At 44.2% G+C, this 119,941-nt stretch overlaps 15 protein-coding genes and 2 pseudogenes across 17 annotated transcripts; 3 read left to right on the top strand and 14 right to left on the bottom strand.

Moving 5' to 3' along the window:
* The first annotated feature begins 625 nt into the window (after positions 1–625).
* Positions 626–4,150, top strand: LOC127762744 (probable glycosyltransferase At5g03795). Its single transcript, XM_052287225.1, has 5 exons — positions 626–1,121; positions 1,882–2,168; positions 2,618–2,850; positions 2,985–3,142; positions 3,435–4,150. The coding sequence occupies exons 1-5, from the start codon at positions 693–695 to the stop codon at positions 3,534–3,536; spliced, it is 1,209 nt and encodes a 402-aa protein (XP_052143185.1). The 5' UTR covers positions 626–692; the 3' UTR covers positions 3,537–4,150.
* Positions 4,151–7,274: 3,124 nt separating this feature from the next.
* LOC127762745 (cyclase-like protein 1) lies at positions 7,275–22,003 on the bottom strand. Of its 3 annotated transcripts, none has more exons than XM_052287228.1 (6): positions 11,842–12,329; positions 9,095–9,139; positions 8,811–8,883; positions 8,521–8,618; positions 8,266–8,336; positions 7,275–7,661 (listed from the first exon to the last, which is right to left on the bottom strand). In XM_052287228.1, exons 1-6 carry the CDS (start codon positions 12,251–12,253, stop codon positions 7,536–7,538), a joined length of 825 nt encoding a protein of 274 aa, XP_052143188.1. In that variant the 5' UTR covers positions 12,254–12,329; the 3' UTR covers positions 7,275–7,535. The 3 variants fall into 3 exon arrangements, with proteins under 3 accessions (XP_052143188.1, XP_052143187.1, XP_052143186.1); XM_052287227.1 differs by lacking the exons at positions 8,266–8,336; positions 8,521–8,618; positions 8,811–8,883; positions 9,095–9,139; positions 11,842–12,329 and adding exons at positions 18,974–19,044; positions 19,233–19,330; positions 19,514–19,586; positions 19,790–19,834; positions 21,515–22,003 and having other exon boundaries at positions 7,329–7,661; XM_052287226.1 differs by lacking the exons at positions 7,275–7,661; positions 8,266–8,336; positions 8,521–8,618; ... (1 more) ...; positions 9,095–9,139; positions 11,842–12,329 and adding exons at positions 18,080–18,582; positions 18,974–19,044; positions 19,233–19,330; ... (1 more) ...; positions 19,790–19,834; positions 21,515–22,003.
* Positions 22,004–22,597: 594 nt separating this feature from the next.
* LOC127763480 (zealexin A1 synthase-like) lies at positions 22,598–24,826 on the bottom strand. Its single transcript, XM_052288194.1, has 2 exons — positions 23,556–24,826; positions 22,598–23,464 (listed from the first exon to the last, which is right to left on the bottom strand). The coding sequence occupies exons 1-2, from the start codon at positions 24,447–24,449 to the stop codon at positions 22,811–22,813; spliced, it is 1,548 nt and encodes a 515-aa protein (XP_052144154.1). The 5' UTR covers positions 24,450–24,826; the 3' UTR covers positions 22,598–22,810.
* Positions 24,827–24,905: 79 nt separating this feature from the next.
* LOC127763479 (desmethyl-deoxy-podophyllotoxin synthase-like) lies at positions 24,906–26,780 on the bottom strand. Its single transcript, XM_052288193.1, has 2 exons — positions 25,773–26,780; positions 24,906–25,679 (listed from the first exon to the last, which is right to left on the bottom strand). Exons 1-2 carry the CDS (start codon positions 26,718–26,720, stop codon positions 25,056–25,058), a joined length of 1,572 nt encoding a protein of 523 aa, XP_052144153.1. The 5' UTR covers positions 26,721–26,780; the 3' UTR covers positions 24,906–25,055.
* A 271-nt stretch (positions 26,781–27,051) lies between these two features.
* LOC127763482 (desmethyl-deoxy-podophyllotoxin synthase-like) lies at positions 27,052–29,300 on the bottom strand. Its single transcript, XM_052288195.1, has 2 exons — positions 28,369–29,300; positions 27,052–28,288 (listed from the first exon to the last, which is right to left on the bottom strand). The coding sequence occupies exons 1-2, from the start codon at positions 29,263–29,265 to the stop codon at positions 27,656–27,658; spliced, it is 1,530 nt and encodes a 509-aa protein (XP_052144155.1). The 5' UTR covers positions 29,266–29,300; the 3' UTR covers positions 27,052–27,655.
* Positions 29,301–30,958: 1,658 nt separating this feature from the next.
* Positions 30,959–33,046, bottom strand: LOC127761729 (uncharacterized). Its single transcript, XM_052286060.1, has 5 exons — positions 32,758–33,046; positions 32,407–32,459; positions 31,617–31,823; positions 31,450–31,530; positions 30,959–31,368 (listed from the first exon to the last, which is right to left on the bottom strand). Exons 1-5 carry the CDS (start codon positions 33,040–33,042, stop codon positions 31,203–31,205), a joined length of 792 nt encoding a protein of 263 aa, XP_052142020.1. The 5' UTR covers positions 33,043–33,046; the 3' UTR covers positions 30,959–31,202.
* A 3,351-nt stretch (positions 33,047–36,397) lies between these two features.
* On the top strand, positions 36,398–45,287 carry LOC127763026 (PTI1-like tyrosine-protein kinase At3g15890). The gene is made up of 4 exons (XM_052287597.1): positions 36,398–36,662; positions 37,343–37,502; positions 43,978–44,240; positions 44,353–45,287. Exons 1-4 carry the CDS (start codon positions 36,628–36,630, stop codon positions 45,026–45,028), a joined length of 1,134 nt encoding a protein of 377 aa, XP_052143557.1. The 5' UTR covers positions 36,398–36,627; the 3' UTR covers positions 45,029–45,287.
* A 1,811-nt stretch (positions 45,288–47,098) lies between these two features.
* LOC127764524 (uncharacterized) lies at positions 47,099–50,790 on the top strand. Its single transcript, XM_052289412.1, has 2 exons — positions 47,099–47,315; positions 47,911–50,790. Exons 1-2 carry the CDS (start codon positions 47,226–47,228, stop codon positions 50,110–50,112), a joined length of 2,292 nt encoding a protein of 763 aa, XP_052145372.1. The 5' UTR covers positions 47,099–47,225; the 3' UTR covers positions 50,113–50,790.
* Positions 50,791–51,199: 409 nt separating this feature from the next.
* Positions 51,200–53,678, bottom strand: LOC127761640 (desmethyl-deoxy-podophyllotoxin synthase-like; annotated as a pseudogene).
* A 2,346-nt stretch (positions 53,679–56,024) lies between these two features.
* LOC127763741 (desmethyl-deoxy-podophyllotoxin synthase-like) lies at positions 56,025–57,977 on the bottom strand. The gene is made up of 2 exons (XM_052288535.1): positions 57,021–57,977; positions 56,025–56,784 (listed from the first exon to the last, which is right to left on the bottom strand). The coding sequence occupies exons 1-2, from the start codon at positions 57,975–57,977 to the stop codon at positions 56,107–56,109; spliced, it is 1,635 nt and encodes a 544-aa protein (XP_052144495.1). The 3' UTR covers positions 56,025–56,106.
* Positions 57,978–60,627: 2,650 nt separating this feature from the next.
* Positions 60,628–62,616, bottom strand: LOC127763948 (desmethyl-deoxy-podophyllotoxin synthase-like). The gene is made up of 2 exons (XM_052288755.1): positions 61,657–62,616; positions 60,628–61,408 (listed from the first exon to the last, which is right to left on the bottom strand). Exons 1-2 carry the CDS (start codon positions 62,578–62,580, stop codon positions 60,788–60,790), a joined length of 1,545 nt encoding a protein of 514 aa, XP_052144715.1. The 5' UTR covers positions 62,581–62,616; the 3' UTR covers positions 60,628–60,787.
* Positions 62,617–66,894: 4,278 nt separating this feature from the next.
* LOC127764097 (desmethyl-deoxy-podophyllotoxin synthase-like) lies at positions 66,895–68,900 on the bottom strand. Its single transcript, XM_052288927.1, has 2 exons — positions 67,968–68,900; positions 66,895–67,625 (listed from the first exon to the last, which is right to left on the bottom strand). Exons 1-2 carry the CDS (start codon positions 68,898–68,900, stop codon positions 67,005–67,007), a joined length of 1,554 nt encoding a protein of 517 aa, XP_052144887.1. The 3' UTR covers positions 66,895–67,004.
* Positions 68,901–71,392: 2,492 nt separating this feature from the next.
* Positions 71,393–73,359, bottom strand: LOC127763878 (desmethyl-deoxy-podophyllotoxin synthase-like). Its single transcript, XM_052288679.1, has 3 exons — positions 72,430–73,359; positions 71,799–72,055; positions 71,393–71,744 (listed from the first exon to the last, which is right to left on the bottom strand). Exons 1-3 carry the CDS (start codon positions 73,357–73,359, stop codon positions 71,441–71,443), a joined length of 1,491 nt encoding a protein of 496 aa, XP_052144639.1. The 3' UTR covers positions 71,393–71,440.
* A 3,272-nt stretch (positions 73,360–76,631) lies between these two features.
* Positions 76,632–78,758, bottom strand: LOC127763955 (zealexin A1 synthase-like; annotated as a pseudogene).
* A 1,634-nt stretch (positions 78,759–80,392) lies between these two features.
* On the bottom strand, positions 80,393–82,549 carry LOC127761584 (desmethyl-deoxy-podophyllotoxin synthase-like). The gene is made up of 2 exons (XM_052285895.1): positions 81,461–82,549; positions 80,393–81,212 (listed from the first exon to the last, which is right to left on the bottom strand). The coding sequence occupies exons 1-2, from the start codon at positions 82,409–82,411 to the stop codon at positions 80,598–80,600; spliced, it is 1,566 nt and encodes a 521-aa protein (XP_052141855.1). The 5' UTR covers positions 82,412–82,549; the 3' UTR covers positions 80,393–80,597.
* An 8,873-nt stretch (positions 82,550–91,422) lies between these two features.
* On the bottom strand, positions 91,423–93,556 carry LOC127761009 (desmethyl-deoxy-podophyllotoxin synthase-like). Its single transcript, XM_052285214.1, has 2 exons — positions 92,584–93,556; positions 91,423–92,129 (listed from the first exon to the last, which is right to left on the bottom strand). Exons 1-2 carry the CDS (start codon positions 93,523–93,525, stop codon positions 91,503–91,505), a joined length of 1,569 nt encoding a protein of 522 aa, XP_052141174.1. The 5' UTR covers positions 93,526–93,556; the 3' UTR covers positions 91,423–91,502.
* A 6,623-nt stretch (positions 93,557–100,179) lies between these two features.
* On the bottom strand, positions 100,180–103,192 carry LOC127761010 (desmethyl-deoxy-podophyllotoxin synthase-like). Its single transcript, XM_052285215.1, has 2 exons — positions 102,200–103,192; positions 100,180–100,931 (listed from the first exon to the last, which is right to left on the bottom strand). Exons 1-2 carry the CDS (start codon positions 103,115–103,117, stop codon positions 100,305–100,307), a joined length of 1,545 nt encoding a protein of 514 aa, XP_052141175.1. The 5' UTR covers positions 103,118–103,192; the 3' UTR covers positions 100,180–100,304.
* Positions 103,193–119,941: the final 16,749 nt, after the last annotated feature.

Below are 119,941 nucleotides of genomic sequence, written 5' to 3'. Positions count from 1 at the left end.
TACGATTTATATATTATAAGTCGGTGGATTTAATGTCTTAAGTTTAATGGTGGAGTCATGCATCTACCTCACGTAAGCCAAAAAAGCTTCTCCAACCTAACTTTTGCTTAATAGTGTTAGAGTGGCTTATGGCTTCAAAAAAGACAAACGAAAACTGTTTGTTTGTTCAGGCTTAGGCCCTGTTTCTTTCAACTTGAGATTATTATAATCCAGATTATTGGGAGTAAGCTGAAAGAAACATACAACTTATTGAAACAACTTATTATAATCTGGAGTCCAGCTTATTATAATCTGATAAGCTCATTTAGGTGAGCTTTTTCCAGATTATTGGGTGAAAAATTACCCACCATGCCACTCCACTCCCTCTTTAGACTTGCAAACCCAATAATCTAGGCTCTAATAATCTAGAAAAGAAATAGCTAACCGCTTATTCTACTACAGATTATAACAATCTAGCTTATAGTAATCTGACTCAATAATCTAGATTATAATAATCTTAAGCTGAAAGAAAATGGGCCTTAGACTTTTCGGCTTATAAGTTGGCTTATAAGCCTAAACAAAGAGGGCCTAATGTCCCTTCAATCTCATGTCATTCTTAACGCTGATTTTACACTTAACACCCTCAACTTCCCACACCCTTCCGATCCACCCTCGCATCACTCTTCCAGCCTCCCCTCCCCCCAACTCCGGCGATGGCCGGCCGCCTCCCCGGCGCCGCCTCCGCCGCCGCGGCGCCCCTCCCCCGAGCGCTCCTGCTACTCGCCGCCCTCGCCCTATTCTCCCTCACCTTCCTCTCCCTCCGCTCGCTCCGCCCCGCCGCGGCCCCACCCTCCCTCGCCATCGGCGGCTCCCGCCCTTCCTCCTTCGCGCGGCCGTCGGTGTACCACTCCGCCGAGGCCTTCGCGGCGGGGTACGCGGAGATGGAGCGGAGCTTCAAGGTGTACATCTACCCGGACGGCGACCCCAAGACGTTCTACCAGACGCCGCGGAAGCTCACGGGGAAGTACGCCAGCGAGGGCTACTTCTTCCAGAACATCCGCGAGAGCCGCTTCCGCACCGGCGACCCCGACAAGGCGCACCTCTTCTTCGTCCCCATCTCCCCCCACAAGATGCGCGGCAAGGTCCATTCTCCGCTCTACTTCTATTTACACTTCCATAGCATTGTAAGGCCATGTTCTTTTCAGCTCGTTCATCGGATTATTGAAACAGATTGTTTGCTCCATGCTTCGAGAAATACGTTTTCTCAAAAAAAAAAAAATCGTCTACTGTATTGTATGGTTTAGAACTTTAGATCACTTGTTTCAAGCTATTTTTTTAAGTTTATTTCTTAATATAATATTCGATTTACTCCTATAATCAAGTAGATAATCCGCGACAACATTCCACTCAATAATCTAAATCAAACAGGGCCTAATTGTCGTGTTAGGATGGCATCACCGTTTTGGTGCATTGAGTATTGCTCGGTTGCTGTGTGGTTGGGGCAATCGGCAAATGAATTTATTAATAGTAGAATGCGCTTTATGATGTAAAATTCCTTTCTTCAGCCTATAGCTGGAACATTGCACTGTGAATTTGGGATAGTAACGGTTCTCAAAGTCGTATTAGTTAATGTGTTGTTTATACCTGCATGTCATTATTGAAGCGAAAGTAGAACTATATTGTAGATGTGCCGATAGGTTTCTAGTCAGCAGTATAGTCTGGTGCAAGATCTTTGGTTTCGGAAATTTGTCGGCTTACAAACATTGAAATGCATTTTTCTTTTCATCTGATACAGGAATGAATTTCCTGTTATTAGATGTGACTGAAATTGTATGTTGGTTGTCCATATCTTTTGTAATTGATCTTTTATAATTGTTGACGTGCATATGTCTGTCTTTGCAGGGTACTTCATATGAGAACATGACAATAATAGTTAAGGATTATGTGGAAGGCTTGATAAACAAGTATCCTTACTGGAACAGGACACTTGGAGCGGACCATTTCTTTGTCACCTGCCATGATGTAGGTGTTAGGGCTTTTGAAGGACTTCCATTCATGGTGAAGAATTCTATTAGAGTTGTCTGTTCTCCAAGCTATAATGTTGACTTTATACCGCATAAGGATATCGCTCTTCCTCAAGTATTGCAGCCATTTGCTCTGCCTGAAGGAGGAAATGATGTTGAGAACAGGTTGGAATGACACTTACTGCTTCTTATGCTATATATGTGATCTTATATTCTTCTATGGTTGTCTTCATAAAAAAATTGTTCATTTGGGACTTCTGAATGATTCTTTTTCCTAGACTGACTATATATGTGTGCCTCCATGTATGATTCTAGACTTTTCTAGTAATAGTGCCTTCAAGTGAAAAATATCTGTTTACTTGAGAAATTCTGTAAAACACTCACACTTACTCACGTGGTTATCTTGTTGATCATGCCTTGAATCTTACAACCTATGATTAATTCAGAAGACTACATGGTTTTACATTTAGTTCAGCACTTTGTTCATGTGCAACGAATCACCTTGTAGCAAAATGAAAGTTGTCATGACCATAAATTTGTGACAATGCTATGGTTTGAACATCTATTTGCACTCCTACAAAATTTGTCTTTTGTTGCTTTTGCCATGGCAACAGGACAATCCTTGGATTTTGGGCTGGCCATCGCAATTCTAAAATAAGAGTCATTTTGGCACGAGTCTGGGAGAATGATACAGAGCTTGCTATCAGTAACAATCGGATCAGTAGAGCTATTGGAGAGCTGGTTTACCAGAAGCAGTTCTACCGCACAAAGTTCTGTATTTGTCCTGGTGGCTCTCAAGTTAATAGTGCCCGTATATCTGATTCAATACACTACGGTTGTGTTCCTGGTTAGTATTTCTACCCAGTGACATTCATAATACATGCCACTCTACTTATGCTGTTTTTCCTATTTCACGGGAACTGATATTTTCAGTACCCTTCTGATTATTGAGTTCTAATCCATTTTGTTTCATCCTTTTAGTTATTTTGTCAGACTACTACGATTTGCCTTTCAATGATATCCTAGACTGGAGAAAATTTGCTGTTGTACTTAAGGAGCGTGATGTATATCAACTAAAAAGTATACTTAAATCTATATCACAGGAAGAGTTTGTTGAATTGCACAAATCTCTTGTTCAGGTTTGCAACTCTTGACCCTCCTTTTTTTCTATGAAGCCGCCGAATTATTTACAAAAGTAAGCATGTAATTCAGCGTTGTACTTAACTGTAATTGAAAATAAATATAGTAGATCACATTCATAGTACAAATAAGCTACTTGGTCAAGATTGTAATGTGTCACTTGTCTTGTTCAGAACATTAGCTGCCCTCAGGTCTGTTTGCGTGTAAATAATTTGATTCAGCCATTGTTTAGAGGCACTGAAGTTTCAGCAGTGCGGTACTATACTGTAACATGTTTAATTGGGATTGCAGGTACAGAAACACTTTGTGTGGCATTCACCTCCTCTTCCTTACGATGCGTTCCACATGGTTATGTATGAACTATGGTTGCGACATCATGTGATCAAGTACTAAATCCAACCATCCAAGTCTGGGCAGATACAAACATGAATGCCTTATCCGTATGAATATGATGCGGAGTCTGACAACTATCCGGTGCTCTACTGAACATGCATTCATTCTTATGCTCATATATCAGCAACTGGATGGATCATTGTGCGTAGGTGTCATCTTGAGCATCTGCATCAGAGAAGTTGGCGACCATCGATCATAAATCATCAAAATGGAGTTGCTAGGTAATAGACTGATTAGTTCATTCTTTCAAGAATAGTTTTGTTTTTCCGCCATATTGCACTCTTTGTAAGCTGCGTTTTCTAGTTTGCCTGTGGTACGGTATCCTTTACGGATCTGCCCATTTCTTACTCATGTAAAGTAATGTACGATGTTACTAACAAGACAGAGAACTGAACCAAGTAGGAGTAGAATATTTTTGTGATCAGCAAACTTTCAGGGGGTTAATTTCACCATGCACCATGCGATCTATGGACTTCTATTTTCCCCGGCACTTCATTTCTTTATATCTGTGGCTGACCCTTGCTAGTACTCCGTAGAACTTGATGAAACAAGGATGAAACATTTATTACTACATCTTTGATCCCTTGGATCAGATCTTGAGAGTGGCAACCTCGAAACTTAATTTATCAGCTGAAACTTAAGTTTAGAGTTGATTTTGTTTTTTTTTTTTTCATCGTGCTCTATTTCCAGCATTTGGCTTTTAAACTGCTAATAACATATAAAAGTTTTATCCACATTTTTTTTTTCATTCATACGATTAAAGAAGCAACTACATCGATCAATTGATCTTTTTATTCCTATACTAATTGGGAGCCCTCTAAGAAAGCTCTCATATTTAGAAATGTCTAGTCGTGAATTAAGGCTATGTTCTGTTTAGCTACTTCGCTAGATTATTGTTGCAGATTATTTGCTTTATGTCTCTAAAAATTAATTTCCTTAAAAAACTTTCTTCTACAGTATTTCTTGGATCTCTCAAATGTATTTATCAAAACAAGAAAGTTTGGGTGGTTAAAGTAAAATAAAAAACCAAAAATATCTAGCGAAAAGTGAAAAAAAAAAGATGGTCTAGAATGAAACTTTGGTAATAAAAGATAGTTCATAGTGTAATTTATTCTTCATTTTATTTTATTTTTTAGCAGAAACACTGTACGGTTCAATATATTAAAAATTAAAAGAACAATTTACAGCATGTCTATCCAATCACATAAAGCTGATCTCTCGTAATGATTTACACGATGTAGTAAGAGAGGAGTATTCACTTTTAAGAGGACTTCCAAGAAAACAAAGAGGGTATTCTATTCCAAAATAGGAATAATATGGCCATTCCTTTGCTTCCATTCCATATGTTCCATGTTGCATATAGGACCTTTTCAACAGAGTGAGAAGAAGCATGTGACATCTTGGCTGCCTTGATGTAGAATTTCTTCAAAGCTTAGAGACAAATCCCAATTTATTACAGGTTTCAACCAACAATCATTGACTGAAGGGGCACTGAATTCCTATAGATGCAAGTAATTCAGAACATTTGGATATATTCCTGATAAGCATGTTCTTATAAAGTGGAGAATGAAGGTTTGAGATATGTCTTTTAAACTTGCGATGCAAACTGAATCATTTTCGTTGGAAACAAAAGAATATGCTCTTGGGAAAGAGATTGATCTGACTATGCTATTCCATACATCACCCCCAAAAGGAGGTTTCTTCATCCTTTACCTCACATTTTGCTATGACTGTGAAGATATCCATAAATTGTATAACATCTCTCCACACAAAGAAACCTTTTGCTATGACTCTGAAGAAGGCCGCTAAGGATTGTAAGTGTCTAACCTGCGAAACCTACTTATATGCTAAAATAAGCGTCGTGAGTCCACTTATTTTGATCTATAAATGGGTTACACCCTGAGCCGCCAACTCACTCTGCAGGAGCTACTACTAGAGTGTTATTACTAGTTCTTTTACCACTCCTCGTATCTGCTGCATTTTTCATTGTAGATGAAAAATTGAAAAGACTTTTGCTTTATTGGAATTTTGCTGACCGACAACATATATACGTTTACATTTACTCCATCCGTCCCACAATATAAGCATTTTGGACTGTGACACGGTTTTTGTGATACTACTTTGACCAACAATATCTATAAAAGTAAGATGTTTTAAATAAAAAGAGTTACATATAATGATAAATCTAATAATATCAATTTTACGTGATTAATATTTTTTTCTATTAATAGCTAAAGTTAAAAACGTTTGACTCATCACTATAGTAAAAATGCTTATATTTTAGGATGGAGGGAGTATATTATTATGACCAAATTTCACTCTGGGTCATGTTTTATTATCTAAGTAGCATATTAGACTAGTTTTTAGAAAACCATTTGCGTTGAATCATGGTTTGTTACCAAACTTGACACTTTGAACCTGTGGCTCCAGATGATCGTTGTTGGCCGGCCTATCCGTCAGCCCTATACCTTATGCCCATGCTCCTAAGGTGAATGTGGTGTTACGCAAAGTCCTCTAGGATGCCACCAAGAGACTCGATTGCATATGGTCATGGTCAAGCTTCGAGTTGTGGATGGACAGCATCGATGAGAAAAAAAGATCCAAGTCTAAACTAGTCCAATGAGAATAAAGTGTGAGAAAACCTAGTCCTAAGTGAAAACATGAAGTAAATATATGGCCCATTATTCAACTGTGGTAAAGAAAAAAAAAAGCCTAGTCCATTGTGCAATTCCTCTTATTAATATTAATCTGTATGTTCCACTCTCGTCAGTAATAATGTGTGTGTATATGTAGAGTTGAAGAGGATTTTTACACTGAAAATGCATGTGCGCTTACATCCTGAGTCATTGTATGTTTTTATTAAGGGACTGCCTATACATCATGTGACTATTCCTTAGTAATAATGTGTGTACATATGTAGAGTTGAGGATTTTTACACTGCAAATGCATGTGCGCTTACATCCTGAGTCATTGTATGTTTTTATTAAGATTCGAGCTGTATTAAAAAGAGAAGTACAGTATTAAAGTTCGATGTATCAAGCAGTTTTCATTACTAGACCTCGACAATAAGTCCAGTACCATGCTGTAACCAATGATATTTTAACCTTTGACTCTTATCTCAATAGGTACTAAACCAGCTCAATAACTGTTACACCATCAGTTCTAAAATAGATTTTTTTTGGAAAGTTAACATTTAAACTTTTTTTACTAATAATTAAACTAGTAATATGGGTTTGATGTCATACATGTAGCGTTATTATATCCGTATTTAAAAAGTATTTTTATATGATGTTAATTCCGCGGTAGTTGACATTATGATATAAATAAACGGTCAAATCGTAGAACATGTAAAAAGCTAATACGCCTCGTATTTGAGAACTAAGGGATTAGGGTAGTCCCGACCCTCCACTTAGGATGGTGTCTATAACATTAACTACATTGTCATGTAGGACTTTTAACTTATGTGGCACTATATTAATTAAGAGAGAGAGAGTGAAGAGATAAAGAAACTGGGTCTCATGCAAGACACAGCTTCAACACGAGAACCTATGCACTAGACACTATCAAGTTTTGCATTGGGAGAGAATACTGTCTTCATAATAGATGAAGAATAAATATGATCGGTAGAGAAGAGAGATGATGTATTTATTAATGGCCTATTTTAAGAAACCATAGGTTGTAGAGTGTAGTTTCTATTGTGATGTCTTATTGACATGACACCATAGACACTGCTTATGCACACTATGGGTTGGGACTGCCCTTACTAGTCTGTTAGTTTTTTTCACCACATTCCTAATATCTGCTGCATTCTTACATGAAAAATTACTTTAAGTGCTTTATTGAATTATTACTGATCAGACAACAATATATATACGCTTACACTTATTATTATTTTTCTACTGAGCTGGCCTTGGCACTCTCAAGGCCTCAGCCAGGATGTAGCAGCATCAGATGGCATGATCTGCAGTGTCGCCATTATCAGGAGCAGTGATGAAGCAATCACTTGATCAGGATGCACCTGATTGGTGAGCCCTCGGATCCAACCAGCCTCAGAGGTAAGCAATGCAGCATGTAGATTCCAGCCTTGACATCGTCTAGCTTCAGGCCTTCGACTAGGATGATATTCTGAAAGAACAAATTCAGCAAATCAACCAATGGTTACAGCGAGCCAGTAATATAATCTTGCATGCTAGATTCATCGTGCTCTAAATCACCCGGCCATTCAAGGTGTAAACACTCTTTGCAGCAACATTAAAACAGAGTAAAGCAAGTACTGTCCCAAAACTTGTCAGTAAGTAATGCAGCAATGGCATGCTTTCAAAGTTACTCTCTCCGTTTTATAATGTACTTTCTCCGTTTCACGATGTAAGTCATTCTAGCATTTCTCATATTCATATTGATATTAATGAATCTAGACATATACATCAATATGAATGTGAGAAATGCTAGAATGACTTACATTGTGAAACAGAGGGAGTAAAACTTTCTAGTATTACCTACATTCATGTCTATGCTAATGAATTTAGGCATATATGTGTGTCTAGATTCATTAGTATTTATATGAATGTAGATAATGCTAGAAAGTCTTACATTATGAAACGGAGGAAGTAACTATTTAGTCAGTACTCAGCTCTGTAATGTTTGTCAAGGATTTGTTTTGAAGTAGATTAAAGAAGTGAGAATGACCAATTTACAGATGTACTGAAATAGAACAAGGATAGCGTCGTACCGGGAATTTGAAAAAGACCACATGGGCAGTGATCAAGTGATCATATGCTGCAACTGATAGATAGTCAATACCTGCAGAGTAGCCAATCGGCCAATAGCATAGCATTAAATTCTCATCAAACAAAAAAAATGATAAATGCATACATATCTTTATCACCGACAAAAAGGCCATAAATGTAACTTAATACTAGCTTGATCAAGGAAAAAGAAGTTATCAATACCACTGTTAAGTGTAAGATATCTCAGAATTACATACCAACTAGGTTGATGTCAGTGTTGTCAACTAACCACTGTGCGCCATCTTCTGTGAATCCGACATAACTCAGATCACCTCCCTTCTTCCACATGAGCTTCCTGCAAATCATTTGCTTACAGTTTAATTGGTTATATAGATGAACTAATGATATCTGTATTGTAAAGATGCAAAAGAGAAATGCTGAAAATGAGAATATGGACAACGGACCACTTGTTCTAAAAACTGAGCCTGCACTATGGGAAAAGGTGTGAATATTATGCATGAATATACGTCCAGAAAAGAGTACATACCTATCTGTGTTCAATGTCCTGAAAAGAACTCGACGAACACCTTTTGGTATATTTAACGACTCCATTGCTTTAGCTGTATAAAGAAAGTGCATGCAAACAGTGATGCATTTTATATACAAGACATAGAAGTGATATTCATGTTTTTGTCATATCTGTGGGACCATGGGGGCATGGGCAGCACTGCTGAATGTGGTAAATTCCTCAGATATATCATATAATTATTAATTATATTCGTGATAGAGCAGGTAGCTTCTTGGAAAAAAGAAAAGTATACATAATAGTACCTGTTATATTTGTGTTTCTTGGAGTATCAACCAATAATGTAGGACCTGTCCAGCAAAGAGGAAATCGATCAACTTCAAATATCTGTAACTACCTGACAAATTTTCACTCAAGTTTCATTTGCAATTTCCTTTGGAATGTATTACATTACAGACAGCACACTTCTAAAGAATTGTTGAATAGGCATTTCACAACTATTAAGTATTCCCTCCATTTCTGGTTATAAGATGTTTTGACTTGAGTAAAATACATGGCCGGTTCTTAAAGTTGGAGCAATGTGTCACTTAGGTCCATGATTTTGAAAAGTCAACATTAGGATCCCCAATCTTGTTTAAGTGACTCATTGAGGTCCAAAGGACCTCTGACCGGGTTGACTGGCTTACGTGACGGTCCAGCAGGGAAATATATTTGCATTTTGCCTCCCTTTTGCTTCCCCGTGTTTGATCCAACCCCTTCATCGCGTGGCGCACGCAGGAACACGCTGACAGCGGCGTGCACCAGCACGCGCACCTGCGGTACCCCTCCAGTACCCCGCCGACGGTTACCGTGCTTGCTTGCTGCCAGCCTCCTAGGTCCGCCTGCGCTCCCGTGCCATCGATGCCGCGCCACCGCCGTAGTCATGCCGCATCGTGGCGGTGAACGCCAGCGTGCCGCCGTAGTCATGCCACGCCGCTGCAGCTACCAACGGCGCCGCGAGCGCCAGTAGCAAGCAGCACACTAGCACGACACACACACGCGAGTGGCAACAGCGGTGGTGCACGGGAGACGACAAGGCCAAGCAAAACGCCATGCCGCCGACCTCTCCGCCTCCTCCCTCTCCACGTGCGGCGCGCGTTTGCCACCGGCCATGTTCGAGCCGCCGTGCTCCCCTGTCCTCTTCGCTCTCCCCTGTGCTACCGCCATCGCCACCCTCCCCTTCTCCTGCGTTGCCACCGCCGCCGCGTCGCCGGACCTCCTCTCCCGCCTCGCCCTGCGCCCCTACTGGTCTTCTCCCCACCCTTCTGTAGCCTCCTTGGGCCCATCTTTGGCTGCCGCCGTGCTTCCCCACTACAGCCGCCGACCGCGACGACGGCGTCGCCCTCCTCCTCTCTCCCGATTCGCCTGCGGCCTCTACACTCGCTGCTTTGCCCACTGCCACTCCGCCCACAGCCCGCTACCACACTTGCCCACCGCCGCTGCGCCCGCCGCCCACCGACGGCAACCGTGCTCCCTACCACCGGCCTTCCAGGCCCGCCGGTGCTCCCGTTGGATCGAACACGGGGAAGCAAAGGGGGGGGGGGGCAAAATGTAAATATGTTGCCACGCTGGACCGCCACGTAAGCCAATCAACCCGGTCAAAGGTCCTTTGGATCTCAATGAGTCACTTAAACAAGATTGGAAACCCTAATGTCGATTTTTCAAGATCATGGACCTAAGTGACACCTCGCTCCAACTTTAAAGACCGGCCGTGTATTTTACTCTTTTGACTTTGGTTAAAATCAAACTGCTTTAAGTTTGACTAAATTTATACATAAATATAGTAGTATTTATGGGCCTATTCGGTAGGTCTGGCTGTAGCAGCGCTGCCTCTGCACTGCAGCAGCCAGCCAACAGCCGCTCTAGTCGCTGTAGGGGCCAACAGTCGCTACAGGAGATGGAAACGATAAGGAGCGATGCAGCTGCTGCAGCCGAACGGCTGAGCTGTGCAGCGCAGCTAGACAGCTGCGAAAACGAGCTGCCAAACAGGCCCTATATTACCAAATTAGTTTTATTAAATTAATAATTAAATATATTTCTTTAATAAATTTATCTTGGATCGAAAATATTATTATTTTTTTATAAACTTGGTCAAATTTAAAGCGGAGAGAGTATCTCACAACATTTCTTCAGCTAAACTGTTAATTTGTTGATCGAATCATATCAGGTGAATCTTTGCAAGCAGCAGAACAATAAGCTGTGCTCTGCAACTCTGCATGAGAGAAGCAACTGGAACAATGACAGACTAATACTGGCACCTACTACAAAACGGAGAAATCTTCCACGTTTTCACCATCGTTGAACCTTGCATCGGCGAACTCCCAGCGCAACAGCTGCTCGTTCGCCTCCCGCACGCGTCGTGTGCCGATGCGCACCGTCTTGATTGCCTCCCATGCCGACTGCGCCGTGAGCGCGTAAAATCGCGGCCAACGCCAGCCTATCGTCACGGTACTCGATCTCCTCGTCGTCGAAGGGCTACACGGCATGCCAAAGACCCTATGCCTACGGGTTGACGGCCATGAGGAGCACCCATTCCTTTTTTTCGCGAACGCGTAAAAGGATTGTACGTTAATATATTAGAAGAATAGAGTTTTGATACACAACGCACTTAACCAGACCGTGCCAAGGAAGAAAGAAAAACAAAGATAAAAGACAACTAAAGGAAAGTAACTCTACTCCAAAGGAGGACCCATTCCTCATAGTTGGTTCTCGTTAGAACAGGGTAGTGGACGGAGGCTCTCGACTCCCTGACTACAGGTCGGCGGCGTGCGTGACGGACGAGGTGGTGGTGAACGCGACTGTCGTGGCAGCGTGCGCGACGGCCGGTGCGGTGGTGTGCGTGACAGCCGCCGCGGTGGCGAGCGCTATACATGCGCATGATCTCCAACACAACACACGCGCGTGGAAGTAGTGGAGCAGAAATAGGAGATGGCGCTGGATTATCTTCAGCACATGTCGCCGGCGAGCAGTAGGTAGGGGAACAAGCAAAGTGGCGGCGGCGGCGAGGGCGTACCGTTGAGGAGGTCGAGGTCGAGCTTGTCGACGTCGAGGCCGGCGGCGAAGTGGCCCTGGTTTATGTGGCCCGGCGCGTCGACGTGGGTGCCCGTGTGGCAGTGCATCTTGAGCTCCGACAGATTGCAGATCGACCCGTTCGCCATGGAGTCCTTGAGCCGCACCACGGGGCCCGTCACCGCCCCCGGCGCGAACTCCGGCAGGTCGGCCCGGTACGCGTGGGTGATGTCCAGAATCCGCCCGCCGCCGTACTCCTCCATCCTCCCCGCCGCCGCCGCCGCCGCCGGGACCCCGCAGGTGTCCTCCGCGCCGTCGTCGTACCCCGGGTGCGCGTCGCTCCCCGCCGCCGGGAGCGCATGGCGCCCCGCGGCGACGGCGAGGAGGAGGAGGAGCGGAAGCCGAGATGCCGCCATGGCGCGCCGCCGAGCTCTCTCACCTCTCACTCTGAACTTGAGCTGAGCTGAGCTGCTTCTGCTGCTACGTACTATTTGGTCTCAACTTGGGCTACCACTCTATTTATAAGTGAATTTTAATAAAATGTAACAACTCACTCGATCAAACCTGGCATTTTCTATTTGTAAGTGTATTTTTCAGCTTGGAAATTTCCAAGCAAGAAAAGTTAAAACTATCCATGTGACAGCAACTGTGACGTATTGTCAAGCAGTAGATAAGCTATTAAGGTTTGACGGAGTATAGGAAACCCCCGAGAAAATTAATCCAGATGGAGACCCAATACAAAGACGACAAGCCAAGCTAAGCTAAGCTAGTGAGACAGTGAGTACCTGCTTCCTCCGTTTTATAATATAAAACTTTCTAGCATTGTCCACATATATATAGATGTTAATGAATCTAAACATATACATGGCACCCCACATACATATATCTAGATTCATTAACATCTAAATAAAATAAATATGAACGATGCTAGAAAGTTTTACATTGTGAAACGGGGGAAGTACCTTCGTTATAAAATACATGTGTTTTTGTTTATAACTTTTGGCCATTCTTCCATGAAATCTGAAGATACTGCTCGTTACTGATTTTTATCCTGTATCTGGATTGTGAACGTTAAATCATGATCATGTTTTTTTTGGCTTAAACAAATTTTTTTAAGAAAAGTTCTCTATCAATATTTACTCACTTTGTTATAAAATATAAGAAAATTAAGTTGGATGGACCATATTTATTACGAATATAGATAAGCTCGATGATAATACCAAGATGTATCACATTTAATCAAAATCTTTATATTTTATATTTTAGGACAAATGAAATATTTAGAAAGAATGATCGACCTATTGACTCACTAGCACTTACTTCATTAAGGGGAGTCGTGGAGTGGGGCAACCGGGCAAGGAACCCCAGGGTTAATTTTGGCGTCAAGTGCAGGCGGCGTCACGGCTGGGGTCACACACGTACAGTACTCACACGCGCCGTGAAGACTGGTAAAATCCAACCGCAAGATGGATGGATGGACGTGTCTTATATACTACTTTCGTTTTTTAATATAGCGATAATTACTCTATTTTGATGTCTAATATTGATTTTGCCCATACTTTTTAGGGTTTTCGTTTTTGCCCCTACTTTTTTTTATCAAAAGAGGCGTTTGCCCTTGGTTTAGACGGAAGTAAGTGAGATCAGGCTTATAGCATTAAATAAATAAAGGAAAAAAGGAAATAAACATTATTCGAATTGTTGATTGACTCTTTTACCCCTGGGAAATATCTATTAGGGGAAACTATTCCAGCCTCTCATGAAAACCCTATCTGGCGACATCCGGTAGCGCGGCAGGCGGCGTCGAGCGAGCGTCGGCTAGCGGCGGTGAGCGGGCGGCGACGAGCGGGCCTCGACGGGCGGTGCCTCAGCGTGGTCCCCTCCCGCCAATGAGTAGGAGGTGCCCTGCACAGGGAGAGGGTGCGGCGGCAGGGGTGAGGAGGCTTGGAGGCGGCGAGGGTGAGGGGATTAGGTGGAGGCTGAGAGGGGGCTTTAAGGCGGTGGTGGGCAGGGAGCTTGGAGGCGGCAGCGATGGCTCGGCGCGAGCGAGGAGGCGATGACGACATCCCAATCAGGCGGCAGCAGCTCAGTCAGGGGACGACAGCGGCTGTGGCCCAGTCAGGGGGGCGACGGCGGTGGCAACAACGGCTCGATGTTAGGAGGAGGCGGTGGTGGCAACTCGGCATGGGGAGGAGGTGACGGTGGCGGCCCGGCCAGGAGGTGACGGTGATGGCTCAACGCGGGGAGGAGGCGGCGGTGGCGCCTCAGCTTGGACAGGAGGCGACGGCAACGGCGGCCCACCGGCCCAGCCAGGAGGCGGTGGCGACTTGTAGCTTGCTATATGACCTTTTTTTTTTTTCCAAATTTTGTCATTTTTTGTTCAACATTTGTCCAGATTTATCACATTTGTATGTCAAATTTTGAAACAATATTTCTTTTTTATATTATGTCAAAATTGTTATATTTGTAAAAGTTTTTGATTTACGAAAATTACAAGATGCAACTATAGGGTAAATACAAAACTAATGAACAAAATAGGGGAAAATATGCAACAACGCAGTGAGGGTATGGATGTCTTTTCGTCAAAGATTTAACGCTCATAACATGTCCATCCAAAGTAGGGGCAAAACTTAGTTTCGTTTAAAAAAACAGAGGTAAAAACGAAAATCCTAAAAAGTAGGGGCAAAACTAATATTGAATGAAGTAGGGGTAAGAATGAAATTGCCCCTTTAATATATGATGGTGTTGACCTTCTATATTATGCTTGATTATTCGTTTTATTCAAATAAGTAAATATTAATATTTGGTTCTGGCTTGATTTATCACTAAATAAACTTGAAGTATATTTTTGAGATTTGCTTAAAATTTTAAATAAGACTTATGATCTGTAATAAAAGTTAACCGTGTCCTATATTAAAAATCGACACGGTTACGGTGGCCATGGCCCATGGCCGGATTGGACGTGTGTTAGTCGGAGACGATTAGGTATCGTCCGATGAAACTAAAAAAAATCGGATGACCTGTACTCCCGACCGGTCCGAATTGACCATTCTATATACTAGTACTGAGTATAATTGGGTTTAATTTTGAGTTCATCGTCTCGCAGAAACCACGTGACTTTTTAAACGCACGATCAAATGTTGTACCAAAAGTTGACGGTGCTATATATATTAGAAATCTAAGGTGTATTAAAAAAAGGAAAGAATATAATCTTGTGTGACTGATCACGAAAAGAGATCCCCTGACTTAACTGGATTGGGATCCTCTGACTTCAACGTGGTGACTAACATGTGGGCCCAACCACTCGCGGGCCCACCTGTCAGTGACCACGTCCGAAGATCCTCTTCCGACTTAACTGCCACTGACATGCGGACCATAGTAAAATAGAACACATATGTTAGTGACTCAATTTCATTTACAGTTAAGTTAGACGATCGGCTTACCCATGACCCATGGCCGGATTGGGTTATGATTAAGTTTGAGAGACTAAGGGCCATTTTGGATTAATGCCAAAATGTGCCATACCAATTTTTTTGGGTAGTTTGCATAGTGAATGTAATTATTTGGTTTGGAGCTAATTGAATAGTAATACCTATGGTTAATTTGGCATAACTCTATAACTTTCTTAACCTTAACATAAAATTTGGCTTCCAACTGGTATAAGTCCAAACCCGCTCACTTAAAATGCTACCCTATAAAAATGTTAGTAGTGCCAAAATATATCTAAGTTTTGGCACTATCAATACTTTGATAGGCCACTAAAAAAAAAGCTGTTTGACTTAGTTGCACATCAACTATCCTGAAATAAAATAAGCTCACCCCGAGAACCTGTTGGTAAATCATGAAATTAATTGAGTGTATACACTCTTAATTAACCTACTCCCCGAAAAGATTATTCAGAAGTCTAGGCCATTGTTAAAGTGTTGGACTCAACGTGCCATTGTTGCGTAGACGAGTAAAGATACAGATGTACTCCCTCCGTTCTAAAATATAAGGGATTTTGAACGGATTGAACACTTTCTATTACTACGAATCTGGACATGAAGGAAATGTTCCATCTATTTAAAATCTCTTATATTTAGAGACAAAGGGAGTAGTACTCTCTTCGACTCAAAAGAAGTTAACCTAGTACATGCTATATTGGGATGGGGGAGTACTACATAACCGTACCACGCTCGCTGTGCAGTAACCGACTAATACGCAAAACTACGATCCCAACACAGGAGCTACCACTAGACTGTTGGTTCTTTTATCACTCCTCATATCTGTTGCATTGTTCATTATAGAAGAAAAATAGAAAAGACTTTAAGTGTTTTATTAAATTTTTGTTGGTCATACCAACAACATATATACGTTACATTTATATTATTACGAGCAAATTTCACTCTGGGTCATGTGTTATTATCTAAGTAGCATATTAGACTAGTTCTTAGCAAACCTTTTCACGTTGGATTAGGGTTTTATTACCAAACTTGACACTTTCAACCTTGGCTCGAGATGACCGTCGTCAGCCGGTCTATCCGTTAGCTCTATCCCTTATGCCTGTTGGATCAAGGTCTAGTACTAAACTTGACACTTTGAACCGTGTGACTCGAGATGACCATCTTGCCAGCCTATCCATCAGCCCTATCCCTTATGCCCATTGGATCAGGGTTTGTTACCAAACTTGACACTTTGAACTCGTGGCTCGAGATGACCGTTGTCGGCCGCGGCCTGTCCGTTAGCCCTATCCCTTATGCCTATGCTCCTAAGGTGAATATGGTGTTACACTAAGTCCTGTAGGCTGCCACCAAGATACTCTCGATTGCATATGGTCATGGTCAAGCTTTGAGTTGTGGATGGACAGCATCGGTGAGAAAAAAAAAAGACCCAAGTCTAAACTAGGCTGTGTTTAATTCGTGTGCTAAAAATTTTTTAAGTATACGGACACACATTTGAAGTATTAAACGTAGACTAATAACAAAACAAATTACAGATTCCGTCTATAAACTGCGAGACGAATTTATTAAGCCTAATTAATCCATCATTAGCAAATATTTACTGTAGCATCACATTGTCAAATCATGGCGTAATTAGGCTCAAAAGATTCGTCTCGCAATTTATAGTCGGACTGTGCAATTGGTTTTTTTTTCGACCACATTTGATGCTCCATACATGTGTCCAAACAGTTGGTGTGACGAAAAAGTTGAAAGTTTGAAAAAAAAAAGTTAGAATCTAGACATGGCCCTAATCCAATGTGAATAAAGTGTAAGAAAACCTAGTCCGAAGTGAAAACATGAAGTACATAACTACATATATGGCCCATTATTCAACTGTGGTAAAAAAAAAAAGCCTAGTCCATTGTGCAATTCCTCTTATTAATATTAATCTGTATGTTCCACACTCCCATCAGTAATAATGTGTGTGTATATGTAGAGTTGAAGAGGATTTTTACACTGCAAATGCATGTGCGCTTACATCCTGAGTCATTGTATGTTTTTATTAAGGAACTGCCTATACATCATGTGACTATTCCTCAGTAATAATGTGTGTGCATATGTAGAGTTGAGGATTTTTACACTGCAAATGCATGTGCAATTACATCCTGAGTCATTGTATGTTTTTATTAAGATTCGAGCTGTATTAAAAAGAGAAGTACAGTATTAAAGTTCGATGTATCAAGCAGTTTTCATTACTAGACCTCGACAATAAGTCCAGTACCATGCTGTAACCAATGATATTTTAACCTTTGACTCTTATCTCAATAGGTACTAAACCAGCTCAATAACTGTTACACCATCGGTTCTAAAATAGATTTTTTTTTGGAAAGTTAACATTTAAACTTTTTTTACTAATAATTAAACTAGTAATATGGGTTTGATGTCATACATGTAGCGTTATTATATCCGTATTTAAAAAGTATTTTTATATGATGTTAATTCCGCGGTAGTTGATATTATGATATAAATAAACGGTCAAATCGTAGAACATGTAAAAAGCTAATACGCCTCGTATTTGAGAACTAAGGGATTAGGGCAGTCCCAACCCTCCACTTAGGATCGTGTCTATAACATTAACTACATTGTCATGTAGGACTTTTAGCTTATGTGGCACTATATTAATTAAGAGAGAGAGTGAAGAGATGAAGAAACTGGGTCTCATGCAAGACACAGCTTCAACACGAGAACCTATGCACTAGACACTATCAAGTTTTGCATTGGGAGAGAATAGTGTCTTCATAATAGATGAAGAATAAATATGATCGGTAGAGAAAAGAGATGATGTATTTATTAATGGCCTATTTTAAGAAACCATGGGTTGTGGAGTGTAGTTTCTATTGTGATGTCTTATTGATATGACACCATAGACACTGCTTATGCACACTATGGGTTGGGACTGCCCTTACTAGTCTGTTAGTTTTTTTTCACCACATTCCTAATATCTGCTGCATTCTTACATGAAAAATTACTTTAAGTGCTTTATTGAATTATTACTGATCAGACAAACAATATATACACGCTTACACTTATTATTATTTTTCTACTGAGCTGGCCTTGGCACTCTCAAGGCCTCAGCCAGGATGTAGCAGCATCAGATGGCATGATCTGCAGTGTCGCCATTATCAGGAGCAGTGATGAAGCAATCACTTGATCAGGATGCACCTGATTGGTGAGCCCTCGGATCCAACCAGCCTCAGAGGTAAGCAATGCAGCATGTAGATTCCAGCCTTGACATCGTCTAGCTTCAGGCCTTCGACTAGGATGATATTCTGAAAGAACAAATTCAGCAAATCAACCAATGGTTACAGCGAGCCAGTAACCATGCTAGATTCATGCTAGATTCAGCAAATCAACCAATGGTTACAGCGAGCCAGCAAATCAACAAATTCAGCAAATCTTGCATGCTAGATTCATCGTGCTCTAAATCACCCGGCCATTCAAGGTGTAAACACTCTTTGCAGCAACATTAAAACAGAGTAAAGCAAGTACTGTCCCAAAACTTGTCAGTAAGTAATGCAGCAATGGCATGCTTTCAAAGTTAACTATTTAGTCAGTACTCAGCTCTGCAATGCTTGGCAAGGATTTGTTCTGAAGTAGATTAAAGAAGTGAGAATAATAAATTTACAGATGTACTGAAATGGAACAAGGGTAGCGCCGTACCGGGATTTTGAAAAAGACCACATGGGCAGTGATCAAGTGATCATATGCTGCAACTGATAGATAGTCAATACCTGCAGAGTAGACAATCGGCCAATAGCAAAACATTAAATTCTCATCAAACAAAAAAAAAATGCATACATATCTTTATTACCGACAAAAAGGCCATAAATGTAACTTAATACTCCACTCGCTTGATCAAGGAAAAAGGAAGTTATCAATACCACTGTGAAGTGTAGTAAGATAAATCAGAATTACTTACCAACTAGCTTGATGTCAGTGTTATCGACTAACCACTGTGCACCATCTTCTGTGAATCCGACATAACTCAGATCACCTCCCTTCTTCCACATGAGCTTCCTGCAAATCATTTGCTTACAGTTTAATTGGTTATATAGATGAACTAATGACATCTGTATTGTAAAAATGTAAAAGAGAAATGCTGAAAATGAGCATACGGACAAGTTCTAAAAAGTGAGCCTGCACTATGGAAAAAGGTGTGAATATAATCTGCATGTATATATGTCCATAAAGAGTTCATACCTATCTGTGTTCAATGTCCTGAAAAGAACTCGACGAACACCTTTTGGTATATTTAACGACTCCATTGCTTTAGCTGTATAAAGAAAGTGCAGGCAAACAATGATACATTTTATATACAAGACATAGAAGTGATATTCATGTTTTTGTCATATCTGTGACCATGGGACATGGCAGCACTGCTGAATGTGGTAAATTCATCAAATATATCATATAATCATTAATTATATTCGTGATAGAGCAGGTAGCTCCTTGGAAAACGAAAAGTATGCATGATACCTGTTATATTTGTGTTTCTTGGAGTATCAACCAATAATGTAGGACCTGTCCAGCAAAGAGGAAATCGGTCAACTTCAAATATCTATAACTACCTGACAAATTTTCACTCAAGTTTCATTTGCAATTTCCTTAGGAATGCATTACATTACAGAGAGTGCACTTCGAAAGAATTGTTGAATAGGCATTTCACAGCTACTATTAAGTATTTCACAACATTTCTTCAGCTAAACTGTTAATTTTGTTGATCAAATCATATCAGGTGAATCTTCAATGCTGGAACAAAGCCAACGAAAAATTGATCTTTGCAAGCAGCAGGACAAGAAGCTGTGCTCTGCAACTCTGCATGAGAGAAGCAACTGGAACAATGGCAGACTAATACTAGCACCTAACACTGAAATGGAGCTGTCTAATTCACTTGATCCTGTCAGCTGTCAGTATGCAAAGGGAGATCGTGCAAAATCAGAAAGACAGGTTTGGCTTCTATGCTCATCTTAATGATTGGTAGGAGAAAGGACAGACACAGAGCACCAACTAGGTTTCAAATTATTTTAAAAAATTGTAGGCATGTAGCACACACCCGATTTGGTTGCAATAACAAAATGACTAAATGAGATGGGTGTGATGAGAACTTTTGATGTAGTTAGGTGGGGTCCAATTCCAAACAAATGTCTAGACGCCAAACCAAACAGAATTGGTTTTCCACTCAGGCAAAACTGTAATCAGAGAGCGATAGACGTATACAGGAGAAGCACAGGAGACAATTAACTTAGATTCATATCGATGTAAAGAACTGCTCCCAAACTGGACGGTTCACTATTGTAAGTTTGTAACTAAAAACATCTTACATAACTCTTATAAACAAAGCTCTCAACTGTTTGATTTTACTATATGGGAGTTACAAGAAATCTTGGTTTACTCGTGGCATGCCACATCAGCATCTGTATGAGTTCTGTACCCATAGCCTTTTTCTTTCTGGATCTAGGAATAGCTACACCCATTTAAAAGTTTTATAATGTGTGAACTTTACAAAATTCTGAGAAAAATGTACACGTAGATACGTAAAACATGTTAATGTATTAGCACATACTAAAGTTGAGAAGTACTCCCTCTGTTTTACAATGTAAGTCATTCTAGCATTTCCCACATTTATATTGATGTTAATGAATCTAGACAGGGAAATGCTAGAATGACTTAGATTGTGAAACGGAGGAAGTATTTGATATTTTGAGCGATATATGTACTATAAGTACCATTTATCCTATTTGTGAACTATACAAATCGTAGTATTTCTCCACACCTTTTGTGGAAACATATTTTAGCAAGTTTGCCTCTCTTTTTTTAAAAAAAACATATATATGTAAGTGCAAATTACGTATTGGGTACGGACTGAGATCATCTACCTTTAAAGTCGTCACCGTGCCTTTGTCACTAACAATTACCTATTGGACACACATGTCACTATGTTAGTAATAAATTCACGTGACTTAAGGTAGAGGATCTGATCTAGCGCTGCAGGTAGCAGAACAAAATAGTTATCTATAGTTCCCCATCTCGTCTTCGAGTTCATCTCCAAATTTATCCCAAATTCCCCCTGTACTAATCTCCTTTACGGATACCGCAGCCGGCATCGGTGGCATCACGCGCACCACACAAAACCTCGACCATGTCGCCGCGCGAGCAGGAAGGGGAACAAGTAAAGTGGCGGCGGCGGCGGCGAGGGCGTACCGTTGAGGAGGTCGAGGTCGAGCTTGTCGACGTCGAGGCCGGCGGCGAAGTGGCCCTGGTTCATGTGGCCCGGCGCGTCGACGTGGGTGCCCATGTGGCACTCCATCTTGAGCTCCGACAGGTTGTAGAGCGTCCCGTTCGCCATGGAGTCCCTGAGCCGCACCACCGGCCCCGTCACCGCCCCCGGCGCGAACGCCGGCAGGTCCGCCCGGTACGCGTGGGTGATGTCCAGGATCCGCCCGCTGCCGTACTCCTCCATCCTCCCCGCCGCCGCCGCCGCCGCCGCCGGGACCCCGCAGGTGTCCTCCGCGCCGTCGTACCCCGGGTGCGCGTCGCTCCCCGCCGCCGGGAGCGCGTGGCGCGCCGCGGCGACGGCGAGGACGAGGAGGAGGAGCGCAAGCCGAGATGCCGCCATGGCGCGCCGCCGAGCTCTCACCTCTCACTTTAAACTTGAGCTGAGCTGCCTTTGCTAGTTGCTACTACTGTTTGGTCTTAACTTGGCTACCAATCTATTTATAAGTGAATTTTTTTAAATAAAAAAATGTAAGAACTCACTTGAGCAATCTGTTTTTTAAAAAAAAAAAACACTAGGGTTTCTATTTGTAAGAGTTTCTTTCAGCTTGGAAATTTCAAGCAAGAAAAGTTAAAAGTATTCATGTGACAGCAACTGTGACGTACTCCATGGTCAAGCAGTAGATAAGCTATTAAGAACAAGTTTAATAATATAGCTCAATACCAGCTCCAAATCATTTATAGCTAATGTAATAACCAATTCATATAATAGTTATTTACTATACTATTAATACCTAATCTTACCTGTCATACACACATTACGTCTTGGAGTCCGTGCTGCAGCTGGCTATAGATCTGTAGCCCGCTACTTTTCTCTATTTTCTTTTATCTTTTTAAAATATGTTTATAGCTGGTTTATAGCCTTATATTGTACCTGCTCTACCATTGTTGAGATAAGGGATTAGTATTCGCCGTCCAGTGCAGCTTACTGTAAAGCATCAGGTTTAGTCATCTTCAGATAGAAAATATCGATGCCATCCATGAACAACAAGTCAAAAGTGTAGTTATTTCAACAGCAAAAAATGTCTACAAAAAGATTCAGAATCTCATCCAAGTAGTCAACAAAAGGAAATATGTATCAAATATGAACCATTTATCAACTTACAGTTACTGATGCCAATGTTCATGGGCATGATGATAAATTAATCTTTTGGTTAAGGTTTGCTTTCATCTTAACTCTAAGATATTTTGGTTTAGATTCTGATGATTTGATGGTGGTGATAATTAATTACAGTACTTAGTGGGGAGAGCGGCATGAGGCCGTGCAACCACGAGGAGGGGAAGCCGGCGTCGCGTGGTGAGCCCGGAGCTCTCCGCCATGTCGAGCTCGTCGGCGGCCATGCCGCCGGGGAGGCTCCAGTCGAAGTGGAACAGCAGCGCGGCGAGCGCGAGCTCAACGTGCACCAGCCCGAACGCCGTGCCGGGGCACATCCGCCGGCCGGCGCCGAACGGGATGAGCTCGAAGTCCGCCCCCCTGAAGTCCCTCTCGCACCGCTCGAACCTCTCCGGCGAGAACTCCTCCGCCGAGCTGCCCCACGCCGCCGTGTCCCGGCCGATCGCCCACGCGTTCACGAGCACCGTGGCGCCCGCCGGCACGTCGTGGCCGAGCACCAGCACCTCGCGCGGGCTGTCGCACCGGCGCGGCGCCAGCAGCGGCGCCGGCGGGTGCAGCCGGAGCGTCTCCTTGACGACGAGCTTGAGGTAGCTGAGGTTGGGTAGGATGTCCTCGGTCACCGTGTCGTGGCCGGCGGCGCCGGCGGCGAGGGCTCGCCGGACCTCGTCCTGCGCCTTACGCATGGCGCTCGGGCTCCGCATCAGCTCCGCCATCACCCACTCCAGCGTAGTCGACGACGTCTCGCTGGCGGCGCCAAATATGTCCTGTGAAAGAAGCGAGGGAGAAAAATGGTGGAGACATCTTTGGCGCGCGCGTCGAGCTTTCGGGGTTCGGGCATGGCGGCGTCGAGCTTACCATCATGACGGTTTTGATGTTCTCGGTGGTGAGAGGATACTGCGCGCCCACTTCCTTCTGCAGCCTGAGGAGGACGTCGACCAAGTCCTCGTCGTCGTCACCGGCGGCTCTCCTCTCCTGGTGCTCGTGGATGATGCTGTCCATGATCCGGCGCATGCGGCGGCGGTAGCGCATGATCCGGCCGGGAGCGCGGCTGACGAGCATGGCGAGGCGCGACGACGGGAAGAGGTCCGGGAGGCTCATCCCGGGCATGACGGTGAACAGCTCGTCGAGCATCCGGAGGAACGCGTCGCGGTCCTTGAGCCGGCGGCTGCCGATGATGGCGCGCACCGTGGAGTCGGCGACGTAGGTGGACATCATCGCCGTGAGGTTCACCGCCGTCCCGGCCGCCGCCGCCTCGTCGACGGCGCGGAGGAGGCGGCCGAGCTCGTCCTCGCGGACGGGGCGGAACGACTGGACGCGACGGTGGCTGAGGAGCTCCTGGGTGCAGACGCGCCGCAGCCGGCGCCACGCCTCGCCGTAGGGCGCGAACACGAGGCCGTCGGCGCCCTGGAACCAGAGCCGCGACATGGGCCCGACCGGCCGCGACGCGAACGCGACGTCGTGCGTCCTCATGATCTCCCGCGCTGCGTCCGGCGACGACGCCACGACGGCCTCCACCTCGCCGAGCCGGAGCAGCATGAGCGGGCCGTGCCGCCGCGCCAGGTCGCGCATGGCGCGGTGCGGCGGGAGCCCGCCGGCGAGGTGGTGCAGGTGGCCGACCACCGGCAGCGCCCACGGCCCCGGCGGCAGCCGCGTCCTCGCCGCCGTGCGCCGCTCGGAGCCGAGCAAGATGAGCAATGGCACGGCAACGAGACCTACGAGGAGCAGATAGAACGCGAGTTCGCCGGCCATGGCAGCTCACGCGATCGACACGGCTCGGATGTCTGGGAGAACGCGACATGGACGAACAGGTTTGCGTTCTACAAGTACGAAGCCCTGCACGGATGTGCACATGTTCTGCGTGCGCTGTGTCCGTGCATCTCACGTCAAAACCACACTGGACACAACTTATTCATGCCTCTTTCAAAATGCGGAAACCGAACTGATTATACTTGATTACTGATTAGTGCAAAACGTTTTATAGGTTTCAGAGAGAACATTAACATTGGAGAATATACCGATGCACCACCCAAGAGGAAAATTAGAGGATAATGAGCCCAAATGAACCAAGTTATCTGCCCCCTAGTTATAGAAGATTGAACAAGTAATGACATACATAGAAATTGTATATCTGGAGAGAGATTTTCATCACTTGAGGAGATACCTTCTTATATCTTTTTTCATGTCACCTAAATAATTATAAAAAAATAAAAATAAATTAATATGATATATGTATCACTCCACAAACATATAATGTCAAACTCGACTTTTACCAATTATAAAAAAACAAAATTAAACTGAAACTAATATACGTACATTGGCAATTACATTTATTATAAATATATCTTACAAGTATGTTTACTCTACTAGAACCGATACACGATGGATTGGACGCACCAAGAGGTTAGACCGCCGTTGTGTTGTGACTCCAAAATCCTCTGTCATGTCCAGATCCTTTGCCGCCATCCCTTGTGGAAGCTCCCAGTCAAAGTGGTACAGAAGTGCAGAGAGAACAAGCTCAACATGCGCCATCCCGAATGTGATGCCAGGGCATATCCTTCGTCCAGCTCCAAACGGTATGAACTCGAAGTCCATTCCCTTGAAATTCCTCCCGTTGTGTTCAAACCTCTCAGGCACGAACTCCTCAGGCTTATCCCAATACGTCGGGTCCCTACCAATCGCCCACGCGTTCACGATCACCATGACCCCCTCAGGTACGTCGAATCCAAGTATCTTGCACGTGCTTCCGCATTTGCGTGGCAGTAGCAATGGCGCGGGTGGGTGTAGCCGGAGTGTCTCCTTGATGACTAGTCGTAGGTAGGGTAGGTTGGTCAAGTTGGGCTCTGTCACCTTGTCATGCCCGGCGAGTGCTCGCCGGACCTCATCTTGTGCCTTCTGCATGACCCTTGGGTTTCGCATCAGCTCCGCCATCGTCCACTGAAGCACCGTCGCCGACGACTCGCTGCCGGCGCCGAACATGTCCTAGGATCATGAAACATGGGAGGTGATCCATGATCAGGGACTCTGCAAGTAACACGAAGGTTTTTGAGATAGAGAGAGGGAGAGCTTGATTACCAGCATGACGGTTTTGATGTTAGCCGTGGTGAGCGGGTGGTGGGAGCCCATCTCCTTTTGGAGCTTCAAGAGCACGTCGAGTAAGTCTTCATCTTCGTCGTCGTCGTCGTTGGCGGCGGCGGCGGCGCGCTTCTCCTGGTGCTCGACGATGATGGCGTCGATGAACCGTTGCATCCCTTGGCGGTGGTGCTCGATCCGGCCGGGAACGCGGCTGAGGAACAGCGCGAGGCGGGAGGACGGGAAGAGGTCCGGTAGCGTCATCCCGGGGACGATCTTGAGCCCGTCCTGGAGCATCCGCAGGTATGCGTCGCGGTGCTCGAACCGGCTGCCGATGATGGCGCGCACCGTCGAGTCGGCGACGAAGGCGGAGATCAGCTCGGTGAGGTTGACCAGCGAGGCGGAGGAGGAAGACGAGGTGGCTTCGGCCACGGAGCGGAGGAGGCGGCCGAGCTCGGCCTCGCGGACGGGGCGGAAGGACTGGACGCGGCGGGCGCTGAGGAGCTCGGCGGTGCAGATCTTGCGGAGGTGGCGCCACCCGTCGCCGTAGGGCGCGAAGATGACGCCCTCGGCGTCCCGGCCGTACGCGAGCTGCTGCATCGGGCTCAGCGGCCGCGACGCGAACGCGGCGTCGTGGGTCCTCATGATCTCGCGGGCGGCGTCCGGGGAGGAGGCGACCACGGCCTGGACCTCGCCGAGGCGGAGCAGCATGAGCGCGCCGTGGCGCCGCGCCAGGGCGCTCAGGGCGCGGTGCGGGAGGTCGCCGGCGAGGTGGTGCAGGTGGCCGATGACAGGCAGCGCCCACGGCCCCGGCGGGAGCCTCCCCTCGCCGCCGCCGCCGCCGCCACGACGCTGCGCCGAGCGCTTGATGGTGAAGAACAGGAGCGGGATGGTGGCAAGGAGCAGCACGACCAGCGGCATGGCGCCGCCGGCCATGGCTGCCTCAATCATTGTTTGGCTTTGAGGGGGGAAAGTGTTTGGGGGTTTGGTAATTGGTAGCGTGTCGTAATCTTTCGCGCCATGTGAATATGTGATGATGTGAACTGCGATTTTGACTAATGACGGTAATCAAGGAGACCATTTGACTACTGCTCACATGAAATTGGCTGTGTTTAGCTGCTTGGCCAAATCTTTTTAAGTATTCGTACACATATTTAAAATATTAAATATAGTTTAATAACAAAACAAAATACAGATTTCACTTGTAAACTGCAGGACGAATTTATTAATCTCAATTAATTTGTTATTAGTAAATGTTTATTGCATCATCACATTGTCAAATCATGGTATAATTAGGCTCAAAAGATTCGTCTTACAATTTATATGCAAACTATGCAATTGATTTTTTTCTTCTACATTTAATGCTCCATACATGTGTCTAACATTCGATGTGACTTTTTTAGAAAAAAAATTAATCTAAAGACGGCCATTATCGGTAAATTCTGCCATTAATTGCGATTACTCATATGGCAACATATCCTATGCACACGGGCCCTCACGTGTACACACGTGCACACCAACTAAAAAATGTCACCAAAAAATCTAGAAAAAATCATACACATACTTTCAATTGTATTACACCTAGGGTTAAAATCTTAACGTCAAATTCATTATATTTTAGCCGTAACAAAAAAAACAAAAAATCTGACAGTTTTAAGGTTGCAATTTTGTCAGAATTTTATCTTTTTTGTTATTCTCTATGTAGAATGAATTTGAAGATGCGACTTTGCACGTAGATGTAATACTATTGAAAGTATATGTATGAATTTTCCTAGAATTTTTTGTGATAATTTTTAGTTGGTGTACACGGTGTGTACATGTGAGGGCATGTGTGCATAGGATACGCTCCCTACTCATATTGGCTTAGATAAGATAACACCAGCTGTCTACTGCGCTGGCACGGGGACACGGGGCACGGCGAACACCAGTAGGTCCGAACGGCGGCGCACCGTGATCCCGGCCGCCTCCGTCATGTCCATCTCGCCGGCGGCCATCCCTCCCGGCAGCCTCCAGTCGAAGTGGAACAGCAGCGCGGCGAGCGCGAGCTCGACGTGCGCCAGCCCGAACGCCATGCCGGGGCAGATCCTCCTCCCGGCGCCGAACGGGATGAGCTCGAAGTCCGCCCCCCTGAAGTCCCTCTCGCACCGCTCGAACCTCTCCGGCGAGAACTCCTCCGCCGCGGCGCCCCACGCCGCCGCGTCCCGGCCGATCGCCCACGCGTTCACGAGCACCATCGTGCCGGCCGGCACGTCGTAGCCGAACACCTTGCACGCGCCGCCGCACTCCCGCGGCAGGAGCAGCGGCGCCGGCGGGTGGAGCCGGAGCGTCTCCTTGATGACCAGCCGGAGGTAGTGGAGGCTCGGGAGGGTGTCCTCGGTTACCCTGTCGTTGCCGGCGCCGGCGAGCTCTCGCCGCACCTCGTCCTGCGCCCGGCGCATCACCGCCGGGTTACGCATCAGCTCCGCCATCGCCCACTGCAGCGTCGTCGCTGACGTCTCGCTGCCCGCGCCGAACATGTCCTGGATTCGAGCGAATTACATGAAGAGGATTTCGTTTTTGACGAGGGGGAAGTAGCCGGAGTTCGGGGAGGAGAGCTTACGATCAAGATGGATTTGATGTTCATGGTGGTGAGGGGATACTGGGAGTCCATGTCTTTCTGGAGCCTCAAGAGCACGTCGAGAAGGTCCTCGTCTTCGGCGGCGGCTCTGCTCTCCTGGTGTTCCTGGATGATGGTGTCGATGAAGCCCATCATGCCGCGGCGGCGGCGCTCGATCTTGGCGGGCACGCGGCTGAGGAGCATGGCGAGGCGCGACGAGGGGAACAGGTCCGGCAAGCTCATCCCCGGCATGATCTTGAGCCCGTCCTCCACCAGCCGCAGGAACGTGTCGCGGTGCCTGCTCCGGCTGCCGATGATGGCGCGCACCGTGGAGTCCGCGACGAAGGCGGAGATCATCCCGGTGAGGTTCACCGGCGAGGACGACGACGACGCGGCCTGATCCGCCACGGCGCGGAGGAGGCGGCCGAGCTCGTTCGCGCGGACGGGGCGGAAGGAGTGGACGCGGCGGTGGCTGAGGAGCTCGACGGTGCAGATCTTGCGGAGCTGCCTCCAACCGTCGCCGTAGGGCGCGAAGATGACGCCCTCGGCGCCCTGGAACACGAGCCGCAGCATCGGCCCGATGGGCCGCGACGCGAACGCGACGTCGTGCGTCCTCATGATCTCGCGGGCGGCGTCCGGCGAGGAGGCCACCACCACGGGGAGCTCGCAGAAGCGGAGCAGCATGAGCGGGCCGTGGCGCCGCGCCATGTCGCGCATGGCGCGGTGCGTGGGCGCGCCGGCGAGGGCGAGGTGGTGCAGGTGGCCGATCACCGGCAGCGCCCACGGCCCCGGCGGCAGCCGCAGCCTCCCCGACCTCCGCGACGACGACGCCGCGAGGTAGAGGAGCGGTACGACGAGAAGCGGCAGGAGCAGCAAGTACTCAGTGAGCTCGGTGGCCATGGCCGAATCGAACAGCTAGTCAACTGTTGACTGACTCCTCGTCATCTTCCTCGGGAGATTTTATAGTGGCAGAGCCGGGTGGTGGCTCACCAAACGGCTAACCCACAAATTCACTTATATATCGGATTATCAATTTATTCGATGTATAAAAAGATTATTTACTGATGAACATAAGTGGCTAATCCGCAAATTCACTTATGTATGGGGTTATCAATTTATACGACCTATAAAAAGATTATTCGCTGGTGCAGTAAAACCTTAATGTTTAAAAAAAACTGAAAATGGATAATAAACATTCAAACTTGTTAGGCTGCCTTCGGCAGCCGGAGAGAGAGTTTGTTTCGTTTCCGCACACACGTTTCCTGAACTACTAAACGGTGTGTTTTTTCTAAAAAAATAAATTTTGCTTTAAAAAATCTTATTAATCTATTTTTAAAGTTTAAAATAATTAATACTCAATTAATCATGTGCTAATGGCTCACCTTATTTTGCGTATTTTCTCAATCTTCTCTTTTCCCCTCCTGTGGTTTTAAAAATACTCCCTTCATTTCAGGTTATAAGACGTTTTAACTTTCATCAAAGTCAAACTGTTTTAAGTTTGGTTAAGTTTATAGATAAATATAGTAATATTTATAATACTAAATTAGTTTCATCAAATCAATAATTGAATATATTTTTATAATAAATTTATCTTGGGTTTAAAATATTACTACCTTTTGCTATAAATTTAGTTAAACTTAAAGTAGTTTGATTTTGAGCCAAGTCAAAAACCTCTTTTAAACTGAAATGGAGCGAGTACATAGCTATGCTACTGTTGGAGGATAGCATATGTCTCTGTCGCTCGGCCCGCGCTTGTTGGTGAACACACAGCATAACTAAATATCCAATCTAGTTAAATTTGTGGGGGCTTTGCTCTAGTATCTGTTTGCTGTTGTCGCTGTTCGTGTGTTTCGGTCGGTGCAATGGCGCCTGCCTCACACTGACCTTCACCGCATCAGATAAAACCTGTGGGTGGTTGCGGCCGGCACATGCAACCCTACGGTGTAGACATCATCTAGCCGCCGCCGGCATAATATATCCTGATGCTGTATAATACAAATGGAAATTGAGCTGAAGATTTTGGTAGCTAATTATTGGGTTTTTCAGATATGATTTTCATCTAAGCAAATTTTGCTCAACGGCAAACAAGGTAAGTGACACACTGATGCTGGTTTGCAACTCCTGCGCCCACATACCAGGCGAACACCGCTCAACAATAATATTACTCCATCTGTCCCTAAATATTTGATGCCGTTGACTTTTTTAAACATGTTTGACTATTCGTCTTATTCAAAAACTTTTGTAAAATATGTAAAACTATATGTATATATAAAAGTATATTTAACAATAAATCAAATGATAGGAAAAGAATTAATAATTACCTAAATTTTTTAATAAAACTAACGGTTAAACATCTTTAAAAAAGTCAACGGCATCAAATATTTAGGGACAGATGAAGTACAAATTAATATTACACGAGTTGAAAAATAATTGAAGTCAGAAGTAAAATTAACATCATGTGGATGCAAACCTCCGGATGTCCATGCCATCCTCATTTGATTGGTTATTAAGTTTCCAAATAATTCATGTCAACGGGTTTAACTGAACAATTCCCATTTTCTTTAGCAAAGAAGTAATGAACAATAATATTCCATATAAGAAATTACTCATGCCCAAAGAATTGTCAAATACTGACGCACCATACATATTACATTTGCAAACATTCGTATTGTACAGTTTCATGCTCATCGATATGCTCGTTGTGCGCCTGGGATGTGAAAGCCAATTCATCTCAAATAAAAGCACAAAAAAGACCATCCCTCTGAAACATAAATGTCTTCCGAAGCACATACCTAACAGCAAATTGAGAAAATCCTTTGCTCTCGCAATTACCATATTCAACTCAAAAAATTGCCCTTCGATGAAAGGAGGCGCAAAGCTTTGTTCGCGTTCTTTAAAACTGCATTGGATCTTGGCACCTGGTTTTTCCTTTGCTCCAGGAAAGCAAGGGCATTCTTCACATGCTGTGTCGAGCGAACGTCTTTCAACAGAATTGTTTCAGGCCTGACAAACATTGGCAAAAGAACTAGCATAAGTAACATTTCCACATAATTCATATGAGACTGCAAGACATGAAAAAAGTACCCGGAAGATTTCAACCGCTTCTTCCTTTTCTGAACCTTCTGATTTGTTATCTCTTCCTCGGAGTCAGATGAGAAGGTTTGCCTGAAGGAGAAAAGGACGACAGTAACCAATTAAGTCCGCAAAATTGAAAAAAAAAACTGAATACGGTGCAAGGGAAGTACACATACTTCTCACGTGCTGCAAGCATTTCGATAACATTGGTAGGGAGCATGCCAGGCATAGTATGGGTCTCCTCGCTCTCCTCATCTTCTTCATTCTCTGCCTTCTGTTTGATGTCTTTATCTTCTACCTCCAGAGGCTCCTTTTTATCTGGTTTTGAGGATGTTCTTCGTTGGGCCCACCTTCTCCTCCGCTCTTTCTCCTGCTGCGATACTCTGAGATTACATGACTATGTTAGGTCAGAGAAGCTACAGCTTACAATTAGCAGAAACAGTGACACCACCGTGATGCTCACAAAATCATTTGGGATCCAGATAGGCAGTTCCCATGGATCATGGATGTTACAACGGGAAAGCAAAACATCAATTATAATGCTCATATTTTCAGGTTGCTGCAGAGAACAGTATGTGCTATGTACATGTGGAACCACAAACATTGAAAGACCACCTAGAAGCACTTATGGACAGTTTACATCTAGGCATAAGTGGTGTATAATCATCGAGAATAACATACTTTTAGTTTTAGTTCTAAAACAAAAAAAAACCTCAGTTGTAGTACCATCTTCTGAGACTGACAAGCAAACAAGCAGAAATTAAGACAAGATACAAATTGATATATATCACAAACACAAACACAGATCATCTCCATAGAATAGAAGTATCAATCACCTAAATAATCATGTAGCTAACTAAAACAACACAAATCAAAATAAGGGAAGCACAATCAGCAGAGTGCTTATCCATCCAATCATCAAGCCTAGCATACACGCAAGGAACAAAGGGATAAAGGGGCACACACCTGATGGCACTGTCCTTCTCAACTTTACTGATCTCGTCGTGCTTCTCAACCCCCTACGAAGCATCAACAGCGAGCAACGGTCAGCACGAACTCCAAGATCTCCAAGACGAGGCATCGCGAAGGTGAGATCGAAGTAAACATCCAACAACCCTAGCTCTAGCTCACTACTAAACTAGTACATGTGCTTCTCAGCTCTCGCGGGCGCAGCAAAACGAGGTGCTATCCATGATCCATCCAGCGCATGGCAGCACGACGCACACGAAGCCTCGCTCGGATACAGGGGTTAGCTGAGCTCTAGCTCGCGCGACGGCCGTCGTCCTCGGCTTCCTCTCGTAGGCAGGAGGGGCGTACCTGGACGGCGGTGAGCTCCTCGGGGGCGCTGTCAGAGTCGCTCCCGCTGTCCATGTTCGACGGCGTGGTGCCACTCGCCGCAGGGGAGCTCCTCCTTGTGCGGTGGTGTCCGCCGCCGCCGTGGAGGAGAGGGGATGCAGGTGGGGAGAGGGTTTGAGGCGGCGAGGCGGGGTGAGGACGAGACGAGGCAGATGAAGTTGGGCTTTGCTGCTTCTCTCCTCCTCCTTGGACACGCAGGTTTGGGCCTCGTGGGCCTCGTGATGGGCCAGTATTTGCGTGGGCCATTTCCTTCTAAACAAGCCCAAGAGTCCTATCTGGAGAGTGAAACCAAATTTGAAAAATAAATATGGACAAATAGGAGTGCACATATACTATGTATACGTCTAAGAAAAATATGTTACTCCGAGAAGTGAGAGTAGCTTCCTAGACTTGTACGTTGACAGCGAAACACCCGTGATGACTTCGTCAATCTCAATATATACCGACCTAGTTTTTCATATGTGTAGGGACGTAAGGTGTGTTGTAAGCGCTTGCATTTTAATTGTGTTTTGAAAAAAAAAGTTAGTCCATAAGGTATGACATTTATATGTTTTTTTTTCAACCATGAACTTGCGCCATTTTAAGTGATTTAGGTTTAAAATTGTGGTGTTCTGGTCGTTGGGCTTTTCTTTGGTTCATTCATATACGTGGAGCCCAACTCTTTTCCATGCCAACCGGTCCAAAATCTCTACTTTAATTCATGATTCACAATGAAGTTGCCCAACTCAAATAGTTTAGAGCGGTTCGAATGTTCGATTACATAAACAGTGTTTGAATTGGACCAGATCGAGCGAAGCACCGGTTCAGTTTTCTTTTTCGGGTTAAAGCAATGGTCCAATTTTGCTTTCTTTTTCAACTATAATTGATGGTAGTGGATTAAATTAGTTTGATGATCATCTTTAAAAAAAATTAGTGTGATGAGGGCAGGCAGAGGTGAGAACAGGTCAATTGGGGCCAAAGCCATGGCCATTGGATGATGACATTACAAAATTCCTGCAGAACATCTTACCATCTGCTTTGCTTTGGGATTGCTTGAGACTTTTGCAAGCACAAAGATACAAAGCCATGATTGAAGCGTGCCAATCACCGGTGCTTATTAAAGTGATGGGTCACTATGCTCCATAATACACTACTCCACTCCATAGTGGCTGGCTAGCTAACCTCAATGAGACCAACAGGAGTCCTGTTCTGGCCTTCTGGGCTACCAGCTGTGATGGCATTCACTTGTGGATTTTGTGAGGGGCATTTGTCTCTTTCCATTCTTATCTTATTGTTTGGTATTGCATCTTTGTCTTCCCTTCTCTGGGTATGTATATATGGGCAAATCCCATAATAAAATAGTAGGCAATAATTAGTCCCTTGGTACGTTGAAATTTTCATAATTTGACCCTTTGCAAAAACTTTTTTTTACATATGAACTGCTGTCAAAACTTATTTCAAAAATGACTCTTTTGGTCAGCGCCAAATCACCTGGCGCTGAACTTAGACACCTCAGCACCATGTCAACTGGCGTTGAATACCGTGCCACCGCGGATGGGTGACTAAGTCAGCTTGTCAACGCATATTCAGCGCCACGCTATTTAGCACTGAGGTGTCTTAGTTCAGCGCCAAGGGTTATTTTTTAAATAAGTTTTGGTGACGGTTCATTTGTAAAAATAGTTTTTGCAAAAGGTCAAATTGTGAAAATTTTTGCTTGGTACGCATGGATGGTTTTTATACAGTATGATAACACAAAGTAAAATGCCTTCATTGAGGAGTCTCTCTAACTTTTGCGCCCTTGTTTGAGATCAAATTATAAATGCTCCTTCGAAACGTATGAATTTTACAGCAAACAGTTCAATTCTTCTAAAATTTTGGCCCACAAAATTCCTCAAATCTGAATAGGTCCTAAATATCAACGCACATTCTGCATACGCCATAGCTGGATATGCCACTGTCCTTTTACTAGCATTGGCTTGTTTGACTTGTTGAAAACAACACGTCGGTCTAAATTTGCAAAGCCAAAGTGACCTATATATTTTACCCCGCCGGCCTCCATCCCCTCAAAATAAGTTTATTTTTCACCCATATCCCACGCTTAGCAATACAAAAGCAAAAAGAATAAATTATACCAACTTTATCAAATTTCATTGTAATTGTCTCCTACTTTATTTAGTTCGAATGCAATTATTCTCTATTTTTATAAACTTCGATACCATGATTGTTAAAAGTTAATTTTTTTAAGGAAAAAAGAGGACAAAATGTTCTTATTTTAAAACGGAGCAAGTAATACCAAATCGGTCGTGGTATAAACACCAACATATAATCATCGAGTGTGTGATAGTGATACCAAATCGGTCGTGGTCATCAAGTTGTGGCGCACTAAAAATTCACGTACTAAATGAGACAAACCAAGACAACAGGAGTACTAACAGTAGAACGCCTGAAATATTCAAAATACTCAAATGAATTGGTCAAAAACTACGGCCCTGTTTAGATCCCACCCTAAAATTTTTCACCCCGTCACATCGAACGTTTGAATACCTATATAAAGTATTAAATATAAGCTAAAAATTTAACTAATTGCACATATTGTGACTAATTTGCAAGACGAATCTTTTGAGTCTAATTGCTCTATGATTTGACAATGCGGTGCTACAGTAAACATTTAGTAATGACGGATTAATTAGGCTTAATAAATTATGTACTGACGGATTCTATAATTAGTTTTTTTATTAGTACCAAACACCCTATGAAACAACCTATATAATACCCGATGTGACACGTCAAATAAATCTTTACACCCTGATATAAACACCCCTATAGCTCTTTAATAGTCTCATTAGTGCATTAGTTTAGTAATTTAGTAAAATCTATTCCCTGTACTACAAAACGCATTAAAAAACCACAAGAAAAACCACATTAACTTGCACACTAATACTTCGTACTCCCTCCGTCCAAAAAAAAAAAAAGACAAACCCTGGTTTCCGTGTCCAACGTTTGACCGTCCGTCTGATTTGAAAAAATTAGAAAAAAATTAAAAAGACAAGTCACGTATAAAATATTAATCATATTTTATTATTTAACAACAATGAAAATATGAATTATAAAAAAATTTTATATAAGATAGACAGTTAAAGTTGGACACGGAAATTTAAAGTTTGCTTTTTTTTTTAAGACGAAGAGAGTAATGCAAAAGCAGCAGAACGACATGTTCACTGGGACATGGATAAATCGACAGAACTACGCGTTTCCTGGGACGGAGGAAGTACTACAAACCTCAGCAAAAGTCTCACCCACAGGCCACAGGAATCTTCCTTTGGTCAAACGTAGCCATCCCACCAACAGCCGAGGGCCCCACCCCTTCAAGCTGCCAGGTCATCATCGCCCCCGGTGGTGGCCCCCGCACGTCAGCCACTCCAGTACCCCACCCCGACCCCGACCCCTCACCCGCCGCGTGACGTTACCGCCCACACCCCAAACCCGACCGTTACCTCACCGGGTTCAAAACGGCCCACTCGCCGCCCGCCACGTGTCCGACCCGCACCCCGCCCGGTCGGTCCCCACGTGGGTGAGCTGACCGCGCCCCCGAGCTTGCCTTTGCGTGCGCCGCGCGGTGACGAGACGACGCGAGTAGTGCGAGGTGGAGAAGACGAGCCGACACCACCACCACCACGAGAGGAGGAAGCCGCGGGTCTCCTCGTCTTCTCCTCTCTCTCTCTCCTCAACCAGCTGTCTCGCGGTCGCCGGCGGCGGTGAGGGGAGGAAGCGGGGCTGCCTCGCGCGGCGGGAGGTCTCCGGAGAGGGAGGGGTATCGTGCTGATTTGGGGGGCTGCGGCGGTGTCGGCGGCCATGGGGTGGGCTTCCTGCTGCAAGGGGGTGGACGGGTGAGTGCATATCTGGCGATTTGAGGATTGATTTGTGTGTGCTGTTTGCCTGTTTGGTGTTTTTTTTTTTTTGGGGGGGGGGGGGGGGGGGGGTGAGAGGGGAGATTTGCTCATTTGGGTGGGTTATGACTTACGAGGGTGGGGGTGGTTTTGACTTGTTGGGTGGAATCGTCGGTAAACATTTGCAATTTTTTTTGTGATTAGTTCTGTTGGTGGATTCGATGGGTTTGCTCAAAACAGATTACTCGATTGATTAGCTAAGAAGAACTTTTTTTTTCTGGGGAGAATTTTTTCTGCTGGGAACTGAGAAGTGTCTTGAAGCAGAAAATGGTTTTTGTTTGGGGAAATGGTGAGTTGCTGATCAAGTTTTGTGGTTTTGTGTGTGATTTGCTGATTAATCATGCGAGCATACAACACCGCAACATTCACCTGTTTTCATTGGATGGATGAACCAAATGATGCGTGGAATTTTCTCTGCTTGTATTGGGGAATTTTTCTGTTCGCTCTCGGATTGCAGTTGTTGGTCAGCAAGCTGAAATAGAATGACATAGTGGAAACTTATATCTAATTAATCCGTTAAAAATGTGCCAATTCTTTTTTTTGGGAAGAAGAGTCCGTACTTGAGAGTTTGAAGAGAAATGAAGCTCGTTTGTTGATCTGTTTGCTTGTTCTATACTCAGGGTTCTACCTGGCCGGAGGAAGAAGAAGAAGGAGACGACATGGCGGATCTTCTCGCTGAAGGAGCTACAGTCAGCGACGAACAATTTCAACTATGACAACAAGCTTGGTGAGGGTGGGTTTGGCAGCGTCTACTGGGGCCAGCTCTGGGATGGATCACAGGTGAGGTGTTCCTCTTTCAATCTTGAAAAAGAAAAAAAGAACAGGAAGAAATCTGAGAATCATGCAGTCCACACTGCACAAACTTTACTTTGTTGTCTTCTTTTTTTTTTCCTAATTGATTAGAAAAATGGCAAAGCATTGGAGGGACCCAGTGATGTTGATGATTGTTGTTTAACTGACTTCCACTTCTAGCGTTGTTCATGGTCTAGTGGTAACCTTGTAATTTTTTCCTGCTGTATCAATAGAAACTTTTTTGTCTTGTGCAGGTCGTCTCAAAAAAAAAAAAAGTCTAGTGGTATTAATTAGCAGTATAAAATGGTTGCCGTTTTTTTAAAAGCTACCTTCAGATATTCTTTGAACATGATGGCCACCCAAACTGGACCTGCGTGCGGTTTAAGGCCGTGTCTAATGGGGATTTGGTCTGAGTAGACAACTGACTTATTCTTAGCTTCAGTTATCAATTTTTTTCGCTTATACCAATAGTCTTGTCAAGGATTGCATGATTACAAGCTAGAAAAAATCATAATTGGAAGGTATGAACACAAAAGAAAGCATACAGCCGGAATATGAGGCTATTGAAAATCACATTGTCTTCACAAAGACAGATGACTACTGTGCTTCTCTTCAGTGTATTTGTCCCACCTAGTCTACTAGGAGCCAGAAAAAATAAGTAGCATGCTGATAGTGATATTTGGGTGAAAGATGAGGCAAGATTTTGTCCTGTAACGTGTAAAATACTTGATAGCTATAGTCTTTTTTATGGATTAATCTTGTTTACGTGATTAAACACATGAAAGAAAAATATACTAAATACTATTATAATGATAGTGTTAGTAACAGAATCCTTACTCTTATCGAGAGGATGGCGCTATGAGAGTTGGGACAATTTTCTGTTTATTTCTCACAAATGCCATACCATCCGAGGGGTTGGGATACATATTTACAGCTGGCTTGCTAATCTAAAAAGTGAAAGGAGATGCTGTCCTAACAGGCATCCCAAACTGAAAGATGCTAGTCCTATCCTAAAAGCTGAAAAGCAAAAAGAACACAAAATCAATCAGCATAAGAAGACCAACAGCGCAAGACTTATTTCATCATTCTCCTCCTAAGTCTTGTGCGTCGTCTTGTGCGAAAGTTGGGCCATCCCGATCCTAGAACAAAGCTCAAGGAACTTGATCCTCCTAAGGGGCTTGGTGAGCAGGTCCGCAAGCTAGTCCTTGGTGTGGTGTTGATGTAGCTCGCCTTGATGCTTCCTTCCTCCAAACAGCCTCGGATGAAGTGGTACCTCACCCGGATGTGCTTGCTCCGTTCGTGAAAAATGAGGTTCTTTGCTAGGGCCAGAGCGAACTTGCTGTCCACCCTAAGCTCCACCGCTCCAGTGTCTCTGCCGAAGAGATCACCAAGCAGTCGCGCAAGCCAGAGCGGGTCGAAGCGCTGGAGGCCGCTATGTACTCGCTTCGTAGCTGGACAGGGTCACCACCTGCTGCTTGACCGAATGCCAGTTAACGAGGCACTTGCCGAGGAAGAGGAGAATCTCGCTTGTGCTCTTGCTGGTGTCGATGTCGCCGGCGTGGTCGCTGTCGATGTCACCGGCATGGTCGCTGTTGCTATACCCGACGAAGTGTGCCTTTCTAGGACACCTCGGGTAGTAGAGACCATGGTCGAGAGTCCCCGCAACGTAGCGGATGATCCTCTTCACAGCCTGCTAGTGCTCCATCGTCGGTCGCTGCATGAACCGACTAACGTAGCCGACGGAGAATGCCAAGTTCGGCCGTGTGTGGGGAGCCTAGCGAAGGCTCCCCACAAGACACCCATACTGCATAGAGTCCACCTCCTCTGTCATGCTGTCGCGGCTTAGCTTCAGTCTCTCCTCCATCGGAGTAAGAGCTGGGTTGCAATCGGTGAGCCCAGCCAGCTCAACGATGTGCTTGGCGTAGGCGGTCTATCGAAGCGTGATCCCGGAGTCGTCCTGGTGCACCTCGATCCCTAGGTAGAAGAAGAGAGGCCCTAGGTCACTCATCTGGAAGGTGGCCTTCATCTCTTCCTTGAACACCGCCACCTCCGCATCCTTGGTGCCGGTAATTACCAAGTTGTCGACGTAGACACCCACCAGCAGGACATTTCCTCCATTACCCTGCCGGTAGATGGTTGCCTCATGCGGGCTTTGCTCGAAGCCCATCCCCTTGAGCGTGGAATCCAACTTGGCATTCCACGCCCTCGGTGCCTGCCGCAAGCCATAGAGAGCCATGTGCAGGAGTAGCACCTTGCCCTCCTTACCGGGGATCGCAAATCCTGGCGGCTGGTGTACGTAGACCTCCTCCTTCAAGTCATCGTTCAGAAACGCCGACTTGACGTCCATGTGATGAACACACCAGCTTTCCTGAGCAGCTAGCGCAAGGAGGAGTAATCCGTGCCACGGGGGCGAAGGCATCCCCTCCTGCTGCACGAAACCGCGTGCCACCAAGCGAGCCTTGTGCTTGACGATGGCTCCGGCTTCATCCCTCTTCAGCTTGAACACCCACTTAAGGGTGATCGCGCGGTGACCACGAGGGAGGTTAACAAGCTCCCAGGTGCGGTTTTCCTCAACCGCGTCCATCTCCGACTACATCACGGCACGCCATGCTGCGTGTCTCTCGGCCTCTGCGAAAGACTGAGGCTCCCGTCGTACGGTACCGCAGCGGCTCGCTGTCGTGGTATGCGTCGATGCGCTCCTCGTCGTGAGAGAGCGGAGTAGCGAACTCCACCGGGCTGTGCTTGACACAACCTGGCGTCGGAGTGGATGTGCCCGGAGGGGTGGCTGTTGGTGCTGGAGTGCGTGGGGTCGCCGGCTGTGATGGTGTCAGCGAAGAACTCATTGCAGCCGAAATCGTAGCTCGAGAGCGTGTCGCTGCTGGAGTCGGTGGAGGCTCGGGGGCTAGGTAGGCACGCTCAGTGAATAAGAGCTACCTACTCCCCCAGCTCCCTCGAAGTGGACGTACTCAACAGTGAAGTCGTCGTACGTTGGAGTCGAGCCGTCGTCCACCGCCTTGTCCCATGCCCACCCTCGTCCTTCGTCGAATACTACGTCGCACGCCGTGCGCATACGTTGTGTCTCTGGGTCGAGAATACGGTAGGCCTTCGAGCCCTCTACTTAGCCGATGAACACCCCTAGGGTGCTCCTGTCGTCGAGCTTGCCGATGTGCCCGATCTCCTTGGTGAACGTGAGGCAGCCGAAAAACTGCAGGTGGGAGACCGCCGGCTTGCGCCCATGCCAAGCCTCGTACGGGCCTTGGTAGTCGAGCGGTTGAGGATGTAGACAACCGTCACTTCCGCCTCTCCCCAGAAAACGGCCGGCATCCCCCTCTGCTTGAGGAGTGCTCGAGCCATCCCTACAACCGTCTGGTTGCGCCGCTCGACGACGCCGTACTGCTGCAGGCTGTACGGTGCGAAGTAGTGGTGCTGAATGCCCTCATCAGCGCAGTACGACGCGAATTCAGCCGCCGTGAATTCACCGCCGCAGTCCGCCTCCGCAGCAGCCTGCGCGCGCCTAATAGCGTCCGCAACCTCTCCCTTGCTGCCGAGAACCATCACCCACATGAAGCAGGAGAGGTCGTCGACGAGCAGCATGAAGTAACGTCGTCCTCCTGGTGTGGCCGGTGTCACTGGGCCACACAAGTCCCCGTGCACGAGCTTGAGCCGCTCCTTGGCTCGGAAGCTTATCTGCTGGGGAAAGGGGAGCCGCCTCTGCTTCGTTAACACGCAGACGTCGCAGAGCTGCTCCACGTGGTCAAGGCACGGCAGGCCTCGCACCATCTCCTTGGCACTGAGCCGCTTCAGGGCCTCGAAGTGGAGGCAGGCCGGTTGTGCCACCTGCACGTTGAAGACGTAGAGTCGATTGGTGCCTTAGGTTACCTTGGCAAGAAGGCGACGACGGCAATCCCAAATCCTCATGTCTTCGTGCTCGACCAACAAGCATGAATCTTTCTCATCCAGCTGTCCCACGCTGATGATAGAGTTCCTCAAAGCGGGGATGTAGTAGATTCCGGTGAGCACAGGGATTTGGCGGTGAAGGTGATGGAGCCGACCCCCAAACTTGACGGAACCTTGGACGCTGGAGTCAAGCTCGGTGAAGAACTCCCGTCGGTCAGTCATGTGATGGGTGGCGCCGGTATTGAGGTACCACTCATCAGTCTTGTCGTTGTTGGAGCCATCGCCGAGGAAGGCGCGTACCTTCGGCTCATCAAGTTGGAGGAAAGCCGCTGCGGCCGGTGCCGCTGGAGATAGCTCGATGCTTGCGTGTGCCAGGAGCAGAGCCGACTCTTCCTCTTCCTCCACCTGTGCGACGTTGGCTTGGCCGTGTCATGGCTGTCGGCAGTCTTTGGCCCAATGGCCAAACTTGCCATAGTTGTGGCAGGCGTCATCTCGCGCCGGCCTAGGCGCCTCCGCGGGCGCCACCCTGGGTGCGTCCTCGCAGGACACGTCCCTTGCCGCGCTTGCGGCCTGTCGAGGAAGAGGACTCCCTCTTCTTCCCGTCACCCTGGTAGGCCTCCCACTACTCTCGAGTGAGATGAAGCTTCCCGCCAATGGTGATAAGCCTCGAGAGAGGCTGTGGCTCGTCGCTGTCGACGACCTTGAGGCAACCTATCGCCTCCTCGATCGACATCGTGGAGAGGTCCAACAGAGACTCGATCGAGCGAGCAATCTGCTTGTACTTCTCTGGGATGTAGTGGAAGAGCTTCTTGACGGCTCTCTCCTCATCGTAGGCGTCGTCGCCATACTACACCAACTTCTACAGCAGAGTGTTGAGACGGAGGGCAAAGTCATCAACATCCTCACCTGGCTTGAAGGCCAGGTTCTCCCACTCCTTGCGAAGTGCCTACAATGTGGACTTGCGAGCGCGGTCGCTGCCGATGCGTGCCGCAGCGATGGCGTCCCAGGCCTCGTTGGCAGTCCGCTTCTGGGCGCCTGTTGATCCTCGTCGTAGTTGACGTCGCCGTGCCGAACTGGCTCCCACATGTGTCGCACCTGGAGCCTTATCCTCATCACCACGGCCCACTCGACGTAGTTGGTCTTGGTGAGGGTAGGGTTTAGGCCACACACCGCCAGGGCCGACTTCCCTGATGACGGCCTAAATCCTGTGGTGACCATGGTACCGGTCCGGTGAGGGAGAGCCATGCCACCTGCAACGGCTGCGATCTCCGTCGACCCAACCGTTGCCGCCGGGGGGTCCGCCGGCGCGTCCACGCCTGTCTGGGCTGCCGCCGCGTCGCCCGTCTGGGCTGCCGCCGCCACATGCATCCCCGCCAGTCTAAGCTGCCGCCATTGCGCGCGTGGGGTTGCGCAGCTGCCCACTGCTCCACCCGCTCACGAGCTGCCTCCCTTGTCAGCTCATCATCGGAGCTGCCGTAGGCGGAGACAGAGCTGTTGGTGCTACTGTCGTGCCGCCGCCGCCGCCGCTTCCACTTCCGCCCTTGCCGTTGCCAATTTTGCTGCCGCAAGCCTTGACGCCCTCGCTGCCGTCGCAGCGGTCTCTACCACCACTCGCTCGCGTTCCTCTGCCGTGGCGAACTCGGCCTCCTGCCGGAGCCGCGCGCTCGAGGCGACCAAGTGTTGAGACTGTCCTGCGGACATGGCACGCCACTAGGGGCTGCTGCGTGGGGAAGAGACTGCCTTTGAGGAGCTGCTGCTCGTCAGCGCAGGGGAAGAGGGATAAGTAGGAACAGCCGGTGTTCCTGCTGCCGACTGAGGACAGAGGGGAGCTCAAGAAGGAGAGAGTTGGGGCAATTTTCTGTTTATTTCTCACAAATGCCATACCATCACGCAGGGGAGGGGGGTTGGGATATATATTTATAGCTGGCTTGCTACTCTAAAAAGTAAAAGTGAAAGGAGATGCTGTCATAAAAAAAAGATGCTATCCTAAAAACTGAAAAGCAAAAAAAACACAAAGACCAATTAGCACAAGAAGACCAACAGCGTAAGACTTATTCCATCAGACAGTTGCACATTTATTATGAAGATGATGAAACTGTTCTACTTTGGTATTTGTTAGTTTGTTGCATGGTGATATAACCCCCAAACTGCTACATCTCGGTGAGTTGTGTTTCATTTTGGGTTGAAAAAAAAAATACGGGTCTGTTCAGATTGTAGCCAAAATTTTAGCAAGATGGCAATGTTGCCAAAATTTAAGATGGCAATATTGCTAAAATTTTGGTAGGATTTCTTATGTATTTACCAAATTTGACAACAAACTAAACATAGACATTTTTTTGGCAACTTTACCAAAAAATGGTATGGTTGAAAATAGCATCAATCTGAACAGCCCCTACAATATCAAATTCAAACTATCGTTTTGACAAGTATGTTTTTGAACATCATTTCATAAATCATAAGTATTATGTTGGAACTATTTACCTTCTATCTGTTTAATCCAAAATCAGGAAAAAGTAGTTCACTTTAACCAGAACCTAACGCTTCTTCTGTTAACAACATGGGACAGATTGCGGTGAAAAGGCTCAAGAGTTGGAGCAACAAAGCTGAAACTGAATTTGCAATTGAGGTGGAGGTTTTGGCGACAGTGAGACACAAGAGCCTGTTGAGCTTACGTGGCTATTGTGCCGAAGGCCAAGAACGCCTGATAGTCTACGATTATATGCCAAACCTGAGCTTGCACTCCCACCTTCATGGACAGCATGCAGCTGAATGCCATCTTGGTTGGGAACGAAGAATGAAGATCGCTATTGATTCTGCAGAAGGGATTGCGTAAGCATGTTTTACATCCTTATGAAATATTCATTATGCTGTAACAGTATGACAACTTTCAGTACATGCAGAAGAAGTAATCTTACATCTGAAATCTCTCTCTACCATGCAGATATCTTCATCACCAAGCGACACCACATATCATTCATCGGGATATCAAGTCAAGCAATGTTCTGTTGGACAAGAATTTCCAAGCACGGGTTGCCGATTTTGGTTTTGCAAAGCTCATTCCAGATGGTGCAACCCATGTCACTACAAAGGTGAAGGGTACACTCGGTTATCTTGCACCGGAATACGCCATGCTTGGGAAGGCCTCTGAAAGCTGTGATGTCTTCAGCTTTGGAGTACTGCTGCTAGAGCTTGCCAGTGGAAAGAGGCCAGTTGAGAAGCTAAACCCCACTACGAAGCTAACTATCACGGAGTGGGCACTTCCACTTGCCCGTGACAAAAAGTTCAAGGAAATTGCTGATCCAAAGCTCAAGGATGTCTTCGTCGAGGCTGAACTGAAGCGAATGGTGCTTGTTGGGCTTGCATGCAGTCAGAACAAACAGGAACAGAGGCCGATAATGTCTGAAGTCGTTGAGCTGCTCAAGGGAGAATCTGCTGAGAAGCTTTCCAACTTGGAGAATGATGAGATGTTCAAGCCTGATCTGACCAGCTCCTTCCAGGACTCATCTCATTCTTCTCATCCTGATAGTTCAGACTGCATCACAGAAGAGAAGAACTCAAAAGCAGATACAATAGACGAGGCAGTTGATTCAAGTGAGACAGTACCTTCAGCTAGGTAGTTTGATGCATAGAATTATAAGTTATCTGTCATTCATCAGCAGGAGTTATTGGTTTCCTTCCGTGGAGCATTGTGTGTTTACCTCTGCATGCGTGTTTATGCCTTGTTTACCGGCAGGTTTGGGTGCTTCTCTTGTCATCTCACAGATATACTTATCTGTGTGTATGGTTAATTGTTACAATCTGTTTTCGGTATGGTTATACCATGGCTTGTAAAATTCTGCATATCTGGTGCTGATTCCAAAGTTAACATGTTGTTCCCATAGTTGTGATTCTCAGTATTTCATCCGTTACTTAGAGCTTCTCCAACAGCCTCTCCATCCCACTCTCCAAACCAAATTTTAGCAATTCTAGCCAAAAGCTTCTCCAACAGCCTCTCCATCCCACTCTCCAAACCAAATTTTAGCAATTCTAGCCAAAAAAAAACGTGCTCCAACAGCCTCTTCAACTGGATGGCTAAGCTATCCGGCTGGCCAAAACTCTTCCTCCACTGGCCAATTTTGGCCACTCTATTTGGCTGGCCAATGGTGGGCCCCATAGAGCCCATCTTCCTCATCCCCACACGGCAGCCAAGCACAGGAGCCCGACGAGGCATGGGGAGAAACTCGAGCACGGCAGCTGCTAGCCTCCGCTCGCCGCGACTGCCGTCCTCCGCTTGCCGCGGCCACCCGCCGCCCCCGCTCGCCGTGGCTGCTGGCCTCCGCGCGGCACAAGCTCGCCGCGCCCGCCGTCCTCCGCGCAGCGCCGCCCGCTGCCTCCGCACGGCGCCCGCCTCCCGCCGCGCAGCCCGCCGGTCCCCGCGCAGCGCCGCCTCCCGCCGACGCTGCCTTCACCGCCGTCCCCTCCCCGCTTGCTGCCGCCGCCTGCTTCTTGTCAACGCTAGAAAAGAAAAGAGGAAGAGGGGAAGGAAGGGGAGAAAGAATAAGGGAGTGGCTGACATATGGGTCCCGGTGTCATAGTCAAAGTAGAGAGGGTAGATAGAGAGACTGTTGGAGTGTACTGTTTGTTTGACTAGCTAAATCAGATGGAGAGGCTATTAGAGATACTCTTATGTGCAAAATATGTGCAGTTACCATGCATGTTGGTACTGAATGTTGGTACTGAAGAGCCAGAGCCATTCCAAGAAAGGAAGGATCTTTTCACCACGTAGAACTCCATTTTTCTAACATTTTTTAAAAGAAAGAATGAAGGTGACTAAGGGACAATATTTTAATATAGCAGGATGATATAGAGATTCTCGAGGGACAATAAGGTTTTACACTTTTACAAAGGATTCTCAAGATATACATATTTCATTCTTGCTAGGGTTAGTGTAGGATGGTGCAGTGCACACCATGAGAATCGGAGAATCTGTATGTGGTGCGAAGAAAAACTAAGAACACCAGAAACAGAAAAAAAAATGAAGAACAGAAACAAATCCATGCAAAACTTGTCATTCAGAGAGCAAATTATGTCTCAGATATCTCTATTTACCTGCTACTCCTGAAGAGACTGGACTTGTTACTTCCTTTGACAGAAATAGCAGAACAAAAATATGTCACCTTTTTGCAACTTTCATAAGATTTTCTTTTCTTTTTGCAAAGAATTTATGCATGCTAAAAACAAGGGGGTGAGTTAGGAACTCACTGAAAAGAGCACAGCCTAGATGAGTAGGTGCGCTCCCGTTTTTGGGCCCAGATGAAGGACAAGGCCCACCTAGAACTCCTACGGTGGACCGCGGGCGGTTTTGATCCAACGGCCAGGGTTCTTCATCACCCATCCAACGGTGACAATCCCACTAAAATCCTTCCAAATTTTCGGTTTCTTTAAACATCTTCGAATTCAAATTTCTCTCATCGCGTAGTACAGCCCAGCATTTCCTGTCCTCACGTACCCCCGAATAAAAATGAAACGGCACCAGAACCCAGAACAGCAAGCAACACAAACCCATCAAAACAAACAAAACAAAAAGAAAATAAAAAGAAAAAAAAAAGAGCAAGCGACACGAGCGTCACGTGTCACGCTTACTCGAGTCATCAATCATCTACTACACCCCACCCCACTCCACTGCACTGCACTGCAGTCCACACGCGTCCGGTTCGGCCTCCACATCATCATCTCCTCTCCTCTCTCGTCTCCGCGCGCCGTGAGCCGTCCGATCTCGCGCGGGCGGCCGTGATCCGCTCCCTCCCCCCCCCCCCACCCATGTGCTAGGCCGCCATGCCACCCCTCTCCCCTTCCTCCTCGCCGCCGGCGACGGCGGCGGCGGCTCTCCGCTGCGGCTCCCCGTCGTGCCCCCCCGTCACACATGTGAGCATCCCTTCCCATCTCCTCGTATCTCCTCTCTCGTTGCTCGTTGTTCGTTGTTGGTGGTGTGTGTTCTCGTTCGGTTTCCGATTCCGAGCTCGTCTACTAGCGGTTTGAAGGGGACGGAGGATCGGATTTTTTTTGGTTTTCTAGTTCAAGTTGTGCTGCCTGGTAGTGGTAGTTTTTTAATTAGGAGTTTTTTGGCTAAAATTGGTTTGACGGTGGTCAATTCCGGTACATCTTTAAACTAATCTTTTTTTTTGCGATGATCTTTAAACTAATCTTGATAACGGAGAACCTAACGAGAACTATTAGCGATTGTAATTTGTGTGTGGCGATAGATTTGGGATCAAAATTCATCCGCTGCGCTATGTCGCTTTGCTGAAGATTGAAACTATGTGTGAATAAATATAGTTCTGAATTTTTAGTTCAGAGTTAACTTTGGCATACTATATCATTTCAGTCCTTTGGTTCACCGGGAGAATTTTCATGTACAAATAAAATCCCCATTTTTGCAGATAGGTTCACTAGGAGGTGTCCTGTTGCAACTTTTTTCTAGCAGTCTACTGATGCACACTGTTTTCTGCAATCCCGACAGGTGCTGTTCAGGCAGAAGTTGAGTTTCATGGTGTCATTTCAAGCTCAACATATGAGATGTGCTCCTCATTTGATCAAATCAGTTGTTAAAGGTATTAGAGCAAATATCACTGATGGCGAGAATGGAGCAACTGAACCAGCTAGGGAGCTATTGGAGCGGCTGTTTGCGAAGACGCAAAGGTTGGATACCAGTGCTTCCCAGGATAGTGAGCTGAGTATGAGCATTGATGTACTGAAGTCTGAATTTGAGGCCGCCTTGTCTACCTTGAGGAAGAAAGAGAGGGATCTCCGAGATGCGGAGAATCGGGTTTCAGTTGATCAGGTACGCCTGAACCGGGCGAAGAAGGATCTTGATCAGAGAGAGCGTGGGATCAATAGAGCATATGCAAGGCAACAGGAAATGGAGAGATCACTGGGTAAGGCAAGTAGAGATCTGGTTTTACAAGTGAGGCAGATCGATAACCTGAAGCTTCTTGTTGATGAGCAAGACAAGAAAATTGCCAGCTCACAAGATTTGCTTTCTCAGAAGGTAACTGAAGTGGAAAAGCTTAAGCAAGATATGTTGAAGAAGAATGAAGAAGTAACCTTGATGCGTTCAGAGATCAAGTCCAAGGAACAGCTGCTTCTTGAAGCTAATCAGGCTGCTGAGCAGCAAGAAGCAACAATTAAGGAGCTCCGGAGTGAAATTAAAAGAAAAGAAATTGATTTTTCAAGATCGAATGAATTGAGAAAGGCCAATGAACAGAAACTAAAAATCGCCGAGCAAGAACTTGAGAGGCAGAATATGGGATGGTTAGCAGCACAGAAAGAGTTAAAGGAAGTGGCGCAACTAGCATGCAAGGATATGGATGGTATCAAGGATACAGTCAGTGACTTCAAACGTGTGAGGTCTCTGCTGGATGCTGTACGGTCTGAACTAATCGCTTCAAAAGAGGCTTTCTCCTCCTCTCGAAAACAGATAGAAGATCAAGCAGTGCAGATGCAGAAACAAGTTCAAGAACTCTCCGGTCAAAGGCTATTGCTTTCATCTTTCAACCAGAACTTGGAAGCTGCTCGGTTGGAGATTCAAGGCAAGGCAAAGGAGCTCAATGCTGCACAGTCTCGCTGTCATGAACTTGAATCACTGTTACTTCAGGAAAAGGAGAAGGTTGAGTCTCTGGAAGCAGTGTTAACAAAAGAAAGAGAGAGCTTAGAAGAGAAAACCAAAGAAGTTGAGTTGCTTCAAAAGGCGCTCGTTCAGAAGGAAAATGAGCACAGCAATTCATTAAAGCTTGTTGAAATAAAAGAATCTGAGCTGTTAGAAGCCCGAAATGAAGTCCAAGATATGAAATCAAAGGTGGAATCTATCCAAATAGCTGTTCAGGAGAAGGATTCAGAGCTTTCTGAAACACAACGCAGACTTGCTGAAGTGAACAGTGAAGTTGTTGAACTAAAGCAGCTGCTAGATAGCAAGGAAGATCAACTTGTTCAGGTTAGAACCGAATTACAGGATAAAGAACAACACATACAGACACTACAGAATAAACTGGATAGCATGAAATTCAGTTGCTCACAAGCTGAATCTGTGGTGCAAAAGATAGCTGAACTCACTGGCAATCTTGCTAGTTCAGTAGAAGGCGAAGAGATGGACATTTATGCATTGCTGGATGATGAGATTTCGAGCACAGGTACAGCCCTCAAGTCCAATTTGCACAAGCATAATCAACTGGAGGCTGACATAGAGATGTTAAAAGAATCCTTGCATCAGAAGGACATGGATTTAAGAGCTGCCCATGAAGCACTTGACGTGAAAGATCAAGAGCTGAAGGCGGTAATGAGAAGGTGGGATGTGAAGGAGGAGGTAGACAAGTTGGAAGGGTTCCTGAAAGATCCTAGTGACATCAAGAGACCTTCTGATTTTTCCGTTCATATGGGGCTCCAAAATCTTCAAACTGAAGCTGCGGAGGTGGAGGCACTTGCTGCTACTACTACATTGAAGAAACTTGCAGATATGGCTAAGGGATTCCTGAGAAGTGGCAAAACTGATTCTGGCATCAATCTGGTTGCATCGCCAAGTGTAAACAGTACTAGAATTGTTTCCAAGACCAAACCAAACAAGGAAATGGATATGATTCTTGATGCTGAAAAGGAAATTGCCGGGCTCTTTTCGTTGACAGAACAGCTCATTACTGAGGCTGGAATAGATGTTGCTCACCAAGCATAGCTTCAGAACCCAGAAATGTATATCATATTGCAGTTTTGCAACATTTAGATAGTTGCTGTGAAGATTCAGCTGAAATTGTTAGCGTTTTCATTTCTTTTGCTTTGGGTCTCATCGCCCTGTTTGCTGTTGGATTGCTCTGCTCCAAGGGCGAAAGGGAGACATCGATGTTGATATGCCTCTTACTGTTTACATGATATATTGCATCTGCTGAAATCCTAGAAAAAAAATGATAAATTTGTGATCCAAAACCCCTTCTCTAGTCAGCCAGTGGCGGATTTGCTGACAACCTAGGCAGCTGCCTGTAATTCATATTCTCCAAAACTCCTTCAGGCCGGAGTTAATGAAGATATCCAAAGCCTGTAAAATTGTTGCTGATTTTGGAGAGGTGAGAAATAGTGAAGGATTTTACTTTCTGGACGGATACCAGGTTGCCCTTGATTTTGGTCAGCTTTCGACATGTAGATTTGCTGAATTATATCTGTTTTTCTCTTCTCTGTAGTTTCCCATCGGAGAGCTGTTGATTCTCATCATGTTATCCATATGTTAACCTGGAAAAATTGTACAGAATTTGCTGCTCAGCTTTAGTGTATTTATTTATTTTTTTGACTGAAAAAGGTAGAGGGGCTCTACCTTATAACCATTTTATTAATGGTAGTCAAGGTGTTATAACAGGAGTACAAAGATTTAGTGTATTTATCGTGCAAAAAACTGTAAGCATTTCTCGAAGTGCATAATCTAGCTTCCTATTTTTAAAACATAAATCTAACATCCCTGTTTCAGAACATAAATCTATTGTTCCAATTATCTGTATCGCCTTAGTGAGTCAGAGCGCATGTCCCAGAAATGGATCTTGCAGATGCACCAACTTTTTTTTTTTTTGACTTGTAGAATTTCACACTGAAGTTTATAGCCTTATTTCTTTTCTGATGAAACCACGTCGTGATTCATTTTATTTACCGAAATAAAGTGCGCATTCCCCCTCTCAAAACAAAAGTGCAAACGAAGTTTGAGCGCGCGCTCTCTCTCTCTCTCAAAACAAAATAAACAAAAGTACTCTCTCAAAACAAACAGAAGTTTGAGCTCTCTCTCAAAACAGAAATACAGAAGAAGTTTGAGCTCTCTCACAAAATAGAAGTGCAGAAGAAGTTTGAGTTTGCGGCACACGGAGGATGGGGCGGAGGTGAAGGTCGTTCTTCCTCCGAACAGTAAGGGCCATCTCCTCTATCATGTCCAGCTCACTTGCTGTCATTCCGCAAGGGAGCTCCTAGTCGAAGTGGAAGAGCAGGGTAGAAAACAGTAGATCCATGATAGCTTCCGCAAAGGCTAGACCAGGGCACATCCTCCTTCCCGCCCCGAATAGTATGAACTCCATGTCCATGCCTTTGAAGTCTATGGTACTATTTACGAACCGCTCTAGCCTAAACACCTCAGCATCATCCCAATAATTAGGATCCCTGCCAATAGCCACGCATTAACAAATACGGTGGTACCTTTTGGAATATCATATCCCATGATCTTGCACGGCTCACGGCATTGTCTCGGGACAAGCAAGGGCGCTGCAGGGTGAAGCCTTAAGGTCTCCTTAATAACGAGCTTTAAGTACTTTAGATCGGACAAATCATCCTTTGTCACCCTTGGCTTCCCTGCTAGTTTGTCACGCAACTCGGCCTGTACCTTTCGCATAACCCTTGGATTCTTCATGAGCTCCGACATGGCCCATTGGATCACGGTTGCAGATGTCTCACTCCCTCCACTAAAGAGATCCTAGGAGAAAAAAACAAGAAAAAAATTGAGATTAACATCAGATGTACCATCTACTACTACTACTCCCTTAGTTCCATACTGTAAATCGTTGGACTTTTTTTTTCTAGCCAAACTTCTTTAACTTTGATCAAGTTTATAGAAAAATATCATAGTATTTTCAACACAAAATAAACATATTATCAAAATATATTCAATGTTAGATTTAATGAAACTAATTTTAGATGTTGTTAAATTTTTCTGTAAATTTAGTCAAACATAACAAAGTTTGGCTAGAAAAAAAATCAAACGACTTATAATATAAAACGGAGGGAGTAGTAGAGTAACTAAGCATGTATAATCTACCATGGTAGCACATGGATTTTAATTTGTATTTAATTTGAATTTTCATCATAGTGTCACTGCTACTTACAAGGATGACAGCTTTGATTTGTCCCATGGTGAAAGGCGTCTCGAGCTCTCCTTGTTTCTGTATGCCGAGGAGCACGCCTATGAGGTCCTGGTGTTTGTCCTCCTCCGCGCCGGCGTCCACCATGTCTTCCGCCTTGCGCTCCTGGTGCTGCAGGATGGCGTGGTCCATGAGCTTGAAGAGCTTCTCGCGGTTCACCTCCGCTCGCAGCACTGCGCTGCCGATGGCGCTTGCCGTCGTCGACGACGGGAACATGTCGTCGAGGCTGAACCCGTCGAGGAGCTTCATGTTGGGAATAGTCCTACATTGCTAATCTAGGGGGAGTTGAACCAACTTAAAAGTGGGAGAGCCCCTCACCTCTTGAGCTAGCTTTTGGGGTGTAGCAAGTGAGGGCTTTCTCCCGGTTGGGCCAACGTCTCCCGGTTTTGGGCCAACACTTCACCTACTCGGCGAAAGTGGGAGAGCCCCTCACCTCTTGAGCTAGCTTTTAGGGTGTAGCAGGTGGGCTTTCTCCCGGTTGGGCCAACGTCTCCCGGTTTTGGGCCAACACTTCACCTGCTCGGCGAGCCCCCTCCAAGAACTCGTCGCGCCTCTCGAACCTGGCCCCGATCATGGCGCGCAGCGCCGCGTCCGAGACGGCCGCCGCGATCCGCTCGGTGAGGTTGACGGCCGCCTCGCTCAAAAACTTATCTAACATTAGATGTGGTAAACTGTAATAAATTGTGGACGTGAACCACATATGTCCTTAATATCAAAGAATTCGCAAAAGTAGCAAACCACATATGTCCTTAATATCAAAGAATTCGCAAAAGTAGCAACATTGTACCACCCTGCCTCCAAAATCCGCATTAGTCCGCTCTACACGTTGAGCGGACCCACATTCGTATGGTATCCCGCTTACACTTTCGTCCTCGCTTCGTGTAAAAGGGTTAACACAAGGATACTATGGTTGGAGCACCAAGGCTTATAAGCAGACCCTCACCCACCTAAACTTTCAAGGTGGTACTAAACCACCACTACACAACCACTTCTGGGCCACATGGGCCAAACACCACATGGGCCAAACACACGAGCGCGCCCACGACGCGGCGCAACGTCCGGACGCGGCGCGCGCTGAGCAGCTCGACGACGCAGATCTTGCGGAGCTGCCGTCGCCGGGGGGGCGCATCCGCCGCACGGTGGGGCTCAGCGGCCGGCGCGCGAGGTCGGCCATGGCGCGGTGGACGAGGCTCTCGCCCATCAGGTGGTGCATGCTCCCGATCACCGGCAGCCGCCACGGGCCAGGCGGCAGCTTCACCCCGTCGCCGCCGTTCGTCAGCTTGAGCGGGAGCACGGCAAGGAGGAACAGCGGCGTGAAGGCGACGAGGATGCCGACGCAGGCGAGGACGTGATCCATGGCGATCAGATCGCGGCGAGGCGAGTGCAGTGCAAGTGCAACATTGCAGCTTCGCAAGGTTAACACATACGTAGTATATATGAGGCTTCGGCGCCAATTAAGTGACAAAGACTACCGTTTAATTCTGCGAGTATTTGGAGTGGCATATAGTAGTAGTAGATAGGTAGGTACGGGCTCACTGCTTCAATTCCCGGTGCTAGTCATCTCGAGGTGGCCCATGCTTTGCTCCATGTAAGGTTGTCACTATCGGATACTAGGTAGTACTCTCTCCATTCTAAATTAATTTATATATAGTTTCTTTTGATGTTATTTCTAAATGATCTATATATTTATGTTTATTTATTAAGTCTATTCGTTATTTGTGCATTGGAGTAAATGGACATTGATGCATGCATTCACACAAGTATTTATATCCCACATGTAATATCTTGATTTGTTATTGGCTAGAAAATATTGGGGATGGTGTATACATCGAGTTTGTTGCTAGAGTAAATATAGTATGAGAGAGTTATTAGCTTTTCTTGGTCTTGGTGTACCTATAAAATATGTAGATCAATTTAGAATGGAGGGAGTAACGTTTTGCTCAAAGTAATATCGTATCGTAGAATCGTAACGTAGTATCGGGATACTATGAGATTTTATTTTTTTAAGTTTAATTAATATTTACATTAATTATATATAGCCATTCTATATAAAGAAAATATAGTAATGATATATGTCATACAAATAGAGACATTTATCAAGAGAAACCACGTTGATTTTGATATATTTAACTGATTTTTATATAAATTTGAGCATATTTATTTACATTATTTTCAAACCATGCTATTTTAAATAATATTTTGTAGTATCGTAAGAATCATAGAATTGGGATACCACCTAAGATTTCGTAGGATCATGTAGTAATGAATAGTAGGATCGCGATAGTATAAAAATAGGATACTAGGTGGGATCGGTATCGTTTCAGCTTGGTAGGATCGTAGTATCGTAAGATACTAGGATACGAATCGAGATACTGACAACCTTGGCTCCATGTCCACGTCTTAAAAAAAAAACTCAACCTAGAAGAGAATTTGACCACTCCTAATACAATGAATTTGGGCTACGCTTTATCCAAATTCGTTGTCCTAGGAGGAGTCACATCCCCTCATAGGTTGAGTTTTTTTTTGGGACGGAGGGATCGTAGTACATGCTACTCCAAACAAGGTGAGGCACTACTTGTCTACTTTGGTTCGGGGTTCAAATTACTCTCTCTATTTTATATTATGACTTCTTCTAAGTTAAAGTTTGATAAGTTTATAGAAAAATATAGTACTATTTTCAACCCAAAACAAACATATTATTAAAATATATTCAATGTTATAATTAATGAAAATAATTTGATATTTTAGGTGTTGCTGTTTTTTTTAAACTTATCAAACTTAATAAAGTTTAACTAGAAAAAAAGTCAAACAACTTATAATATAAAACGGAGAGATTTTCGGTATTTGTATCGGATACTGAAGTTTCTCAGTTTTTAGTTATTTTATCCGAAATAATTTGAAATTTTAACAACATTTGCCAAATACATAAAACCATGAAATATCCAAAAAAAAATCGGCCGAAATAATTTCCAGAGGGGGTTTTGGGTGGGGTGTGGGTGGGTGGGTTTCCGAAATTTTGACCCTAGTTCGGTTGCTTTGTTAAAATCAAGGTATAAATGGGGAAGCATACAAACATACGACAGTGTTTTATGGTTTCAGTCCTATGTCGACGAGTATTACGTATACCATTATAGAGCTATTAATTTTAATCATATGGGGGATTTTATCTTTTTTACCATAAGATACTTTATATTCGTTATAAATAAATTTTGGTCCATACTAATACCTGAGATACTAAGACTACTAAGGCTGTGCTCGGATGTGAAGTTGGAAACTCACCTCCCACGCACGCAAAACGGAGTACCATATTTTCTTATAATTAATTAAATATTTACTTTTAAAAAGATAGATTAATATGATTTTTTAAAGCAACTTTCGTTTATAAACCTTTTGCAGCACACTGTTTAGCATTTTAAAAAGCGTGCACATGAAACACGAGGAAGGTGAGTTGCGAAAGTTGGGGAAGAACACAGCCTAAATGGCTGTCGATGACAGCAAAATTACTCTAACCGTATGTAATAGTGTGTAAAACAGATTTTGCTGCTCAGATTTAATGTATTTATCGTGGAAAATTGTATGCATTTCTCGAACAGCATAATCCAGCTAGCTTCCAGTTTCAAAACACAAATCTCTATGGTAGTATGGTTCCATCGAGGTCATCACAGAGCTAGAATGTCTTAAGAATGAAACTTGTCGATGCACCAACTTTTTTCTGACTCATTTAATAGTGAAGTTTCTAGTCTTAAAACTTTCCCCTATTATATGAAATCATATTGTAACCCATTTTATTTATCTACACGAAGTGCCCCTCTCTCTCTCTCTCTCTCAACAAAACTACGGAAGTTTGACCTTACAACACACGGAGGATGGGGGCGGAGGTGAAGGTCATTCTTCCTCCGGACGGTGATGCCCATCTCCTCTGTCATATCCAGCTCGGTCGTTGCCATTCCATTAGGGAGTTCCCAGTCAAAGTGGTAGAGCAGCGCAGCAAGCAGAAGTTCCATGATTGCTTCTGCGAATGCCATACCAGGACATATTCTTCGTCCTGCGCCAAACGGTATGAACTCGAGGTCCATGCCCTTGAAGTCAACAGTACTATGTTCAAACCGTTCTGGTCTAAACTCCTCAGCGTCATCCCAGTACTTTGGGTCTCTGCCGATAGCCCACGCGTTAACAAATACAGTGGTGCCTTTTAGAACATCATACCCCATGACTTTGCATGATTCACGACACTCTCTTGCGACAAGCAGTGGTACCACAGGGTGAAGCCTTAAGGTCTCCTTAATAATGAGCTTTACATACTTTAAGCCAGACAAATCATCCTCTGTCACAGTTGGCTTTCTCCTAAGTTTGTCACGTAGCTCGGCTTGTGTCTTTTGCATAACCATTGGGTTCTTTATTAGCTCCGACATCGCCCATTGAAGCGTAGTCGCTGATGTCTCGCTACCTCCACTAAAGAGATCCTATAAAAAGTTAAAAGATCGAATGAAAAATACTACAAAGATTTGAGAGCTGTACCATCTAATTAAGCAAATATAATCCACCATGATAGCACATACTCTCTCCGTCCTAAAATAAATCAACCTCATACGAGATATGATACACTATAGTACACTTAATCTGAACATGTTACTCTGGGACGAAGAGAGCAGATATATTTTACTTTGCTTTTAATATGACAAGTGTCAATTTTACTTACAAGGATAACAGCTTTGATTTGTTCCATGGTGAGAGGCGTCTCGAGCTCCCCTTGTTTCTGTATGTTCAGGAGCACGTCTATGAGGTCTTGGTTCTTGTCGTCCTCGACGCCGGCGCCGCCGTCTACCACGGCGGCCTCCGCCCGCTGCTGCTGGTGCTGCCGGATGGCGCAGTCCATGAGCTCGTAGAGCTTCCTGCTGTTCGCCTCCGCTCGCCGCGCCCTGCCGCCGATGGCGCTCGCCAGCCACGACGACGGGAACAGGTCGTCGAGGCTGAACCCGCCGAGGAGCTTCATCTGCTCGGTGAGCTCCTGCAAGAACTCGTCGCGCCGCTCGAACCTGTCCCCGATCATGGCGCGCAGCGCCGCGTCCGAGACGGCCTCCGCGATCCGCTCGGTGAAGTTGACGGCCGCCTCCTCGCCGGGCGACGCGGCGGCGGCGGCGAGCGCGCCCACGAGGCGGCCGGCCTCCTCCTCCCGGACGCGGCGGAACGACCGGACGCGGCGCGCGCTGAGGAGCTCGACGACGCAGATCTTGCGGAGCTGACGCCACAGCGCGCCGTACGGCGCGAGCGCCACCCCGGCGCCGCCGGGCCGCAGCCGCCGCGCGGTCGGGTTGAGCGCCCGGTCGGCGAACGCGAGGTCGTGCGTCCGCGTGACCGCGCGCGCGGCGCCGGGCGACGAGGCCACCACGACGGGGACCTCCCCGAGCTGCAGGTACACGAGCGGCGCGTCGCCGAGCCGGCGCGCGATGCGCGCCATGGCGCGGTGGAGGAGCCGGTCGCCCACCACGTGGTGCAGGCTCCCGATGACCGGCAGCCGCCACGGCCCAGGCGGCAGCCTCACGCCACCACCACCACCACCACCACCACCACCACCACTCCTCGCCAGCTTCACCCGAAGCATGGCGAAGACGACGACGACGACGACGGCGACGACGCAGGCGACGGCGTCGTACATGGTGATCAGATGATCGACGACGACAACGTAAGTACGCGAACGCGAGTGCAATGCAATGCAGGATAGCTAGCTAGCTAGGCTAGGGAACAGATATATACGAGGCGATGGAGATGAGATGACAAAGAGAGCCGTTTCATCTGCAAGATCGATGCACGGCGCACGGCGGCGCCGTCTTGGCGCGGGGCGCCATTGCAGATGAGCTCGAGGCTGGCTGCTGCTGCTGCCTGCTGCTACACGCCACGGAAACCGCGTTGTCTCGTCATGCGGTGGCGCCGCGAGCGGTGCCCACTGAATTGAGATGGCAACGGCAGATATCATAAGAGGCTAAGATTTTTGCAACGGCCCGGACACTGTACTTATCCTTGTGTTTTCTTGCTGCTTTTGAGGCCATGTATTTACATCTCATAATTTGGGGAATTTGAAATATCTCGTTTTCATGTGGGGGAATTGAACTGTAAACATAGTACCGCTCGAAACTCTAATTCTCAATCCCATGTAATGTGCCACAAATGGATGCTATATATATCTCCATCTCAATTAATCAAACAGAGAGAAAAACATACAAATTGCTTACTTCATATATCTAAAGAAGAAAAAAATGAACAAAAGGAGAGAGCAGTAATGCTTGAGTTGCCTTGCTAAAGTCCCCATAAAATACATTTTATTTGATGTCGTTTTGAGGTGGAGGTGCCACATAGACCATCTCTTATCTATCTATTTTTTTTGTTGTGTATATCCACTTATAAATATAGAGAACGGATCTCTACCCATTATCAAAATTAAATCCATCCATATCTATCTATCTAACTATCTATCTTTTAGTGTATATCCACTTGTGAACACAGAGGCAATATCTCTATCCATTATCAAAATTAAATCTATCTATCTATATCTACCTATCTTTTTTTTTGCGAGGGCTATATCTACCTATCTTGACTGTGTATAGAGACTGGTTCTCTGTGCATTATGATAAATAAATAAATCAATCAATCTATCTATCTATCTATTAACTGTGTATATCCATTTTTGGTTACGGAGGTTGGATCTATATCCATTATTAAAAAATAAACCTACTTGTTTATATCTATCAATATATCTATTATATTAAAAAATAGAAAAAAAATGGAGGCAACACGTTTCTTTTGGAGGCTAAAAATTCTCATATTAATCAAAGAATAAAAGAAAGATCCTGGCCATTAAATTATATTGTTCAAATTATACCTCTGTGTAGATTGTTCAATATAGTTGTGTACAAAATACAATTTTATTTATAAAAATAGAAGCTAAGAGTCGTATATCGAATCTATTTGTATTTATAAAATGCCTCTATATACAAATTACAATTGAGTAAGAAATTCAAATTTGTTTTTATTTTCATGTAGATATTATAATTGCATACTTCTATTTATAAAAATAGAAGATAAGAGTTGTATTTCAAATCTAATTATACCTTTACCTACCTTTGTGTGAAATTATACACGAGAATCCTCTAGTTATTATATTTCAAATTTTTCTGCTTGATCTGGGCATTTTTCTCTTTGAAATTATGTAGCTTTCACTTCTATATTGTTAACAGTAGCAACATGTATGTATATTCCAACATGCCTCCCCCCCCCCCCCAAAAAAAAAAAAAAAGAAAAAAATAGGCCATACAACATGTGGATTGAACATACTAGCGTAGTATCGTTCAACTTTCCATCTCCAAGTTCATCCTCTGAGGCTTTGAACTCTGTGAAGAACTAACAAGAGAAACGAACAAACCTATTAACCATGTAGCCTAGTGGTTACAGTGATCTGAGTAGTACCCAAGGTCCTGAGTTCAAATCTCCTATGGAGTGAATTTCAGATTGGGTTGTTTGCGGGGCTAAGTTCCCTATTTCAATGGCCGTATATATCCGGTTGGATGTAGAGGCCGGGTAGAAAATACCCTTCTCTAAAAGAAAAACATAGCAAGGTGCAGACGTGCAGTGCAGATGGCAACATAGAAAACAAAGAAGTTTAGGAAAAGTTAGAAGTTTATGTGTGTAGGAAAGTTTTGGATGTGATGTGGTGTGATGTGATGTGATGGAAAGTCGGAAGTTTGGAGTAGTTGGGGGTGAACTAAACAAGGCCTCAATTGGCGATGGCAACGTTGGTGGTGTTGCTGTTGTCTGCTGCTCTCACCTCTTCTTGATCGTTAGGATTCAGGCCTCAGTGCAGTTTCAGGCTTGCAACAGTTAGCACTCGCGCGGACGCTCGGCGACAGCGCTACGCTACACGGCCGACGGAACTCGGCAAGGCACTCGGATGCGCGGATGCGGCAGCAGATGGAACTGATCGGCTGCCTGAAACGAGCTAGACAGGATGAACGACTGACGGGCGACGTACGGCGGCGGATGCTATCCTGCGTAGTGTTTTTTTTTTTTAACGTACACAAGAATTGCACGTTAATATATTAGAAGAATAGAGGTTTTATCCTGCGCAGTGTTTCCTGAGGACACGTTATGCGCGGCGAGCGGTTGCAAAGCCGGCAATCTCGCGACTCGCGTTCGTATATACGTGACCGGCTCTTCGGACTCACTTACACTACAATAGTTAGCTGCCAACCATTGGAGACATTTAACTATTTAATTCCTTTGATTCTTCGATAAATAAATCGTAGTGCCACAAATCACAACAAAGAAACACATAACCTTATTAAGAACATCAAACATTGAAAAACAAGGAGAGTTTATTAAAGCCGCCACGAGTGGCGAGGTATATTTTGTAAGATCTTATGTAGAGGCATCACAAGCATAGATACTGATTGCGCACATTGAGGAAGGTAGGTGCTATGCGGTAAGAGGCACACGAAGAGTTGGGAGCAGGTAGAGATCATTCTTCCTTCGGATGGTGAGGCCCATGTCCTCAGTCATGTCCAACTCCTCCGGTGCTGCCCCGTTAGGGAGTTCCCAGTTAAAGTGGTAGAGCAGCGTGGCGAGGATGAACTCTATGCTGACCTGGGCTAATGCCAAGCCAGGGCAGATCCTGCGTCCGGCCCCATATGGAGTGAACTCATAGTTTGTGCCCTTGAGATCGATCTCACTATCCTCAAACCGCTCTGGTTTGAATGTCTCGGCGTCATCCCAATGTTTGGGGTCCCTCATTATTGCCCACGAGTTTATAAATATGACACTGCCTTGGGGCACGTCATACCCCATGATCTGGCAAGTTTGCTGGCACACCCTTGGGGTGAGCAATGGCAATACCGGATGCAGCCTATGAGTCTCCTTGACAATCATCTTCACATACGTTAGGTCTACCATGTCGGCCTCAGTCACTGTGGGCTTCCCTTTGAGGATGCTTCGCACCTCGTTCTGTGCTTTCTCCATCACTCTTGGGTTCCTCACCAGCTCTGACATTGCCCACTGGATCGCATTCGAGGATGTCTCACTTCCCGCACAAAAGAGCTCCTATACAATGACAAAATGCAACATATGTGAAACTTTGACCTGATAAAAAACTAAGGAAAATAGATATGCTACATCAAGTTAAAGACAATATGCAAGTGTGTGTGTATATATTACCCATCTGAAATTTAATTTGTGATCTGAACTGTTTTTCTTCAACAAATTCAGAGTAACAGAAAATTCTTATCTGAACAATCATAATAGTAGAAAACTTATATATGAACATTAAGAGCAGTAGCAAAGTTACTTACTAGGATGACAGCTTTCAAGTTGCCGGCAGTAAGAGGCACCTCGAGGCTACCTTCCTTGTGTATCCTGATGAGCTCATCCATCAAGTCATCCTCCTCCTCCTTGGCGATGTCAGGCGGCGGCGCGGCCATGGCCTCCTTTTGCTGCTGCCGCTGGCGGAAGGCGCTGTCCACCAGCTCGTAGGACGCCCGGTTGACCGCCTCGCCGCGGCGCCGCGAGCCGCCGATGGCGCCGGCGAGCCACGACGACGGGAACAGGTCGTCGAGGCTGAACCCGGAGGCGAGCTTGACGATCTCCGGGAGGACCTCGAGGAAGTCCTCCCGCCTCTCGAACCTCTCACCGATCATGGGGCGCATCGTGGTGTCCGCGATGGCCACCTTGATCCGCTCGGTGAGGTTCACGGCCTGTCCCGGCGGCGTCGCGGCGACGGCGGCGACGAGGCGGCCGGCCTCCTCCTCGCGGACGCCGTGGAACGAGCTGACGCGGCGGACGCTGAGCAGCTTGACGATGCAGATCTTGCGGAGCTGGCGCAACAGCGTGCCGTAGGGCTCGAAGAAGATGCCCTTCCCCTGCGCGCGCAGCTTCTGGACGGTCGGCGGCCACGGCCGCGACGCGAAGTTGATGTCGTGCGTCTTCATGATCTCGCGCGCCGCGTCGGCGCACGACACGACGATGGCCGGGACCTCACCGATCTCCATGTACATGAGCGGCGGCGCGCCGAGCTGCCGCACGACGTCGGCCAGCGCGCGGTGGACGAGCGGGCTGCGGCGGAGGAGGTGGAAGCTGCCGATGAACGGCAGCCGCGACGGGCTGGGCGGCAGGTTCAGCCCGTCCCACTCCCTGCGCGGCGCGAGGAGGATGCGAGCGAGCGAGAGAACAACGAGGACGGCGGCGGCGGCGGCGGCGAAGCACGAGACCTGCTCCATGGCGGCGGGTGGTGGCTGTGAGTGATGGTGGAGTGGTGTGTGGTGAGGTGAGTGCCATGGAGGAGATGCACCCGGCTATTTATACACAGGAGAAGGTTAGTGACAGCAGAGACTTCCAACCTGGACTCCTGGAGAACATTGGCACATAGTTAATACACCACTATATGGTTGGACAGGTGTCTAGCTAGTGAAGAAGAGGGAGAAGATAAATATGTATTAATATTTTATTAATATAGAGTGTATAAGTATTTTATTAACTACACGAGAAGATATATATGTATTTATGACGGCTATATATATGGTCGGGCAAGTGTCTATTAAATAGAGTTCGCTTAAAAATAAGTCGAATGTATTAATATTTTTTTATTACACGAGAATATATATATATATATATATATATTTGAAGAAGGAAAAAAAAACAAACGGAGAGCACTGTTTGAGTTGTCTTGTTAAAGTCCCCATAAAAATACATTTTATTTGACGTCATCTTGAGGTGGAGGCGCCACATAGATCATCTCTTATCTTTCTATTTATTATTGTGTATATCCACTTATAAATATAAATATAGAGACCATATCTCTATCCATTATCAAAATTAAATCCATCCATATCTATCTATCTTTTATGTGTATATCCACTTGTGAATGCAGAGGCAATATCTCTATGCATTAGCAAAATTAAATCTATCTATCTATATCTACCTATCTTGGCGGTGTATAGAGATTGTACTCCGTTCAGTATCTATCTATCTATCTATCTACTTATGAACACAGAGGCAATATCTCTATCCATTATCAAAATTAAATCTATCTATCTATATCTACCTATCTTGGCTGTGTATAGAGACTGGTTCTCTATCCATTATCTATCTATCTTTTATGTGTATATCCACTTGTGAACGTAGAGGCAATATCTCTATCCATTATCAAAACTAAATCTATCTATTTAAATCTACCTATCTTGGCTGTGTATAGAGATTGGTTCTCTGTCCACTATCTATGTATGTATATATGTATCTATCTATCTATCTATTACCTGTGTATATCAATTTATGGATACAATGATCGGATCTTGTCGATGTTTTAGATCATGACTACTGTATTTATATAGTAAGGGGATCATTGGTACCAGGGTATATGCGAGATTGAGGTAAAAGAGACGGAGTATATACAGGTTCGGACCCCTTATTCATCAGAATCAGGTAATAACCCTACTCCTGTTGCCAAAGCCGATGTTGCTCTTATTCATCAGAATTACACAAGTACAATATTTGAGATAACCTATCTAGTTGTCGTCAACTTGGCAGCATGGAACACCAACACGTTGTCGACGACAGGGTAGTCTTCCTCCTCGAATAAGTACCCGGCAAGATTAGAGATAGCACTAGATCCCTCTTGTCATCCTCCGTAGGTGCCAGATTAGGTATGTCTAGGCTTATTTCTGATGTCGATATCCGGCGGCGTGTATTGGTGTCTATTCTGACAGATGTTGTCTTCGTCTCTCTCCCTCTCCCTTTCCTCCTAATGGGTCTTGCATTTATACTCATAGATGTCTCATTGTCCAAGTAGAACTAGGGAGACCAATATGCATACAATCCGAGTAGTTCTTACAGTTTCCATGTAGAACTCTACTTGTTCTTCCTTATCCGGAACTCCTTCTATATACGTGGTATGATTCCATATAGGACTTGGTATATGGTGAGCCCCGCCAAGCTTAGTTGATTACTATTAGGTATATGTTATCCATAACCTTACAAATCTATATCCATATATTGTTAAAAAAATAAACCTATCTATTTATATCTACCGATCTATCTACTATATATAGTAAAAATAGATAAAAGATGAAGGCAACACATTTCTTCTAGAGGCTAAAAATTCTCACTTAATTGAAGAATAAAAAGAAAGATCTTGGCCATTAAATTATAGTATTCAAAATATAGCGGTGTAGATTGTTCAATATAGTTGTGTAAAAAAACAATTTTATTTATAAAAACAGAAGCTAAGAGCCATATATTGAATCTAATTGTTATACAAATTATAGTTGAGTATGAAAGTCAATTATGTTTTTATTTTCATGTAGATATTACAACTGCATACTTGTACCTATAAAAATGGAAGATAAGAGTTGTAATTCAAATCTAATTATACCTTTGTTAACGACCAAATTTGGTAATCCAAGTAACGGAGATGAAGATGGGATCGAAGCGGAGTTCGAGATGGAGATCGCTCCGGAAACAGAGTAAGGATCTGAAGTCCGAGTCGGCTGCGATCAGGATCGGCAGAGTCCGAGTTGGACAGGGTTAGCCGATTGAGCCGAATCTGACAATATGACACGGCATGCATTGTCGGGTTGAGTTAATGTGCTTCATGATGATTGCCACGTATGGATAGAGTCCTGAAAAGGCAATTGTATCTATTAATTAGGACATTTCATGTAATTTCCTTAGAGATATGTTTTGGGCAAAAGTCTGCCGCAAAAACTTATGGTATCTTAGAGTTTGTTAGAGATAAGAGTCATGTACGATATGGACATATTTTGTAATCTTGGGTATAAATAGACCCCGAACCCTATGTAATCAATCTAACACACGTTCAATACAATCTTGGCGTATCGCCACCCTTTTACTTTCGTTTTGTTTCGACGAGTTCTTGCTTTCGGGTTGAGCTACATCGGTTTCGATCTTCAACTATTATTATGGCGTCTTGCGATCTCGGGATTAGTGCTTCCATCTTTATGATACTCTAATCTTGTTTATATAATTCGTCGAGTTATCATATATCCCATATAATCTCCAACAATATCGTTATCTAACCTCCAATCGGCTAACGTCTGTTATTAGAAGGTAGCCGATTAGGTTAAATACCGATGTTAACTTAGATTATATAGGATATTCACCACTCTATGAAACATCCAACGGTTTGATTGTCTAGATATTGTCCTTCTTTTCATACTTATAGCTGCATCAGTTGGGTTTGACCTTATAAGTCGTGATTAGAATCTCAATCTCTAGCCTGCTTTTGGTTGCCGATTAGGGTAGCATCGAGGTTTCAGCCGATCTTACCTGATTTAACTACATTTATCTTATATGCTTGATTGACATGTTAAATCTGCCCTTTATGATTAAAATCTTGTTGCATTTATGTATATTAGGCTTTTGTTTGGTATATTTTTGCTTTAATATCTTAATATAGAGTAGTATCGGAGTATTAGCCGATACATGCTAGATCTATCTGATCGGCTATGCTATGAACATATATAGTCTTGTTGTTAATATATATTTCGATTTAAGTGATTTATACTGTCTCGGCATGGCGACCGATCTATCCCAATCACTTGATTTAAGTATATATCGACATAGAGACTATATATTGTTAATATCTACAGCCGATCGAATAGATTTAGTTCTTTCTTACTTATTCATGACTGCCGATCGATTCACATATGACATCGGCTCAAAGATAAATGATATGTCATCGGCAACTAGCTGATCAGCTATCGTTTATGAATTTAACTGCGGTTTCTTTGTCTTTATTTCTTGTTGATTGCATGATCAAATCAACTGGCACGCTCATACACCTAAAGGCAAGCTTTTGAACCTGCACTTGAGTTAAGCAGATCTCCCAGGCCTCGTGTTTTCACATCAACATCCTTTACCTCGTGAAATTATACGTGAAAATTCTCTAGTTATTATATTCCAAAATTTTCTGCTCGATTTGGACAATTTTTCTTTGGAAAATATGTGGTTTCCACTTCTATATTATCAACAATAGCAACATGCTCGTATAGTCCAGCATGCCAAAAAAAAAACATGCCCATACAACTTGTGGAATGAATTCAAAGGCCGTGTGCTTAAAATCAATTGTGTTATCTGTGATTCGCTCTAGCTTGAACTCCTTGGGCAGCCTTTGTCCCAATATTTAGGGTCCCCAAAAATCACCTACACCTTGATAAATGCGGTGGTATCTTTTGCAAGGTTTTAAATCTCCTGCTATAGCTATACAACTTCCCAGAAGATAGTTGTTTAAGGATCTAGCTATTTGCTCCCATATACTATAATTTAACAACTATCCGGAGGACACGTTATGCGCGGCGGCCTCACGGCTACAAAGCTGGTAATGTCGCGACTCGCGTTCATGTACACACTGTCGATCGGTTTTTAGCATCGGTTGCACTTCGATAGTTAGCTGCCTCCTGTTGGAGTCAATGAACTATTTTTGTTGATTCTCCCGTAAGTAAATCGCAGTGCCAGAAATCACAGCAATGAAACATGGAACCTTATTAAGAAAGCCAAACATAGAAAAATAAGGAGATTTCTGTCGGTTTATTAAAGCCGAAACGAGCAGCGAGGTGCAACTGGTGCGACCTCATGTAGAGGCATCACAAGCACACATACTGATTGCACACATCAAGGACGGAAGGTGCTATGCGGTAAGAGGCACACGGAGAGTTGGGAGCAAGTAGAGATCCTTCTTCCTTCGGATGGTGATGCCCATCTCCTCAGTCATGTCCAGCTCCTCCGGTGCAGCCCCGTTAGGGAGCTCCCAGTCGAAGTGGTAGAGCAGAGTGGCGAGCATGAACTCTATGCTGGCCTGGGCTAATGCCAAGCCAGGGCAGATCCTACGTCCAGCCCCAAATGGTGTGAACTCATAGTTTGTACCCTTGAGGTCGATCTCACCATCCTCAAACCGCTCCGGTTTGAAAGTCTCGGCATCATCCCAATGCTTGGGGTCCCTCATTATCGCCCACGAGTTTATAAATATGACACTACCTTGGGGCACATCATACCCCATGATCTGGCAAGTTTGCTGGCACTCCCTTGGGATGAGCAACGGCAACACCGGGTGTAGCCTATGAGTCTCCTTGACAATCATTTTCAGATACTTTAGGTTGGCCACGTCGGCTTCGGTCACCGATGGCTTCCCTTTGAGGATGCTTCGAACCTCGTTTTGTGCTTTCTCCATCACTCTTGGGTTTCTCATCAGCTCTGACATTGCCCATTGGAGCGCATCCGAGGATGTCTCGCTTCCAGCACCAAAGAGATCCTGTACAATGCCAAAATGCAACACATGTGAAACTTTAACCAGATAAACAACTAAGGAAAATACATATGCTACATCAAGTTAATTGAACACTATCTGCAAGAACATATATATATATATATATATATATATATATATATATATATATATATATATATATATATATATATATATATATATATATATATATATATATATATATACACTCTTCTGAACTTTTGTCTGAACTGTTTTTTTCCTTCAAAAACAAAATCAGAGTAGCAGAAAAATCTTACCTGAACAACCAGAGTAGTAGAAAAGCTCTATTCTGATCTGAACATTCAGGGGAGTAAGAAAAATACTTACTAGGATGACGGCTTTCAAGTTGCCAGCAGTAAGAGGCACCTCGAGGCTACCTTCCTTGTGTATCCTGATGAGCTCATCCATCAAATCATCCTCCTCCTCCTTGGCGATGTCAGGCGGCGACGCGGCCATGGCCTCCCTTTGCTGCTGCCGCTGGCGGAAGGCGCTGTCCACCAGCTCGTAGGATGTCCGGTGGCTCGCCTCGCCGCGGCGCTGCGAGCCGCCGATGGCGCAGGCGAGCCACGACGACGGGAACAGATCGTCGAGGCTGAACCCGGAGGCGATCTTGACGATCTCCGGGAGGAGCTCGAGGAAGTCCTCACGCCTCTCGAACCTCTCCCCGATCATGGGGCGCATCGTGGTGTCCGCGATGACCACCTCGATCCGCTCGGTCAGGTTCACGGCCTGTCCCGGCGGCGTCGCGGCGACGGCGGCGACGAGGCGGCCGGCCTCCTCCTCGCGGACGCCGTGGAACGAGCTGACGCGGCGGACGCTGAGCAGCTTGACGATGCAGATCTTGCGGAGCTGGCGCCACAGCGCGCCGTAGGGCGCGAAGAAGATGCCCTTCCCCTGCGCGCGCAGCTTCCGGATGGTCGGCGGCCACGGCCGCGACGCGAACTTGATGTCGTGCGTCTTCGTGACCTCGCGCGCCGCGTCGGCGGACGACACGACGATGGCCGGGAGCTCGCCGATCCTCATGTACATGAGCGGCGGCGAGCCGAGCTGCCGCGCGACGTCGGCCAGCGCGCGGTGGACGAGCGGGCTGCGGCGGAGGAGGTGGAAGCTGCCGATGAACGGCAGCCGCGGCGGGCTGGGCGGCAGGTTCAGCCCGTCCCACTCCCCGCGCGGCGCGCGGAGCATGCGGGCGAGCAAGAGAACCAACACGACGACGACGGCGACGGCGGCGGCGGCGGCGAAGCACGGGACCTGCTCCATGGCGGCGGCTGTGGATGTGTGGTGAGGTGAGCGCCATGGACGAGATGCACCCAGCTATTTATACATGGGAGAAGGTTGGTGGCAGCAGAGGCTTCCAACCTGGAGAATATTGGCAGATAGTTAAGGCGAAATCAATTCTTAATGAGAAAGTTAATGAAGTGGTGTGGCTTGATAGCTGTAATTTTGATGATACCTTGTACATCCAGAAAAAAAGACAAATATAGTACTCCACCACTGCATGGTTGGACAGGGTGTCTAGTGAAGAAGAGGGAGAGTTAGCTTAAAAAGTGAGTGTATTAGTATTTTATTAATTACACCAAAAGATATGTATGTATTCATGGCATCTATGTATGGTTGGACAAGTGTCTATTGAAGGAGAGTTTGCTTAAAAATAAGTATAATGTTTTAATATTTTTTATTACACGAGAAGATATGTATGTATTTATGGTACCTATGTATGGTTGGACAAGTGCTTATTGAAGGAGAGTTTACTTAAAAATAAATATAATGTTTTAATATTTTTTATTACACGAGAATATATATATGTACTCATGGCACCTGTGTATGGTTGGACAAGTGTCTAGTAAGGGAGTGGAAGATTTCGCTTAAAAAAATAAGTAGAGCATATTACTACTTTTTAGTACACGGATGATACATATCTATATATGGTAACTGTGTTTGGTTGGATAAGTGCATATATATATATATATATATATATATATATATATATAGACACACACACACGACAATATATAGACACGTACCTCATACTCATACACTCGTGAACATGCCACTTAACCCAAGTAAGTAGAGTATAATATATTCCTACATCTTGAACTTAGAATCCACTCTCCCTTTGCTGTTGTCAGATCACTTGGTAGCTATGGACAGTGGAGTTCTGTCATGCCTTCAATAATAAACTGACTCATATGTAAATCAAAACCAACTAGCTGGAGATTTATTGTTAGAGATAGGGAGATAATCAATTATTAGTTGTATAGATGTCTGGCACATTAATTAGATACTTTCTCAATATCAAAATATAAGGGATTTATGATGGAGAGATAATCAATTATTAGTTGTATAGATATCTGGCGCATTAATTATATATTTTCTCAGTCTCAAAATATAAGGATATTAATATAAGGAGATAATCAATTATTACTGTATAGATATCTAGCGCATAATTAGATATTTTCTCAGTCTCAAAATATAAGAGATTTAAATAGAGAGATAATCAATTATTAGCTGTATATATATCTAGCACATTAATTAGATACTTTCTTGGTCTCAAAGTATAAGAGATTTAAGATAGGGAGATAACTAATTATTAGCTGTATAGATATCTGGCACATTAATTAGATACTTTCTCAATCTCAAAATATAAGGTATTTTAGATAGGGAGAGAATCAATTATTAGCTGTATAGATATCTAAGATCTGGCACATTAATTAGATACTTTCTCAGTCTCAAAATATAAGAGAATTAAGATAGGGAGACAATCAATTATTAGCTGTATGAATATCTTATGAAGGTAATAAGGTATTGTGGGGATATACCTAGTAGTAGAAGATATGAAGATACACTTTAACATATGGTGTCTAGTATATTATTACATGACACATGAGGCATTACCGAGGCACGATATTGACCCTACAAGTTGCATGAGAATACCTATTATTATGAGTTTTATGGGGTTCATATATCAGAATAGTATTATGAAATGTCATAATTGTTGCTTGTCAGTGACATATTAAATTTTAATTTTTTTTATGAGCCCTTTTTTGACGATTATTTTTTTATGAGCCTAGACAATAGATTCGGCTAATTCCTGTCGTGCTCATCTGGAGATAACCATAGCGGGAGGTCCGTTATGGACACTAAATTCAATTCCAATATATTTTAAACTTAGGTAACACTCCAAGCAACATAATCATCCTACAGTTTTAAAAGAAAAACACGAACCTCCATCATTTTGTATACATAGCACACTAGGTAACTAGGTCCGATATGTTTAGTAGTTGAGACAACCTTGTCCCTTTGTCCATACCATGTTATGGTAGCTAAGGTACATCATTGATCTCGACTTTCTCTACTACACTAATTATCACAAGTGTTTCACATTGATATTATTATATTCTTCTCCAGATGTGGGATCCACCCACCTCTCCCTCTCCTTACCTTTCTTTTCTAGCCAGCATTTCCATGAATTGAAATGATGCTCACAATCAAGGACAATATATTCTAGGATAAAAAGAAGGACAATCTATTCTTAGATTATTAGAAATTCAACAATCACATGCCATGCCCCCTACTAGCAGTCTAGCACATATGTGAGTGGATGAGGTAGATCATTTAGATAGTGTGGATTTCCTATTACTAAGTTGGGTTTGAATAACATGTATTGTTCGCCTCTTGGCTAAATTTCAAATGTTTCGAAAAATATACGAAAGTATTGATTCAAGCAACAAATTTATTAAGTCATTGGGCACATCATAATGCATGACTTGTCATACAAACACTTCAAAAGAGACTACGGCCTACAGAGGCACACAAACTGTTGGATGTAGGTAAAGATCATTCTTCCTTTGGACAGATAGACCCATGTCCTCGGTCATATCTAACTCTTCAGGCGACATACCACTAGGAAGCTTCCAGTCAAAGTGGTATAGGAGTGTAGCAAGCACAAGCTCCATATTGGACTGTGCAAATGCTATGCCAGGACACATCCTTCTTCCAGCCCCAAATGGCACGAACTCGAAGTCTGTACCTTTGAAGTCAATCATGCTATTGTCAAAGCGTTCTGGCTTAAACATCTCGGCCATGTCCCAATATTTGGGGTCCCTGTTGATCGCCCACACGTTTATAAAAACGGTTGTGTATTTGGGGATGTCGTACCCGATGACATTGCATGCTTCTCGGCACTCTCTTGGGAGAAGTAAGGGCAGCACGGGATGTAACCTAAGCGTCTCCTTGATGACAAGCTTCAGGTACTTTAGATTTGTGAGATCGTCTTCGGTTACCGTTGTCTTCCCTTGTAAGTTGTTCCTTAACTCTGCTTGTGCCTTTCTCATCACTTTTGGGTTCCTCATTAGCTCTGACATAACCCACTGGAGCGTATTTGCTGATGTCTCACTCCCTGCATTGAAGAGGTCCTGTGGAATAACAAGATGCAACTTGAACTAATCAATAGACATTCTTAGAAAAAAAAGAAATAACAAACTCTTCTAGAAAAATGAAATAAGAAGATGCAACCTGAACTAATCAATAGACATTCTTAGAAAAAAAAAAGACTAGCTAACACTTCTAGAAAAATGAAATAACAAGATGCAAGCTGAACTAAGCAATAGACATTCTTAAAAAAAAAAGACTAACAAACTCTTCTATAAAAATGAATTATTCTTCTGCAAATAATAATGTAGAAATAGATGACTTCCATATGTAAATCTATTTTCTATATGTAAACTAAAACACTATGAATTAATGTGTGTTCTTCATAAATCAGAGCAGCAGAAGTAGTAGCATTTACCAGGATGATTGCTTTGATGTTGCCAATGGTGAGAGGCACCTCGAGGCCACCATCTTTCTGTATCCTGAAGAGCACGTCAACGAGGTCCTCCTCCGCGTCGTCCATGGCGCCGTCAGCCGGCGCAGCAACGTGAACCCTCCGCTGTTCGTGCTGCTGGAACACGCTGTCCATCAGCTCGTAGGTCCTCCGGCGGTTCGCCTCGGCGCGGCGCGCCATGCCGCCGATGGCGCCGGCGAGACGCCACGACGGGAACAGGTCGTCGAGGCTGAACCCGGAGCCGATCTTGACGATGTCGGCGAGCAGCTCCAGGAACTCGTCGCGCCGCCCGAACCTGTCCCCGATCATGGCCCGCATCGTCGCGTCCGTGATCACCGCCGTGATCCGCTCGCTGACGTTCACGGCCTCGCCGCGCGGGGACGCGGCGACGGCGGCGACGAGGCGGCGCGCCTCCTCCTCGCGGACGCGGCGGAACGACCGGACGCGCCGCGCGCCGAGCAGCTCGACGACGCACAGCTTGCGGAGCTGGCGCCACAGCGCGCCGTACGTCGCGAACACCACGCCCTCGCCGTCGCACCGCAGCCGCCGCGTGGTCGGGCTCCACGGCCGCGTCGCGAACGCGACGTCGTGCGTCCTCATGATCTCCCTGGCGGCGTCGGCGGACGAGGCGACGACGACGGGGACCTCGCCGAGCCTGAGCGACATGAGCGGCGCGTCGAGCCGGCGCGCCAGGTCGGCCATGGTGCGGTGCACGAGCGGGCCGCGCGCCATGACCTGGTGGAGGTTGCCGACGAGCGGCAGCCGCCACGGCCCAGGCGGCAGCCTCGCCGCGCCATTGTCGCCACGCCGCTTCGCCGTCAACCTGACCACCATGAGAGCCAGCAAGAGGAAGCAAGCGCACCACGCCACCTTCTCCATGCCATCCATGGCCATGGCAACACAGATCGATCGAGTGCTACTCTAAGCCAGACGCTCGCGTCCAGGTGCAGATAGATATATGCAGAGGTGTTACTGTTAATTACTACTAGGTGGCAAGTGACAGAAGCAGCTTTGTTGGATTTTTGTCGCCATGGGAGTAAATCTCTGCTTTCTAATTGCTAATTATGAAATTCCAAAGATAGCTGATGCAATGCATGGCTGCAAGAGATGGATGCTTGGTGGATGCATGATGATGTACTCTAATTAAGGTCGTCCGATTTTGTAATTAATTGACTTCAGCGGTGGCCGCTGGGCGCTGGCTATGCTTACGAGAATTTTAGTGGCTGGAAAATAAATAAAAATGATAAATGGACGATCACAAAAGGGGAAAAGATTAATTGACACCAGCTGGCAGGTTTGAGAGAGGCTGGACGTTTGCTTATTTATCTCGTGGCTTTTGTTATGTTACTTTTTCCTAACAAAAAGATCTTCATTTTTTGATTTTTTTTTCTCATGTTTTGGCCTTCCAAGTAGGATGGCGATTACTCCTGGCTCTAAAAGACTCTTGTTTCACATTAGCTTTAGCTAGTTAAAGCCATGATAAGCAGGAGATCAAAATACTACTATATGTTTAAGAGAAAATCTCTTGTATACCCCTCAAATTTTATCTAATCCTTTTTATACCCCTGAATTTTACTTACTTCCTTTTGATTTTGATCCCTTCCATACCTCTCCCGTCAGTTCACCGTTAGTTGACCGTCTATTTTCTATAAAAATGACCATTTTACCCTTGGATGAACAAAGAAATTCATGAATTACATTATTAAAAATATAAAAGCTTCTCGCATGAGACTATTATAGTTATGAGTTTGTTGTTCGATGCATTATTTATCCAAAAAATATTGATAGATAATGAAATAAAAAAATACATATTTATTTTTTTAAAAAAAAGTCATAAAAGTGAGGAGCATTCATATAAAAATAGAACTACCAATGTTCACAACATTTCTTTTAATGAATGCTCCCGATAAAAAAAATCCATTGTCCTATTAAAATTTCAAATAAAAATTTTAATTTATTGCATTTATTTTATTTTCAAAATTTATGTCAAAATTTTCTGCACTAATTATTTGTCTCTTTAGTTTTATAAAATGCACATACTGTACACTCAAACAAAATTTTTAATTGTTTTTGAAGCTTATATTTAAACCTAAATCATCAAGGGTAAAAAGGACATTTGCAACCAAACGTAACAGTGAAATGATGGAAAATGTAACGGTAGGGGCATGGAAGGGATCAAATTGAAATTTCAGGGGTATAGAAGGGATCGGGTAAATTTCAAGAGTATAAAAGGGATTGAGTGAGTTTTCAGGGTACACAGGAAATTTACTCTATGTTTAATCGTTAACGCAGATAGAAAACGAGAAGAGAGAGAAAACAGGTAGTATTACTTTTCATGGCTAAAAGGATAACAAAATAATAAAATAGTATCAAAAAGGTTTAATTCACCCCATTTTGAAACAATGGTGTTTTTGAGAAAAAAAATTTAGGCCAAAAGAATAGTTTTTAGGACAGAGGGAGTTTCCAACCTTGCACCACTCTTTTGGAAGATTCAATCCCTCTTTGGTTCATGGGACTAATCCATTAGTCCCTAAGAATCCAAACATGGGTGACTAAAAAGGAATTAAAAAGTGCATATTTGACTAAAATCCATTAGTCCCTCTTAGAGCAGTCCTAACCCTCCATCTAGGATGGTGTCTATGGCATTAACTATATTGCCACGTAGGACTTTTAGCTTATATGGCACTATATTAATTAAGAGAGAGAGAGTGAAGAGAGGAAGAAACTGGGTCTCATGCAAGACACAGCTTCAACACAAGAATCTATGCACTAGACACTATCAAGTTTTGTATTGGGAGAGAATAGTGTCTTCATAATAGATGAAGAATAAATATGATTGGTGGAGAGAGAGATGATGTATTTATTAATGGCCCACTTTAAGAAACCATGAGTTGTAGAGTGTAGTTTCTATTGTGATGTCATGTTGACATGACACCATAGACACTACTTATGGACACCATGGGTTGGGATTTGGGAATGTCCTTAGAGGTACTTATAGGAACTAAAGTGACAGCCTCTCTCTTCTCTTTCTCCTTCGGTCCACGTGCCTTCCCTTTTAGTCCCTGGATCCAAACAGTAGGGGACTAAAGTTTTTAGTCTAGGGACTAACTTTAGTCCAGGGACGAAATGATCCAAACGGGACCTCAGAGTGATAGGTTGAATTACGACTGAAGAACTTAAAAATAAAATTTACATCTATATTATTAGGCTTCTAAATACCAATATAAAGTTTTAAAATAGATTATGATGTAAAAACCCCAAATTAATTGTAAAACTAAATTTTAAAATTCAGATTTTGATTGCAGCTAGTAAACAAACCAACAAATGATAAAAACTGAATGACAACTGGTCCAGGATGTTTAGAGTGAGATAGGTCTGGACTCTAGCATGCTTCGGCCGAGGCCCAGGGCTCGACTTGAGTGGAGAAAGGAGACAGAGGAGCCGAAAAAGCTAATGGGCGGCCAGTCTCCCCTGCGCGACTGAACATGTGTCGTGCGTGGATAGGGCGGCGGACAGCGCGCCATGACGGAGATGCGATTTTTCCCTTTTTTGGTTTCTTTCGTTTCTCTTCTGTTTTTTTTTGTTTTTTCGTTTCTCTTCTGTTTTTGGTTTTTTCCTTTTTTTTTAAGATGTACGTATTGCAAAGTTTGTATTCGTGTGTATACCAAGTTTGTATTCATATGTATACAAACTTATTTGTATTCATATTTTTTTCTCTCGGTTTTTAACATGTACATATACAAAGTTTGTATACGCGTATGCAAAGTTGGTATATATGTATATTTTTTATATGTCGATTTTTTGGTACACATAAAAATTATATATACACGTATATATATACTTTATATATATACGTATAAACTTTGTATTATTAATACAAAAATTATACGTATGTATACAACAATACAAAGTTTATATGTATATATACAACATATATACATATGCATATATACACGTAGTAGTACTGTAGTAGTAGTAGTAGTGTATGACTATGAGTAGTAGTAGTGAACCTGGTGGTCACGCACTCGTGTGACTGCGCGACTGGTCGCGCATTAGGGGCGCCCTAGAGGAGCGCAGCAACAATTTCGAACTCTTTTTTTTTTATAATTGAATTCATTTTGGCTTTACTCCAAAGAAGTTACATCAGTTATTACAGTGGTTGCAAGATGAACAAGTACGAATGTGTGAACAACTATGGGGCAACCAGCACACGGACATTTGGAACAAGGTAAAGATCATTCTTCTTTCGCACGGTAGAACCCATCACCTCCATCATATCCATCTTGGCCGGCGAGATGCCATCGGGGAACTCCCAATCAAAGTGATAGAGCAATGAGGCTAGAGCGAGCTCCATAATTGCTTCTGCAAATGCCACACCAGGGCACATCCTTCGCCCTGCTCCAAAAGGTAAATATTCAAAGTTCGTTCCTTTAAAATCTACGTGGCCATCCTCAAATCGCTCGGGTCTAAATGTCTTGGCATCCTCCCAATACTTAGGGTCTCTACCGATTGCCCACACGTTCACAAGTACAATAGTACCTATGGGGACATCGTAGTCCATGACCTTACATGTCTCCTGACATTTTCTAGGAGAAGTAGTGGCACCACACGATGTAACCTTAAGGTCTCCTTGATAACAAGTTTCAAATACTTCAATTTAACCAAGTCATATTCTGACACTATTTGCTTTCCTTGGAGGGCATCACGTAACTCTGCTTGTGCCTTCAGCATTGTTCTTGGATTCATTATGAGCTCAGCCATCGCCCATTGAAGCGTATTTGCCGATGTCTCGCTGCCAGCACCAAAAAGGTCCTATAGGCATGGTAAAAAATACATGATTTCCCATAAAGTGTAGAAAATATTGTATCAATTCCTTCCGATGTTCACTATGCATACTTTTTTATAAAAAGGAAATTCATGTACTCGCTCCATTTATCCGTATAAGTTATTCTTTAAAGGTAAATTTTATATATTCTGACCTAAACAGTAGTTAAACTAGATGTATTGTTGCGGTAGTGGATTTATATTTTAAAGTTGTGTCTTACTCCATCATAATGGATGCTATGTTTTTTTAGCGAGATTAAGGATGAAAACAAGACAATGATATCCTCTATTAAATAAGCGAAGATGATTTCATGGTGGTTGGGGGATAAGAAAGGAACAAAATTAAGTGATAGGTGCTAGGTGCAATTAAAACATGTCCATAGAAGTTCAAAATCCCTAATATCTATTGACAATTGGAGATGGCCAAAATACTTTATATTTGCGAAAGGGGGAGTAGCTATTAAGTTATATTTTTGTGACCAAATAAATTTATAGTTTGGTATTAAAAGAAAAAAAGGGAGAACAACTAGAGTACTTACAAGGACGACAGCTTTGATATTGCCCATGGTGAGGGGCACTTGGAGGCTCCCTTCCTTCTGAATCCTGAGAAGCACGTCGACGATGTCCTCATCGTCTTCCACAGCGCCGGCGGCGGCAGCTGCAGCAGCTGCCCTCTTCTCCTCATGCTGCTTGAGAGCGCATTCCATCAGCTCGAAGTTCTTGCGGTGGTTCGCCTCTGCCCGCCGCGTCGTGCCGCCGATGAAGCTGGCCAGCCTCGACGATGGGAACAGGTCGCCGAGGCTGAACCCGGAGGTGATCTTGATCCCCTCGGCGAGGCCCTCCAGGAATTCGTCCCGCCTCTCGAACCGGTCACCAATGATGGTGCGCACCGCGGCGTCGGAGACGAGCGCCGCGATCCGCTCGCTGACGTTCACGGCCTCGCCGAGCTGCGCCGCCGCGACGGCGGCGACGAGGCGGCCGACCTCGTCCTCCCGGATGCGGCGGAACGACTGGACGCGGCGGGCGCTGAGGAGCTCCACCATGGCGATCTTGCGGAGCTGCCGCCACAGCGCGCCGTAGGGCGCGAACACCAGCCCGACGCCGTCGCTCATCATGACCCGGATGGTGGAGCTCCACGGCCGCGTCGCGAACGCGACGTCGTGCGTCTTGGTGATCTCCCTGGCGGCGTCGGCGGACGAGGCGACGACGACGGGGACCTCGCCGAGCCTGAGCGACATGAGCGGCGCGTCGAGCCGGCGCGCCAGGTCGGCCATGGTGCGGTGCACGAGCGGGCCGCGCGCCATGACCTGGTGGAGGTTGCCGACGAGCGGCAGCCGCCACGGCCCAGGCGGCAACTTCACCCCGCCATTATTGTCGCCACGCCGCTTCGTCCTCAACCTAACCACCATAAGAGCCAGGAAGAGGAAGCAAGCGCACCACGCCACCTTCTCCATGCCATCCATGGCCATGGCACACACAGCACGCAGATGCAGATACATATATGCAGAGGTGTTACTGTTTACTACTAGGTGGCAAGTGACAGAAGCAGCTTTGTCATGGTGAGTTGGATTTTGTCGCCATGGGAGTAATTGCTAGGGATGAACTTCCAAAGAGAGCTGATGCATGCATGGCTGCAAGAGATAGATGGATGCATGATGATTATCAGATTATGTAATAACGTCTATTTTGAGTTCAGCGGTGGCCACTGGCTTTGCTTGACTTTTTTAGAATTTGGGTGTCGGGAAAATCAATGAAAAAGATACTCTCTCCGGTTCTATAATAATTGATGTTTTGAACAAGGTTAGGTTAAATTTTTATAACTTTGACCATTAATAACTTTAAAAATATTTACTTTAAACAAACTAGAACAACATATATAGATTTGTCTTTCAAAGCACTATAATAAAAGTAAACATATATTTATTTATTGTATATATTTAATAGAAAAATAAGATCAAAGATATATTTTGTAATCCGTGTCATTGTCCAAATGTCAATTAAAATGAAACCGAATGGAGTAAATGAGTGATCTCAAACTGTGAAAAAGATGAATTGAGCCCAGCTGGCAGAGTGGCAGTTATGAGAGAGGCAATTGATTTTAGGCTGGACCCTTGCTACTCTCTGTGTCTTGTGGCTATTTTGATGGTTTTTTTCCAACACAAATATCTTCTTTTTTCAATTAGGATCTGTTGTACCACATTCAACAGAAAATTGAGGGAAAATCTGTCAATTTTTTGCCACTGGATGCGTGTCAAGATTTGTGCTCCATGCGAGAAACAAGCGAGTAGCTGATGTGAGTTGATCCCACAACCCTAGACTTAAATGCATGGCCCTTCCATTTCAAGCCACGGTGTCGGTTATGAATTACATCCGACTTACATTCGAATTGTGTAGTTATATACTAGTTATGTTGTAATTTCATTACAATTATGTAGTTACATTTGACAGATTTGTGAGAGAAATTCTCTTGAATGTACATTCGATAGGCAGTCTCTTTTCTATTTATTTCCATGTTTTGTCCATCCAAACATTTTTCATCCCTTTATTTCAATTTCCAGGTATATACCCTCTCCTTTTTCCCCTAGGATTAATTCAACCTTTTCACTTTGGCTTTAATGTTTCTTCTCAAGTTTTTCAACATTTTTTGTTCCTTATTCTTTTTCCATGTTCAAATTTCTTCTGCTTGCAACATTTCCAATTTCTGCATCCTCTCCACCAACCTATGTATTGCCATTTTGTCTTGCAGATTTTTTAATCCTTCCTTTTTTTTTTTCTTGCGATTTGCAAGGCATACGTTGTGACCATGGAGGAGTTAATCTTTTTTTTTTAAGAAAAAAATCAATGGTGGAGTCAATTCAATTTGCTTTCCATTCCGGTTGGAAGTGCGAAGATTTTGAAATATGACATATTTTTTTCAATTCTACTTTTAAGAATGTTAGTATTGAACCCATCATAGTTCAAAACTCAACTACTAATTACTGAATTGTCTATTGTACCTTAGGAGTTTGGTGTTCTTAATTTTCTTTAGGACTAGCTTACACCACTCTCTCCCTCTCCAATGAATGTTTTAGCATTTTAGCAAAGGGAAAACAACACAAACAACTCGAGCTTATTAACTACGACACAAATTAAACTCGTAATTTATAGTTACATGAACAACTATGATGGTACTTATTTCGAGAAAACATTAAAAAAGTTGAGCAGCATAACACCATAAGGGCATGAAACACAATGGAATGCTCATGATCGCTACTTGGCAGGTACGGGTCACAGGAGACACATATTGTGTGAAGTAGTTACGAGCCAAACTATAGAGGCACACGGACCTTTGGAACCAGGTAAAGATCATTCTTCCTTCGGATGGTGATACCCATCTCCTCTTCCATGTCTAGATTGCTTGGAGCAACACCACTAGGGAGTTCCCAGTCGAAATGATATAGCAATGAGGCTAGAGCAAGCTCCATGCTAACCTGCGCAAATGCCAAACCAGGGCACATCCTTCGTCCTGCTCCAAATGGTATGAACTCAAAGTCTGTGCCTTTAAAGTCTACGGTGCTATCCTCAAATCGCTCTGGTATGAATGTCTCAGCATTTTCCCAATGCCTAGGATCTCTGCATATTGCCCAGACGTTCACGAGCACGTTTGTGCCCTTGGGCACGTCGTACCCCATAATGTTACATGTCTCTTGACATTCTCTCGGAAGAAGCAGTGGCACTACAGGATGCAGCCTTAGGGTTTCCTTGATGACAAGCTTCAAGTATTTCAATCCGATCAAATCATCTTCTGACACCGATTGCTTTCCTCGAAGACAATCACGTAGCTCAGTTTGTGCCTTTTGCATCACTCTTGGGTTCCTCACGAGCTCGGACATAGTCCATTGGAGTGTATTAGCTGATGTCTCACTCCCGGCACCAAAAAGGTCCTATAGAATGCAGGGGAAAATTTTGAAACTTTCATGAAGTCATGTTGCATAAAACAAGTAGTAGAGGTGCAATTAAAGACTTGCAATATATGTTAATGTCATTTAACTCTTACTAGTTACCATCCATTTTATATTCTTGTACATGTAAATTTATTTCTTACTACCATTTAGCATGAATTTTATATTCTAATATAATACTAACATTATCACACAGATAGAACATGACCAAGAATGTATAGCTTGCTTACACGAATGACGCCTTTGATGACGCCCATGGTGAGGGGCACTTCGAGGCCCCCTTCCTTCTGAATCCTGAGAAGCACGTCGACGATGTCCTCATCGTCTTCCACGGCGCCGGCGCCGGCAGCTGCAGCAGCTGCCCTCTTCTCCTCATGCTGCTTGAGAGCGTAATCCATCAGCTCGAAGTTCTTGCGGTGGTTCGCCTCCGCCCGGCGCACCGTGCCGCTGACGAAGCTGGCCAGCCTCGACGACGGGAACAGGTCGCCGAGGCTGAACCCGGACATGATCTTGACCCACTCGGCGGCGGCGTCGAGGAAATCCTCCCGCCGCTCGAACCGGTCGCCGATGATCGTGCGCACCGCGATGTCGGTGATCAGCACGGTGAGCCGCTCGCCGACGTTCACGGCGGCCTCGCCGGGCCGCCGCGTCGCCGCCGTGGCGACGGCGACGACGAGGCGGCCGACCTCCTCCTCCCGCACGCGGCGGAACGACCTGACGCGGCGCGGGCTGAGCAGCTCCACCATGGTGATCTTGCGCAGCTGCCGCCACAGCGCGCCGTAGGGCGCGAACGCGAGGCCCTCGCCGTCGACCATCTGGACCCGCACGGTGGGGCTCCACGGCCGCGTGGCGAACTTGGCGTCGTGCCTGCTCATGATCTCCCTCGCGGCGTCGGCCGACGAGGCCACGACGACGGGGACCTCGCCGAGCCTGAGCGACAGCAGCGGCGCGTCGCCGAGCCCCCGCGCCAGGCCGGCCATGGTGCGGTGCACGAGCTGGCCACCCGCCATGATCTGGTGCAGGTTGCCGATCACCGGCAGCCGCCACGGCCCAGGCGGCAGCCTCATGCCGCCATCGCCACCACCGCGCTTCGCCGCCGCCAGCTTGAAGAGCACGAGCGGCAGCAGCGCCGCCAGCAAGAAGCTCGCAACCTTCTCCAACTCCAGGTCGGCCATGGCCATGGCGATGTGCAGGTGCAGCTAGCTGGAGCAATCGTGTATGGCACGCAGATGCAGATGCTACTTGTCTACTGCTACATATGCGGTGGAGGTGCGTCGACGACGAGGTGATGATCAAAGCGGTTTTTGTCGCGGCGACGACGAGGTCGGAGATCGACACGGTGTTCAGTTTGGCGCCATGGGATCAGTTTTGACGTGGTCGTGGATATACAGCAACGACAACGAAGTGATGGTAGCTTTGCCTGTCCGGTAAACGTCAAAAGTTTGCCGAGTTTGCCGCGATTTCTTCGGTGGACGCGGACTGATCTGAAAAAGGGAAAGGCTGATTGTGAATTGAGCACCTCTTCCCACAGCCGATCCATCAGTAAGATAGTAGAACGGCAATAAATGAGTGGACGTCCACCTAAATGATTGAAACCCTGACCCTCTTGCGGTAATTAGTTGAGTTTACAACTTTGCACCCGAAGTAGTGATCAGTTGTGTTATGAGTGCAGGAAAAAAACGAGCAAGCATCAAAAATAATTTATGAGTAAATATTTGTTAGTCTACTTTATCTAGGGTATAAAAAAAATTAAAAACTAAGGTAAAAAAGAATATGATAAAAAATCCACATTAACTCTAAAACTAAGCTTTAAAATTCAAATTTGATTCTAGTTGATAAACCAGCAAATGAGGAGGGCACAACTGATGTGTGGAGGGAGGCTCTGGTTGATATGGCTTGCTTGGGCCCATAGATGGCCAAATGGGCCGTCTGGCACAGCACGGCCTAGGCCCGGCAGTGTCTGGGCCAAGGTTTTCGGGCCTTTTCGGGCCGGCACGGCCTGACCTACACGCCGGGCCGTGTCGTGCCAGCCCACGGGCTACACACACGGCCCAATACGACTCGGGTCCATCGTGCTTCTCCACAGAATTAGTCTATTAGTCATCCCTCGACTCTGTGGCTATGTCCATAATGGCTGGAAAATAAGTCTATTTTATACTCCTCCTGTCTTTGGGCCTTGCCTTATATGGTTATTTAAGTCTATTTTGGATCCCTCTACTATTTTTCTTCGATCATGCCGTGCCGGCCGGCCCACCGTTCCGAGGGTGCAGCCGTCGGGCCGGGCTGACACGGGTACGACCCTAGTCGGGCTGTGCCGTGCTTGGGCCAAGCCATGGGCCTCGAACCATATGGCCATCTATACTTGGACCAGGGCTCAGTTTTGGCTGGAGAAAGAAGATAGAGGACTAGGAGGGTGTACATATAAGTTCTATGGAGTCATGTCTATCGATACTAATCGAACATAAAAACTTCCGAACCTCATGGGCCGCTGACCCCCAACCTGGCCTATCCATCATCGTCTTCACCTTATCTACTCCGCCTCCATTGCCGCCGCAGCCATTGGCTGCGGTAGTAGCAGGGATGGTTTCTCCCATTCGCTTGGTGGTGGCGAATCAAGGAGGCTAGCACAGTAGCACTTCGTCCTTGCTGGTGACTGCACATTGTTACTGCTTGATCTTTGTTGTTTGCAATTGGATATTGGTTGCTACATGTGTAGCGACTTCGGTTTTGATCGGAAATATTGGTCAATGATTGGTAAAGTCGGTTCAATGATTGGTAAAGTCGGTTCAGCAACTACGACTAATGGTGAGCGGATCATGCAACCAATTACAACCATTTTTCACTTATTTTTTTCACCTACTTCCTCTTCTCTTCTCGGCCAATCACAATCCCCTAATTAATCGTAGTTATACCGCTTAAGTTCTGTTTTAAAATGAAGCTAACTAGGTGATCTAGCTTCATTTTAAAACAAAACTTGAGCTGTAGAACTTCAAGGACGGTTAAAATGAAGCTAATTAGGTGATCTAGCTTCATTTTAAAACAAAACGGAGGGAGAGGCGGAGAGCTAATTTCTGGTCTCCCGTCAATGGAATTTAATATTTTCATTTGTTTCCACGTTTAGAGGCTTATGCTGCTGTCTTCTGTTCAAAGCAGATGAGTTACATTTTGTCAAATGAAAATTATTTTTTTATCACAAATGAAAATTAAAACTTAGATAGAAAGTACAAACATAAACGGTAATGGAGTCGTGGTATATGACTCACCAAGCTTTAAATTAATCCTGATTTCTATTAATATTACGTAACAATGATGCATTTTTAATAGAAAGTTATTATGGCCATCACTAGTAAATCAGAAAAAAAAAATACTACTCCTTCCATTTTATATTATAAGTTATTTTAATTATTTTACAGTGTGATTAAGTTTATAGAAAAAATATATCAATATTTTAATACAAAACAAACATTTTATCAAAAATATATTCAATGGTATATTTAATAAGATTAATTTAATTTTGTACATATTACTATATTTTTATAAATTTAATTATTTTTAAAAAAACCTTATAAAAGAATTTAAAGGACTAAATAAAGCGTTAGTAAACGAGAGTATGCGGTGGCAGAGCGAGCCACGGAACATGTCCAGATGGAGGCCGCTGCTGCTCGGGCCTCATCGTCATCCGCCATTGCCGCGGTCAGCTTCGTCGTGAGCTTTGAGTTTGAGGAGGTCGAAGCAGCACGCAACCTTCTCCATGTACTCCTACTCCATATGTGGTGACGCACAGGGACGGGGCTAGAACAAAACGAAGGGGTTCCATTCACTTATTTTACTCTGGTTTGAATCAAATTTAGCTTGATACAGGTGTCTAAATTTAAACTGACGGAATATATAAATAGCAAAAATAGATAAAATATAGATAATTTTTTTTCAACCGGGTTACTGGGCACCTCTTAGCTATACTAGCTCCGCCCTGGCGACGCAGAATCCACGGATATTCCGGACGGAGGTGACCCTGTCAAGTGACAAAAGCAGCCCTATTATCACTTGCCACTGCCATAGGCCCATAGCCGATCGAGTTTGCCGTCGTCGGTTCGCTTTGGCGCCATATGGGGGTTACAAGTTATCATCTTCTTCGAGTATTCATTAGCATAAATCGTACAACGTTTTAGATGGTATCACTTTCTCGTTTCCATGCGTAACGTTTTCCGAACAATTAATGATGTACTTTTTATTTTTCTAAAACAAATTTCATATTAACTAGCTGGGTGGCACGCGCAATTGCACGGCTAGCACCCAAACAAAATCATATATTTTTAAGTATTATTTTACTTAAAATTTATTAAATAGCTATCTAGCTATTTCATTGTCTTTAAGATTTTGAAAGACCAAACCTTACTATCCCCGTATTTCTAATCATATAGTTTTTAAAAGTCACACTAGTTGCTAACTCTTATGTCATCTTCTTATTTATTTGCTTGCTCGATCTACCACTATTTTCATTCATTCTTCTTGGAACCTTTAAAAATTGGATTTTATAGTTTTTAGAGTTTATTGTCATGTTGGGTTTCATTTTTATAATTTCTAGATGTCCCATCAAACGTTGCCATTATATTACTCTACGGCCCGTCCACTGTCTCTTCTCTTTGTTGTCATTGAGATTTTAAAAATCGAACATAATTATCATTTGGGTTCATTTTTTACTTTGTAGAAGTCCCGCCAAACCGTCAGCGGCTTTGCTATTGTACTCCTCTACAGCTCGCCCGCTGTCTCCCTTCTTTATTGGCATTGAGATTTTAAAATCGAACATGATTATCATTGGGTTTTTTTTTTTTACTTTTTAGAAGTTCAAAACCTTTAAAAATTAGACTTGTAGTTTTATTTTTTTATAATTTTTAGAAGTCCCATCAAACGATGCCACTATGCCCCTCTATAGTCCGTCTGCCGCCAACTCTTTATTATCATTATGATTCTAGAATTCTTTGTTTATTTTCTAGAAGTCCTGTCAACCGTCGGCGGCTCTGCAACTGTACTCTTATACACCCCGCCTGCTGCTTCTCCTTTTTATTATCATTGAGATTTTAAAAATCGAATATGATTATCAATGGGGTTTGTTTTTTTTTTACTTTCTAGAAATCCCGGCAATCGCCTTACTCGTCTGCTTCACGGCTTGCCTGACGTCTCTCCTTTTAATCGTCATTAGTATTCTATTTGATGTTTTATTAACAATTTTTATACCTCGTATCAACCGCCACCACTCTACTTCTTTATAGGCATGTTAGTTAATTTATCTCGTCATGTGTTTTAAATGGTCTTTTCTTTCAATAATCTTTATTTTTATCACAAATTTTAGTTATTTATAAATTGTATTCCTAATTGATATCTTATTTTTCTTTTTCTAATTTCAGATTTTTTTTAAAAAAAATTAGTTAATATCGTATTGTGTTATTTTAATGTTTTTATTTTTTATTTTCAATTTCAGTTGTTTCAAAATTGTATTTCTATTTGAACTCTCTTTTTGTTTTTCTAGTTTTAGATATTATTTTATTTTTATTCTAATTTTTAATTAATCTCGTATTGGATTCTTCTTTTTTAATTTCGAATTTCAGTTATTTTTAAATTATACATCTACTTGGACTCTCCTTTTTTCCTTTTTCTCTTTTTCTCCGATTAACGTAATTTTTTTTATTCCGAATTTTAATTAATCTTGTATTAGGTTATTATATGGACTCTTATTTTAACATTCCTTATTTTTAATTTCGAATTTCAGATATTTTTAAATTGTATTCATACTTGGACTCTCATTTCCTTTTCTAATTTTGGATTTTAATTTATTTTTATTTCGATTTTTGATTTATCTCGTATTGGGTTCTTATATGGAAACTTATTTTAATATTCCTTATTTTTAATTCCGAATTTCATCTATTTTTAAATTGTATTTCTACTTGGACTCTCCTTCCTTTTCTTTTCTAGTTTTAGATTTTTTTAATTTTTATTTCGAATTTTGATTAATCTCGTATTGGGTTCTTATATGGAAACTTCTTTCAATATTGCTTATTTTTAATTCCGAATTTCAGCTATTTTTAAATTGTACTTCTACTTAGACTCTCCTTTTTCTTTTTTTTCTTTTTCTCCGATTAATGTGGGAATTTCTAACCCCCACAATGAATGTGGTGCCTCCTTTCAAAGCTGTTTTAATAATATAATAGATTTCTTTCTCTAAAACTTTTTAAACTAATACTTAATGAATTATACGCTGATACATTGTTTTAATTTTTTTTAATAATCACCGGAGGGGAGAGGTTCCCCACCTATATTTCCATTGAAGAGAAAAATAGGGTACAATTGAAGTGTTCAAGCTAGCTAGCAGCTAGCAGTTACAAATGCAAAGAGAAAATAGAATTGGAAAATATAGCTTTCCAAGACTGGACTGCTATTCTCTCTGGGATTTTGAAACGGTGTTCCTAGAGGTTTGTTTCTTCTAAACATCGTCTCAAAAGGTTGAGAAGAGATTGCAAGTTTCAAAAGACCACATCATATCGATGGTTCCACAGGCAATAGAAACATAGCAAGTAGAAAGTTCTGAAGTGTGGCTGCAGGAGCGGCGGCGCCGGAGACAGCATTTGTAAATTTCTAATGTCGGAAATATTTGGATGGATTCCAATAGATGTCTAGAAACTTATAGACGGTAGAAACGTTGTTTATTTTGTATGCCGAGAGGGGTTCCAACTCTTATAGACGGGCAAACCTCAAAATATAAATTAACTAGATGACACTCCCACGTATTCCCCACGTATTGCTGCGGAATATTTACGGAATATTTACGTGTTAAATACTCCCTCTGTTTTAGGTTATAAGACGTTTTAACTTGGTTAAAGTCAAATTACTCTAAGTTTGACTAATTCTGTAGAAAATAGTAATAATATTTTTAACCCAAGACATATATATGATGAAAATTTATTCAATTATAGATTTAATGAAACTATGCTGGTATTGTAAATATTACAATTTTTTTCTATAAAATTAGTTAAACTTAGAGTAGTTTGACTTTAATTAAAGTCAAAATATCTTGTAACCTGAAACAAACGGAGGGAGTAGTTACTATCCTGGTAAGGATGTGCATTCTAAGAACATGTTAGAAATGAAGGCAACCACCATTTGAAATTTAGGTTGTAATGTATATATTAATTGAGAAATCTCAATACATGTGTATCAAATAATTAATGCGGTTATACATTTAGGTTTAATATATGAGTGTGCTGCAAAGGAAGGGATTAGTCACTCAAATTTTCTAAAAGAAGAATCTTCAATACAGAGTGAAAAGGGTGAAGCAGTGAACCATGCTTCCTTTTTTCTGCCGTTATGTTGGACTATACTAAGGTACTAAGGTAGTACTTCCATGTTAGCGATTGTCCGTCAATAAATGTTAAGATAAAAGATTTACTTAGCACTAGTACAAATATTATTTAATAACTAAGCTGATAAGCAAGCTTAAAAAACAGAGGATGATATAATGTAAATATTTTAATGCACCATTAGATACCAAAACAAAGCTATGGCGATGAAAAACAAAATACCTGTCTCATGATGGAAAGATTAGATAACACCCATGATTAGCTCAGCTCCAGGAGATTAGGAGAAGAGATGACCGATTGTCATATAGAACCAAACTGATTGAGGATAAAACCGGGGAACTGCCATGAGCCTGACAATCGATGTGAGATAAAATTGGAGAACTGCCATGAGCCTTGACAATCGATGTGAGATAAATTGCTTGGGTGTTTGAAATCTTGAATGTTACAAACGATTGTGAGAAATTTCATGAGTCTCGAATTGCTTGGGTGTATAAAGGACATATTTAGATTGTAGCCAAAATAAACCTTACTAAAATTTTAGCAATATTATCAACTTGCCAAAGTTTGGCAATAAACTAAACGTAGACACTTTTTTAATAACGTTGAAAAAAAAATAATATGGTTGAAAATAGCATCAATATAAACAGCCCGGATATTTCATGATAAAATCTTGACAATCTTAAATTGCTTGGGTGTATGAAACCGGATAACTGACATTGAGTCTCGACAATAGATGTGAGATGAAATTTCTCACAATTGTCTGAAATCTTGAATGATCAATTAATGTCGCTAATCCTATGCTATGCCACTGCTTAATTTATAGCTTGGCTGACTGGTTGTATGGCTGGGCAGTTTCTAGAAGATGAGCAGTCCACCGAAAGATAGTGGGTCAATAATAATGGTATGGCTAATAATAAAGGTGGAATGGCTTGGCATGCATGTAAACATGCAGGAACCGGTAGAGTGACATGGCCCAAGAAAATTTGGACTTAAAAAGACATTCTTGCTGCACGCTAGAAAGTAAACATCTTGGACATCAATTTTAGATCTAATGGCTAGATTAATTTGAAGTGATGTGGCAAGCTGTGAAAAGAGAAAATTAGCACTAGTTGCACTTAGTGAGAATGAACCATATAGATATATAAAATTAATGCCCTTCTCGATTAATTCCTTCATAAAAAGTTAAGAAGGATTTAGAGAGGATTACTTAATCTCCAACATTCCTTCCGGCCTTCACATAAGAATTAACCGAACAAGCCTTTTTTTTCTAAGGCGTGGAAGAACTCTTTTTCAAAAGAATTTTCAAGCGGATCAAGAGGATGTTTTGAGAATGAAAAGATCGAATGCTAACTTTAAATAGGACCTCTCATGTTCTTTTTATAGAGCATGCATGTGTCATACGTTCAAAACACGTCAATTATAAAAAAAAAAAAAGAGGTGGTACACTTTAACTGTATGATTTAGTGCAAGCGCAACAATAATGTTCAGATGATGATGTAATGCTGTCCGTTCTTAAACTGCAAGATTTGCAGACACTTCTTTGCCGACTAATCTCAAAGACAATATAAGTATTTATTGATCACCGCTTTTCATCGAATCAATCACTAGCTAGTAACACACCGACACAGGTGGGGCCAGGCCCACGTGGGGAGAGTCGGAGAGAGACCAGCACTGCGTCTAGCTTCCACGTGCTTATTTTTAAAAGACAAAAATACAAATCCATGTACTCGCACACTCGTTAGTATAAATGCACGCGCATACTTTATTTTTATAAGCACCTTCAAAATACTTACCGGTACTCCCTGTTTTAGGTTATAACTTCAAATTTGACTAAATTTATAGAAAAACAGAAATATTTTCAACTAAAAATAAATTTATTATAAAAATATATTTAGTTATTAATTTAATAAAACTAATTTGGTAATGTAAATATTACAATATTAAATCTTGAGTTGAAAATATTTCTATTTTTTCTATAAACTTGGTCAAACTTTAAACAGTTTGACTTTGACCAAAGTCAAAACATCTTATAATCTAAAACGGAGTATGCCTTTAGATTGATGAAGTCGTCATTGATGTCATACTATCGACGAGTATATTATATATCACTGAAAGATGAATTAGTCGTAAATGTGAACATATCAAGTCTAGAATTTGAATTCGGATCGACTGATTCCACTTCGCAACTTCCATGTGCTTTTGAATTCCACGTGAAGGAGAAAAAGGGTTTGAAATATTGGACTTTTGCAAATTTATCTTCTAAAAAGACTTCAGATTCCGTTGATTAATTATGTTTGAAACGAGAAGTTCTGGGGAGTTAAAACTGCTAACTGGCATGGTTCAGAACTGAGTCAAGCACACTACAACATCGACCAGAGCAAGAATTCCGAATTCCACGTTTCGAAAATTTCTTAAAACTGATCAAATCAATTCCACTATAAGTTTATAATTCGCTGAATCGTGAGCCTCTTTTCTCCTCATTCCATCCCCCTCCTTTTCCCTTCCTACTTCCAGGCTCCAGCAGACCAGCACGCCTCTTCTCCTCTTCTCTTCACACAACGTCATTGTGTTAGCAGAGTCACTGTCAGCAATAGGAGGCACGACTATTATCCTCCCTCCTACGTATTGTTCATGGTTATGGCGTCGCAGAGTCTACACCAGATATTGTGCATGCAAGTACATATATGTGTAATGAGGTGACAGTCATCGATCAAAATTGAAAAGCAGATTATTCATGGAATTATTGTCATGAGTTTTCTACTTGATTATAAAAATAAATTGAATAATTTGAGAATTAAACTTAAATAATAATTTATAATAGGTAGGATAGGAAGTAGGAGTACACATCATCAAAAGTTACATAGCTTATCATTTAGGCACGTACATACGAGACAAACATACTATTTGTAATTGTAAACAACTATAAGACAGTTGACAAAGGCACACGGACGGCGGGAATAAGGTAAAGATCGTTCTTTCTTCGAATTGTAGCACCCAACTCCTCCATCATGTCCACCTTGGTTGGCGAGATGCCATCAGGGAGCTCCCAATCAAAGTGGTAAAGCAATGAGGCTAGAGCGAGCTCCATGATTACTTCTGCAAATGCCATGCCAGGGCACATCCTTCGTCCAGCTCCAAACGGTATAAATTCAAAGTTTGTTCCTTTGAAGTCTATATGGCCATCCTCAAATCGTTCAGGTATGAATGTCTCAGCGTCCTCCCAATACTTAGGATCTCTACCTATTGCCCATACGTTAACAAGCACAGTAGTACCTATGGGGATATCGTAACCCATGACCTCACATGTCTCCCGACATTCCCTAGGGAGAAGTAGTGGCACTACAGGATGTAACCTTAAGGTCTCTTTGATAATAAGTTTTAAGTATTTCAATTCAACTAAGTTATCTTCAGATATCGTTTGCTTTCTTTTGATGACGTTACTTAACTCAGCTTGTGCCTTCAGCATCACTCTTGGATTCATTATGAGCTCAGTCATCGCCCATTGAAGTGTATTAGCTGATGTCTCGCTCCCAGCACCAAAAAGTTCCTATATGCATGAAAAAAAACATGATTTCCCATATATGTAAAAAAATATGTTATCAATTACTTCCTTCCTTTGTTCAGTGTGCATACTTTTTTTTTAATTTTCATATATACTCGCTCCATTCATCAGTTAAAGTAATTTAATTTTATTCTTAAACGGTAAAACTTTGTAGATTTTGACATTAACAGTAGTCAAATTTCAAGTGCACTCAGGTAAAAGAGGTTTGGTAAAATATGTCTTATATTTCATCCTTTCACGAATATAATGGATTATAGATCCAGAAAGTGTGATTGAACCTTCACTAAATTAGGGAAGAGAACGTACGTTAGGGTACGATTGTAGATACGATTGAAAAATAAATTATTGATAAGATAAATACTACTCTAAGCTCAGAAGTATTCGTGTACAATTAAGGGAGATTAGTACAGTATTAATCAACAAGTACTTGTCTACTTACCAGGACGACGGCTTTGATATTGCCCATGGTGAGAGGCATCTGGAGGCTCCCATCCTTCTGAACCCTGAGAAGCACATCGACGAGGTCCTCGTCGTCGTCCACGGCGCCGGCGGCCCTCCGCTCCTCGTGCTGCCTGAGAGCGCACTCTATCAGCTCGAAGTTCTTGCGGTGGTTCGCCTCCGCCCGCCGCGTCGTGCCGCCGACGAAGCTGGCCAGCCTCGACGACGGGAACAGGTCGCCGAGGCTGAACCCGGAGGTGATCTTGATCGCCTCGGCGAGACCCTCCAGGAACTCGTCCCGCCTCTCGAACCGGTCGCCGATGATGGTGCGCACCGCCGAGTCGGAGATGAGCGCCGCGATCCGCTCGCTGACGTTCACGGGCTGCGCCGCCGGGGCGGCGGCGACGGCGGCGACGAGGCGGCCGACCTCGTCCTCCCGGATGCGGCGGAACGACTGGACGCGGCGCGCGCTGAGGAGCTCCACCACGGCGATCTTGCGGAGCTGCCGCCACAGCGCGCCGTAGGGCGCGAACACCAGCCCAACGCCGTCGCTCATCAGGACGCGGATGGTGGAGCTCCACGGCCGCGTCGCGAACGCGACGTCGTGCGTCTTGGTGATCTCCCTGGCGGCGTCGGCGGATGAGGCGACGACGACGCGGAGCTCGCCGAGCCTGAGCGACATGAGCGGCGCGTCCAGCCGGCGCGCCAGGTCGGCCATGGTGCGGTGGACGAGCGGGCCGCCCACCATGATCTGGTGCAGGTTGCCGATCACCGGCAGCCGCCACGGCCCCGGCGGAAGCCTCGGCTTGCCGGCGCCATTACCGGTCGCCTTCCTCGCCACCTTGTGGAGGACGAGAGTGAGCAAGAGGAGAGCCAAGGAGAGGCACAGGTAGCCGGTGATGTCTTGCACCATGGCCATGGTTTGAGCTGTCGAGCACTTCATGGAAATGGTATAAATAGGGAGAAGTTCTTTTATTTTGGGGGGGAACATAAATAGAGAGAAGTTGATTCATTTATTATTTGTTGTCTGGCTGCTATCTCTAGTTTGAAAACATAGGCAAGAGAAATAATTGCAAAATGAAAGGCGCATAGCGATTTGGAATTTTGGACTACCATCCCATTGGCATTAATACAGCTTGCAGTTATTAGTCAAATATTGGCTGTGGAGTTCAGAGCATGAATAGTGATTGTAGGCAACTTTCGCAGTTGAGTTCAGAGCATAAATACTGTGATTTAGACGACTATTATCTGTATAATCATTTTAATTACAACTTATAGGTCTCATCTTTTTGCGTATGCTTATGCTTATCAACCAAAATTTCAAATTTCAATATTAAATATAGAGTTTATTTTAGGGATTTTTCATCGTAGTTTATTTTTCAGCCTTTGCTTTTAGATCGTTAAGAACATGTATATATAAGTTTTATTTACAAATTACTTTTCGTTTGTAAATATGTCATATGGCTTATTCCACAAATAAGCGAAACAACGGGGCTCAATAACATACAGAGACCACCCATGTATAACAGATTATCTAATCAGATATCTCAAATATATTCGTATATTCAATGACTTAATTATACGGAAAACTGTTTTTATCTCCTCGTTTTTCATGTCACCTATAGTTGTAAATAAAAAATTGATAAGATAGGTTAATATGAGATATATCACCATGCAAACATGCAAGTTTTCGACTTCTACAAGTTATAACAAACTAGGAAGGTGGCCCGCGCAGCACTTGTATTATTTGAAAGGTAAAAGTTTTACTGTTTATTTAAAAATTTTGTCTGATAGATTAAGGACAAACTAAAGTTCAGATACTGTTATTTATAATAATTTAAGGGTTCTATTTTCTTAAGGTATCTTAAAAATCCATTCATAAACTTTTGAGTAGGAGATTGATTAAGTACTTACGATTTTTGAATCATGTTCTTTTTCTCGAGTAAATAATAAACTATTGCTTGTAGTATGGCTACAAATGAAAAAGTGAGAGCAAGATACTTAAAATTCTTGTGATTAAATCGTCTCATGAAGGTGCATGATACAATAAGAAAGGGAGGGAAGCGTATACATGGAGAAAAAGAAGAAAGGGAAAAATGGAAAAAAGGGAGGGGAAGCGTAGGTACCCACGTACGTAGGTGCGTACCGAAGGTGGAGAGGTGGAACCTCGTAGTATTTAGTTTGTTCTAAGATCAATTTAATCTAATGGTTTATAATATTGGACCCATCGATTAAGTGAAAATCAAGTAATAGATACTTTGGTTTTTTTCTTATAATTTCTAATATTTTCTCTAATTTATTAGAGCACCACGTGGCAGCTTGAGGGCATTTTAAGAAATTTTAATGGACTTACCACATGTAATTATAATATTAACCATGTAATATATATGTATGGGATATATGTTAGTATTCATTCTAGCTTCGTCCATGTTTATATACAGTCATATTTACAATTATTTATAGTAGCTCTTACAGATTCATCTTACGACTTTGATTATGCGTTGATCACCAATTTACTGATCACCATGACTCGCATGAAAAAATTATAATTATGTACTACTTAGGGTTTAGGGTTTAGGACAACTGAAATTGATGAATTATCTGATTTATGTGATAGCTATTTGAGATTATAAACGAATGAATTAACTTCTAAAAAGTTAAAAAGATGTTTAAGAAAAGCACCATTTATAAACTTGGAAAGCGTGGAGCGTGCAAACGAAAATCCAAAAGATGGAATCAGGGAAAAAATAGCACCTTAAACTCCATTATAACACTCTTATCCTAGTAAGAGTTCTATTGATATTCGTTAATATTGTGCTCACATTTGTAACATAATGATTTCTTTCAATTGTACGAACAAATAATACAAAATCTAAATACAACATAACACAATACATTATAATTATTATGTAATCAACTATCGATTTTGGCTTAAACAGAGCTAAGTGTTAACACGGTGCTTAAGGGTGTGTTTGAGGGAGAGAGGATTGGGAAGATTGGGAAGATACGCAAAACGAGGTGAGTCATTAGCTCATGATTAATTGAGTATTAACTATTTTAAACTTCAAAAATGGATTAATATGATTTTTTAAAGCAACTTTTCTATAGAAAATTTTTTAAAAAACGCACCGTTTAGTAGTTTGAAAAGCGTGCGCGCGGAAAACGAGTGACAATCTCCCCTATCTCCAATAAACGAACACAGCCTAATTCTTCTCTCACTGCATCACACATTTAATTTTCTTTTCATGTTATTAACAAAATCGGTAGCGCTGCAGCGGTCATGATCACCTGAGATGCCTCAGACATGACGCTTTGTCACACATACGAAAGGAAAAGGTGTAGACGTGCATTATGCAGCGGGCCAAAAAGAGAACTTTAGACACTTTAGTTATTAATAATAGATCCGATGATTTAAATAATGGGTCGTACTTGTTCTAGTATAAATATAAATTAGTTAATCTATATTTTAAATTGTTAATTTAATGGGTACACGATATAACGGTGTAAACTTTATTTTAAAACAATGCATTATTTGAGAATAATAGTCCAAAGTAATTATAAAAATAGATCCAATGATTTAAATAATGGGTCTATCTGTTTAAGTGTATGTATATATTAGTTAATATAGATCTTAAATTGTTTATTTGATAGGTACACAATATAATTGTGTAAATTTTATTTTAAAATAGTGCATTATTTAAAAATAATAGTACAAAGTAATTAGTACACCGGTTTAAGTGGAAACTATCTTACATTATTGATTTAATGGGTAAACATATAATATGGTGTAAATTTTATTTTCAAATATTATAGAGCTAATTTAGTTACCTGTGTTTATAAAGAGTTGTATAATGGTATATTCTTTGTTTGTAAAATTATCAATTGTATAAATGGAAAAAAGTAGTAAAAAAAGGAAACAAAAGGAGGGAGGCGTACGTACTACATACCAGTATGTGACCTACCTATGCACGTATAAAGAGGAGAGGTGGGACCCATAGTATTTTGTTTGTTTTAAGATCAATTTCATTTAACGGTGTATAATATTGGACCCACCAATTTAAGTGAAAATGAAGGGGTAGATGTTTTGCTTTTTTTTTAGAATTTCTAGGATTTTCTTTAATTTATCATAGCGCCACGTGGCAGAAGGAAGTTTAATGGACTTTTAGTACATAATAACATAAATGTGAGTTTATGTTAAATAAATTCAGTTTAATTTGTTTCCGTAAAAATAACATACAGTATCATGCAATTTATGATAACTACTGCCATTTGATCTGCGGCCTACACTACTGTTGACCCCAGCAAGATAAATTGCGTCTGTCCTTACTAATCCATTGGAATGCATCCGCTAGCTAGTAAATGTGCTGTTATTTAGAACAGTTAACCAATGGTTATGTACTATTGTTAGCGATTTGAGTTGCAATTTGCAACTCCCGTATGATCACTCCAACAAGCACAACACCCATGCTGATGACGATAGCACAGCAATATACCTCCTTTTGTCTTAAAATATAAAAGATTCTAAACAGATGAGATAACTTTCAGATATCAATATACTATCTATCTAGATTTATAGTCTAGAAAATATCTCATCTGTTTAAAAATACTTATATTTTAGTACGGTTGTAGTAGTAATTATTATGCAGCAGAGGCAGCTGGAATTTTTGGCTATCTATGACAAAGCTGACCTTTGAAAATTGCAAACTTCAAGTCAAACCATTAATGCATTACTTAATGTATGGCTCGCTTTAACTGCGAAGCTGACTACTGAACTCACGGTGAAAATTGGCAATTTTTAATTCATGGCTGAATTAGTGCCAGATTGCCAGTTAGAGCAAGTTTAATAGTATAGCCAACTACTAGTTCCAATTCATCTATAGCTAATCTAATAGCTCATTTATACAATAGTTGCATACTACACTTTTAATTTCTAGTCCCACCTGTCATAGACACTTTGCGTCTTGAAGTCCGTGTTACAGCTGGCTATAAATCTGTAGCCCGCTGCTCTTCTCTCTTCTGATTTATCTTCTTAAAATATGTTTGTAGCTGGCTTATAGCCTGCTATTGTACCTGCTCTTAGAGTGATAAATAGTTAAATATCTCACAACAACCTGGACGTACGGTGTCGCTGATGAAGAACAAATTGCAGCAGGACGTGTCTTCACCAGCGAGAAGCACATAAAAAGGATAATTCTAAATACATTGGGCTAAACTAGGCCAAGTACGTAATTGTAAGCCGATTTGACCCATTGAGAGTGATCCGTAGAAAGATATGAGCTTGGAAACATATATAGTATAAGTGTATGTGTGTGGAGATTTTCAGACGTAAGTGATTTACACTACATATTCACTTGCTTTTGAATTATTGCACGAGGTGAAGAAATAAGTCTTCAAGAGTATGGGAGTTTTGCCAATATACTCACTTTAAAAAAAAAATACTCCAAATTCTGTTAGTCATGCTTGAAACATAAATTTTTCGGTGTCAAAACTGCCAAACTAGCATGGTCCAGAGCTGAATTGTCCACACTACACTAAAACCTAGAACCAAGCCAAAATTCCAAATTCCATGTTCCAAGTTCATATTCATAAAATCGATCAAATTTCACTATGATTGCTGAATAGCGAGCCTCTTTTCTCCTGTTCCCTCTCCTCCCCTTCCTTCATCCCTTTTTACCTCCAGGCTTTGGTAGAGTTTTCAAAAAAGCTCGAGTTCGGCTCGACTCAGACTCGATTCGAGCTCGGCTCATCTCAGACTCGATTCGAGCTCGGCTCATCTCAGACTCGATTCGAGCTCAGCTCGAGCTCTTAACGAGCCGAGCCTAAGCCCAGCCCCAAACTCGTGAGCTTTGTCAAGCCGAGCTCGAGCTTCTCATGAGTATAGATGTACGTTTCATTTTTATGTTCTATATAACAAGATAGTAGGTAAATGATAATTTAATATACATTCATGTGAAAAATTAGTATGTTTTGGTGTCATATAACAATCTTATGTGATCCTTGGCCCTAGCTTGCATTGAACCGGGTCACCCATGATGGTGCGCAGTCTGAGATGAACACCGCGATCCGCTCGCTGACGACGTTCACGGGCTGCGTCGCCGCGCCGGCGATAGCGACGATGAGACTGGACGCGGCGCGCGCTGAGCAGCTCCACCATGGCGATCTTGCGGAGCTGCCGCCACAGCGCGCCGTAGGGCGCGAACACTAGCCCCAATCAGCCCCCAACCCGTCGGCCATCAAGACCCGGACGGTGGAGCTCCACGGCCGCGTCGCGAACTTGACGTCGTGCGTCTCGGTGAACTCCCTGCAGGCGGCGTCGGTGGACGAGGCGACGACGCGCGACGCGGAGTTCGCCGATTGAGCCTGAGCGACATCAGCGGCGCGTATGTCCAGCCGGCGCGCCAGGTCGGCCATGGTGCCCATCATGAGCTGGTGGAAGTTGCCGATCGTTGACCGGCAGCCGCCACGGCCCCGGCGGAAGCCTCGGCTGGCCGGCGCCACTACAACCGCTCGCCTTACTCGATCGCCACCACCTTGTGGAGCACGAGAGTGAGCAGGACGAGAGCCAAGGAGAGGCAAACGTAGCCGGTGACGTCTTGCATTTGCACCACGGCCATGGCGATCTATGAGTGTTATATATGGAGGCCAACAAGAAATGTTATATATAGAGAAAGAATGGAGTGGATTCTAACTTCTTTAAGGGATGTCCCCTCGTTACTTTTTTTTCTTCCAAATCCAATGTAAATGGTAGTGAAAAATCTGAAAAACATTAACAATGTTGTAGTATAGGGATATATATCAGCGACGGAAATCAAGTTTAAATTCGACCTACACATTTAGAATAAAAAATAAATTTGGGTGTGAATAATGATTTAAAAAATTTACGCTGTTAGTGTAGACGATTTGAGAATTTTTCTTTGTTGTTTGGATGGTTTATAAATAGACAAGTGGACATCCGCTCGAGATATCAAAATACTAGTTTCCATAGAGAAGTTCATTCACTCATGTAAGTGAAAAAAAAAAGTCAGGTACAGTGCGGCTATCCCTATTTTGAAAAGATAGGCAAGAGAAATAATTGCAAAATGAGAGGGACAGCGCGACTACTTTCGTACCGGCACTAATACAACTATACACAATTTTATCTGTTAATAATAGTTACTCCCTCCGTTTTATATTACAAGGCATTCAACTTTTTTTAGTCAAAATTCTTAAATTTGACCAAATTTAAAACAAAATTATAAGTCCTCTTTTCTCATGTTTGTCCCACCCCTCTCCACCTCATCCCTTCCAACTCTCAGGCTCCAACCCGCCTCTTATCCTCTTCTCTTCACACAACGCCATTGTGTGTTAGCAGAGCTACTGCCAGCAATAGGAGGCACGACTATTATCCTCCTTTCTCCATATTGTTCATGGTTATGGCATCCCAGAGTCTACACCAGATATTGTGCATGCAAGTACATGTATATGTGTAATGAGGTGACCGCCATCAACATTGACAAGCTAGGAGTACTTTAGCATTTAAAACATATTATTTATCAAATTATTGTCACGAGTTAAACTCTTGATCATATAAATAAATTAAATAGTTTAATAACTAAATTTAAAGTAATAATGTAGAACTAGTAGGATGCAAAGTAGGAGTACATCAATCCATCAAAAGTTACATAGTTTATCATATAGGCGCGTACAGATGAGACAAATATTTTGTCTCTTAAGTGTAAACAACTATAGGGCAGACGACATAGGCACACAAACAGTTGGAACGAGATAAAGATCATTCTTTTTTCGAATAGTTGCACCCAACTCCTCCATCATGTCCACCTTGGTCGGCGAGATCCCATCAGGAAGCTCCCAATCAAAGTGATAGAGAAGCGAGGCTAGAACGAGCTCCATGATTGCTTCTGCAAATGCCATACCAGGGCACATCCTTCGCCCAGCTCCAAACGGTATAAATTCAAAATCTGTTCCTTTGAAGTCTATATGTCCATCCTCAAATCGCTCGGGTCTGAATGTCTCAGCGTCCTCCCAATACTTAGGGTCTCTACCGATTGCCCACACGTTAACAAGCATAGTAGTACCTATGGGGATATCGTACCCCATGACCTCACATGTATTCCGACATTCCCTAGGGAGAAGTAGTGGCACCACAGGATGTAACCTTAAGGTCTCTTTGATAACAAGTTTTAAGTACCTCAGTTCAACTAAGTCATCTTCAGATATTGTTTGCTTTCCTTTGATGACGTTACTTAACTCATCTTGTGCCTTCAGCATCACTTTTGGATTCATTATGAGCTCAGTCATCGCCCAATGAAGTGTACTTGCTGATGTCTCGCTCCCAGCACCAAAAAGTTCCTATATGCATGGAAAAAACATGATTTCCCATATACGTAAAAAACAATATCTTATCAATTACTTTCTTTGTTCAGTGTGCATACCTTTTTTTTATTTTCATATGCTCCCCCATTCATCAGTTAAGGTTATTTAATTTTATTATTAAAGGTAAAACTTTATAGATTTTTACATTAACAGTAGTAAAATTTTAAGTGTACTCAGGTAAAAGGGGTTTGGTAAAATATGTCTTATATTCCATCCGTTCACGAATATAGGGATTATAGATACAGAAAGTGATTGGTGATACGATTGAAAAATAAATGATTGATAAGACAAAAAGTACTTTAAAGTCATTAATATTTTTGGACAAGTCAAAAGGGCTTAAAATTATCTGTATTTGTGAACAGATGGAGTAGTTATTAAGGTTGTACTATTTTGCAACCAATTAAAAGTTAAAGCTTTGGTGTCGAAGATGTTAAAATTGAATAAAATAAGTCCTATCAAAATTAAGGGAGATAATACTATTATCATTATCCATAGGGAAAAGGGTGGTCCTAGTACGCGATCGCTCGCTGGAGGGAGGGTCAAGCGATAAAAAAAAAAAAAACTATCAGCACCCGCGTCGCTCCCCGCACACGTCTCCCCTTTCTACCACACTATCAATTTTAAACCATTTAAAAAAATATAAAAAGAAATCTAATACACTTGAAAAATATATTCATGTGAATAAACTTTATACTTACAAATTCGAATTCAAATTTGAACCGGGTATATAAACTTTTAACCTATAAACTTTGGATATACAAACTTTAGATGTGTAAACTTGATGAAATTCCGTACATATAGACTTTATGTATAGAAATATTATATATAAAAATATATTTGAATCCAAATTCGAATTCGAATTTGAACCGGTATATAAACTTTTAACCTATAAACTTTGGGATGTATAAACTTTAGGTATATAAATTTTAGTTGTGTAAAACTTGATGTGTACCACCTTTAGTTATATAAACTTACTAAAAACAGAAAAGTAATGCGAGTGAAAAAAAAAAGGATCATGGGGAACGGGCTGATCGCCGCGCGTCACCATTCGGTAACAGAAAAAAAACAGCCAAAAAAGCGACGGAAAAAACAAAGATCTCGAGCACAGGAGTCTGGCAAAAATGGAAAGGTAACGGCAAGAAAAAAAACCGATGGCCTCGCCGAGATTTCAGCGACCGATCGCGTATTAGTGATTTCGCAGGGGAAAAGGGGAAGAGGTGAAGAACAAGTACTTGTCAACTTACAAGGATAACGGCTTTGATATTGCCCATGGTGAGGGGCACTTGGAGGCTCCCTTCCTTCTGAACCCTGAGAAGCACATCGACGAGGTCCTCGTCGTCGTCCACGGCGCCGGCGGCCCTCCGCTCCTCGTGCTGCCCGAGAGCGCACTCTATCAGCCCGAAGTTCTTGCGGTGGTTCGCCTCCGCCCGCCGCGTCGTGCCGCCGACGAAGCTGGCCAGCCTCGACGACGGGAACAGGTCGCCGAGGCTGAACCCGGAGGCTATCCTGTCCCCCTCGGCGAGACCCTCCAGGAATTCGTCCCGCTTCTCGAACCTGTCGCCCATGATGGTGCGCACCGCCGAGTCGGAGATGAGCGCCGTGATCCGCTCGCTGACGTTCACGGCCTCGCCGGGCTGCGCCGCGGCGACGGCGGCGACGAGGCGGCAGACCTCGTCCTCCCGGATGCGGCGGAACGACTGGACGCGGCGCGCGCTGAGGAGCTCCACCACGGCGATCTTGCGGAGCTGCCGCCACAGCGCGCCGTAGGGCGCGAACACCAGCCCGACGCCGTCGCTCATCATGACGCGGATGGTGGAGCTCCATGGCCGCGTCGCGAACGCGACGTCGTGCGTCTTGGTGATCTCCCTGGCAGCGTCGGCGGACGAGGCGACGACGACGCGGAGCTCGCCGAGCCTGAGCGACATGAGCGGCGCGTCGTGCCGGCGCGCCAGGTCGGCCATGGTGCGGTGGACGAGCGGGCCGCCCATCGCGACCTGGTGGAGGTTGCCGATGACCGGCAGCCGCCACGGCCCCGGCGGAAGCCTCGGCTTGCCGGCGCCATTACCGGTCGCCTTCCTCGCCACCTTGTGGAGGACGAGAGTGAGCAAGAGGAGAGCCAAGGAGAGGCACAGGTAGCCGGTGACGTATTGCACCATGGCCATGGGTGTGAGTTGGCGAGCACTTCATGGAAATGGTATAAATAGACAGAAGTTGATTCATTTATTATTTGTTGTCTAGCACAAAAATAATTGCAAAATGAAAACATAGCAAGAGAAATAATTGCAAATTGAAAGGCGCAAAGCGATTTGGAGGTTTGGACATTAATACAGCTTGGCTGTGGTGTGATTTCCGCTGCCTTCTTATTAGCATTAACGCGCAGGAATCATCAGCCTTATAACTCTTTGGACTAAGCTTTTTAGTGAGCTACTTTTGTAATAATGGACTATAGCTCTTTTGAGCAAAGGCCAGGATGTTTCATACCATTATTAAAAAAAAAGAAAAAACTCTCTTATTTGCTGGCCAATAGCAATCGTGTAGTTGCCTTACTATATTTATATTACACTGAAAAATGTATATGTTACAATGATTTGTAAAAGCTGATCGATATGCGGCACTACTATGCAAAACAAATGAAAATTACTAATTAGCACAAATTATGATTTTGATGATCCTTACTGATGAATTAGATTTGAAATGTAGAGAAAATGTTGTTCTGATTTCTGAAACAAAAGCCAACGGGCCAATTAGAGATACTGAGGTAGGTTGTTGGTATATACGTATACGTATACGTATGTACTCATCAATTCAGCATCCAATAATTAGTTTGTTCACAACAGTTCAATAGAATCACCACTCAAGGAGCATCCTGCCAACAAAGTTAAACGTGTGTTTGGCGTGCTTGCATTTTGAAATACGGTGTTAAATGTGTAGTACTGCTGTTAGGAGCGCAGCACGGTCCTTAGCATTTCGAGCACCAAACATGTATTAGTCCAAGCCTACCTCACTCTACGTCCTGTCATCCCGCTCCCATCGCTCCCATCGTTATCAGAGCAAATGATTTACTTCGATAATAAAAACAACTTTCCTACTTCCGATCCCACCCCATGTCCCATCATCCTGCTCCCACTATTATCGGAGTAAATGATTTACTTTGATAAAAACAACTTCCCAGATTCTAGTATATATTCTATTTTTCCCGTACCCAACCAACCACTCTCGCCCCCACTTTATTTTTTCCTCTTTTTTTTGGGATATACATCGATCCATCATCCCAGCCCACAGATCGGTGACGCACCATGGAGGAGGACGACGACAGGCGGTGGCCGGTGGCGGTTGAGGCGAAGGCGCTGCTTCGCGCCTCGCTGCCGTACGTCGAGCAACACCTTAACTAGTAAGGAGGCGTTCACCTAGGTCAAGAGCAACAATCGGCGGCTGCTCCACGTCGGCGACATTGACAGAACAAGCACGTAAGGAAATAGCACTCCGATTTGCATCTGCATACTCTAGTTTACCTCCACGCATGAAGCCCCAATTTGTTTTTGCAAATCAGATTAACGTGCAATCTCCAATATTACTTGATCTGAATTGATGGGCTGTATAGGTCCTACATTTGCACATCATGCTCCATGTGGTTTGCTGCAGAGGATAGGGTGGAGTTTGCCGATGATGGAGGTTTTTTGCTATTTTTCTTTTGCTCGTCGTCTCTACAACATGAACGAGAATGTTCTTGCATTTTTTTTCGTGCTTGCTAGATGATGGATGGCTGCTACTGCGCAATGTCGAGCCCATCTCTATACCATGCCGCTACACCCTTCCATTATTCCATCATCGACTACCGCTCGCCATCTGGTTGCCCTCTCCACTACCTGTCACAAGACACAGACCGGCATCTCCATCCTTATAGCAAGATCCAAGAAAGCCACCAGGATCCTAGTTTCACGATGGATTTTTGGTTGAATCATTTTTTTTCTTTTCTAGTTTGATTCACTTGTGAGTAATTTTTATCACCTGTATGTGATTAAGCCTGTAATTTTTTTATTCGTACGGTCATTTTGTGATATAGATTAACAATACTTTTAGTATCATTTTTTACTCTTATACCATTGAACACATCAGTAAACATATTACTATATGGTTGCTATGAGATCATGAGCTATATCGAGAGAAAGGTAGTAATTGTTTTACTCGCAGACCACGAAGTCTCAGCTTTTACTCTTATACAGTGTACTGAACATATCAGTAAACATATTACTACATAGTAGCTACGAGATCATGGGCTATATCGAGAGGAATGTGGTAATTGTTTTACTCGCAGACCACGAAATCTAAACAATATTTATAACACTAGTAAAAGAATTACTAGTGTTTTAAGCCGGTAGTAGTTCTTTTACGACCATCTAGGAATGGTGTCGCACGATATGGGGACATTCATGCAAGTAAAAAGTAAGGGCATTCATGCGAGTAAATTTGTTACTTTAGAAGGAGCAGATGTGGGAGGCTAGGAGTAAATGAAAAACTCCACGGAGTAAATTCGTTACTTTTGAAACACGGGGAGACACTAGAAAAACAGAAAACTCGAAAAGAAAAACTAGATGATAAATATTTTACTAAAACGCGAAACAAAATAACTGGAGAGAAGGAACAAAAACAAAAAAAAAATCTGGATGTTTAATATTTTACCGGGCCCTTTGATGAAGCACGGATAAGATGGAAAAGAGAAAAAAGAACCACGGAAGATAGGGTGGTAAAAAAACGAAAAAAATGAACTGATGAAAGGTGGGATGCGGAGTAAAGGTGGGTGGTAAAAAAGAAAAAACCAGAAGGAGGGAGCGTTGTGTGGCGCTCGATCTAATATTCCGTGCGCAGCGCGTTGATTAGTGCTACCGTTAGTTATATGTGCTTAGTTGTAAAAAAATCGGGTGCCGATTTTTTAGTATTCAAGCACATGCAACCTTTTAATTAGGAATGTTGTGGAGTTCAGAGCATGAATAGTGATTGTATGAAATTTTCGCAGTTGAGTTCAGAGCATAAATACTGTGATTTAGACGAATATTATCTGTATAATCATTTTAATTACAACTTATAACATACAGAGACCACCCATACATAACATATTATCTATTTAGCTATCTCAAACATATTCATATATTCGATGACTTAATTCTACGGAAAAGTGTTTTTATCTTCTCGTTTTTTTCATGTCACCTAAATAGTTGTAAATAAAAAAATGATAAGATAGGTTGATATGAGATATATCACTATGCAAATTAACATGCAAGTTTTCCACTTCTACAGGCTATAACAAATATATCAAACATAAAAATGAGTTTATATTAACTAGATACGGTTTAATTTGTTTCTGTAAAAATAGCATATCATGCAATTTATGATAACTACCATTTGATTTGGGGCCTACACTACTGTTGACCCCAGCAAGATACATTGCGTCTGTCCTTACTAATCCATTGGAATGCATCCACTAGCTAGTAAATGTGCTGTTATTTAGAACAGTTAAGCAATGGTTCTGTACTATTGTTAACGATTTGAGTTGCAATTTGCAACTCCTGTATGATCACTCCAACAAGCACAACACCCATGCTGATGAACAACACCCATGCTGACGATGCTGGCACAGCAATATACTTCCTTTATTTTAAAATATAAAAGATTTTGAACAGATAAGACACTTTCTAGAAATACAATATATATAGTCTGAAAAGTATCTCATCCGTTTAAAATTACTTATATTTTATTTTAGTACGGATGAAGTAGTAATTGTGATGCAGCAGAGGCAGCCGGAATTTCTGGCTATCTATGACAAAGCTGACCTTTGCAAATTGCAAATGGCAATTCAAACACATTAATGCATGGTTCACGATAACTGCAAAGTTGACTACTGAACTCACGGTGAAAATTGGCAATTTTTTAATTCATGGCTGAATTAGTGCCAGATTGCCACTTAGAGTGATAAATAGTTAAATATCTCACAACCCCTCTCACAACAACCTGGACGGTGTCGCTGATGAAGAACAAATTGCAGCAGGGTGTCTTCCCAGCGAGAAGTACATCAAAAGGGATAATTCTAAATACATTGAGCCAAACTAGGCCAAGTAATTGTAAGCCGATTCGGCCCATTGAGAGTAATCCATAGAAAGAGATGAGCTTGGAAACAGATCATATAACTGTATGTGTGTGTGGTGATTTTCATACGTGTGATTTACACTACATATTTTTCCGCAAACTTTCACTTGCTTTGACTTATTGCACGTGGTGGAGAAAAAAGTCTTCAAGTACGGGAGTTTTGCAAATCTAGCCACTTCAAAGAAACACTCCAAATTCCGTTAGTCACTACTACAAAAACGTTTTTGCAAACGGGCGGATTTCATTTTCGCATGCGGTTGGCCGGACCGCACGCGTGAGAAGGTCTGCGCAAACGGGCGGATTTCATTTTCGCATGCGGTTGGCCGGACCGCACGCGCAAGAAGGTCTGCAAAGATCACGATCTTCACATGCGGCCGCTTAAGCCGGCCGCATGCGAAAATGAAAAATCGCGAAAAAAAAATAAAAATCCCTAAAAAAAACCCTAGCCCCAGGCGCCCGAGCTCGCCGCCGCCGCTCGCCACCACGCCGGATCCGCCGCGCCCGAGCTCGCAGCCGCCACCCATCGCCGTCGTCGTCGCCGAGGTCGTCGTTGCCGCACCCGAGCTGGATTCGCCACGCCCAAGCTCGCCGCCGCCACCCGCCGCCATCGTCGTCGCCGCGGGGACATCGTCGTCGCCGCACCCGAGCCGGATCCGCCGTCCCCGACCTCGTCATCGCCGCGGGGGAGGGCGCCGGCGCCGGATCTGCGTGTGAGGAGGGCGGCCGACCGCCACCCGTCACCGTCGTCGTCGCCGCACCCGAGCCGGATCCGCCGCGCCCAAGCTAGCCGCCGCCACCCGCTGCCGTCGTCGTCGCCGCACCGAACCGGATCCGCCGCCCCCGACCTCGTCGTCGCCGCGGGGAGGGCGCCGGCGCCGGATCCGCGTGTGAGGAGGGCGGCCGACCCCGGATCCGCCGCCCCCGAGCTCGTTGTCGCCGAGGGGAGCTCGCGTTGCCGCGGGGGAGGGCGCCGGCGCCGGATCCGCGTGGGAGCAGGGCGGCCGACCCCGGATCCGCCGCCCCCGAGCTCGTCGTCGCCGAGGGGAGCTCGCGTCGCTGCGGGGGAGGGCGCCGGCGCCGGAACCACATGGGAGGAGGGAGGCCGATCCCGGATCCGCCGCTCCCGAGCTCGTCGTCGCCGCGGGGGACGGCGCTGCCGCCCCCTGCGTGCCGCCTCTCGAGCTCGCCGCCGCCGCCTCTCGAGCTCTGCGTGCGCCGGCCTCCGGCTGAGAGAGAGAGAGGACTGAGAGAGGAGAGGATTTGTGAGAGAGGAGATGACTGAGAGAGAGAGAGAGAGCGAAGAAGAAGTAGATAAGGTTGCCGGCTGGTCTGAGTTGAAAATTTTTTTGAATGGTTGGGAGGGAAATAGGAGGCCCGCATGTAAAAATGGAACACTTATTTTTACATGCGGACCACTTAAGCGTCCGCATGCAAAAATCGTGTGTTTTTTCAACTTTAAATTGATTTTTATGACATTAAATCAACTCATGTCAAAAAGTTGTCAAAAACAAAGTTGTAGAACTCATTGAGATCTACCAATTTTATTTTGGTCATTTCTCCATCCGAATTTAATTGGACTATACAAAATTTGAATTTTAAAATATAAAAAATTTAAATAATTTTTCGGATAGTAAATGATTTCAAATGGAAAAGGTCATCAATAATAAAGTTGTATAACTCATCAAGATCTACAACTTTTGTTTTTGTCATTTTTATATTTGACTTTGTTTGAACAGTTTGAATTTGAATTTCAAAATATGACAACTTCAAACAATATTTTCAAATACTAAATGATTTCAACTGAAAAAGTCATCAATAACAAAGTTGTATAAATTATCAAGATCTACAACTTTTATTTTGGCCATTTATTCATCCGACAATATGATTTGTAAGATTGTTCACAAAATGTATATATGTCTTATATAGTTTATAAAACTATAAGAGAGATGTACATTTTGTGAACAATCTTATAAATAACTTTGTTGGATGAAGAAATGACTAAAATAGAAGTTATATATATTGATGAGTTATACAACTTTGTTGTTGATGACTTTTTCTGCTGAAATGGATTACTTATTCAAAATATTATTTGAAGTTTTGAAATTCAAAATTTTAATTGGTAAAACAAAGTCACAAGAAAAAAATAGCTAAATAATAGCAGTAAGAATACAATAACACGATAGAGAATGATTTTCGAAACATTTAGAAAAAAGAATCATCTAATTTGGAGTTCATATGAGTGAGATACACTAGTTTCAATTTTTTCAATTTTTTCAAATTTTATTTTTACATACGCCTCCTTAAGTGGCCCGTATGAAAAAATTGATTTTTCCATGCGGGCGCTTAAGTGAGCCACACGCAAAAATGAGCTCATTTTTGCATGTGGCCCTCTTAACCGTATGGAAAAATCGATTTTTCCATATGGGCCACTTAAGGGACCGCATGCAAAAATGACCATCGATTTTTGCAGACATCACTCGTTATGGTCCGTTTGCAAAAATCAAGGGGCCTCGTACAGAAAAATCACTTTTGTAGTAGTGAGTTATGCTTGAAACATAATTTTTTTGGTGTCAAAACTGCCAAACTAGCATGGTCCAGAGCTGAATTATCCACACTAAAACCTAAAACCAAGCCGGAATTCCAAATTCCATGTTCCAAGTTCATATTCCTAAAATTGATCAAACTCCACTATGATTGCTGAATAGCGAGCCTCTTTTTTCCTCTTCCCTTCCATCATCCCTTCCTACCTCTGATAGGGCTGTCAAAAAGCTTGAGGCTCGTGAGCTACTCGAGCTCGGCTCGTCTCAGACTCGATTCAAGCTCCACTCGAGCACTTAACGAGCACAGCCCCAAGCTCGCAAGCTTTATCAAGCGGAGCTCGAGCTTGTTACGCGCTTAGGTGTACATTTCATTTTTATCTTTTATATAGCAAGCTAGTCGGTAAATGATAAATTAATATACATTCATGTGATAACTGTAGATGATATGACATTTTTTATAGCTAACTGATGGCCATACTATATATTGATGTTGCTTGTACAAAGAGACTGATGGACATCACTATAGAATTTGCAGTATTCGTCCATTTGAGACATTGTAGAGAACCATTAATTTCATAGCACCGGAGGTAACACGTTGGCTAGTACTTATTCTTTGTTGACTCTTTCATCCTATATTTTACTATTTATCTTATTCAAAATTTATTGTCAATATGAAAAACATAAGTCATACTAAAAATACCTTAAATGATAAAAACAAATCACCACAAAAAAATAATACTTATACTTTTTAAAAGGATATATAGCCAAATGTCATATTAAAAGTGAAGTGTGTCGAATATTAAAAACGAGTTGATTTCTAGAGTTTGAAATTTGAGATTGATCGAAAACGATGGCTACTACAGCTGCTGCGGCTGTAGCCGTTTTTAGCTGGTACCGCCTGCTGGCGTTTTCAGCTATTGCAGCCACAACTTATTGTCGCATAAATCTTGCTTATTGTTTTTTATATAGTTCATTGAGGAAAACACCCTCTCTAAATTCTCTAAATTCCTAGCAATTGCAGCTCATATCTAGCCTCGTATTGTCATTGATACATATAAATTTATCACTCTGAAAATTAAAAAATATATATATATGATTCTAAGTTATCTAAATTCCTAATATTTGCAGCTTATACTGTCAATCTGTCAATACATATATACACTTAACACTCTGAAATTAAACAAGACATGAACTCAACAAGTTGAATCCTTCGGAGCTAACTAGCTAATAAGCAAGTGTGATCGTATGAATAGTAGAACTAATGAACTATTGAAGAATAAATCAGTGAAATAGAACCTAAGAGTATAGAAGTTTAATTAGATGCTTTCTTACTAACCTCAAGGACCAAGAAGTCAAGCCGATGTGAATCAGTGGAAAGATATGAAGAAGAAATGCTGAAATGGGAAGATTGGAAGAACCGAAGAAGGCCGGAAGCGCACCGTGCCATGCCGCCAAGCCAGCGAGCGCCGGAGCTAAGAGCCGCGCGGCCATGTAGCCGTGCCGCCGCGGCGTCGCGTGCTTGCGACGCGCTGCCCGCACCCCTGGTCACCCTACCCACCTAGGCGAGTGCGCGAGTGGGCCGCCCGGATGCCTGGCCGCCGGCCTGTGCCGCCGCCGTCGCCGCCGTGCGCAAACAACGGACTGCTGCCATCCCCACCACCCGCGTGGGGAATTTAACTATTTGTCACTTTTAGATTTGCCACTTATCCAAATGCCTCTATTAGATTTACTCTTAATAGTTTGTTACTGGAGAGAGGTGATTTCTTAACTATTTGTCACTTTTGCCTACGTGGCGTGCCTATGCCGTGCTAGCGTGGAAAGTAACATGGACCCCACCCGTCAGCCCCTCTCCTCTCCTTCTTCTCCACCTCCGGTCGTCGCGCACCCCCATCAGCCCCGCACCGGCTCATAGTTTGATGGTGTTGCACCTAAGCATGATGCACTGCTGATGCACTAGTTTGGTTCATTTGTTAGACCGCTCTCTATATGCGTTCAATGAAAGCAGGATCACCGACTCTATGCCAAGTTCTCAAAGTGTTTTCTTATATAGAAATCACCAGAAAGCCCCGACCGACGTTCTTTATTTATAGAAGTAATAGTAGCCAAAAGTGGGATGATAACCTTTTTCGACACCAATCGGGCTCTACCTTCCTTCTTTCCCTCCTCGGCCTCCGCCTCTGCCGGATCGAGATAGATGCCCATCATGCCCTTTCCTTTCCTTCACCAGTAAAGTAAGTACTTCCCATCCTCGTCCCTGAGCCTGGTGTGGATGATTGCTCTTCAAAAAGAGAGTGAAAAAAGCATCAATATGACACATCAGCCAATACATGAAAGCACAAAGCCCCACGATCATTTAGTGAAAAAAATATGTATCAGCCTCCCAAAAGAAGTTGATTTTGTCGAGTTAAGACAAAGAAACCGAAAGATTTACAGAGGAAGAAAAAGCATATCGACACGGGCTCCTACCTATTCTGGTGTTTACTTCATCATAGCTTGAAAAGATGAGTGCTGAAAACAAGTCGTCTTCCGTACACCTGGTATACAGTGAGTACAGACTGAGACGTCATACGCAGAGACTGATATGGCCGGTAATAGACAACAATGAGAATAAGACGTAAGAGAGAGAACGGAAAGAATGAGCCGCCCCCACCGTTCACATTATTCACCGCTCGTTACATGTCTTGAACTTCCTCATTCGAAGCCTGAACCTATAGGTTCGTTCCATGTCTTCCACTCTATACACCACTCCAGGCCGCCAAGGTTTTACTTTTCACATTATTTATTATAGGGAGGCCTTGTGGGATCTTTCAATTGGTGTACTGCTACTACCTTAATTCAACAAAGAAGCCCATTGCAACCAAAAATACATCGGTGCACGAGCTTTTTTCATTTCGAATAGAGCTTCGTGAGATGAGAGAAATCGAAGTTGAACAAGCGTATCACGTAGCCACAGATGATCTTGTCTCTGCCACATATCCTTTCTTGGAACAAGGCGCCTCTTCTAACTCAGTCGGCTAGCGTGCCTGGGAGGGAGGCAAAGTCGTACCCGAAGAAAGTCTATTGAAGAAACTTGGGAAGTTTGCCGTTGGACACTAACGGGAAACGCAAAACAACTCTAGATACTTGAATGTGAAGACCAAAAATGCCGAACATGCATTCTTTTCTCGGTTGCGGTGTACTTGGAGTGAAAAGAGGGAAGAAGCCGGAAGAAGAAGCCCCCGAAGAGATAGATGGAAAGCTGTGCATGAGATGTGCTTTCTAAAGATTGTTGGGTATGTCTTGATGAGGGGGTTAACCAAGGATGTCAATCACAGGTTTTTGGGGTGGAAAAAGTGAGGAAGTGTGTGGGGCGGCGGCACCTCCTGATGAGCAAGGAAGGCTCTCTACTGGACTGGAAAAGTTGTTGACACCTAGTAGCGAAGAACGAAAACATAGTAGATTTTTTCCCTTACACCTTCACCTATGCACTATTCTCTACTGTTTTAAGCATATGTGCTTGGGTAACTTGCTATAAGAATTCTTTCAAGACTTGAAGCCTATTTTCTCTTTAGGCCCAGAAAGAAGATTTCTTTTCTTTGCTAATTCCTCTCAATGAAATTTGCCATGTTGCACTAAGTTACTTACGGATGTATGCATGCAATCCGGGAACACTTTGGGGTGAACACCCATCCGAACAAGTAGGGTCAATAGTTCAGCATTTAGGCCGTAACATTTAGCAAAAAACTAATCTTAAACCCAACAAGTGCTCTCCGAACCAAGCTAGATAGTCTCCTATCACTAGGCTCACCAACCAACCTGGACTTAGATTCTTTCTTATTATTCTAACCGGATATAAAAATCATAAGGATTGTTTCCAGCCAAGAGTTCCCATATGACATAAGCGCTCTTGGGTGGGGTGGGCCCTCATTCGCCAGGTCTTTGAGTGCCCGTCGTACCACGTGGTTGGTACACTAGGCTGATAGAGACTTTACTTTAAGGATCTGGCACCTGCGCCCGACTCGGTCTGCCAGTGAATTTTGGCTCTACGTCCGGTCGGGTATGTTCGCATTCGTACAAATGGAAGGCATCGCGTACGTTAACCTTCCTTTATTGGGCTGGGCCATTCCATCTTTGAGAAGGGGCCCAATCTCGTATTTGATGGTCGGCGTGGCAATAGGCTTCGCTTCGTAGACTGGTTTCCCAGCCGTTGCAAAGACTTCGCGAGAACGGTCAGGGGCGCGGATTCGCCAAGCTAGGGCAAACAAAGCCGTCCGGCCCTACCAGATTAAGAATGCGAAGGCCTTTCCTTCGAAAGGAGAAAAAAAAATAGCTATGCTATTGACCGACCCTTTCGTATTTACTTCGAATCAATAGGCCTATCATTTTTCATGAGGCGGGCCAAATAGAGAATGAAATGCAAAAAATAGGGGAAGGGGGGATGGTCGCGCCTTTGATTTTGTTTAAGGGCTGCTCGCCTGACTAAAGTACCAAAGGCTTTCACGGCTTCCACCCCTACCTTAGAATCTAAGCCCTTTGAAGCGCCAGTAGTTGTAGCTGTGGGTAAGGTTTTCGTTCAACTCGCTCCGGGTTCTGATCTATATGACCCCCAGACAATACAAAGTACACCTCTTCCGTAGAGGCAAGCTGGTAGTAACCTAACCTTTTAGAGTCGGGGGAGCCGAGCCCTTAACTCTATCAATAGAAAAATCTTCGTGCGTGGCGTGAGTTGGAATCCTAGAAAAGATCGATTGAGACTCCCTCCCCGGTTCCACGAAGATCTCTACGTACTTGTCTAGTCCAGGACAACTGGGATCTTCCGGTCTGCGTGCGTGGGAGTAGCTGAAACAAAGAAGAGTCTGGTCCGCTCTTCATTCAGGCCCGGCCCGCCCATCTGCTGCTAGGTCCGAGAATGGCGCCAGGCGAGGGTGCCGCTATGCCCCGCAGCTCTGCTGCGGCCGGCCCCCAGACTATGCAAAAGAATCGAGGCCGGGGGATGTCGTCCATCAGGGCCCCCGCCTTACAAATGGGCCGTCCCCCTTAATGAATCGAATGGTCCTTCGACCCTCGTTTGATTCCGACGGCCGGCATAGATGAAATCCCATGAGACCCGCCCACTATTACTACAAAAAAGCCCTGCCCCTGGCACCTTCGCTAGACGGAGAGTAAGCGACTTCTATTAGCACCGGACCGTCGAGTCGAATTGATCGTGTCATGTGCAACGTCCATCAATGGTGGTTCATTAATGTCCATAGATTTAGACTCCTTCCCCCCTCCCTTATACGCAAAAGATCGAGAGGGGCCCAAACCAAACCGAGAACGTAAACAGAATTCGACTCACTCTCGTATGGCTCGCCCTCGAGCCCTGGGCGAGTCGGCCGGGTCTTTCCCTCTTGTTCTGTTTCCGCCACGATAAAGACGCACGGAAGAACTATGGTATGCCCAGCGCAGCGCGTGGAGGATCCGTTGAGAGTGTCCCTTGTCTCGGTAGGGAACAGTACCTATTGTCTTGAAAAAAAGTCAGTGCTACGGTCCCCTATTGTTTGATCCAATATTGACCGGTGCGGATCACGTTCTACTACCTCCGGTCCGTGGTTCGACCTCCCGTAGTGGTCCTTGCTTTTCTTTTTGAAAGCTCCGCGGGGCCAATTTTTCGTACTTGCTCAGTGTGCCCCCCTTTCGTCGAGTGCCCCGCCCGGTTCACAGGGCTGTTGGCCTACCAAGCAAGCACTTGCCCGCAGCTCCTGCCGCCTGCCAAGCGGGCTCCGCGCTCGTTATCCTGACTGTTCTCTCTGCTGGGCCCTTTCCTATTGCTCTAACCATAAGCTATGGCAATTCCAGCTCGCACCCACTCTGGCCCGCCCAGCGAGGCCTGAGTGAGCTCAGTGGTCAGCCCCTGACGTTAGGGGTCTTTCGCTTTTGCCAGATCTATAGAGATATTACGAGTCCTCCGTCCCAGATTCCCTCGCCGCGGCCATCTGGTTCACCGGTACTACCAAAAAGTCTCATGCTTACGTTACTGTGACTGATATATAAGTATGATCCCGGACTACGAAGACCCAGTCGTGCTTCTGGTTTCCATTCTCATCATCATATTGAAGGAAACTCCTCGTGCTCTGCCATAAGAACTTGGAGTCCGTATCATGGTGAAGGTAAGGTAACGCTGTGATTCTTGCTCAAAAAACTGACCGAACACGTTCGAGTTATTGGCTCGTCCGACCCGGACGCATTCATGAGTCGCTCGTTCAACTGTCCCTCGGAGACACGGTCGAGAAGTGCCATGCATGGTCCCCCCCCCCCCCCCCCCCCCCGTCCTTTCTCTCTCGGTCCCACCAGGGCGGGCCCCTCTGGGGTAATAAAAAATGGATAAAAAAAGGGGACTTCTGCTACGGGCTATGCCACCCATTACTTATGAGGGAAGTCGCATCCGTCCCATCGCAAGCACCTACAATGTCATGATCACATTGGTTTACCCTTTTTTGGTAGTTCAACGGACGGTCGCCCCTCCAACAAGAAAAGGTAGAAATATGGAAACTTCTCTGCCATTTAGATCGGAGAATTTATAGAGGAAATCGGGTTTTAAATTTCCAGAAACCACACGATTATATAGCCAAAGGGAATATGCCGCGCCTAAAATCATCCCAAGCGCTGCTAATGTGGCTACTAAGCTATTTCTTTGGAAAGCTCCTACTAAGATTAGAAATTCCCCAATAAAGCTGCTAGTGCCGGGTAAACTCATATTGGCTAAAGTGAAAAAGAAGAAAATGGTAGAGAAATTCGGCATGGTGCTCACTAAACCTCCATAATATCTAACAAGTCGAGTCTTATGTCGGTCATATAGAACACCAACACATAGAAAAAGGGCTGAAGAAACCAGTCCATGACTTAACATAAGTAAAATGCTACCCCCAATTCCCTGTATGTTCGATAGAGCCTAATATTCCCCCAGAGTACGCCGCTTACCCTCCGAACCGTACAAGATAGTTACCACCTATCATACGGCTTTCTAACTCCACTTCTTTTCTGGTCGTTCCGCTCTGTCGGATCGATGGTAGTCTCAGAGATCTGGTAACCTCCGACATTTTTTACAACACGCTTCCTGCTTCCGTTTTGAGTTGCGCATCTTTCCCCCCGGGGCATACTATACTATAGTATCACATCGTAGACCTCCACCCCAACTCTATCTTCCTTATCAGTGAACCAGAACATAGTGCATAGGTACTCTTCGATGCTGCGAGGACGAGACGAGGTGACATACTACGATCACGCACTGAAGTTCTGCCCTTCGGCTCGGCATATGGAACCTCTCAACTGCTCCCTCGGGATAGGTAGGCCCATCCCCCACCCCCCTTTCCTGAGAGGCGGCCGGGCTGTGTTTCCCCAGCGGCCACCCAGTGGCGGCAGAAAACGAAAAAGGGTGGGCTCCGCGCGGTTCGCGTTTTATTGTAAAGAGAGAGCTTTTCATTCTCTTATAGAAGCCCGCGTCCACGCGGGTAAAGCCCAGCGAAGCTGCAGGGAGCACTGAGCAATGGAGGGATGAGGGCGACTCCGCCCACGGGTTGGACCACACCACAGGCAAAAGTCCTTCCACGGCAAGAGAAGGGTGACCGGAACAAGAAAAGGGAGCTAGTCGTTGGAGGAAAGACAAGGCTCGTTCCGTGCGACTCCACAGAAGAGTACGCGCGCTAGAAAAGGCAGCCAGCTTAAAAACGCTAGCTACTTTTTTTTTTAGCCTTATTTAGTTTGGTTGCCTACGCTTGCTCCCCGGCGCGCTACGGCAACACCCCCTGCTTGCTTCTTTCTGTTCGACGCGGAGCTCGCAGCCTCCCCACCCTTGCTTAGCGTTCCACTTGTGATCCTGGAGGATTTGGAGAAATGCGCCCGACCATGAAGAATGGATTTTTTATTATCTTTCATGTGAACGGCCCTATCTTGTAAAGAATGGTTTTTCGTGCTATAGACCACGTTGAGAAAGACCAACCAACAACACAAATAAAGCCCGTTCCATTTGGGTACCTCGAAAGGGAGGTGCTCTTTATGATGCTACGGACGGCTGTCCGAAGTGCATGCAATGACGGGCTCGGATAGGATAGGATTGTGCGCGCCGGGCCCTTCGGGTGTCCATATTTTGGCCGACCTTAGCGTAGGCCCCTATGTTATGCGGCCGTAATATTTTTATAACTTCCACCGCTGTTACGCCAGAAATCCAAGGTTCCACACGAGCTCCTGTTCTGCGGCGTGGTGGCAGGACCGCTAGGGGATTGGCTCCGGGTGTAGGTAGGGTCAAATCCGCAGGGGTCATGCAAATACATAGGCCCCTTCCCTTCTGCCGAGTTGTTTAGAAGGCGCTTTCCGTTCTACGGTCCCTCGGAGCGAAGGGTTAGGCAGCGTCGACGCCCGCTCGCCCTGGGCCCACCACACCGGCCTGCCTCGCGGCATCGACGCCCGCCGGCCACGCCCGCCCCGTGCCGTGCCGTGCCGTTGACTCGCGAGGATCCATCGACGCCCACTGGCACACTGTCCCATGCCGGTCCCATCCTTCTCTACCACTGAAGTCGGGTCGAAGGTCCACTTCCGATGGACTTGCGGCTCACCGTCAACACCGCCTGGTCGGCCGCCAGTCTCGCGTCCTACCGGCACGCAGCGGTGGAGATGGTGGCGGAGGGGCGCCTCAAGGAGGTGGAGGAGGCAGAGCAGCGACCAGACCTCAAGACGGCGACGAGTTGCGTTCTCCGTTGAACGCTGGACTGGAGGGAGGAATGAAGGGGAGAGGAGAGGCTCACTAGTGGGTCCCACATCGGTTTCTACTCTTCGTTGCTACGTTGGCATGCCACGTGGGTAAAAGTGGCAAATAATTAAAAAATCATCTCTCTCCAGTGGCAAATTGTTAAGTGCAAATTTAAGAAGGGTATTTGGATAAGTGGAAAATCTAAAAGTGGCAAATAGTTAAATTCCCCCCACCCGCGTAGGCTTGTGACTAGGTTGGCTGCTGGACTGGACTAGAGTGGGGAATTTGTTGGGCCAACATTGAGTAGAGCAATTGTAAAATGAGCTCAAATATAATTATGATAATGGGCCAACAAAGGAAGAGAGGTGGTTTGTTTGCTTCTTGGACCGTTTGATGTCTCTTTACCAATTTTATGAATATATATATATACATATATGTATACATATATATATACATATATATACACATATATATATACATATATATATATAAGTATATATATGCCTATTTTTTTTATCAAAAATCTTGGTTATACATCTTAATACACTATAGACCCAACCATGATGATAATGAGCTTGGCGTCGGCAGCATGGATCTAGGTGGAATGAGCTTGAGCTTCATTATCCTCTCTAGACAATGGATTTGGCCTTGAGCTCCCCGGATCCAGCTGCCGGCGATGGGCCAGGTCAAGGTGGAGCAGCTTGAGCTCAAGCATGTATTGATGGAGCAGGTTCAAAGAAGAGAAGCTCAGGTTCGAGTCCACGTGGGCGATGAAATGTCAGCGATGACCATGACGAGCTCACCGGTGGCTGCCCTTCCTTCCCTCTCTTCCCTCTCTCACTGTCCATGGACAGATGATGAGTGGAAGGCATGGGAGAAGGCAAGGAGGGAGAGAAGAGGGGAGGAGAGAGAGGGTGCCCCCATCTCCTCCACCAGCTAGCTCTGCTGGGCCATTGTTATCGAGGCTCTCACCCTTTTCCCTGCCCCTACCGCTGTCGAGCTCACCCCTACTTGCTAGGCCTGTAGATCGTTGTCACGCCCGAAAATTCACTAATAATTTCCGAACTAATTTGTGCATAAAATCCTCGTCCAGAAATCAGCCGAGGTACACAAACTGACAATTTAATATACAAATGCATCATAATAATAACGTTACATACTTACAAAAGAAAATAAAAACAACAGCAGCGGAATAACGGTCTAGCGATGGCTTCAGCTCCACTCCCACAGGCAACTCAACTGGGGTATAAACCAAACGTCTTCTCCTTCTGGATCCTTTTTCTTCAACTGAGGTTGATTGATTATTGCAAGAATGAGCATATGACATACTCAACAAGCCACACAGCAAATATGCAAGTGCACAAGGATACCAAAGGATGGCATAATATAGGCTCATTTGCAAAAGCAGCATTTAGCAAACATTTAAGAGTAATAAAACAGTAGAGTACTTTAATCATAAATTTTAATCAAAACTGAACAACACGCCCATGCTGCTCAGGCCCAACCATTCTGAACAAACATACCCGGCTGTACAGATCTAACTCCAAACCAGGAGCTAAGCAAATTATTACCAGTTATAACATCCATAATTATTGTGAGAG

Source organism: Oryza glaberrima, chromosome 2 (assembly GCF_000147395.1).
Source record: "Oryza glaberrima chromosome 2, OglaRS2, whole genome shotgun sequence".
In the NCBI taxonomy this organism is placed as follows: Eukaryota; Viridiplantae; Streptophyta; class Magnoliopsida; order Poales; family Poaceae; genus Oryza; species Oryza glaberrima.
The sequence above is the reverse complement of the archived record's forward strand: the minus strand, read 5'-3'. Positions and strand labels throughout refer to the sequence as shown.

Excerpts from the sequence above, each read along its gene's own strand:
- LOC127762744 (XM_052287225.1), top strand. The coding sequence starts at position 693 with ATGGCCGGCCGCCTCCCCGGCGCCGCCTCCGCCGCCGCGGCGCCCCTC. Across the intron at positions 1,122-1,881 it reads CCCACAAGATGCGCGGCAAG|GGTACTTCATATGAGAACAT; the intron begins GTCCATTCTCCG and ends CTGTCTTTGCAG. Across the intron at positions 2,851-2,984 it reads ACACTACGGTTGTGTTCCTG|TTATTTTGTCAGACTACTAC; the intron begins GTTAGTATTTCT and ends TCATCCTTTTAG.
- LOC127762745 (XM_052287227.1), bottom strand. The coding sequence starts at position 21,929 with ATGGCGGCATCTCGGCTTGCGCTCCTCCTCCTCGTCCTCGCCGTCGCC. Across the intron at positions 19,835-21,514 it reads CGACCTCGACCTCCTCAACG|GTCCTACATTATTGGTTGAT; the intron begins GTACGCCCTCGC and ends TTTGCTGGACAG. Across the intron at positions 7,662-18,973 it reads TGGTCTTTTTCAAAATCCCG|AATATCATCCTAGTCGAAGG; the intron begins GTACGGCGCTAC and ends TTGTTCTTTCAG.
- LOC127763480 (XM_052288194.1), bottom strand. The coding sequence starts at position 24,449 with ATGGCCGGCGAACTCGCGTTCTATCTGCTCCTCGTAGGTCTCGTTGCC. Across the intron at positions 23,465-23,555 it reads ACATCAAAACCGTCATGATG|GACATATTTGGCGCCGCCAG; the intron begins GTAAGCTCGACG and ends CTTCTTTCACAG.
- LOC127763479 (XM_052288193.1), bottom strand. The coding sequence starts at position 26,720 with ATGATTGAGGCAGCCATGGCCGGCGGCGCCATGCCGCTGGTCGTGCTG. Across the intron at positions 25,680-25,772 it reads ACATCAAAACCGTCATGCTG|GACATGTTCGGCGCCGGCAG; the intron begins GTAATCAAGCTC and ends TCATGATCCTAG.
- LOC127763482 (XM_052288195.1), bottom strand. The coding sequence starts at position 29,265 with ATGGCCACCGAGCTCACTGAGTACTTGCTGCTCCTGCCGCTTCTCGTC. Across the intron at positions 28,289-28,368 it reads ACATCAAATCCATCTTGATC|GACATGTTCGGCGCGGGCAG; the intron begins GTAAGCTCTCCT and ends GCTCGAATCCAG.
- LOC127761729 (XM_052286060.1), bottom strand. The coding sequence starts at position 33,042 with ATGGCCCACGCAAATACTGGCCCATCACGAGGCCCACGAGGCCCAAAC. Across the intron at positions 32,460-32,757 it reads AGGAGCTCACCGCCGTCCAG|GGGGTTGAGAAGCACGACGA; the intron begins GTACGCCCCTCC and ends GATGCTTCGTAG. Across the intron at positions 31,369-31,449 it reads AAGCGGTTGAAATCTTCCGG|GCCTGAAACAATTCTGTTGA; the intron begins GTACTTTTTTCA and ends AATGTTTGTCAG.
- LOC127763026 (XM_052287597.1), top strand. The coding sequence starts at position 36,628 with ATGGGGTGGGCTTCCTGCTGCAAGGGGGTGGACGG. Across the intron at positions 37,503-43,977 it reads AGCTCTGGGATGGATCACAG|ATTGCGGTGAAAAGGCTCAA; the intron begins GTGAGGTGTTCC and ends AACATGGGACAG. Across the intron at positions 44,241-44,352 it reads GATTCTGCAGAAGGGATTGC|ATATCTTCATCACCAAGCGA; the intron begins GTAAGCATGTTT and ends TCTACCATGCAG.
- LOC127764524 (XM_052289412.1), top strand. The coding sequence starts at position 47,226 with ATGCCACCCCTCTCCCCTTCCTCCTCGCCGCCGGCGACGGCGGCGGCG. Across the intron at positions 47,316-47,910 it reads CGTGCCCCCCCGTCACACAT|GTGCTGTTCAGGCAGAAGTT; the intron begins GTGAGCATCCCT and ends CAATCCCGACAG.
- LOC127763741 (XM_052288535.1), bottom strand. The coding sequence starts at position 57,977 with ATGTACGACGCCGTCGCCTGCGTCGTCGCCGTCGTCGTCGTCGTCGTC. Across the intron at positions 56,785-57,020 it reads AAATCAAAGCTGTTATCCTT|GATCTCTTTAGTGGAGGTAG; the intron begins GTAAGTAAAATT and ends AACTTTTTATAG.
- LOC127763948 (XM_052288755.1), bottom strand. The coding sequence starts at position 62,580 with ATGGAGCAGGTCTCGTGCTTCGCCGCCGCCGCCGCCGCCGTCCTCGTT. Across the intron at positions 61,409-61,656 it reads ACTTGAAAGCTGTCATCCTA|GAGCTCTTTTGTGCGGGAAG; the intron begins GTAAGTAACTTT and ends GTCATTGTATAG.
- LOC127764097 (XM_052288927.1), bottom strand. The coding sequence starts at position 68,900 with ATGGAGCAGGTCCCGTGCTTCGCCGCCGCCGCCGCCGTCGCCGTCGTC. Across the intron at positions 67,626-67,967 it reads ACTTGAAAGCCGTCATCCTA|GATCTCTTTGGTGCTGGAAG; the intron begins GTAAGTATTTTT and ends GGCATTGTACAG.
- LOC127763878 (XM_052288679.1), bottom strand. The coding sequence starts at position 73,359 with ATGGCCATGGATGGCATGGAGAAGGTGGCGTGGTGCGCTTGCTTCCTC. Across the intron at positions 72,056-72,429 it reads ACATCAAAGCAATCATCCTG|GACCTCTTCAATGCAGGGAG; the intron begins GTAAATGCTACT and ends GTTATTCCACAG. Across the intron at positions 71,745-71,798 it reads GAAGCATGCAATGTCATCGG|GGACCCCAAATATTGGGACA; the intron begins GTACGACATCCC and ends GGCGATCAACAG.
- LOC127761584 (XM_052285895.1), bottom strand. The coding sequence starts at position 82,411 with ATGGCCATGGCCGACCTGGAGTTGGAGAAGGTTGCGAGCTTCTTGCTG. Across the intron at positions 81,213-81,460 it reads TCATCAAAGGCGTCATTCGT|GACCTTTTTGGTGCCGGGAG; the intron begins GTAAGCAAGCTA and ends TGCATTCTATAG.
- LOC127761009 (XM_052285214.1), bottom strand. The coding sequence starts at position 93,525 with ATGAAGTGCTCGACAGCTCAAACCATGGCCATGGTGCAAGACATCACC. Across the intron at positions 92,130-92,583 it reads ATATCAAAGCCGTCGTCCTG|GAACTTTTTGGTGCTGGGAG; the intron begins GTAAGTAGACAA and ends TCATGCATATAG.
- LOC127761010 (XM_052285215.1), bottom strand. The coding sequence starts at position 103,117 with ATGGCCATGGTGCAATACGTCACCGGCTACCTGTGCCTCTCCTTGGCT. Across the intron at positions 100,932-102,199 it reads ATATCAAAGCCGTTATCCTT|GAACTTTTTGGTGCTGGGAG; the intron begins GTAAGTTGACAA and ends CCATGCATATAG.